Genomic DNA, 140,227 nt, shown 5'->3' with positions numbered 1-140,227 from the left:
TGTATATTCACCAGTAGGAAAAATGCAAACATTAAAAATATTACTATCATATTGTTGTAAAAATGGTCTGTTTGTAAATCAGATGGATGTCGAAACAGCCTTTTTGAATGGCTATGTAAAATCAGAAGTTTATGTAAATGAACCAAAAGGTTACGAAACAGGAGAAAACAAAGTTTATAAATTAATAAAGGCATTATATGGATTAAGAGAAAGCCCAAGAGCATGGTACGAATGTTTGCATAAATATCTCGACAAATTAAATTTTATAAGAAGCAATTACGATTATTGTTTATATGTAAAAAGAAAGGATAAAGATGAAATATATATTTTAGTATTTGTAGACGACATATTGATATGCAGTAAGAACAAAACGAAAATAACTGAAATTAAAGACTGTTTAATGAACAAATTTACAATGAAAGATTTAGGAAAAATCGGAAGTTATATTGGAATAGAAATTAATTATAGTACTGAAAGTAAGAAAATGACGTTAAATCAAAAACGATATATTGAATCACTGGCAATTAAGTATAATCTGGAAAATGCTAAGCTATACGAAACTCCAATGGAAACAAACTTAAAATTAGATCAAGCAACTGAATGTGATGAGAAAATTAAATACAGAAATTTGATAGGTGAATTATTATATATAAGCGCAGGTACAAGACCAGATATATCATATTCCGTAAATTACTTAAGCAGATATCAAAGTTGTTACAATTCAACACACTATAAATACGCGCTAAGAGTATTAAAATATTTATATAAGACAAGAGATCTGAATTTAACTTTTGAAGAGAATAAGAATAATGAATTATTAGATTGTATGGTAGACTCCGATTATGCAGGAGATAATGTTGATAGAAAATCCACGACGGGATTTATAATTAGAATGTATGGAAATATAGTATATTGGAAAACACACAAACAACACGCAGTAACAAAATGTTCAACGTTTGCAGAGTACATTGCCATGTCAGAAGCAGTCACAGAAATATTATTTGTCAAAAACATGTTATGTGAAATATTTAATATTGATAACGAAAAAGCGATAAAGATTTACGAAGATAATTCAGGCGCAGTAGCCATTGCTAAATTTGGTAACTTTACAAAAAATTCGAAGCACATTGAAGTGCAGTATCATTATGTTAACGAAAATTATGAAAAAGGTATTATAGACATTGTGAAGATAGAATCAAGACTTAATATAGCAGACATGTTAACCAAAGCGTTAGACAAACAGAAATTTATACGAAATAGAGATGCTGTAAAGTTAAAGTAATGAAAGAAAATCAAGACAACAAATTTAAGAGGCGTGTTGGAATAAATGTGTATGCCTTGATATGAAATGTTAATTAGCATAAGAATGAATCAGCTGATCGCGGATAATGTAATGAAATGTAATGTAATGTTAAATAACATAATTATGTCACTTGCTCAAAGAATGTAAAACTGAATGGAAGTGCACGAAGCACAAAACAAAAGTATTAATAAATATATTCTAACTAAAATAAAGCAATCCACTTTATTATCAACAGATATCATTCTAAAAGTGTTTTGAGTTTTTAGTTTGGGTCAATAGCTATTCAAAACAGTAAAAATTTTGGTTGTGGGACAATTATAAGGCAAGTTATGACTTGAGGTTGCGAGGAAAAAGTGGCATAAAGCCAGTCCCACGCTTTTTTCATAAAAAAGTAAATTTTTTTTGCATAAAATTCCAACAAATAATCTTAGAATGGAGTGTTATGTCTCGTTGAACTCGTAATAAAATTCCCAATCAAACTGCATTTCCACTTAAAATTTTGTAATTTTTGCAAAAAATTATGATGGTACGTACCCCTTTCCAAAAATGCAAAAATTTCGAAAAAAATTTGTTTCTTGATATCATTCAAAAAGTGTTTTGAGTTTTTAGTTTGGGTCAATAGCTATTCAAAGCAGTAAACATTTTGGTTGTGGGACAATTTTAAGCCATATTTTGGCCGAAGATCTGAAAAAACCCCTTATGATATGGAAAATCGGTGTACATTCAAATCAAAAGCATTCTATTTTTGGCCCAGCTTGGCGAGAATAGTTTCATAGGAAACACCGATTGGTTAACTACTGCTGCTGCTGACCAATGCGCCTCTGCTCCGTGATCTTGAACTGCAGCAGGACCACGAGGTAGGTGGCCATGAAGGAGATGTTCGTCGTGATCAGCTCGCGGTTGATGTTTGCATACCCGTCCAGGTTCATGATGGGCGGGTTCTTGTTGATGGCCACGAGCAGCATCTCCACTTCCTTCTGAGTGGCGGAGTCTACTGCGGTCAGGTTAATATTGAGCAGCTTCGTCTGGAAGTCCAGTCCCACCTTGCGGGAGGCGTAGTGCGCCTCGTTGCAGATGATGTATAGCAGGCCCATGCAGTAGAACACGATGACGAACAGACCCACCTGTAAATGTCCCAATTAATAAGAGTGGTTCAATGTTGAGGCTAACAAGCCCACCTCCTTGTAGGTTGCTCCGTGGTCTATGATTTCGCTGATGCTTCCGTAGGTGGCGATGATCGTTGTGAAGAAGATAACCAGGCAGTACATGCCGTACATGTTGGAGTACGCGCGTCCCAGTTGCTGCATCATGTGACTCAGGTCCACCCACAGATGGCGGTACTCGGTCAGTTTCTGGGCGGGCTTCTCGCCCCGGATGGTTGTCTGGATGTTTAGTTTTTGTAATTTTGCAATTTAGCAATGAAAATTTGTTTGTTTTACCTGCAAAGCGTCGGAAAGAGCGCGACTTGCTGTTCCGAATGCGTTGCAGTTGATGTACCTTTCGGATTTCAGAAAGGAAGTATTTATTGTCCATTGGGGGCCTCTTCACTGGGTTTTGCCATGGATCAGGTACTCACCACAAGCTGCAGAAGCAGTTAAGCATGGCGATGATGGGGTAGTAGGCGAATGTGTACCACAGCCGGAAGTCCGGCTGCAGGAAGTACTGCGACAGGTTAATGGCGATGCTCAGGAGCCAGGAGAAGACGCACAGCGACCAGGTGAGTGGGTAGAGATTGGGAAATACGATCGGCGAACCGGTGGTTTTGAAGAATTTGTACTGGTAGTTGGTCCACATGTTCTTGAAGATGGCCACCTGGGGACCGTGCCGCCAACTGGCCACCGGGAGCAGAAAGTTGGTAAAGAGCAGGCTGATGAAGATCACGTTGTAGATGGCCTCATCGAAGCGCTTGTCCGGGCTGGTGACGAATTTCTTCACCCGCTCGCGCAGCACCAAAACCACAATGGTCGTCTGGCAGCTGTAGATGAAGATGGCCCACATGACCTGCTTGGAGCCCCAGGAGTAGCCCGTCCTGGGCATATTCTTCTCGGGCGGATTGCGGTGAATGGGCATCACGCCCATTATCTGGAACAGCACCAGGAGGCTCTTGGTGGTCTGGTAGAAGGAGTCGTGCTTGTCCAGTTCCAGGGGATCGTCCACAGTTTCCGGCTTGCGTACGTACACCTCCTCCATGGCATCACCACGAGCCATCAGCTTCAGTTTCTCCCGGTAGCGCACCTCGTCCTCCAGAAACTGGCGCTGGTTGGGATTCAGCATGGGCAGCACCTTCGAAGGCGGCGTTAGGCCACGACTCACTGCCCAAAACGACATCGTGCGATCAAGGAAAGTCGTACGGGTGCCCAATGACGGACCTTTTATACTCCTCCACGCAGCCTTGCTATTGACTTTCGATTGAAAGGCAAACAATGAAAGGAACACGCCCGGGGCGGCGCCCATTTGCTTGCCCTCCATTAAATATGCTTAAGTCCGGGACATGAGCACGAGCCTAGTCGGGCAGCTTTCCTGCAGTCGGAGAAAGTGGTGCGATATCCTTATCGCATTACCAACTTAGTTTTAAAGCTTCCCTTCCTAGCAAAATGAAGGTGCCATTCAAAAGCTGTGGGCCATTTGAAATATTCTTGTAGATATACTTGATGTTATGAGCATTCACTCGGCCACAGCTTTTCTCTCAGTGTCCGCTTGTTGTGGTCATTCTGCTGACACCGACCAACGGGTGACCCCAACAGCAGGGCAGGATGTGGATGTGGATGTGGATGAGGAGGTGGAGGCGGCCAGCTGAGGGCGACCGAACGGAGAAGGTACATAAAATGCGCTTAATTTGCCGGAAATGAAAGTTTAACGATGTGTAAATGCTTACGAATGCCGATAGAGGCTCGCACTAATGACCAATAAAAATGTGCCACCAACGGGCCGGACTGCCATCTCCATCTCCAAAGCCATCGCCATCTTCTCCTTTGTCACAATCCTTGACCCCTGGCCCAGTTCATCTGGTCCGGCGTGTGTGTGGGTCTGACTTTTGATCTATTTCTGCCTCAGATACCAAAAGGCCCGGCATTAATGGCTCTTAAGGCGCTTAAAGCCCAGCGAAAGTGGAGAGAAAATCCATGGCAATGACAGCGGATTCCGGATTCCGAATCCCCTCAAGCAACTCCGCCGGGATAAGCCAAATGCGAGCTACAAATCTTCGCCGAAGAATGTTTGCAATTTGCGAGCTACATTTAAAGAGTTTCACGGCTTTGAGTTTCGGTGGACTCGTAGCCAACTGTTGCGAGTTCGACCCAGCTTTTTGGCCAGAGTTTCCCTGTTTTCCCTGTTTTGGCAGCGAAACTCACTTTCATTGCACACAGTTTGGCAAACTCAGCTCGTTTAATGCGAAAACTTTCAAGACAAACGACAGGCGGGAGTGCATAAATAAAGTGTTTAGCTGCTTTTTGTGTGCGCCGTGTCACATAATTGAACCCAACTTAAGCAAGCCACTGCAGTTGCCCATTTAAAACGCGCTGGCGTAGCTTCATCCGCCAGGATGCGGCTTAAAGAACTGGTGCAGCGCATCCCAGGATTTGTGCCCTTTCCCAGGCCTTATTCGTAGTGTCACTGCAACCCAGCGAATCTCTCATGGCCGCCGGCTGTCAGCCACCAGGCGTCCTTGGCGAACAAGTTACATTTCGATTTCCGAATCCCGTGGCTTGAGTTCCTCCCTATGCTCCTCCACCACCGCCTCAGTCTGCCATCCATCACGGGGCTGCACTGAAAGGAAATCTCACTTTATCTGAATGCTTCGTTCCTTGAGTAGAATGTTCGATTCTAGGGAGACTTGATTTAAGTGCTGCAGGTAGAGCAAAAAGGATGTACAACACAAAACACATTACAACACAATTTGATTCCACTATTAATCGAATAAAGTTTTTCCTCCTTTAAGCCAAGCATTTTCTCGCCGTAGAAGTAATGCAAGTATCTTGTGCAAAATGGTGCTGAGAAAATGTGAGAAAGATTTACTTTTTGCAGAGAAGACTTTTATTAATATCAAGGGAAGCGCGAAGGAGAACAAGCCAAAAATGGATTTTAGATTGGCTGCAGTCCTGCGTCCTAAGCAGAGGATGACTCGGTGGTGGCTTCCGTGGTTGTGGAGGTGCTGGCTTCGGTGGTCGTTGTAGTGGTGGTGCTGGTGGTGCTGTTGCTGGGAAGAGTGGCATTTGGAGGCAGTCCCCACGGTCCGCCGGGACCACCTGGTCCTCCCTGTGGACCACCTGGTCCTCCTGGTCCTCCCTGGGGACCACCTGGTCCTCCTGGTCCTCCCTGGGGACCACCTGGTCCTCCAGGTCCTCCCTGGGGACCACCCTGAGGTCCACCCTGTGGTCCACCCTGGGGTCCGCCCTGAGGGCCACCACGAGGACCTCCACGTCGGCCACCTTGAGCGGCAGCCACGGCAATCAGTGCGAAGAGGGCGACGATGATGAAGGAACGCATCTTGTTTGGTGCTTATATCTGTCAGTGGAACTGGACTGTGATAGCTAGTCGCCAGTTGCGCAAGCCTTTTATACTCTCACCTCGCCATTTCCACCGACTTGATAACCAGATGGTTTTCGGTGACGTCGTCGGCGATAAAATAACTGTCAGGTGTAACTTGGTAAAACCGGAGCCAGACAAAGAGTCTTGAGCTGAGCTGTGCCAAACGCTAGATGGATAGATGAATGAATATCTGTTTTTCCCTGCGTCACAGACCAAAGAGCAGCTGCTCTTGATTCGTTTTCGTTTCAATACTGTCGTCGTCGTTTTGGTCTGCGTTTGGGTTTTTGTTTGAGTTTGTGTTTGTGTTTGTCCAGTCGACTATTTATCACCACAAAACGTGGGTGGTGGGGGTGGTTTTTATAGCTAATGGAGTTGTCGCCTTCTGATTCGATTTCGTTGCGTTTGCGGCTAATTCATCAGTTCGACCAGCAGCGGATGCGATTTATGAGTTTGCCTGCGTTGGTCCTTCAAATGCAGGACCAATAAATAAATGTAAATTTAATTTGCTTTGGTTGGGGAAAATTGCAAGGTCTGAAAGTGCACTTGAATCAATTCGAACTGTGAAAGTGGAGTAAAAGTAGTTTATATTTTATCCAATCTACTTAAAATACCAATGGCTCACACAATAGTTTACTCCTTTGTGCAATTTATACAAAAACCAGCTCCGTTTGACGCTGCATTTAAATGAATCAAAGCAGGACAGCTTAACCACTTTCGAGTTTAATCACATTTGCGAGCTGTGTAGACGCAGGCGAGGATGGCACTCAGGCTAATGCAATTAAACATTAATCATACGCACTGTGTGGCCGGCCGGACCAGCAGGATACATATGTCGATGTCCGAGGGCCGTTGCCGGGTTACACTCACAGTTTTAGAGCGAAGCATCCACAAATTAGCAAATTGGACATAAATTGACTAATTAGTGCTAAAAGCAAGTGGCCAATGTTTGCTCCAGCCACACCGAGCTGGAGTGCACCAGGCTGCAATCCCTTCGCCCCTTTGTTAATTCCGTGATATGGAAGGGAAAGTGATAATTCAATGTGCGTAAATGGAAACTAATTTCGTTTTATTGCGGCCTCCCCTTACTTCTTACCTCCTTCCTCGATCCACTTGGCTGGGGAAATTAAAATGCAAATTTCATTTGCATTGGAAATTTATCGCTATAATGAGCGCTGCAATTGCAATTAAAAAATCTGGAAAATCTGAACAACTGTGGAATGTTTCCCATTCCCCGCCCCGATTTTTGCCCGTTTTTGGCCTCTGGCCATAATCCACGGCCCAATGCGTTCGCCTTCTATAATTTGCCGAGCTTAGTCCGACCAAGATCTTCAAATTTTAATTAAAAACGCTTTGCATATTTTTCCGCAATTGATTTTTGTTTGCAGCCCAACCAAGTGCAATTGAAAAGGGAGAAATGTGGGGAAAATGGGACGTGGGTGTTGGATCGAACAAATTGTGCCATTATTCCGGTCACGCTTTTGTTCTCGGGAATTGATGGTTTAATCAGCTGTCTATCCGATCCATGGGAAGGCATCCATCTGCTAGGATTTGCCTCGCTGCCTCGAAGGTCCTTTTTTGGTGCCTGATAATTGCAAAACACACAGGCGCCTAGTGCATCAATTAGCAAAGCAAACGCAGCCACTCAGCCGGCAAAGATAAAACGCAAACCACTCCGAAGGACCTTTCCCCGGAATCCTGAGAATACTACGAATCCTGAGACTCCCGACTACTGCACTACTGCAAATGCATTCTATTAGTTGCCCAAGCGCCAAACCGAGTTTTTATCTCTGGGCAAACAGTCGCAAGTGCCGCACAAAAGACAAAGAGACGAGCCATTGTCCTCGATGGATCACCCCTCCATTCCCAGCTCCACTGCGCTCCAAAGTCTATATTGCCATGCAAATGCTATGGCATTAAAGGATTTCCCAACTGCCGCGTTCTTGCATCCATTTGTTAGTATCGCCATCGCCATAGCCATCGCCGTCGCCATGGCCGGCTTTTATTGACTTTGCGCATTTAACTTTTAATTTTCACCATGTTAAAGAGTCGAGTTCGGTGGGCGGGTGAAAAAGTGAAAAGCGGCGGTGTTGCCAAGCTGAATGGCAAAACTTTTTCCGTTAAATGCTGAAACAACCCCGTGCGCTTTAAGCGGTTCTTCTTGTTCGGCGTTTGGGGCTTGTAACACCTTTTAGTCCACTAAATGTATTCACATACCCTGGGCTCTGCGGGGCATATTGCTGAGATGGATGTTTTGGCATTTTCGCTTTGGATATTATTGAAGTTGATGAATCACAAGTTTAGTAGGAACATAAGTCATAAGTCACAGGATCGATTAAAATCTAGAGTTGTTTACTAGCATTCTATGCTGAGGAAACCTCAGTAGTGGTGCTGGATTCAGTGGTGCTAGCCTCAGTGGTCGTGGTTGTGGTGCTGTTGGAGAGCTCAGTTCCATTCGGAGGCAGACCCCATGGACCCCATGGACCGCCAGGACCTCCTTGCTGCTGACCTCCTTGCTGCTGGCCGCCCTGTTGTCCTCCTTGCTGACCTCCCTGTGGTCCTCCTTGTTGTCCTCCCTGAGAGCCTCCCTGGGGTCCTCCTTGCTGACCACTTTGAGGTCCTCCTTGGCCACCTTGCTGTCCACCTTGTGGTCCTCCTTGAGCAGCAGCCAGGGCGATCAGGGCGAAGAGGGCAATCAAAATGAAGGAACGCATTTTCTCTTTGGTAGTTTGCTTTGCTGGGTGAAAACTCGGGCTGTAATACATCTTCCCACAGCCAAAGCCCTTTTATATGGTCGAAATTTTCCATTAGGCACAAACTTGTTTCTTCAAAAACAGCTGCGGCTGGGGCGCCGTCACAGAAATCAAACAAACGTCTGTGTTATTTTGGTAGAACCGAAAACCAGACACAAAGAGAGTTCAAAGCCTGGGGAAAATGTTTACTGTTTGCCACTGACTAATTTACCTGAAGTGCGTCATCTAGCAGGTGCTCGTTTTTTTTTTTTGCTCTCTGTTTATGAAATTTTCATTTCTTATTTTTAGTCTCAAAATGTAAAAATCAACTGCAGCTACGTAAACTAGTTAAATTGATTTTGAAATACTAAAGAATTTTTTAACATACTGCTTTCCTCCATTAAATCGAATTTAACAGATAATAGAGTTGGGCGAAAAGTGCAATAAAAAGCGTATTTTACGCTTTCAAAGTACTAGATAACCTAAAGTCGTTAGACTCGCCTTTAGCCCCGTAACCTTGTTTTCCGCCGTGAAATTATTTTCACACGGAGCGCTTTAGAATATTTCTCGCCCGCGGCGGCATCGCCATAGAAGTGAAGAGCCGTGTAAATGTGGCATCCTCACTCCCCGAGCCGAAAGCCATCGCCACGCCAAGCCGACTCATTTCCATCCGGAACTGAGCCTGGAATGACATGAAGCGGCATTTGTGCGCATTTCGGGCTCAATTTTGCGGAGCCCACGCGGCGTATACTTAACCGGGCCGCCTGCATTTTTGTACTTTACGTCGCTTAATCGGGGATGGGGAAAAAGAAGAAGAGTAAAAGCGCAGCAAAATGAAAGCGGCTAAAAAATAGATGGCGGAGAGCCCAACCAAGCTGCATGCAATATTTATGATTATTTTTTCAATTTCGCTTCGATCGCTGCGGCCTTGGGAAATTTCATTTGCTGCATTTCAGCGCCGCTGCTGCTCATCCTGATTTTTCCGCTTTTGTTGCTGCTGGTGCTGCTGCTGCTACTACTGCAGCCTTTTCAGGAAGCCAGGATGTGTTTTCCTTTCAATTTGTGCTCCTCACTCAAGTGTATGAAGGCAAGCAGGAGCTCAGTAAAGAAAGCGATGACTTGACTCAAGTTGAGTAAAGTTGGATAGAACTTCCTGCCTGCTGCGTGGCTAGTGCACACAGAAAATAATCTGGGATTTGAAGGTATCGGGATTATTTCTGAACTGCTGGAAATACTTCTTATGCTAAGACAAGCGCTTAATTTCAGGGACAAACATTTTCCTACCAATCGAAATATTAAGCTTAAGAAGGAGCTTGCATATGAATTTCTCTCTCTGTTCTGCGAAGGGGCCACTAATTCCACCTGAGGATAATATGATTTCCTTGCATCTTCCGCTCCGAATCCACGTGTTCTTTGGCCCCCCTGCAGATTACGTTTACTACTTTCGCAAATCTGCGTGTGTTCCTGTACTTTTGCAGTTGCTTTCATTTTTCAAAAGCGCGAATTTAGTCGGCAGCCAACTCATGTGCATGAATGTATGAGTGTGTGAGTGTGCGAGTCCCGCGCTTTTCCCCGCATTTTTCCTCCTGATGAATGGTTCATGTGTTTCACTAACCAATTTGCGCTCTGCGCTCGACGTGATTTACAGTTCCCCAGCGAGCTGTTTTGCCTGCTCCACTCGGTGGCCACAATGGCAGATCACTGCATCTAGAGCAAATCAAGGGTGGTCTCGTTTCTATTTGACTGGCAGTCAATTCAATTAGGCACTATTGGAAAATACCATGTTCGTCATTGATAGATTTTCTTATTTTATTGTATTGTAGTGCTTTAGAAACTGTACGGTTGTCACTCACCTCTTGCAATATTTGATATAAACCTGAATGAGTATGCTGCAACACATGTTGCTTCTATTAGGCATAAAGTACCTCAATTTGATGTTTATGCTGCCATGAAAACTTTGCGGCTCCAGTGGGTTAATCGCTTATGCATCTCAGTGGGTTTAAGCCCTGCCGCAGAGTCCAGTCAATGGCAGAGCTGGCTTAAAGCGCCTTTGCACTGCACTCTGTTGTCCGCGCTTCCCGGAGTGGGAAATGCAAATCAATTGATCACTTCGCCGGTCCACGACTGATGGCCTTCCACCCACCGACCACCAACAGTCTGTTCCTCCCCCCAAAAAGCCACCCCTCCCCCTGCGGCCAAGCACTTCAGTGCACTAAAAGTGGCCGCTTCGCTGAGCAGCGAGTGAATGAGGAAGACGACTTTGTACTGCATTTCATGAGCCACCGCATATGCGTTTGCCCCTACGCTTTTCGCACTGCTGTTTGCAACTGCTGTTTGTCGCTGATTTCGGTGCGGGGAAGTGGAAGTGGAACTCTTTTAGTGGCAATTTGCGGCATTCTCGGGGGAGGGTGGTTGCATTCCTCGGATTTGCTTTAAAGTGGTTTTCAGCAGCAGCACAAAAGTGTTGCATACTTTTTAGCGTCAATTGCTGCTTCAGAATAATACCCAGCATTTTTGTCAGATGAGCAGGGGCTTCATTAAACGATTTGCAGGCATTAGCTTTCATGTTGCCATAACGCTTCGAAGCGAATATAACCTAATTTAATCACAACACATCACATATAGGAAACTGATTTCATTTTATTGCATGAACTAGTAATAATAAGGGCAAGGATAAGGAACTGAGCAAGCCTTTTGGCTTTCATGGGAATCAATCCATAAGTTAGGCTGAAGAAACCTCAGTGGTGCTGGACTCAGTGGTGCTAGCCTCAGTGGTCGAGGTTGTGGTGCTGTTGGACAGTTCAGTTCCATTTGGAGGCAGACCCCATGGACCGCCAGGACCTCCCTGCTGCTGACCTCCTTGCTGACCTCCCTGTGGTCCTCCTTGCTGACCTCCCTGTGGTCCTCCTTGTTGTCCTCCCTGTTGTCCTCCCTGGGATCCTCCTTGCTGACCACTTTGAGGTCCTCCTCGGCCACCTTGCTGTCCTCCTTGTGGTCCGCTTTGAGCAGCGGCCAGGACAATCAGGGCGAAGAGGGCAATCAAAATGAAGGAACGCATTTTCTCTTTGGTAGCTTGGCTTTGCTTGGTGGAAATTCCGGTTGTGATGCTTTTTCCAACAGCCTAAGCTCTTTTATATTCTCTAAGACTTTCTATCTTTCCACAGAAATCCCCTCAAAAACAGCTGCTGCCCAACTACGTCACAGATATCATATCAAAGAAATGTCTGGTGTAAATGGGAATAACCAGAATACAAGTTGGTCTTGAAAAGTACAAATGTTTTGCATTGACTCATTCATTTGTCGTCGGTGCCTTAGTGGTAGCTGTTTCAGCTTCTGGGTTTTAAATTTCTGGTTCTGTTTTTGTTTTTCATTTCTGTCTGCTTAGTTTAGTTAAGTTTTCATTTATTTACTATTTGCGTTCAGCAATTGTTTTGATTTGTTTACATGACAGCTCCGTGGAATTTAAATAATTTCAAGTTTATTTTCAGTTCTAAATAAAACTTGGTAATAAAGCAAGTAAAGTAAATTTTGGCCGTGTTCGAAGACAACAGTAGCACTCAATTATATTTTAGTTACACTTTAAGAAAATATTGACTTTGGGAAGTGCGTGCGCGGTGGAGCGGAGAAGAAAACAGTTGATCCCTCACGGCGCGAATGTAATAAATTAGCCAGCAATGAACTCCAGAGGCGCTGGCATCATAAATCATCTTTGGGACTAGGATTTTGAGTCCTAATTATCGCGCTAGTCACTGGGCCAAAGCCTTTGCTTCTGCTCCATCTAGCGCCAGGATCCAGGATCCAGGATGCCCCACTTCCCTCTCCAGTAACCATGACGAGTCCATCCATGACCAAAGCTAATCACGAGCACTGGCCTGTGCGAAACTGAAGCCAAGCGCAAAAAATGTTGCCACGCATAAAAATTTTGTGGGCCGCAATGGAAACTGAGGCGATTATCCCGTGTTTTTTCCCAGAAGGGCGTGAGTGGGTGGAGCTGAGCTGGGGTTGCGATGGCTTGGGTTGGGTTGGGATGGGATGAGATGGATTGGGAAATGATGGAATGATGCCTCGATGGAACCAGCAGCCGCTCAATTATTCCTGCCTATTTATCCCGGCTTCGATTTTGTGTGTGTTTTTGCGGAGTTAAAGCGCTGAAATTGTAACTGAAAGTTCGTTTAAAGACGTCTCTGGGCGGAGGCTGTTGAAAAAATTTGATTTTAATTGAATTTCTCATTTTCGGCGTCGTCTATTCAGGGGTTTTGTTGAGGGCCGTGACGTTGGCAAATTCAATTTGCCGCTAAATGAGCTAAATGCGATTAAACTCTGGCAGACAGACTGCACATCGGCATATTAAAGACCAAGCCGAAGCCTCTTAGCCGGAGCCAAATACAATTTCCCCAGGACCAGCAAGACATGACCGCCTTTGCGGCATGTGTAACATATGTCAGCTGGCCGGACTTGGCCTAAATCAATACAATTGTTTGGGCCCAGTTACCGCAGCTCCGCACTTGGTCCCTATTGTCCTTGTCCAAGGGGCCAAGTCAACAAGCGGCGAAATGAAGAAAACAATAAGCCGAAAACTATTGTTCGCCCTCGAAGTTGCGATGCCCTGAAAATTGCGCTACTAAGGAATTGGTGTGGAAAAAATATTTGTGTGCTCTTGTATATTTTAAAGGTATTTAGTTTGTGATAAGTGCGCAAACATCCAGATTCTGAGTTTGAGAAATTTTACTAAGATCGATTACATTTTGTAACTATCGAGAGTCTTTTGTTGGCATAGGGAAAATTCTTATAAAAAAAAATTCCCTTGCAAGAAGAAGGGTTTCAATATCGTCGACATTGAATACTATTAAGACAAATAATTTTTGCAGCATGTGTTTGTGTTTCCTCTACCATTGATAGTAATACATTTATGAAAAAAAAAGTATCCATTCTTTTTATTTAATTTAAAAAAAAGGGTTCGTTGCGAGTTTTCTTAACGCTGCAACATAACAAGAGTAGCTAAATAAGAAAAGCAAAGAGATACTAATTAAAAGTCCTAGCTGACAACTGCAGAAATGGTTTATTTAGACATAAAATATTTCGCAATATTAAATGTAAATGTCTTTAATCACTTTAACCACGTTAAACATTTAGTATGCAAGAGAATACACACTGTCCGCTTGGTTGTGGGCCGCAAAGGGCTCATCATTTAGTTGGTTTACCCTTTTTTGGGAGGCGTCTCTGTGGGCCATGGATTTGCATCTGGCTCGAGAAACGAGCGACCGACAACAAGTTGTTGTCCCCGCTCCTTAAGTCCTTTTTGTGTCTGCGCCTTGGGTTTTTGCCAATTGGCGCCGCAGGACAATGGGAAGCCCAGGCGGTCAGGGAGCAGAAGAAGAATGGAGGAGCAAGGAGCAGCAAGGAGCAGCAAGGAGCAGCAAGGAGCAGCAAGGAGCCAGCAAGCCAAAGAGTTAATAAAAAGTTGTCGTCGAGCAAGTTTTGCCTTGTATTTCCTCGGTCAGATCTCCCTTCTTCCCTCTTCGAATTCATTCTTCCCTCGTTGTTTTATGAGGCTTCAGATTCTGATTCAGATTCTGATTCAGCGGCTGCAGCGTCAGCATTTCTATCGCTTCAGCTGTTTGTTGGTTTTCCACTTTCCCGTTTTCACTTCAGTGTCCTGGCCTGGGTGCTCTGGATGGGATGGGGGTGCTACTTGGCCTGTCTTGCGGCACTGCGTTTCGTTTCTGTTTTTATTTGCATACAATTTGCCAGTTTATGACCGTCAAGAGCTGGCTCTGCTTTCGTCCGCATCGGGGGTGTATATGGACACATATAGTATACATCCCCTGCTCCTGCTCCTGCGCTTGGCAAATATATGTTATTTGTATTTATTGATTTCCAAGTGAAAACATTATTGAGGTTGGCCTCGGCTCCGTCATGAAAATTGTTGCGTACCCAAAGCAAATTTGCCCTTGCTGTTGCTGTATGTAGTATGTGGCTCGCTCTCTCGTTGAAAATGTCGAACAACAAAAGGACTTCATTATTATTGGCTTCATTGTGCGGCTGTGTCTGGGTGTGTGTATGTGTGTGTGTCTGCCAGGATGCCAGGCCCATCGTGAGCTGGCAAACTGATTAAATTGAATTTCATATGCAAAAGGTGAAACTCAATCAAGAAAACATAAAGGCGCTGCACACACAAAATAAAACCTGGCCGTACGCACAATTTCAAATAGTCGAGCGTCTAAATGTACATTCGTCTAATTGTGATTTTTCAATGAAAAGCCCATTAATATATGAATAAATAATTGCAAACTATCGTCATAAGCTCGAGCTAGAAAAGGCTTAATTCAATATAAGTAACGCAATGCTTTTACCAGTTAGTAAGAATAGAACCCATCGGTGATTTTATTGGCAGACCTGATGCATGTACATTGTATACCAATGTTTATTGAATAATCTGATACGAAAAGGTGCTGCATTTTTCTCTCTCTGCAAGTATTAGTGGCCGGATCTATCTGGAAGTGTGCGTATGTGCGAGTGCTCAGATTAACCAAAGCCAAGGCAGGGCTTTGCGGCTTTGTTGTGCGGCAGTGATATACCCCACCCCTCGACCTTCCACCTCCCAGCTTCCACCTTTCACTCCCCTTCTGCCACCTCTGCAACCTTTGAGGTCGAAATTAATAGCAAAATGGAAATTAAAAGCCACTCGGCCAGAGCAAAAAGGAAAATGCTGCGCATTTCAGGGGTGAAATTGAATGACTCGCACTCGCTTGACTGAAAAGCTGCAACTTTGAGGGGCATTTAGGCTCTTTGAACAGCCATCACCACTGCCCCCCTTCCCGGCCACAAAATGCGAAATACTTAAAAGGGAAAGCCATCTTGGCAAGTCCGTTGTTGCTGGTTTTATGTTCATAGCTCGCATAGGTGATAATTTCATTTGGCCAAATCAAAACCTGAGACTCTCACACACTCGCAAACTCGCAACAGCCAACCTGAGCCTCATACATTGAGCTAATAAAATTTTAATGAAATTACGAGGGCCTTCACTTCACTTTACCCTCGACCCTTACTGTAATAATCACGGCCGAAAAATTTTATGCCGCCTACGTGGCAAAACACTGAACCGCCGAAAAGCGGAACCGCCGAAAAGGGGAATTCAAGTGGAGCATAAAAGGAGCTATTAGCTGCCATATTTCCCCCATTTCCTCACTCCAGCCCCTGCCCAGGAATCCTTTCCCCACTGCCCCACTTCCCCACTTCCCCAATTCCTCCTTCCCCCTGACCGTTCATAGCCTATTCGCGGCGTTGAGGACACGCACATTTCAACAGGCATTTTGTGAGTGCACTGCTAAAAAAGAATAACGAGAATAATAATATTCATAAACCAAGAATATTCACACTAAGGACGCATGAATAAAATTTCTTGAGATCAAACTTAAGTTTGAATTGGAAGGCGTATTTTCACTTGTCTCTTGAATATTTTACTGCCTTATCTCTTTCATATTTAAGCAATTTTTCAGAGTGTGTTTCTGTGCGAGCATGTATTTGTGCGGAGGCGGGTGGGCGTGGCACCGGGAGTGTGTGAGTGAGTCTGCATTAATGATGCATTGCATCTGCCATCCCGCGTGCCAGCTTAAAACGCTTCGCGTCGCTTAATTAGAGGTGAACTGGGGACGGGCCAAAGGGAAGTTCGGGGCACGTGCATTTTAACTGACTTCTTGCCCCGTAATTGCGAAGGAACACAAGTTTTGATTAAAGTTTGTCCCAACTACACGGGGTTTACAGCCAGCGATGAGCGGTACTTATGGCACTGCCAACGTTTACTTAGAAATGGAACTCTGTTGCAGTGGTACAAAATGTAGGCAGTCATATAGTATTTAGAAATTATAAAAATATTAAAATATGGCTTTTCATAAGCCCATTAAAGTCCTGGCATACTGGGTTTAGCTAATTCCTTTTGTCAGCCGTGCTCATCTCTGCCTGGCGCATTACGCATACGCCGCGTGAGCGCCGGAAAACTTTCCCTGCAGTGACGTCTAATTAAAACTTATTTTTGCAGTTTGCAAGACAAAGGGATGACTTCTCCCCCGCGTCTACCGTTTTATAGCCTCTTTTGTTGTTGATTATGTTGACGCCAATGGAAATATTTATCAAGTCATAGCGTTGCAGGTGCAATATATGGCGTGATGCCGCCGCGGGCAAACAATGCAGATTACGCATACGCCATGTGTTGCATGTGTGGCTGCCGCGTGTGGGAAGCGCGTGTCAAGTTGTCTTGCCGAAAAAAGTTAAATGAGGTGGAGCGCGGCGAAACTTTGACGCTGATTTGGACACGTTTGGCTTAGCTTTTCACCTGCGTTGCGGGCGTCGTCTGCTCTAATTAAAAATTCATCAGCTGCGCGAAATTAATGTGGTTGAGTTGGCTTAAACGGGCTGAATTCAGTGCTGCACTTCAGGGCTCGCTTAAATGTCCGGCTCTCTCTCCAATGGATTCTGCCATATCCTTCCGATCCAGAAGCTCCGGGGACAAACATTGCGGTGGCCAGGACTCGGACCGGGGCGACATCTAATGACCGCACGGCTCGTTTGCTTCATTTGCACTGAAATGGATGCACAACCGCAAATCAAACACAGTAAACTGGGCTGAGACCGGGTTGAATTGGCAGAGGGAGCAGCCCAGGGCCAGCAACTCAGCCACCATGAGAATTGAGAAATTTCCAGGAAACGTTTTGACAGTTGAACTCTCGGCCCGGTTATTTGATCTCCGCTTCTGGGCAACAGTAGTAGTAGTACTTGTTTTGGCCATCTCTTTTCGGAAGGCCCCGTTTCGGTTTTCAATAGAAATGCAAATTCAATTCCGTTCCACTTCGACGAGTTCTGACATTAGCAGGGTAATCCGATCATTAAGTGCGTGCGACAGATTGAAGGGGCAATATTTAAATAGTTTCTCGAATGTGCAAGGCCCGGAAAGGAGGTACGTTAATGTCTTAGAGGTGCAGAAAAGGAAATTGAATAATGCGTTCTTCACAACGTCTGCTGAAATAATTGAACTGCTGCAATGAGTGCACGAAATTTCAACATTCCGAAGCTCAAAGTAGTGGATTATCTGTTATTCAGGACCAGATCGAAAGTGAGATGTACTAAAGCAAGTTGGCTGCCACATGCGAGTAGACGTGCCATCCAATCAAAATGCGGATGAGCAGATTGGACAGCAAATATTTCCAGCTTTTCGCCAGATTTGACGGAATTGCTAATGCTTAACGGAATCCTTGAGTTTCTGTTATTTTGTGGTTCATTACGTTCTGGAGCGCAAAATCAACGCTGCCTCGCTTCTTGGCATCGTCCCCGAAGTTTGCATTTGGCTCGATAAACTCGCACATACTCACACACTCAGATACTCAGATAGTCGATAAACTCAAGCGTAGACACGTACGACAGTTGTTGTCGCGCCTTCGCGAAGGACACCCTTCCCTGAGATTTTCCGGGTGCCGTTCTGCCGGCTGCTCCATCAACAGTTTGTGGCAGCTTGTTGAAATTAGTCATTTGGTTGCCAAGACGCAGTCCTCGCCTTGCCTTTTTTTACTTTTTCGGGGGTATTTTAGTTTGGATAAGAAGCTTGCCACTTGTAAAGGTAACATAGGTCTCTCTCTTTTTTCTGCTTATTAATTTGCCGATTTCATTTGGATGAAGAACCATTTCCGGTTTGGGTTTATCGGATGAAAATAAAATGCTTCACTAGGGTATTTGCATTTTTTGCCTTCGATCATGCACCTCCATTTTCCTAACCGATTTCGACCGCTCCGTTCCGCTCCCCCCTCATCGGTGCCATCCATAGCAATCAGTTGGCAGCCTCGAGTTGCTCCTTCTCATCTGTCGCCATGTTGCTACTTCCGTTTCCGCTTCTAGTTGGCTTTACGTGTGTACGTGTGTGGGGGTGTGCCTGTGTGCAGTGTGTCAACAACATTATGTTATTTCTTCGTCAGACGTGCGCATGTGTGTGTGCTGGCGTGCCACTCGCGTAATTTCCCATGGTAACCGAACATGCGAGTGCATCCTCCTCTGCGCTCACATCCACATCCACTCCTGGTGGCAGCTGCTTCCTGTCTTTTCCAGTTGTCGCGACAATAACTGCGAAGATTTCTCCTGCATTTGTTTACAGCTCGCTTATAATAAATTGCAATCACGACTTCAATGGAAACAGCTCACCACCACTCGCCATGTCGCTGACTCTGATTGTATCTAACGGCGGCATTTGCATGGAAGCACACTTATTTTCCCTCCCCCTTCCATTCCCCTCCTCGAGAATTTTCAATCAGCAGCTCGCTGGGCCAGAAATCCGTTTTCCGCTACTCGTTTACCATTTACCATTTTCCATTTGCCATTTCCCGCTTACCCGTTGTCGCTCCAATTAGAACGCTCATGCCTGGCACCTTTTAATCCAACTTCACTGCAAATAATAGAAAATGTATCCAATGGATATTATTATTATAATTATGGTGCATGTTTCCCATCAATATGAAGTTTATTTCACTTGAAACCAAATTTTCCAGCTTGCAAATTGAATGAATAAATTCAAATGAAATTGCGATTGTGATTGATTTAAACGATTTAAGAGCATATGTTTTTTGCTCTCAGTGCTCGCATCTCAATTAAAAGTGCGAATTGTCATCAGTGCGGAAAATGTTTAACGTGGATGTTTTCATGCCTGATTAAGCAGAAGGTCCGGGGATGAGACCCATAAGATGGATCCCAACCTGTGTGCGAGCATATTTTGTCATTTCCAGCGCTGACAGCAGCCACGTACCAAAAGGAAAAGTTGAGTGAAATGCCGGGAGGAGGGGGGAAAACTTTTTGGCCAACATTTTGGCGTTGCCTGGCTTTGGCTCTGGTGCTGGCTTTCCTCATTTCGCCCCCCGGTTTTTCCATCATGCTGCTGTTGGCTTGTTATGTGTAGCTGTTTCAGTTCACTCGCTTCTTTGAATTACAGGCAGTGCATGGCAGGCAAATTTATTGGCAAATTGGGAGCACAGTGGTTTCCTTTCATTTCCCTTTTCTTTCTCTCCTCTCCTCTCCTTTCCATTCAATTCTTTTTTTCTGGCTGACTGAGGGGCACGTGTGTGGGCCGGCGCACTTGAGTGTATTTTTTACAGCTTGCTTTTTGTTTATGTTGTTTTTATTGATTGAAAATAACTTAGTGCCGTTTTATGAGCCACCTTCTGGGGGCGATAGGGGAATAAACTTGAGCGCTTTACGCCAAAGGTAAATAAAGTGCAAGAGCTTCTGCGGCACCGATGGCTCGTGGGAATCATTGCAGACCCCCGAGCATTGTTGTTAGCTATACATTCGCAGCTCGAGATGATAATCCTGAATAATTAGCGCGAATTGGCGTGTGGCTCCGCAGAGACGCCGCCATCACCGTCGCATCAGGAGAGATCTGCCCACTTAATGCATTTTGGCATATGCGTAAATTGCCTTTGGCGCGGGTGCTAATTAAGTGGGCTTTGTGCCCATGGGCTCAACTTTAATGAACCGACCGCAGTGCCGCCGAGGCGAGAGCCACCAAAGAGGTCTCCGGACAGTGTGCGCGATGCCCTTTTTTGCGCGGGGCTCAACCTGTTGACCCAGAGCCCATTTGTCAATGCGGGCGACAAGCAGGGGCAGTGGCGTAGGCAGCGATTGACTCGAGGGGTTTCATTGCGGGCTTAAACCTTTAAAAAGGTAATCTTATAAATACTTAAACAAATGGAAGTAATGTCAGAGGTTAGCTGGAAGCAGGACAGTATCTATCAGCGTGTTAAACATATACTACACATCACATAAAGCACGAAGAATAATTCGCACTCTCGAAATTCCTAAGCTTCATTGTCCAGTTTCTATTCCTAATATTTTTTGCCGTCAACATAACTGATGGAACATTTCAGTATTGACAAATTTACCGACCAATTCAACCACATATCGCCACTGCACATGTCCCCATCTTTACTCATTTACTCATTCTGGTCGCTTTGCCCTTTTTCGGAACCTGTCTCTGGGTCCGGCTTGACCATATTAATTAGCTTGATTAAAATTAATATTTGCGCAACTTTTGCGACGCCACGAAATGTCGTCGTCGGCTGAATGGACCACGAGCAAATGAGGACGTGGAGGGCAGCAGCTGTGGCAAATATGTGCAATAAATAAACATTTCGCCGCTGTGACAGCCCTTCGGGCAAAAGGTACTCCAACTGTAATAAAGCAAATACAAAGACAGCAGCTCCGTTTTATTGAGCGGAAGCGGAGCACGACCTGTGACCCCTGACCCCTGAACAACGACCACCGACCTCCGACCTCCGATCCCCGACCATCAACCACCAACAGTGAGCCAAGTGGCAACAAAGAGCGCGCGGATAAATCCTGGTGCGTCAGTTTGGGGCAATGGAAACTGGGGAGTGGAAGCCACTGAATGGAGCCATGAAAAATGTTGGCGTATTCATTCGTTTCGGCTATGAGTGTCACCATCACATCTATCCCCAGCCACTGTTTTGCACAGGGAGAAATGTTTTGTGCAGAGGAACCATTTAAACTTCCAAGTAATACTTAAATCATTTTATTAATAATTTAGAAGGTTTCATCTTTGTAATAACAAACAAGAATAGTTACAAGAGAACAATGTAAGGAACTAAATTATTTTTCAGCGTGCACGGGAAAACGTGTTGTCGTCAATGTTTATTTGGCCGATTCAGGTTCATGTGCTTTTTGTTTTACGAGCATAAAGATAAATTCACACGCCACCAAACTCGCGAGGATCTACGGATAGAAAGTGCACGGAGCAAAAGGAGCATAGGAGCTGGGCTCAGGTTAGGTCGACCGCCCGGCGATTCGGTCGTCCGATTTATTTATTTATTTATGGTAACAAATTGCAGCGTCAACTTAATCACCGAACTCTATTAGTCTCGGCGGCCATTGTGCAGGATCCAGATCCAACTCATTTCACGGCTTTGTACAAAGTCATTTCTCTTGGCCCGCCCGGCATTTGTATCTGAGTCCGAGAATCTGTGAGTCTGCCGCGGTCTCTGTTCCCCCGAGGCGGCACTCAATAAAACAAGTTTAATTAATTAATCATTATTCTGGCTTGGCATTTCTGCTTAGACTTCTCTGTTTATTCAAGTTATCCGAGTGGTGGGAAGGTAGAGTTTGGATTGCTGTAGTATGGTGTGTGGTGTATGCTGCGTGGTGTGTGGATTGAAGTCGATTGGGATTACAATGCTAAAACTTACGAGTTAGTCTTGAGCAGTTCTCAAGTGTTTTGGCTTTCGCCCTTACATCTCTGGACTCTTACATGGTTCAAGGTTAGTCCGCGATGATTAATCATACTCACTGGCTGCCAACCCCTACTCTACTCTGGTTCTGGTTCTGTTTCTGATTCTGGCTCTGGTTCTGGATCTCGGCTGATGCTAGGTTCTAATTTAAGTACGATTCTTAGTATTGCTCACTGGATACACTGTAGATACACCGCAGATACAGCCGTCCTGCGGCGGCACAACAACAAGAAAACAAACACTAATGCAGCTACTTACGACTAGGAGGATGATAAGTTGCAAGGGCTAGGGATTAGGTTAATCACAACTGGCTGGGAAACTGGAAGTGGCCGACAAGCGCATCTTCTTAACCTAGATGATGGTCCTAAGCGGCCCAGGGTCAATCACATTGCGGAGGAGATTCTACACAGAGAGATGCGATTAGGTCTAAACTAAGCTTAAACGACCTCGATGTTATCTTATCAATTCAAAGAAAAGAATGGAAATAACATTTTTTAAAGACCTAAAGTTATCTTCTTTCTTCGCCGAAATACCTAAGGAAATAATATCCATGCTTAGTAAGGGAACACTACACTAGGCCTTAGGAAATGATTATCATGAATTAGTCTAAAAAATAGCATTTTAGCATTTTGCTAAACATTTGGCACCCCGAGGCGAATACTGATGGTAGTTCTCAGAAAACTTTGCTGATATCGAAAACATAGACTCAACGTGAATATGAAGATTAACTCTGCCATTTCATAAATTTCTTAGTTTACTTTGTAAATTTTTTCTACTTCTAGACAGAGCACAATGTGCCTGCAGTTTTTTCTCTGTGTAGCTGCTTCGGCTAAGTTCTGGAAAATGACTAGCTATGAGAACTCGACGAGGAAGGGGAGGTTCCTATCGTGACTTATCTAGCGATTTACCCTAATGCGTTTGATTGCTTTAAGCTGATGATTGGTCAGTTGCACACGCGCTATTCTGGGGCAGATTTCGTGGGCGTGTGATAAAATAATTGCTTGGTGTTTCGCTTCTAATTGACGAGGACATGGATTTGGACTGTGGACAGTGGACAGTGGCCTGTGGACAGTGGACTGGACATCTTATTTACTCCATGCCATTCGCAGGCGTCTGCTGCTCCTCTTCCTGTGAATCGCCGAGGGAAAGCCTCGACTTGCCCGCTGTCTCCATGGACTTCCAGGTGCCTCCACTGGTGGCCTGCTGCAGGGAAATGCGAGGTATGGACTTGCAGCTGCCCAAGATGGAGGTGCTATCTCCGGGACGGTCCTCTGATTCGGCCAGGGCGCTGAGGCTACAAGTGGGCGGCAGGATGCGGTGTGGAAAGCGTGGCGAACCTCTTACCCGTTCCCTTAGACTGGGCGGCTGCTGCACCACCGAAGGTCTCCGGTTGCTGGGCAATTGGAAGTTCACCTTGGTCTCCAGCAGCTTCACGTACTTTCCACCCAATGTCTGGTCCCCCTGTTCACCACCCGAAATAGTGGGGATGGGCAGGAAATTCGGATCCTTGGTAAGGTGATCCAGGTGTGTACCGCTTTTGGTCAACGAGCCCCTGTGGATGGGCTTTAAGTGGTTACCATTCGGGTGGGAGGACGACTCCGAGGGAATGGAATCCTGATTGGGATTATTGTATATGGCATTGCAGGACGCCGTTTGAGAGGAGGGAATCAGGCGGGTGAACAGACCCATGTGCGACTTGAAGGCCGCCTTCAGACCCTTTTGGTCCGCCAGGCTGGCCGTGGATCCCTTGTTGCTCGAAGTTGTGCGAGAAAATATCCCTCGTAATCGGTTTATCAAGCCCGTCTTAGCCTCCGTGGCCTGCTGATGGGCTAAACGGAGGTTAATCAAGTCCTGTGCGGGCAGGCAGGCCTCTTCTAGTTGCGGCTGCGAGGCGAAGGTCACAGAGCGCCTCATCGGGATCTGCATGTACTCGGCTGAGGGCCAACTGGCCCGGGGAATCACAGGAGGCAGCACGGAGAGCAGGAGATTCGGCAGTATTCCCGAGATGCTTGGTGTTCTGTTTTTACTGGCAGCCGGAGTTTGCGAGATTCCGCTGGTTACCGTCAGTTCCGGCTTCAAGTGACCTCCACCCGTTAAGAGCGAGGTGGACGACGAGGTTGTGGTGGAGGTGGTGGTTAGACCCGACTCGAGGAGCCTCTCCAGCTTTCGAATTTCGGCGTCCAGAGCCTGGATTTCCTTTTTATAGACCCTGTTTTGCACCTCCACCCGGTACTGCAGCTCTCGGCGATCATCCACCACGAATCGGCGTGTGTTGCACTCCATTTTGAGACCCATGCTGTGGATAACTGGGTCGATAATGTCGTCTGAGGGAGAAAGGTTTTTAAAAGATTAAGGGGAAACTTTATAAAGGTCCCAGACAGAACATAGGATTAATGGAAATTAAGAACCAAACCGAATTTTGTAAATAACCATTATATCATTGGTCCTCTGAGCAATACATACTTCTTGCCCAGATGTCGTGGAGTTTTGGGATGAAGAGCAGGCAAAGAGTGGCGGTGGTGCTGGTTAAAATCAGAGCTGTGATTGTGATGAAGGCCAGGGTGACCCGCTCGGAAATCAAGTTGGCCAGAACCACGACAATGGCGCTGGTGATGACCACACTGTAGACCGACACTCCAATGTACTGTGAATCGTTGAGGGCAGGGATCTTCACGTGGCGCGTCTCCCAGGCCATATAGACACCCACCACAAGAAGTAGACCCTTGTAGGCGTACAGGACACTTAACCACGTTTGCGTGTGCTGCGAACGGCAAACCTCAACCTAAAAGAAAAGTATAGAAAAAGACATTCATAGATTGAAAGTGATTAGATTATTAATATTATTTGGATTATTATTTGTTATATATATGTTAATTTTACCTGAGGCTGGTAAACGACACTCCTGTCAGTCGCACTGATCTCGAGCGTCAGGTTGTGAAGATGCCGCTCCATGGGATCGGTGACCACCCAGAGGGTTACGAGCAGCGCGTCCACCAGAAGCAATCCGCCGACCAGCAGGATAAGCTGGATATCCTGCAGCATCTTGTCCTTGAAAACGCTGCCGGTCCGCGTGAATATCCGGTGAACTCTGTAGGTCTTGGCGAACATCGAGCCAAAGGCCAAAGAGAATCCGGCGGAGAGCAGATAGACGCGGGCCTGATGAATAACGGGGAAGTTCAGGTTAGGGAGAAAGTACTGTAGCAGCAGCAAAGTAACACACTAAGTGTCATGTCAGGCAGAGCCAAAGAAAACAAGCCGGCGGCAACAATGGGGGGAAACAAGTCATCAATGGACCACAATTCTCAGAGTGCTGGAGTCTTTGTTGTGCGTTTCAAATTTATGCAAATAAAGGAATATCACAAAAGTTGTAAATTTCCGTGTCATGTGTTTGCATTTCCCTGCCACAATCCCCAACAATAACAAAAACAAAAACAAGCAGGCAACTGGAAAAGCGGAACACCAGAAGAAGTGGTTACAGAAACAGGAACAGAAACAACAGCGGCCAGCAAATTTCCCAGGAGTGGCGTTCGAGGCAGTTGTTAAGGGGAAAAGTGGAAAAGCGGAAAAGCGGAAAAGCGAAGGGCCTGAAGATCGGGATGGAAAGCTCGTCAAACTCGACTTGGCTTCTAGCTTAAAGATGAGCAGTTTTTCAGAGAAAACCAACGGCTATTTATAGCAGGCGCAGTAGAGTGTCTTGAAAATACACACGGGACAATCGATTTTCAGCTTAGATTTATAAACACTTTTGAAATAACATTCATCTGTACTTGCATCAGTGAGTTTTATATTCCGCAGGTTGTTTTATCGCCATCTTCATGTAAATGAAAAGCAACATTTCTCTCAGTGCATAAATAAAGCAAACACATGAGCGCGACTCGAAAGTTGCCAGCCTGAAACTGAAAGTCATATTTGATGAGGACCCCACATGCCTGCTTACACACAGAAGCCCGTCAAAGTCAAACAAAGACGGCTGAGCGGAAAGGCGGAAAGGCGGATAAGGATGCGGATATGGAGAGGAATGGGGATGGGGATGTCGGAGCCGAAGGATAACAACTTACCGTGCAGACCGTAGCGAAGGAGTCCTCCGCCGAGGGCAGCGTCGAGTGGTCCAGACCCAAAAGGATGACTGTGGCGTACACAAAGATGCAGCCCACTGCGGTGATGTTGCTCAGCTTCGGGCTGGAAAGTTTAATTGCTCTGTGGAGAGAGAAGGGGAATGGTCATGGTTATACGCTGAGGCGCCTCAATCCTTTGGAGAAAAAGTGCAGAGTAACCGTGGAGTGCGAAACATATATACTAACGCAGCTAACGATGGCTCGAGAATCCAACTGAAAGGCCAACCAATTACTTCACTTCAAAACCGAAACGAGTTACGTGTATAATGGTTTTAATCGGTTGAGCACTAAAAGCAGTTAGCTCATCATGAAAAATAAAGAAAAAGTCCGCCCAAACTCTCTTTTATATAGCCACTAAATATTTTATAGGCATTTAATGAAAAATAAGAAATTCCAAAAATCAGAGGCCATAAAAAGAGTAAGCCAATGATTTATGTTCCTATCGCCTTACTTGAGCTTCCGAAAATGCAGATTGAACGCCAGGAAGGCGATGGCGAGCGCGATTCCCACGCTGGAGAGGGTGGCGATGGTGTAGAAAGCCAGTGGTGCTATGGTGGCCACCCGCAGCTTGAACACCCGCTTGGCGATGGGCACCTGCCCGCTGTGCCACTTCACCGGCCGGCAGCGGGGACACCGGAAGTCCAGGGCATCCGTGGCCGGATAGTAGAGGGCCACCGGTTCCAGCAGACCGCGCTGGATTTGGTAGAAGGCAGTGGTGCCAACGCGATCTGGGCCGCTGAAGGACACGGGGCCCTACAACAAAACAAAAGGAATACTCGTGATGAACTAGACTGAAGAACCTTAGCTCAAAGTTGAAAGGGGTTGGGATTCAGTTGAGTAGATTCCTTACCGACACTCCCAGGAAGTGGAGCTTGCCCATCTGCTGCAGGAACTCCCAGGCCATGTCGCTGCGGGTGTAATCGAATCCGTCCAGCTTCGACTGCTCCTCGTTTCGCCGCCAGTGCTCCTCGGCGGCTCTCAAGGCCAGGGCGATTGCCCACACGGCGTCGTAGGTTTGCGGCGCGTACTGCGAGATCGCCTCCGGAAAGAGGTGTCCTCCGCTCATGCCCCCCAGGCCTCTCCTCCGCCGCCGGCGGGAATCAGAATGCGGTGCAGCGATACTGATCCTGGAGCCAGAACCGGAGCCAAGTCCATCCTGGCCGTGGAACTGGGCGGATTGCTTGCGCAGCTGGGAGTTGAACATGTGATTGTTCTGCGGAGTGGAAACGCGATTAAACAAGCCTCGAATGCCGCAGGAATACCGCCAGTAATGAGATTGCCTACAGCAGCTACCACTCTTGCCCCAATTTCATGACCAGCACTAAAAGAGCCATAAAAACGCGTCTGCGATGGTGAATGCGAATGCGATGACAGGCCGGACTTATGCGGCTTCCCACTTGGCAATCACCATCGCCATCGCCATCGTTGAAACCATCGCGAAACGCAATCGCAGCCTAGGGATTGTCTAATCAAATAAATCATTTCATTTCGGTCGTCTGTGTGTACAAAAAAGATGGAATAAAAGTCTTGGCAATTCCGGAAAATGTTACTTAAAGCAGCCAAATGTACAAGTGGGTCTTTGAGAGTTGGGTTTCATCAAATTTTATGCATTTCTTCTTACAATTCATCCTAACTTTAGTTCTTACTAATTCTTCAAATTTATTTATTTTCAGTTAAGGTTTTCTTTTTTTTATAACTATGTAGTACTATTTTCTGGCAGTGCGCCTCCTAAACTTACCAGTCCACTGTAGCTCACGTTGTTTCCAACGATGCTGTTGTGCGTTGAGACCACGATGAGGTTCTCGACGGCCAGCTGCAGCTCGTGGTTAGAGCAGGCGGTGCGCTGGTCAGGCCACCATGGGGCACCCATGCTCTCGTGGAGGATCCAGGCGTAGTCCGCCCCGAACATCCGAAGCCTGTAGGCCTCGCACAGGATCTGGGGGGCCAGCTCCTGCGAGAAGCTGCCGATGATGATGCGCGTGTCCGTCTCCTGTGGCGATACGAACGAAACAGAACGGAACGGAACGGCATGTGCCCATTTGTCATTTGTCATCCTTCGATTAGCACCCACCCACACTTAAAGAAAAATGCGTAACAGTCATGCTGGAAGGGGTCTCTGGGCGATGGGGCCTGCTAATGAAAAAATTATCCATGCGGGCTGAACGAACCAAAAACTTGAAGAAACTTAGAGAAAACTTGTTTTCAAACTAAGTAAACTAGGTGCACAGGCAAATAAATTGGTCTATAAAATACGTTTCATTTTTATATTTCTTCATGCAAAAGCTTTTAAAATCAACAGAACACCGTGTTCTCACTATTTTAATTTACCCATATATGAATGTTTATATAATTTAGTTAATTTTAATGTTTGTCTTTTAAACAAATATTCAAAAATATTTACGTTCTACTTTGTCGATATAAAATACAACGAAAATGTGTGTTTAAATCAAGCAACAGTTTCCATTTATTGCTCGTAAGAGGTGCATCTTGAGCTCACCCTGAGTAGCAGCAGCTGCTCCTTGAAGTCGGTGGCCGCAAAGGTGATGGTGGCGGCACAGGATATGTTGGCCGCCTCCAGTTCGGTGACCAGATTGTTCACCGCCAGCGAGTGGACCTCCTCGTTCTGCGAGAAAGTGGTCACTGTGCCCCAGCCGAACTTCCGAATGAAGGCGATGCGCGCCGGATTGTGCGAGGAATCCGGGGCCACGGTCCTGTAGAAGTAGGGGAACTCCCGCCTGTCGCTCAGCGCCGGCGATGTGGAACCGAAGGATACCTTGCGTCGAAGGAAATCGTTAGACTATCTTTATATACTGTACACAGGGTCGCTTGTAATGCAAGACACGCTTCTAGAAATCCAGCCCCCCCCCAGGTCATGTGTCTTCCCAGTTTCCCCACTCATTTAACACACGCGCATCCGAAATGAAACTTCAAAGGCCAAATGCAAATGCTCTAAGTGAATTTGTGGACCTCATAATTTGTGGGCTGTGGAAATGTTTATGGCTCAAAGGTTTATGGGGTGCTGGAATCGGCTGGATTCCGCAGCATTTATGCTAATCGAGCTTCGCACGTGAGTTGATTAGATTTTTGAGAAATTGCCCGATTACGGGGAGTCGGTTGGTTGAACCGGGCGAGCTGGATTATTTGCATTTTAATCAGTCGCAGATGACTCACCTGCACGATGTTCCAGTACGGCACCACCTTCGCCAAACTCTCGGTAACCTCCGAGCAGGCCGATCCCAGCAGCATCACCATCCTCGTCGAGGGCTGTGTGTAGATGGCGTGGAAGAAGCGATCCACTCCCACTCCAGGATCGCACTGAAAGTCGGAGCGGGAAAGTGTGAAGAAATGGAGGAGCAAAGGACACCACATCAGAGATGAGCAATGGAGGGCAGGGCAAATATCAGGGGCAGAGGCCGTTGCTCACTGACTCGTTTCGCCGCAATAAAAAAGCAACATGATGGCGCAATAAACATTTTTAAAATGTCGACTTTGAGAGAACAGGCACAGCCAGAGATGCGGCTCCAGATAAGGTCAATGTGCATATGCATACACTTAAAAATATCTTTCAAAAACCTAGTAAATTAGGTGCTCAGATCATAGAACAGTTATTTTGTATTTGCTATGGTTTAATTTATAAAAAACTAGACGAAAATTTTGTTTCACTATTCTGCGTTTTCTGTTTTTAATATTAAAGGGCTGAGTTAATAGATTGCTGGTAAATGGTTTACATTGTTAGAAATTTTGTGAGCGACTTTGTTTTTCTTCAGTGACTGTGTTTTGTACATTTGCGTGCCCCATCAAAGCAGGCAACGACTCATCGCAATAAAAGCGCGAAAGACGGAAGGTTGATGACATATTTGCCTCTCTTTTAGGGCCGCAGCCACAGACGCAGCTGCTATCCGGTACGTTCTTTTTGTTGCAGATTTTCTTATTAAGTTTTAATGTTGCACGCGCTACTGAATGAAAATTCAATTTCGTAATGGAACAGCGACGCCTAGAAGTGGCGCCCAACGTGGGGCATACGGTTACGCCACCTAGGAATGACATTCTCACCTGAGTATCGTTGGTCACGAGCTCGAGGGTGTAGCCGGGCAGCAGGCGCTTGCGGTTGATGTGCTCCACGGCCATGGTGGCAGCTCCCAGTTCGCTCAGACCATCCGGACGTGGACCCCGCGATGTGGACAGCTCGAAGAGTCCGAGCAGCACGATTTTGCCATGATTGCGCTGCATTTCGGCCGCCGACATGCGGCGCTCGCTTTCGAACACCTGGTTGACCTTCAAGTATCGCTGCCTGGGCGGCAGATTCAGGGGGTGGTGGGCGTGGGAGGCATTGGTGCTGCCAGGCAGATTGCTGTGTGAATTGAGGCGCTGCTGCCGGCGTTTGACTTTCGTCCGTTTGTACTTCCAATCGGAGCGCGGTGGAACCGGAATCCCCCCGGCAGCCACAGTCGATGCCAATTCTCCGGGTGGCGAGCTGGACGGGCTGGATGTGCTAATTGAGGCAGCACCTGGCCTAATTGCCTCGTAGCCCAGGGCCTGCAGCTCGGCTGATGACTCCATGGCAGCCGCTGCCGACGTTGCCCAGGCAAGGGCCAGGACCAGCCTCAGTCCCACGGCCGGCCATGGTCCGTATCTGGTCCTTTGGACCGGTTGAATTATGCGCATCCCGTCGGCAATGGCCAATGGCCCATTAATCACCAAGGCATTTGAATCGTCGGCTATCAGGGGCTGCAGCAACAAACAAACACGAGCCACACAGCACACAGCACAGGACACCGGAATATATATCGCCTTTTTATGCACTCTGCCGACAGGATACGCTTATCGTGTCTCTTCCGACGAGCGGCTCTTCCTTCTGCTCCCTCTGCTCCCTCCTCCTGTATCGGCGTCAATTTTATCGCCTTTTTATTGGCTTCACTTTTGCTCGCATTTTGTATCTTTTTGCACATTCACTGCCAAGCATTCGCCCATAAAAGTATGCAATGCTAAGGAGCTTCTCGATAGGTCCGATTGACACGATTGAGTATCACGGGAAAAAACTACGCGACATTCGCTATTTGCTGTTATCACTTCTCGTAGAAAAAAGTTTATTCTAATTAAGAATTTTTTATATTCGATTAAAAAATTATTTGAATATTTTTGTTGTATTTTTTAAGTGCTGTAGTATGAAAGTAAGCTGTACAAACATTGAATTTTTTATGTGAAAATGAATGGTCATGGAAATACGAAATACCGAAACAAAAGGGCGGCCCGAAACGGCATTTCACACCAATTCGACAGCCAAAAGGATTAAGACGAAGGCTTCGATGAAATGGACACACCCCGCCGCTCTCTTCTCTGCTCATGACTTGCTGGGTGCCTGCCACTTGGCCATTATTTTTTATGCTAATGGCCAAGCATTTTGCGCTTTCATTGCGGGCTTTTGGACAACTTTTTGTCGACTCTCACGCGCCACAGATTTCTGTGGCAAACGCTCTTCTCTGTATGCGCGCGTATGCATAATTGTTTCGAGATTACCAACTTGCAGTCCCTTTGCCGCACTCCCACCCGCCTTTCCACCGCCCTCTTACCCACACCTAAGCCCACTTTATAGACGCTTTCTTTCGCGCTTTCTGCTTTCTTTCTTTTCCACATTTCATACAGCACGCTTTTCGCTGTTCGCCTAAAATAACTTTTTGGCACATTTCGCTTTGTTTTGTCCCCAGCACAGTGGCATGCCCCGAAGGGGGTTCCAAGCCCACTTAACCCCTCTCTGGCACTCCTTAACCCCTGGGTGCACCGCCTACAGTTGACATTTGGCCTCTACTAACCCGTTTGCACAGAGCTACTCGTGCCACTAACAACTCATATTCGTACGTGCACTGGCGAAAAAATGGGGAAAATTCGCAAGCTAATGTTGCCGGTCTATGAGACCTTCTTCTTTTGACACAAGTTGTCTATATAACTAGTTGTCTGGCTTATTTGAACACTTAAGCTGCAACGTATTAGAGGCAACTCAATTTAGAATTATTTTAAATTAAACAAAACACGTGAGTGGTTATTTAATTTAAGCTAGCTTATCAATATAGAAAGCTTTGTTTATAAATCAAGTTATTAAGAGAAGCGATGGCCATATTTCAAACTGAGCTCAATTCCGTGAATTGACAATGACCGAACATAACTATGGCCAACACTTGAACAATCAGAACGAATTAATATATTTCATTGAGCAATTCAAGTTTTCAAGTACAAATGTACATACTTGAGTGCCTTTTATTGTTTTTCAAAAAGTTAATCCTCCCATAAGTGTATGTAATATATAATTATGAAAGCGTACAAAATGGTGCATAGTGACCATTCCTGGCGATTTTTTGCCAGTGCAGTGCACATTTGAGTATATGAATATTTAGCTGCTGCTCTGCTCTAGTCCTTTCTATTATTCTGCCATATTTCACAATTGTTGCCGTGGTATTTAAACCTGCACTTATTTATGGCCATGTGTGTGTCGACCCCCTCAGCCATCGCCCGCTTTAGTTGTTATTTTCATGCTTGACATAAATTATGCAAAATGCTGGCTGCATTTGTAATTCAGATTCCATACTCGCTGTTCGTCGTGTGTAAACTGTAAACTGCAAGTTGCAACTACTGGCAGGCAACTACTGGTGGCAAAAAGGGGAACAAAAAAAGAAAAGCAAGAAGAGCTGATATGGAGTGTGCTGAGCACTTTGCCCATTCAGAGATCCAGAGATGCCATCCGAGATGCGATGTCAGAATGCCTGATGCGATTTGCTATGCAGCCAATACTCAGCTGCAGGCGGATGAGATGGGTGTGGGAAAAATAGCTTTGGGGATTTCCACAGGGATTACCACAGACAATGCAGATCCGCTTTTTCGGGTTCACTTAACTAAAACGAGTATTGTCTCTGCTCAGTCGTGGGAAATTACATTCATAAATATTGCGCATACGACACAGGGCACACACACTGGCACACACACTGGCACTAACACTGACACACAAATGACAATTTATTGGCATATCATACATATTCAAGCCATAATTTCATTTGTTTTATTTAATTTGCCATTTCGGCATCAAATCACGCACCACGACGATGGAGGCTTAAATCTCTCGAGGGTTTTGTATCCGGATTTTACTTCTGCGACTGCGAAGTGCAACCTACGAGCTCCAGACCGCAACTGTTGGCCGCCGTCCAAGTCGCGCTGCTTTTGTCTGCCGACTCGCAGATTGAAATGGCAGCCTCCAAGGAGGCTGGGGTTTCAACTTCCATCATCCACCTTCAACCGGCTTCTCTCTCTCTTCGGCAGCCTGAGGGCGCCTGCGCGGCAGAAAGCGCGCCAAAATTTCATTCATGAAAAAGCGAATCGGAGTTGGGGGCGCTCGGGAACAAGCAACAAGCTGTGGCAATTGAAAACTGGCTGGGAAAGCTGGGAAAGTTTATATTATGTAAATTAATGCCCAACATGAAACTAAATAATTTGCAACCGTTATAATGAAAAATTCATTTATCCCGCTGCCAGAAGATTTCGAGAAAAGAGGACAGCTGTCGATTCGCATTGCCTTCGCTGGAGGAACAAAAAGTACAGAACAACGGCGAGCTGACAGCGAGGACACTCTTAATTATGGCTGCATTGAGTCGTCAGTGAGACTGACCGACCACCGTCTGAAGCACTGAAATACTGAAATAGAAGTGTCCGCCCTGGCATTTGTTAAACATTCCATTTCCAGCTGGCAAACAGTCGATGGGAAGTTCTTTGGCTTTTCCCAGCTCGACAGGGCTTGCATAATGCGCCCGAGTTTATTTTCCCTTTCCGTTTTCCGGCTGGCCTTTTGCTTGGTTCGCTTTTGTTTTGTTTTCGTTTCCCCTATTGAGCTGCAATGAAAAATAATTTGATTTGATTGCTATTCCTCATCAATCTCTCCATCCCATCCATTTCCACATCCACATCCATCCGCTTTCAATGACCTCCATTCAAAAAATTGTAATTAATTTTCTGGCCCCCAACTACCAGCCACCGAATTCATGTGGAGAGCTAGCTGCATGCGAGTGGAATGGTAAAGTTGATTTTATGAGCTGCCAAACTGCAGTTCGCACAAACTCACGGCCCCTTCATTACACTTCTGCTGGTTCCCCGGTCGGGCAATCCATTTGCGAAAATGATTCAATTCAATTCTCTTGTACACAGCAACAGAAACTATCTATTCGGTAATAAATAAAAGGTAGATATCGAAAGAGTATAAAAGTTTATCGGAAATGTTTGAAGACCAAGCAGGGACATTGAATGAAGTTTGTAAAGAGTTGTTCAACCTCAAAAATCAAGTGTAAGCAAACTCCAGAGGATTTTTTTACTGTGCAGGGCCTTGTAAGGTAACTCGATAGATGAAATGGGGAGCGACGAAGATAACGGGCGAGCCAAAGATTGCGATTATCGCCACTTGACTTGAGTTGCAGCCTCCTCGGCGCCATCCATGCAAATTTGATGACACCTCCACCGCTGCCCCCCACCCACCTCCTTTTCCACCGCTGGTGGAGTGCCAAGTGACAGAAAGATACAGCATCCATTGGATTCCCGAGCTTTCAGCTACAATGGCAGTGCAGTGGGGATTGCGAATGGGAGCGGGATTGGATTGCGACTGTTGTTTGGTTCCCTCGGCTCAAGTTGGCAAATAAAATGCAATTACACCGCAAAACTCAATTTCAAGTGTCAAAAAGTTGCACTGCACTTAAGAAGTTAGTGATGTTGCGACTGTTCACTACACCGTACCCTTACTAACCCATGAAAACTGCGAGAGCTGAAAGGCCAAAGTTCAGCTGGGGCACAAAGCGGATTATGGGCACAACGCCTGCCGGAGGAGCAGCCCGAAATAAATCCCGAATATGACTTCCTCTCCAAGTGGGGCTCGCTGCAGGAGTGATAGCCCTGATAATTTATAGCCCAAATGGGCGATATATTGGCCGTGTTCTGTGTATGTTTCTCTTAGCTTGCAAACTAATTTGCCGCCGAGGGAAGGGGCTGAAAGGTGGACGTGGCGATTGCCTGTGTACAAGCGGCCTCCATTTGCATTTTAAATGAGCTGGCTGGCGAACTTTTTACAACGCCACTTGAAATGTCGGGAAACTTCTCTCAGGCGGGTGCTTGGAATACGGCTTGAGGACTGGACACCTGCACCGTATTATAATAACAAATATTTGCTGAGGAGAGAAGGCATATCAAATAGGAAGTAATACTTGCCTTCTTTGCAGGAATTCAAAAGTGGTTTAAGCTGACTGTTTGCTGTACAAATCGAATCAAGATTAAGTGTCGCATAAGAGCAGTCTACGTATTTAAACTGTGTGATTATGGAGGGCCGGATTAAGTGTTCGCCGAACTGGATCTGTGTATGGATAAAGGGTATTCACTGTTCACACTGACTGACCGTCGTGTTGACAACTATCTGTTGTTTGCTCGTTTGGTTCGTTCTGTTCGTTTGGTTCGTGTGTCTCGCTTTGTTTGCGGACACTTGGCAAATTGGCAGCTTCCCCAGTTTTAGGCTTCTGGAACGGAACTTTTGGGCAAGACGTGTCAAAACAGTTTACACGTTCCGGTTTCCACTGTCAGTGCCACTGCCACTGCCTCTACCACCGCTGTAGCACATGGCGTATGCGTAATTTAGTGCTGCATACTTTGCGGCGCAAATTTGCACTTTTGTGACTTGTTTAGCGACCCTCTGATGATGTGCCCGTCTCGACAGCACTTAAAATCAGAAATTCAATTATCTCCCAAGCACGCACTACCCCTCATACCAGCCCACTCTCCACTTTTTTCAACCAGGACTCCCTTTGGAGCAGGCCTGGTTCCATTTCGCACGCTCATTTCACACCTGCGCGCCTTTTCAAGGTTGACAAAGGAATTGGTAGGGAAAGGCAGTTGGCTGGGGAAGAGGCGGAAGGTAGGGCACTCTTAACTTTATTGTCCCTCGGAGTGTTTAGTCAACAGTTGAAATTGCTGGGTTCGGCAATTTGCTTCACCCGAGTCCCTTTCCACCATGGACTAGTCCTGGTTAAGACAATTTGAAGTGGTAAGTAATACAGTTGTATTTCTACAGTTGTGAGATCTGTGAGAAAAAACAATTACATTGTATACGTATTAAACAAGCATCAGCTTATGCAGTCGATACAATTACAACACCATGAACGGTAAGCGGATTTAACTTTTTTTCTGCGTGTAGCAGACTTAGCTAAAGTTCTTGAAATCCGCGTCGCTTTCAGGGCAATTTAATTATAATTTTCTTCTTTTTGGGCCTGGTCTGGCGAAAAATTCATTATCGCCGGGGCAAATTAGCTTGAAAACAATTAACACCTGTTCGCCGGCTGCTCGTGGCAGGCCACTTCAAAAACTAACACGGCCGAGCCATTTACCATCTACCATTTACCATTTACCTTTCGCAGGAGCAGGAGCAGGATGCCTCTTCCGCCTACGCCTCTCTCTTATTCTAATGAAAAAAGTTGTACAAAAACTTTTCAAATTACAACGGAAATCCGTGAAAATCCTTTTAACAAAGCACAACATGACCAGTCGGGGAGGGGGGAGGGAGTGGCAAAGGAAGAGCAGCGGGGAAGTGGGGCAGCAGGTCGGTCTCCAAGCTGCTGCTGATGCCGCTGCTGATGATGATGATGCTGCTGATTATGATGGTGCTTTAAACAGACATCGGCCCACATCTGCCGTAAGCCGGTACCCCCATCACGTGGAACCACCGCCGTCACCACGACAAACCACCGCCAGTACCACCGGCTGTCGTCCACTTTTGTGTCGCGGTTTTTCCAGCAGAGAAAAGGAAAAGCTGCGACTGTGACTGAAGCCTGCAAATTGAGTTAGTCGCCAGATGGCCAGGAGGCACACAGAAAAAAGATCAATGGTTGGGTTGTTTGATATATATGATTAACAGTGTTTACACGGAGTTGGCGGTTAGTTTCCGTTACAATTTCATTTAGTATACATCTTTTAATAGAATACCTAAATTAACTTACTATGATAGCTCACGCACTCATCACTTTTGTTCTGTTCGATTCTGAAATACATCTACACACACTTTCCCAAGTTTATTTATTGACTGCGGTTCAGACTGAACCTCTCTCACCATCCCATTCGCTGTTTTTCCTGATGTTTCCACAACAGCCGCTGCCGTCGGAAAACTTTGCACTTTTAATGAAATATATTCAATTTTTCAGGTGTTGCAAATATTTAACATTTCGCAACTTTCTGAGTATGGATCTCAGAGAGGGTGAGAAAAAACCCACACCACACCACCAAACCACCAAACCATCCAACCACCCAACGCACCACAACTGCGGTCGCTGAGTGGTTTCCGCGCAAAAAGGTTCAAGGCGAAAAAACGTGAAACATTTTAAATGTTAATTAAGAACGGAACAGAATCGGATAATTTGCATGTGCTCCGGGTTCCTGCCGCTCCATCCCGGTTAATTGGATTAGGTTCCGATTGAAAGTTAACGTTTTCGGGTTTTCGCCACAAATTGAATTAGCTGGTCCGAAATCCGAACGGAATCAGCGCAGAAATCCACACACAATATTTTCGGTTGGCTGTAAATTCAACTTCATTGGATTTATTCCGAGATCGGATTTGGCTGCTGATTGGCATACGAGATATTTCTTTTTAGTTTGAATCAGTTGTTGAATTTAGCTCGTTGATTTTTTCTTAATTTAAACACCACAAATAAGTCACTTTCAAATATTTATTGAGGTATTTGGGGAACATATATATGGCGGTTGTTCGAAATTGAGTTCTACCTTTGGAGTGGAGAAAATGCACGTATTCCCCGTACCGAGAGAGCACTGTACAAATATTTTACCCGCTGCGACCGCTTGGTCTGTGCAAAATACAGACTGTTAAGTGCTGGCGGCCAAGAGTCTTCTTTTATACCGACCAGCATCAATGTTGCGCCTTCAACTCGGTTCAACCAATGTGAGTAAGCTCGGCTCGCCGGTTGTAAACAAACGCCAGCTGTTGCATGAGGCACCCTTTACGTGGCATTCTCTCGCTTTCTCAGACAGCTTTTTCTTAGCCGAGTCGCGAACCAGTTTATGGCACTGCCATACTTTTCATTTTGCCATAAATGAGTAACAGCCAGTCCATCCCACGCAATTGTTCTCTCTGAAGAAATTGCTCCACTTTAATGCCTCAACAAAATGATTAAGGAATTCCCAGAATCATATTAGTAGAACATCATTATTGCAGCGTGTGTTCTATTTCAAATTAGTATCTGAATGTATTGTAATGAGCATTGACATTTCTTGATTTAGATATAAGCCCATCAGTAAACAAATAAATAATTATAATGCATATATATATGCAGTGCGTTTCAGCGTGGTCGGTGCTATTATCCGAACTTGCGATGACGTCTCCCGCCGGTCGGCTTTGGCTCCTTCACCTTTTGAACCCTAATTGACTTCTCGGCCTTATGTAAGGCGACCTTTGGCGGACTCCCCAACAACTATCGCTGATCCAAGGCGGCACGCAATGTCCCCATATCACTGCTATTTGCCGTTTCCATTTATCACTGCTTATGTATTATGTAAATTGGGCCTATAATGAGGCCTATCATTTGCGGAAGCCAGATTGCGGTGGCCAATTTGTTTTTGAAAGCAATTCTCTCATAGGTAGAACATTTCTATCTTCTCCGTTTCCCTTTTCCCCTAAAACAGTGCACCTGCAATACGCTCTAATTAAAATGACAAATACAAAATATACGAAAGCGTTTCATCTCGGTACCTTGGCATCTGGCAACGGGGCAACGGGGCGTATGCGTAATTTTCTCAGCTGGCTGCTTTCTCGCACCCTTCGGGCTGCAATTTTCCACTTTAGGCTGTATCTCGGATCCACGCAAGTTGAGCAATAACAGAATCGTTTACTTGATCATTTGAAATGATAACAAGAGTATTTATGGGTGTGCTGACACAACACGAAAACATATTAAACTAACAATGAAAAATAATTACAGAACGAGGTTTTAAGTTTTTCTAAATTGTGTAAAAGCTATCGGTAATCCTTTTTTGAGCTGCTTATATGTCTTAATATTTAAAAGGTATCTTTTATTCGTCCATTTGCATGTTTTGGCACTCGCGTCTGTTTAGGTAATTTTCCTAAGAATTTAAACTGTGTCAAAGTGCATTAAACAATTGTCGTTTATTTTCGGGTGTTGGAACGTTTGTTTTTGTTAAGGGGCGGAGGAGGGGCGGTGATATATAGGCATCGGCACAGACAGAACAGAGACAGATGAGGCCTCTTTGACGCGTTTTGCTGGCGTCACGAGCGGCTTTCTCGCTCTCTCGCTGTCGCATAAGGTGACCAGAGAATTAGAGAAATAACGTAGAGAACCCTTGCCGCAAAGTGAAAACGAAATGTGGCAAAAACAAAGCCAAAGAAATGTGCCTGGCGGTGGGCTCTTCTTGACTTGTCGCAACTGCTTAATTTAAATACATTGCTCACTTTCTGTTCAATTGGCGAGCCCAGCGGACATCGGAGGAGCCGCTTCAGATCGCGTTCAGTTCATAGTGGATCCCGTCCGAGATTCCGTTCTGTTACAGCGTCCGCTCAGCGTCCGTCGATCGCCAGGCAGTTAAGACCGCGACCTCGCGGCATTCCGGCTGCAGTCTCCGGTTCCGTGTCGCGTCGAGCGTTTCGTGTTGAGGTACCCAGAGCTCCATTCCGATCCCTACACGTCCGAAAACCTTTTCACTTCCGTGTGGGGTGCTAAAGAATGTCTCCAGTTAGGGAACACATTTAATTAGTCAGGTAGTTCCCTTACCAGGTCATTAGTACAGTAATGTGTTATTGATGAGTACATAATTTAATAAATTGTGTTGCTAAATAACATACAAGAAAAGCGTAATTAAAGCAACCCAATATATGTTTCCCAGTTATGAGCGGCTGATATACCCGGCGTGAGGGCCATTCAAATGTCGGTCGAAGAACAATTTAAGCCTTTCCTGCATACAACTTGCATTGTGAATCACCTAACCAGAGGCAGAGACCTGAACAAGGGGCGTAATTTAATTTTGGTGCTCTCACCACTCATTTCTCATTCTGTTTCCAATCAACACCCCCACCTTGGACTTTTCTAGTAAACAAACCTTGAAGTCAAGCCCCCATGAATGCAGACCAAAGCAGGGAAAAGCAAACATTGTCCTCTAACCCCAAAACCCCCACCCCTCTGGGGTGCCTGCCATTTTGTGGTATCCGCAGGTAGAAGACAATCCTCTACAACGGCTACAGCAGTGCAACGCATTTTGAAACTGTTGATGCAACGGCAGCAGAAACTGCTGCGGAAATTATTCCAACTGACTGCATTGGCAAAACGTTAAGTATACGCAGTGGTGTGCGGGCAAAAAAAGCTAAAAGCAAAAAGCCAACGAGTGCGTGCAAAGTGAGACATATCGCAGAACAATAATTATCGCGGGGAGTGCCATCAACCAGCTCCATCCTGGGTAATCTGTGGTTAATCGTCCGAGGTGAGCTCATCTAAAAACAGCCTGGAAAATTACAGAGCGGTGGCGACAAGTGAAACCTGAAATATAGTTATTAAGTTGCCATTAACAGTTGGCTGTTTTTGCAGCACGCCGAGAACCGATCAAGCATTTTCACTAACTATCTCCAACTATTTTTGAAGTTCAGGTTCGACCAACTAAACATATTTTTGGACATATTTATAAATCGTACAACAAGCCCAGTAAAGGGCATTTCTTATGAGGTGTATTTCTTTTGTTTCAATCTAGAAGAGAGTGAACTTTGGGGACGCAGGGTGACCTTCGATCGCTTAGCAAGTTTTTCGCTTTCGTGCCTGTCTATAATTTGCGTCAGCTAAGCGAAACCGAAATGAATGGGCCAAGTGACAGGTTGAATCGATTAGGGGCTCAAGAGCCTAACGCTAAACATTTATAATGGAAGCCAAGAAATGCTCCTTCTGTTTCTACTCATAGATATCGTTCTTTCTCCCTAGCAATCGAAGAAACCCCTGACAAATGTCAAGTTCAAGTGCGCCCATCTCGCCAATATCTGTATATCTCGGATCTGCATAAGTCAAAAGTTTTGCAAAAGGGAAGTGCCAATAAATTTTCTGTCTTGCAGCGGGCAAAAATCAAAGCGACAGGCGAAACTCGTCGCTGCAATTATCTTAATTATCTGCCAGAGATTGGGGGATATGGCGTGGATGTTTCGGCACTGGGACTTTGGGAATGCAATGCGAATAGCAATATGACAACCGAATTCAGCCGGATCCCGGCGGACGCGGAACGATTTGTTTGTTGTGGCCAGGCCAAGAAGCTAAAAATAGCGCTGCCCTATTGATTTGGCCCACTGCCCAAGAAATGGCCAATAGGTTTCGGGTCTTCGGGGGAAAAGGGCCGGGGACTCTCACATGATTTATGAATGACAGGTAACAAGGCGCACTCTCGTACAGATCGATAAAAGTGTTTAGCTTTTAGCGACGAACCCTTCCCGGTGTTCTTCCTTATCCCCAAGGACATTCGGTGGCAATTGCAAAGTCACTTAAATCGATTAGCACCGCTATTAAATCAAATTACCTGGAATGGTTTGGAAAGTGGTTTTGCACTGAGAAAGTAATAATAGTTTTTCCGTAGAAACAAAATTGTATTCTGCTTTGAACTACGTATCTGACTTATGTATTGTATCCAAGCCTTAATTAAATTATTGGCAGTACTGCAAAAAAGGATAATTTCTTGCCGTGGCTTCTAATAATTTCTGCGTGCTCGCCTAGCGGAATTTTCCGCTTTATGATAATTATGGAGCGTCAATCAGCTTTTCGACGGTGCGTGATGTCTGCACCGCGTCTCCATTTCAATTTCAATTTCAATTTCCATTTCGTTTTCATTTTCCTGCCGGCATTTGCCATAAATGCGCCGCGAGAAAGAGAGCGAGATTCGGTCGTATTTATGGCACACAGGACACTCGACTCCTGAGTGGCTTTTCTGAATAAAAAGCTGACCCAGCGAGAGAGTGGCTCATTCGCAGGAGCAAGCTTGAAGTGAACGGTTCGCATTCTGAGGAGCTGAGAGCCAGGAGCAGGAAAAGGATAATCAGACACGGCTGAAAATAGTGAAAACGAAAGCGGAAGAAGGCTGAACCTAAGGCCACGCTGTAAAGCTTTAAAAAAAGAAACCAGGAGTTTATAACCACCTCCTATTTGAACCCGAATTTAAGGTCGAGCAGGACCTGACACAGTGACAGTTGACCGCTGACCCGGACTCTGAAAAATCGATTATCCGTGTGTGTGCACAACAGCCCGAGAGTGCGAGTGCGAGTGCAGTTCAGCGTCTTAAAGAGAGCCAGCACCACCCTCCGCCCGCTTGCGAAGGTCAGCCCTTCGATTGCCTGATTGCCAGAGCGGTCAGTTGCCAAAAGCCACAACAACGGAGCCGTTAACAAACAATCGCCGCAGCAGCGAGGAAGGAACAAGGCTTAGAGGCGGCACGCAAACGCCGCCGAACAAAAGGAAGACAACGCCGCACCGGTAGAATGGCCTACCTAATCAACATCCTCAAGTTCAATGTGAAGTACTTAAAAAATCAATAACTGGACACCAGCACCGACCGACCAACCAGCCAAACACATCCATTCATTCCGAAACAGGAGCAGCTGCATTTCAACTGAAACACAGGGGAATCCCCCAATCGCTAGCTCTCTCTCTTTCTCTCGGTCGCCCTGTCTTGCTTGCTCCTCTCTTGGTTTTTGGTTCTCGGTTTTGTCGCCACCGCTCCGCTGCGCCTTAATCTGCGCCACCGGGAAGCTTGGACACTTGGACAATGGAAATGGAAAAGTCTGACAAATTTTCAGATTACCTCTTCGCCAAAATGGGTCCCCCCACCTCAACTGAGCTGCCCCCGAAGACCACGGAACGCAGCGATGCCCCCGTGGAGTTGACCGGGTACCGCAGGTGGCTCTCCGAGAACCTAATGCTGCTGGTCACCCTTTCCGGAGTTCTCCTCGGTGTAATACTGGGTAAGTCCAATTAGTAGTGTATGTACACTTCAGGTCAAATGGACGATTTCCAAACGACGACCTAATTTTAGTGAATACACCATAGATTTATTGAAATATTCCATTAATATACTACTCATCCGATAGGACTTTCGTTGCGGCCGCTAAATTTACACGGGGACTCTATCATGCTGATCTCGTATCCTGGCGAACTGTTTATGCGCGTGCTCAAGCTGATGATCTTGCCGCTGGTGATATCTAGCCTTATTGCCGGATCGGCCAGTCTGAATGCCAAGATGAACGGCAAGATAGCGCTGCGCACGTTGGTCTACTTCGCCAGCACCTCGTTCTTCAACGCTGCACTGGGAATCGCTCTTGTTATGCTTATCCATCCTGGAAATCCGGATCTGCACAATGCGGACGATCGATCGACGGATCGGCGGGCAGTGAACCTTCTGGATAGTCTTTTGGATTTGGGCAGGTGAGTTAAGCGTGCTAATTCCTTCTTAAAGCCACCCTAAAATGCTTATAGAAACGTGTAGAGCTATAAAACCTGTTAGCATCCACAGTGGCGCCCTCTACATGTCAACTTAAAGCAGCAACTAGTGTCTTACCGCGGCAAGCAGTTCAATTCGTTATTACCAATAAGTGAATATGCGAACGCAACTGCTTAGAGCAGTGCAAGCAAAATTGCTTTGCGGTTTCAAAGCGTTTTTTGATTGTTTAACTATTTCTGAATAAGATTAACCTTTTTACCATTTATCTTATATTTATTTTTATTAATCTATTATGTGTGCTTTTCTATCCCCCAGGAACGTATTCCCGGACAACCTGTTCCAGGCCTCCATTCAGCAGGCGCACACCGTCTACTTGCCCAAGCCGAGCATCCTGCACGCCTTCAACGAGACGATGAATGACACCTTGGCATCCGGATCGGAGGCCCAACGTTTGCCTGAGGATCTCGCGGAGGAGGTGGTGCTGGTGAGGGACATCCAGTACCGCAGTGGAACCAATACGCTGGGCATCGTCTTCTTCTGCCTGGTGTTTGGCACTTTTTTGGGAACCATCGGCCAGAAGGGTCAGGTCGTGGTTGACTTCTTTGCCGCCATTTTCGAGGTGATCATGAAGATGGTCACCTGCGTGATGTGGCTGACACCTGTGGGCATTAGTTCTGTGATCGCTGGGAAGATACTGAGCGTGGGCGATTTGGGCCTGGTGATGTCGCAACTCATGTGGTTCATCGTCACGGTGGCCATCGGCGTGTTCATCTACCAGTTTGTGGTGATGCAGGCCATATATTTCGTCGTCGTGCGTCGCAATCCGTTCAAGTTCTACGCCGGACTCATCCAGGCCATGCTTACCGCCTTCGCCACGGCCTCAACGTGAGTTCTGTGTTCATTCGGGGTTTATAAGTCCTTGGGTCTATAATCTGTTGAATCTGTTTGACCTTTGATGGAAGTTAAATTTGCCTTTAGCAAAGGGAAACATGTATAGACTTTATTCGGAAAATTTGTTTGACAAGATTATGTCTTAAAAATGAACTTGAAGTCCGCTCATAACATGAAGTGAAATAACCAAACGAAGTTATTGGAAAGTTTTTGAATAACCCTGATTCTGAACAACTTTTTTTTTACAAGCCACAAAATTAGACTAATAACTTTAAAGTTTAGAATCCTTTACTGCTTTCTTTAAAAGTTCACTGACTAGGAGAGTTCCTTCAGATTCCGTAGGAGTGCGTTAAATATGTGTTTTTTCTTTCTTTCGGTATTTGCCACGACCCGATGTATCCGAACTACCCACTAACACTCATTCACCACAAAAAAAATGCAACACACTCCTCGACAAAACTGCGACTGCCACGCCCCTTAGCGCCGCTGCCCTGCCCATTACATTCCGCTGCATGAACGAGAAACTCAAGGTGGATCCGCGGATCACGCGGTTTGTCCTACCGATCGGATGCAACATCAACATGGACGGAACGGCCCTTTATATCGCAGTGGCCTCGATATTTATTGCCCAGATGAGCGGCATGGTTCTGGGATTCGGCGAGCTCCTCACGGTGCTCCTGACCTCCACGGCTGCCTCCATGAGCTCGGCCAGTGTTCCGAGTGCTGCCCTGGTGCTCCTTCTCGTGGTGCTGACCGCCATTGATGCTCCTGTGCAGGATGTGACGCTCCTCTTCGCCGTGGACTGGTTTGTGTGAGTATGGATCTGATTTGGATTCCAATGTAATTCCACTGCGAAAAAGCTTCATCGAAGGTTCTTCTCTGGCAGGGATCGGATTCGCACCACCAACAATATGCTGGGTGACTGCTATACTGCAGCCGTAGTCGAGGAGTTGTCGCGAAAGGAGTTGATGGCTTTGGACGCAGCTTCCGTAAACTATCAGGTATGAAAAACTAGTAGACGACATTTTACCAATCTGATGACTATCCCTTCAGGACATGCCCGCTGGCACTCCCAACGGACATGGACACCACGATGGAGGACTTCTCGAGGGGCAGACCGAGCTGGAGACGAACAGCAAGTGCGTTATGACTATGACGGACTCGGTGGTGGTGGACATGAGTGCGGTGATGAATAACGTGAACCTCCAGCAGGAGCACTGTAACCGCAGGGTCTAGAATGTTCTGTATACTCCAGACTCGAATTTAGTTCGTCAGCATCAGCTCTATAGTCCCAGAACCGCCACCACCACCACCACCACAATTACAACACCTATGATATTCACCACCAATAGACCGCAGTGTTCCCCAACAAACAAATTTTTGATATAGGATCTTTAAACAACAAGCGATCGGATATACTCGTATATCGAGAGACTGTCTGACGAACCCACCCGCATTGAATTTACTCCTCTTTTGGACCAGTGTCGATAGCAATTAATTAGCCTGAACACTTAAAGGACTCTGCATACGTAAATATGGAAATATGGAATATTCACCTTGTAGGACTCGCATAGGAATATATATGCCACATATAAGCACACACATCTTACCTTAACCCAAAAGACGAAGAACGCAAAGCGCGCGATTTTTGTGATCTGTGCATAATCTATGGGTATTATTTTGTAAGCTCGATTGTGATGGGGGGTCACCACGCTGATTTGTTTTATAATGTTGCTAATTTATACGTTATATATGTGTTGTTTGGGTGTATTTTGAGAGATCAATGTTTAAGTTGATTGAGGGATAGAAGTAGAATCGCAGGTTGTACAAGAAGCTGGTCTAGGTTTAGTTTTAGTTGACCTCCTATTTTCCTAAAACTCACGTTTGGTTATACATATGTACGTCCCAGATGAACAGTTACCCACTAATGGATATAGAATATCACTTACCAATTACTCATTTTTAGTTACTGATACCAAATATCACACACGCATTCGTAGACTGATAGCAGACTTAGTAGCGATAACAAATATGTATCTGCATATATGCAATACTATCTAACCAATATCCGACATTCGATTGTACGCAAACGCATACGCTGAATACAATAAAGTTATTATACCACCTAATTCAAAATAATTTGTAGTTTAAGCTTTCTGAGCCGTTTCTTCAGATAACACCCAATGCAACGATGTGTCTACAACCAAATGATTATCTTTATATTTATGTAAGTTGGCATTTTCAAAAGAAGTCAATATTTTCGGCATTGCATCATAATTTATACCCATATTTTTAGCCCGAGCTTTCATGTATATGGGGATTATTTTTAGAGGTCATCTGTTTTTCCCTCTTGAATGGACTTCCACACGACCGTTTACATCAAACATTTTGGTGATGTATTATTCAGAGACTAAGTGGTCTATTTATTGTCCCGCTAATTATCTGTCACTAGATTGAGTATCTTCGTATTCACACACTTTATCTTAGTCTTAGTCTGTGCCATTTTTTACTGCGACTTTATATTTGCGTTTCGGACGCGAACGGAAATTTGCCTATCAACATGCCCATAAATCTGCCGATCGATGGGTGAGTACTAACGATCGGACGAATGAATAGAATGAATCATCACTGGGCCCAATAACTCAACGCCTGCACCACTCGGCCAGTGGTTTTGCACAAGTGAGCCAAATCGGGCTTATATAATTATATGGATACATTCAAAAGTGCATGTGCATATGAATGAGTGAATAAATTACTCTGTACTGAGGGCCCGAAGATAAGGTGCACGGTACTGAGAGCTGCGAAGGAAACTGGATTATGGATTCGGTTATTTTTCACACTTTATAGTAGTTACTAGCATGACGAAGTAAGATATATATTCAGTTTACCCATAAATATAGTACATGTACTGAAAATTGTGCACTAAACGATTTGCCAGACATGCTGCTCTATGATAAGTTTACTACTCTATATGTTTTCTATGACGCTTTCGTTATGCCGGGTGTAGGATCCGAAACCCTAAGATCCGCTTTGCTGTTCGATTCCGCCGCCATGTCAGGTGTCAATCCGCGGCGCAGACTTCTCGCAGACTCGAGAGCCCAACTGCACAGGTGAATGAAATCGGCGGCGGGCAAACAATGAGCAAATGAGCTGTGAGCAAAGGTGGCAATATTTATATTTATGGAGATGCAAGATGCAAGTTGTAAGACGCGAATAATCGACCTCCGTGTGTGGTACGGAGTGCGTGCACAGTAAGAAATACAAGGATGATTAAACTGATATAAAACTGATATCAAACGTGAAACAACAGCCAATCTCCACTCACCAGTCGCCTATGTATTTTTGTTCAGTGTGCGCCAAGCAAGCAGATCAAAATTTGCGCCACGGTTTTCAGAAGTGCGCAATTGCAAACTCGAGCTGTCGAGCGTCAAGCTCTCTTGCCAGTCCAACTGTCTGCCCCTCTGGCACCTTGACCCCTCCGCCATGCCCCTCGGGGGCTCTTGGGCCCCTTTGAACCCCCTTGCCACCTGTCCACCTGTCCGACTGTCCCACTGACTGGCTGAATAATGCTGAATGCCGAATGAATGCTCTTGTGGCTGCGTCGTTGCTCCGACTTATGCGACTGGAGCTGGCGTTGGAGTGTTTGGCGTCTGAAGGTCTACTTGGCAGCGGCTTTGGAGTGTGTTGGCGTTACGTTGTCCCACCCCTCCCCCCTCCTTCACCGTTTCCATTTTCTCTCCCTGCTGCCCGCTAAAATGAAATACGAGTGCAAACAAACCGCACAACAGCAACAAAGCACAGAGGTTAGCTGAAGGGAAAGATCGAAGCTGGTATACTCTGAAATAATGTGAAATTTGCAAGCGAATATCAGCCTATATTGTATCACTGAGTTGGGTGAAGAAACAGTTTCCATCCACGCCTCCCCAGTTGGGCCAGATGACCTTGATTCATGCAGCATCAGTGGCACCCCGTTGCTGTTAACACCAAAGAATAGAAAACAGAAAACAATGTTCATAGCTCGACCACCGGCAATAGCCATAAATGGGGTCTTTCCCCGCTTTCGTGACTCCTCCGGCAATTGAAAAGCCCCTTTGCGTGTGACAAAGTTCGTGATCGACCCATTGGACCCTATATAGGGCAAGGCATGGGTATTTCGTAGGGGGTATCGCATTGTGGAATTGTGTGAAGAAACAAACGGCGGCTGCTCGAGTCAAGTTTTGAGCTCGGCTTGCGGCGCATTTTGAAGAATAATGGCCAAGGCACATGTGTGCCAGAACACAACTTGGCTCACGATATATTGACACTTGGCACATATGGCATGCCGCATGCAGATATACCATATCTATGAAAAATGCATTATGGAGCTGTTGCTGGAACCTTAAGCGACTAAAGCGGCGCATTTGCATAAGCGCAAGCTAATTAATTCAATTAAGAGGCGAGTCAAAGCAAATCTCCGCCGGGGCGGTTTCACTTTCTTGGTTTGATTATCGATTCCCAGTGTTGCACTGCTCGATTCTACGGGCCACGGGAATGATTGAGTACTGACGGAAGTTGTTCTCGTGTTGACAACGACAGCGAGCTTATCGCCACGACGATTGACTGGATTCAGATTGACTCTGATCGATGCGATCGGCAGGTACAGCTGCAACCCCAGAACAGATGCAGATTCGGACTCCGAATCGGATTCGGATTCTGGCGGAGATCCAAGCCACCACAAGCACGACTCGCTGCCGCTGCTCGGACATGAGTTTATGGCCAATCTGCTCGTCTATAAATTTGCAATCAACTTTTATCAGCCAGCGTCCAGAACGTGCCTCCGCTAACGTTTCTATTCACACGCTGCCAGGCCGCGCGAAACGGGATTGTGCCAGTCCCAGTGCCAGTGCCAATCTATCTCAAGTTGTACTTGGACAAAAACTATTGGGAACTCAATGAGATAGAAATTCTAGCCTCAAAATATAACGAAATTCGTTCAGATTAGATAACTACAAACGTAAAACAAAGGAATTTTAAGTATCTAGTAAGAGTAAATACCTATTGCATTACTAATTACGTGCAAGAAGTATAGTTCTGCAGACAAAGAAATACGGATAAGTAAAATCCATATCATTTTAATATTAACTTATTTTTGCCAGTGTATGCCCCACTCTACTGCAGTCAATATTTTGTTGGTGTGACTTTGAGCGGTGATAGATTGGCCCACATTCGTCGCGTTGCAGTTGCTCTGGCAGATCATGCTGCTGCCCCTGTTGGTTTCCCTTGGCCAGTGGAAAATGCAGTTTCCCCGATGCAGTTGCAGTTGCATCATCCACATCATCCGCAACATTCGCATCATCATCATCGTCATCGTCGTCGTCGTCGTCGCCAGCCTGGTAATCTAACCAAATTACTGTGCTGTTCACAAACACGTTCTCTAAACGGTTTCATAATAACAACGCGCTCCTCAAAGAATTTCCAAAGCGGGCTTTCTTCTTGGCTTTCTTCCAGCTTCCTCTTCCTCTTCTCATGGATTACATATCTCGGTGTATATCTATATACGCCTAGTTTCGGTGTGTTGGTCTAATGCAAATTGCAGTAATAATTGGCCCATTATGCCACAGAACACAACAGAGCGAGACGACAACAGATTGCGAGATGGAAGGGGACGGGGAATTTGCAGTAGGTCGCCTCATCTCATCTGCCACGCCCACCCCATCCCCACTACGCCCCCTTTCACACAACAGAAGGAAGCGGCGAAAACCATTTAATGCCGTGCTTTCATACTTAAAAGTTGGCATTAGATGCGCTTACACCAAACCAAATATGGTTATGAAATGGGCAAAGCGAACGGAGAAGGGGTTAATATGCCTTAACCCCGGAGGCGGAGGAAGAAGCACGAGCAGAAGCAGGAGCAGGAGCAGGAGTAGGAGCACCAGGAGTAGATTGCATTGAATATTGCGCTCATTAATTAGCCGACATTGCAAATTAATGCCTAATCAAATTTTATTGAATTATAAACCAGTCGGTAGTCGAAATGCCAAAATGCAGAGCCCAATGCGAGGTGGGCCCAAGGGAGGGGGGGAGGTAAGCTCCTCTCTCGTTGTTGGTAATTAATGTGCAGCAAAGCGGCCAACAGGCATTAAAATTAATTTGATTTTGTCAAAGGCAACAACATGGAAAGCGCAGCTTACGAGGTCTCAGTCGAGGTCTCTGTCCCAGTCCCTCGCAGCAAGCTGACAAGTGTCCGCCGTCTAGGTAAGCTACACTGTGAGAAATTGCCCAAAACTGTGTGACTGATATTAATTTTTTCCAAACAAAACAGCCAAAACAATCTAGTTCAACCAATTCAGTGATAGTAGTTTGACCTGGGATTTGTTGGTGGGGAATTTAAATACTTCAAGCTTTACCATACCTCTTCACTTTTGGGTGCATAACCGCATTACAGGGTGCTGCCATAAATGGCAGACTTTTCGAATGCCCTACCAGTAAAGCTCTCCTAGATTGATATCACATCGTTCGATGCCATCAACTAATGATTCCAGATAAGAGCTGAGGGTGTGCAGGGTATGAGGGGACCCGTCCTTCCACCACCAAAACGATAGAGTCCATATGGGCACCCTGCAGGGTACCAAACTGAGAGCCAGCCCAACTCTACAAGCTGGCCTGCAGATCGTTGCTATTTTAATTAACTGCCCGGTCTGTGCATTAAAATTGTTTTGACTTTGTTAAATGCTTGCAAATCGCAAAGCGACATGAAAATTTACGCGCCAGGCAAAGCAGCGACTAGCAGATGAAGATGGAGATGCCTTTGCTAAAAGACGAATCGGAATCGGGCATCGGGATCCCAAGGAACGTGGAGCGGTAGCCTGAAATCGATACTGCGAACATATACTCACTTTAGTCGCAGCATTCGATGCGGACATTTGCCATTTACCATATGCCATTTGCTGGCTGCTGGCTGCTACTTTTGCCGAGATGTTCTTCCACCACCCAGCTGACCGAGGCAAAATACCGCAATCAGGCAAATGGCCAAGTGGATGATGCACTGCCTCATGACCAGTTGCAGTCCATCCCCGGTCCGTCCTCGGGCCAACCCATCCCATTCTCAACGCCATCCCCTTTCCATCCGGACACGGAGGAAAAATACGAAAGACTGCACTTCTAACACATCAACAAAATGCCTTTTAATGATATGTTGAATTAGCTAAAAAGTAGTTTGTGATACAATCAGTTATTTATGGCTTATTATTTTAGAACAGAATAAGCTAAGGTAAGCTGCTTTAAATGGCCGAATATTAAAAGTCACTTACGACCTTGAGTTAAATTCTTGCCATCATACTACATACATCACTAAACGCATAATGATATTTTCCCAGTGCAGTGCCATTGTTCTTCACCACCCAAAGAACGCGAAAATGTTTGCCAATGTAATTAAAAATACATTTGTGGTAAAGAGCAGTGAGAAGCGAGCGTAGGCCGATCGACCAGAAGGAAGTTGATGCTGCAAAACTGGGATGCTGGGATACTGAGATGCTGGGACACGGAATGCCCCATCTGTAATCGGCGATCAGTGCAAATTGTCGTGAATTAGTCGGCCACTCAAATCTATGGCATTAGGCTAGCTCCAAGTCGGTACGCGAGTCACATTAAAGAGCCGCCGCCCGTTTTTGAGGTCCCGATCGGGAAAGACCAAAACGGGAGAGAGCGAAAAGTAGTACCACATCACACATACGCCGTGTATGACGGCGAACTAACTAAAGAGCCATACGCGTGAAATGTCAAAAGCTAAAAATGCCATTTGCTGTGCTCCAATCACTCGTTGGCCTTTCGGCGTTGTACACTGGCGAAAATTTCGACAGAATGCTCCCACACTAAGTTATTTCTTATCAATGTAAGCAGCATTTAATAGCTTAATATTAACAAATATTGAATATAATGGCAACTTGAATAACTTAATTGAGTGTTCTTAACGAGGTATCGCTTATGAATGCGATGTTTAAATGTGATCATTAAGATAATCAAAGGAACGAGTTTGATTGCTTGTCAGGTCTTAACTTTGCAAGTGTAAACTAGATTGAATGGCTGATAACACTTTTTTCTGAGTACTATAGAAATATTTTTTGTTTAGTCGACGTCTAGGAGAAGTTGACGACAAGAGGGGTTCCCAGGCAACAGGCAAAGTGCCCATGATTCGCTCATTGTTGTCATTGTCCGCAGTCTCACACGCAGTCAGAAAAAAAAGAGGAAAAAAAACCAGACTTGCCTGCACATGCAGATTGGCCAAGAGCGATAGCGATAGCCTTTTTATTTGCCTTTCGTCTGTTTTTGGTACAGAGTTGGCTCAGAGTTTTCCGACTTGCCGAATGGAGTTGTTGCTGTGCCTTGGCGATGGTGCCCAATATGTTTGCCAGATGAACAATTTCCTTTTCAACGCGAAACGACCAGGCCGAGAGCCACCTGACTAGGATCGATTCGCGCGGTCCAAGAGGCTGTGGCTTTTTGCTGGCCCACGCTCGATGGGTCCACCATTTTCGGTTCGTTTGCGGGCCTCGATGAAAAATTTGCAAATTGGAATTATTTATTTATTGATGCATGTTTGATGTGACGCTTTGGTGGAGGCTCCCAGCTCCAGGCCCCCCTTCTTGCACATTCACTCTCATGTAACGAATCGTTTTTTTTAGCTGCGGGCCACAAATGAAATCTGCAAACACAACCCATGCAAAATAAGGGGGAAAAAACCCAGGGTCGGCGCACATGTGTGAGAAATTGCTGTTTGTTTTATGCAAATGATCATCGCATTGCAGCTGGATTCGCTCTGCCGGTCGCTGTTCCAAATTTTTGGCTGCAATTAAAAACCGAAAGTGTGAAGGAAGTGCAGCTCTTTGCAGACCAGCATAATGAACCGGTTGGATGCGATTTTGGCAAGAAAACTGCTGGCCTAGGGAAAGTTCCAAGATCGGCCAAAACATTCACTTTCTCATATAGTTTTGGAAAGGTTCCCAGTTTGCTTAGTCCATTTCAAATCCTTTTCGATTGCCAATTTGTATTTCAGAAACGCCAAAAGAACACATGCAATTTAGACACCCACCAAATACAAGAATTATCGAACACGATTTAAGCTGGAGCGAGTAATGTGAAGCGGGGTTCTACATCATTCCACTGTCTATGTCCCGCACCTCTACTTGCTCCATGCCGGGAATAGCCTTGACCATTTCGTTCATCTCCTCGGCAGAGGGACCATCACTGCTGGAAGAAGCGCTCATGCCACCACCACCGCCCATTCCGCCGAATCCAGCACCCATTCCTCCCATAGCTCCCATACCACCCATTCCTCCCATTCCACCCATTCCTCCCATGCCACCCAATCCACTTAGGGCTGCCAGCTCCTCCAAGCCACCCATGTTCATGTCCAGTCCATCATCCATTCCGCCGCCAGCTCCTGCCAACTTGGACAACAGATCATCGGTCCGGGAGTCGGTGATAACCACCTCGGTGGTGCTCAGAAGAGAGGCCACTCCAGCTGCATCCGTGATGGCAGTCCGCAGCACCTTTGTGGGATCAATAATACCCTTCTCGATCAGCCGACAGTACTCATCGCCCATGGCATCGTAGCCGAAGTCACCCGAGCCAGTCAACACCTTGGCCACCACCATTGGGCCATCCACTCCGGCGTTTTGGGCAATGGTTTGGCAAGGCATCCGCAGGGCATTGCAGATGATATCGACTCCCTTTCGGAGATCTGTGCTTTCCATTTGGAGTTCCTGGAGGTGGGGAATGCAGCGCAAGAAGGCAGTACCGCCACCCGGGACAATTCCCTCTTCGATGGCCGCTCGAGTGGCATTTAAGGCGTCCACCACACGGTCCTTTTTCTCATTCACCTCCACTTCGCTGCCTCCGCCAATGTGAAGCACTGCCACGCCCTTCGTGAGGGCGGAGAGGCGTTTACGCAGGCGATCCCGCTGCTCCGGCTTGGTCTGCTTGTCAGCCAGCTCATCTTGAATCTGCTGGATGCGCATTTCCAAAAGTCCTGCCTTAGGCTTGCCCTGCAGCAGCATGGTGCTGTCCTTGCTGATCACAGCCTCGCCCACCTGACCCAGATCCTCCAGCTTAGCCTCCTCCATTTTGGAGTAGTTGACGTCATCGCCGAAAATAGTTGCTCCCGTGGCAGCGGATATATCGCCTATAAGCTCCTTCCGATGGTGTCCATAACTGGGCGACTTGACGGCGCACACCTGGAGACCCAACCTTAGCTTGTTCAGAACCAAAGCATTAAGGGCTTCACCGCTGATGTCCTCGGCTATGATGATTAGGGGACGACGCTCCCGCAGGGACTGCTCCAGACCTTTGACAATCTGTGAGAGTCCCGTGATCTTCTTCAGGGATATCATTACAAAGGCGTTGGCAAACTCCACCTTGTTACCCTTGGCGCTGTTTACAAAAAAGGGCGACACATAGCCGTTGTCGAAGCGCAGGCCCTGGATAATACTTAGCTCATCCTTCAGACGCTTGCCCTCCTTTACAGTAATAGTTCCTTTTGGACCCACTTTGTCGGTGGCCTCACCAATGAGACGCCCTATTTCAGTATCCCCATTCGCGGAGAGGGTGGCTACTTGTTGGATCTCCTCTCTAGTTTCCACGGCCTTGGACATTTCCTTCAGCTTCTCCTTCACGACATCCACAGCCAACATTACACCCCGGCGAATCTCCACGGGATTAGCCCCCATTGTGATCTGGTTGAATCCTTCCTTGGCAATCGCTCGAGCCAAAACAGTTGCTGTAGTGGTGCCGTCACCCGCCGACTCATTTGTATTATCGGCCACATCCTGGACCAACTTGGCGCCCAGATTCATGTGCTGGTCCTTCAGGGCAATCGAGCGCGCCACCGTGAAGCCGTCCTTGGTGATCTTCGGCGAGGTCCAGGGACGCTCCACGATCACACTGCGACCCTTGGGCCCCATGGTCACAGCGACGGCATCGGCCAGAACATCAACGCCCCGGATCATCAGTGCCCGGACTCCGGATCCAAAGCGCACGTCCTTCGAGTACATTCGCGCAAAACAGCGACTTGAGCTAATCGCCTTGGGCACACACGACCGGAACATTTTGCAATTAATGGGAAAACTATAATAAAATAAACTTCCAAAACTTTTTGGCTTTAATACGTTTTCGTTCGATTTCAGACACGAAGTGAGTGCAAATAATATCTATGGATGTTGTTGAAACAGTTTTGACGGGCTGAAAGTCTTTGGATCAAGGCCTACTCCTAGATTTAAGATCAAAGTTTGTTTCGTGTTATTTAACGAAGTTCCTTTTTGCCAAGAAAAGCCTCTCGTTTTATGTGACATGTGCAATCTATTCTTCTCTGTTCATATTGGTTCTCCTTGAGCACCCATCAGGCTGCTCATTTTTCTAGCTGCGGAAAAGTTTCCAGGCAATCGCCAGATTTCACATTTATTTGTCTGGCGCCTGCCCGTCTGCGATTTGCGGCTCTGAAATCTTCGACAACAGAAGCCGTGCCTTCTGTTTGCCGGAATAAATTAGCGTGCAGCTAATAAACCCCGACGTTCTGGGTGGAGTCTCTGCCCATTTGCAGTTCTATTCGGTTCCATGGGCTGAGGCTGAAACTGAGGCTGACCCACAAACAAGACCGGCGTGTGCAGATTTCCCAGAACTGCGGTGGAACTGCTCTGCACCGGAGGATGGATGCATTTTCCTTGGCTGACCGTTCCCATTTCGAAGGCTGCTGTCAAAAATTGTTTGCTTCCTACTGGTAACCAAAGAAATTCACACATTTTGCTGCAAGCCAAATGGCAAATGGAAATGGAAATGGGGAGTTTGAGACGGAGATGGAAATGGAGATGGGTTGAAAATGCTGGGTGCACAGTGCGCAAGAAGGCGTTACTTTCGCACGATGAATTACACATAAATTACAAGGCTTCGAAATTGCTTTTCATCTAAATTCAAAACGATTTATATGACCCAATAACCAATCGTTTGCATTGCATAGGTAGTAAATGATGTCGCATTCAATTCAGTAGGTGTACGTATTTTTTTTCTCTGTGTCGCAGACGGGGATCTCTTTCTATTGCAGTTGGAGTCGGAATCGGGATCCGTTTCCTGGCCGCTTGACGCGTTGATTGCCATGTGCAAGCGGTAGCACAGTAGCCGGGTTTTGTGTCAAAAGCACGTCACCGATTCGAAAGGGGAAGGGCGGAGGAGCTGATTGATGAGGCATTTGCATGTTCGACGATTCTCCTTCCTCTCGCAACCTTTTCCTCCATCTGCGCAAGACTCTGCGACATGTGAAAGTGTCCATGGTTGGAAGACCACCTGGTGGGCTGTGCGATAATCCGAACTACAACCCATCTGCAGGGCCTCTTGTCTGCTACAAGTTACTTTCGCTGAAGAGCGAAGAGCCTCGATCTATGATTAATTGCAGGCCATCTCGGGGATTCTCCAATTGATTTCAGTATTTTTTGGTGGGCTGAAATTAACCCACTGACCGATGGCCGATGATTTCCTATTTGGTTTTGCCAGATTTTTGCCGGGTCTGTCATTACCCGCGGATGAATCCGCGGCTCGAGCAGATGAAGTCGTTCGGGTAATTGTGGAGCAGACAGCGAAGAAAGTTTTAATGAGAAATGGGTAGACTGCAGACGCTAGACCGCCAGTTCAATTTGACCATTTGCGTAAGCACCAGGCAGACGAAATTCCTGGATCTGGGATCTGGGGCAGCCAAGTGCAGATTGGGCTGATGGGAGCGATCTATCGATGAACTGCACTAAAATAAATAAGTTCGTGGTCCTCAGAGCAAATTATAATGTTAAATAACTTTAAATGCTGCATAATGTTGATCTTGAATTATGATAATTAACCAGGACATGAAATGTGTTCATGTTTCAATCGTGGCCATACACTACTTGTTAGGGCATATTTCTGAGTGTAACGAGGCAGCTACAACTTAGTCTCAATTTAGCCTTTGCCCCCAGCTCTTTCGACCCAACTGTGGCAAACACTGCGTCTGCGAAAGGCTGCCTCTCATATTGTCACGTACCGGGCGGTGTCAAGAGTGCATGAAAATCGTTTGCCGCATTGACTGTAATTAACTTTTTGACTCGATTTGACTGAGGCTGGGAGCTGGAGCTGGAGCTGAAGCTGAAGCTGAAGCTGGAGCCCACCAGTTCGACCGGCCACCGTGGCGTATGAGCAACTGGCACCGATTCCAGCCCCTCGAAAATCGCAGAGCAGGTGCTACGTAGCTCGGTTTCGGTGGCGGTGCAATTTAAATTCCTATACGGTCCAATGGAGCGGCCGAGGAATGCGTGCAGCGTCCATTTCGATTTCGATTTCGTTACATTTTGTGTTTGTTTATCAGTCCCCCCGAACAATGCACAAACATTGGCTGGCTAATAATTAAAACCATTTTAACACGCCGCTTAAATGGCATCGCTCATACGCCGCGTTAGCCGCGCTGTCCCCCGCAGCGGACTTGCCAAATTGGCTGTCAGTGGGCTCGAAACAACTAAAGCCACACAACGACTTCAACTTGGGCTTAGACAACTGCAGCAAGCCAAGCAAACCAAACGGCAGCCTTTGTGGCAGCAACGGTGGCAAAATAATTTGCATAACCCGCAATCTGTGTAATCTCCATGGTTGGTGGCATAAATTAAAAAGGAAAATGTCAGACTAAGCCAATAGAAAAAGGCAAGAGGAAGGGTGGGCGGCATTTGACCCAGCTCTCACGGCAAAGGTTGATCTAATTAATTATACCCACTATTGAACTTTAAACTACTTATTTGAGTTAATCAATTCAGGCTGTTCTTAATTCATCATTAGGTAGGTATACGAGAAAAATTAAGCAAAACTATCTTTCTGCACTCGGAAAACTTTACAACCACCCACTCGACCAGCGATTTGTAGTGCCACATCGCTACGAGAGTCGTACGAGTGTGGACAAAACAGTTGACCCGGAGAGCCAGAGTCGTCGGAATGGAGACGGCACTTCACACGGCGCCGTGGCAAAGACAACTTAATGCTTAATACTTATTGTCGCGCCTTAATCTAGATACACTCGGCACTAACAACCAGCAACCTGGAGGTTGGTGGGTTAGTGGGTGGGGGAGCAGTCCAATCCCAGCCAAGCTGCAGCTCGTGCTCGTCCGGCAAACACAAAATTGAGTGGCAAATGTTTTTCTGTACTTATTTGTTTTGCCTTTGAACATTTGAACATTGTTGTCACGGCTGTCGCCCCTGCTCCGCCAACCACACATGCCAAAAGCCGCTGGCCGGTCTGTCAGTCTTCCTATGACTTCCACTCCCGCTTCCAAAAACCAGAAAAACTAAAAATACACCGCAGAAATCCCAATCGCAGTCGGACTGTAAATCTGCATGCGCGTCGCGGTGTCAAAACTTTTTTAAACAAAATAATTAAATGTAGAGAAGAGGGAAGCCTCAGCTTCAGCCTCGGCCTCAGCAACAGCGCATAAATAGTTGCTTGGTTGGCACGACCCCCCTCGAAAAACTCGTCTCAGGAAACCCCCTCGATTTGCCACAAAAGCTCATGCAAAGAAATCCGCTAGAAAGTCATGTTCGTGTGCTGCAACTTCGAATTGAAGCTGCAGAATCAGCCGAAAAATGCGCCTGCTCCTCATCCCCAATCTGTTCCCCTTATCGGAGCTGAATGCGTGCTCATTCCACTCACGAGGTATTTAAAAGGGGAATTCTGAAACAAATAAAATATTTAGAAACTCGATGTCTGACTACAACAAGTTGGGAGCCTTTTGTCTAAATGATTTTGTATTATTTGGAATACTTTTAGTTTTATTTCGGAATACTATTAGCGATCAACCCCCTCTTCGAGAGTCACGCGAGCATCTCCTGCGGAGACTTCTGCCTGCTGCTTTTTGCCTGCTCCCAGCTGCATAATAATTTATGATCGCGTCCAAGATGTGGGTTAATCGTGTTTTGGGCTAGTTTCTTGCCCCAGCTTGTCTCTGCGCGGAGACTGCATCCCCGGCAGACTCCAGCATCTGAATACAATCCCGAGATTGCTGCTGGTTGGCTTTCTGCGCTTTGGCATGTTCTTCACATCCAATTACTGGGTCAGGGACCTGCAAGTCCTGATCTGCGCTCGGCAATTTCCACAACGAGATACTCCCACTTCAGTCCGCCCACCCGCCTTCCACTTCCACCCCTTCCTCCTGTCGCCCCTTTTCCCGCTCTCTTGTCAGTCAGTCAATTGCAAATGGGGCATTTAATCTCGGGTAATGCGTAGCAGGCGTCTGCAGACTTCGCACGATTCCCAAGGCAATTAGCCATGCAAGTTGCCTTGTATCTTGCATCCATTGCCAATAACCCTCCACTATTCAGTGCCATTGCCTTTTTAGAGTTTCATTCTGGCTGTGATGAGCCGCCAAAAAGCAATAAAATATCATTTTATTAGCATGCGGACTCGACCCAACTGCCAAGGTGGAGGCGTTCTCCACTTCCACAGCCCCTCGTTCGGTAAATAGCTTCCATTGTGAACAGCCACAAAGGCAAGACACGTGCACTTGCAACCAAACGAGGTGGGCTTAATTCTCAGGACAACTCACGAGTCTCTAAAGCGAACAACGAATACCCTGATGAGCTGCATCTTCACTCAAGTAAAGAACTAGAGGCTTGTACGAATAGTTTTACGTTAGCTGAATTGTGACTTTAAATGAATGATACTTATTATGTTTTATGTCTATTGGTGATTTTACAACCCCCGTCAATAAGGCGGAGAACCATCAAAAATCCAGGGCAAACTGCCTTCAGTATTTAGTATGCAGTTACAGATTTCGTGCTCGTTTGGGCCTCTCTATGGGTCTCTGGGTCCCCGGAGCTTGTTGACCAATGTCCAATGTCCAGCGTCCATCGTCCGGTGTCCCTGGCTGCTGGTTCAGAATTTATGCATATGACCTTAGTTATTGACATAATTTCGTGGCTGGCGGATTGGGCACGAAACGAAAACGAAATGCGCATTAAATGCTGGTTGGAGCCCGAAAGGGAAACAGAGATTCCGATTCCCCGACTCACCGATTCCCCAATACGCCGATTCGCCGGTTTCTCGATTGTGCGAAATGTTCACGCTGCTTTGGACAAATGCGCAAATTTGTACGGAGGGAAGGGGCTGCCGAGGCAGAGGATCCAGAGGATCCGCGGATCGGATCAGGTGATTATCACGGCCTCCTCCTCGCCGGTGCATTTGTCAAATTTTCCACTTAATCCGACGTCAGCCGTGCTCACATGGAAAATTGTCACAGGCTCGCGTAAAGTTAAGGCTGGTAAAAGGCGCCCCACGGCGACTCAGCTCCATTGAGCTTCTCTGGACTGCGGCGCTTTAATTGGTCTTATGAAACGGACAAAGTGCGAAATGAGTTATGCGCACGCGCGCACCCGCAGTTGAGTTCCATCCTCCCAGTCCCCCAGTGCCCAGTGCCCATCTCCCAATCCCCCAATCCGGTCTCCACCTCGATGTCCAGGTCCAGAGCCGATCTCTGAATACGAATACGAATCCGAATCCGTGGCCGATAATGAACGCATGTGGGAATTCGAAAATTGGATTTGGGTATTGTGCAACCAGCTTGAAGCCAGTGACACAGGAAGAAAAAAACTGAGATGTTTGGCACACAAAAGCTTTAGGCTTCGGAATCTGGGAACAAAATAAGTTCATAAAACCCGGCTTGAAGGACCATATATTGAGTTAATTTTAAAATCAATAGCTGAATAATAAGAAAACGCAACAAATTTCTCCGACTGCACCGACTTTGCTTAAGCCTTAGTTTCAGCTTCCCCACTGCATTAGGATTTTCGCTGCTGCCGTTGGAGTTTCACAGATACAAAAGTGCAAATACGAATGCGAATGCGAGTGTAAGTGTAAGTGTGAGCACGCAAAGTATCTATTAGCGTCGCCTTTGCGCGCTGAAGTCAAACGGAATCTGTTTAGCAGTCGCTGTCTTCTGGCGTTTCTGTTTCTGTTTTCCCCGTTCGGGTTTCGGCCATCGCGAATTATCTGTTAATTTGTGGCAATTTAGAGATTTGCAGATACGAAGCTCACTCTGTGCATTCAACGGCAGCTGCTGATACGAGAAGTCATTCGACAGAAGTCGGCAAGTGGCTAACCGATATGGATAGTGGCTGATCATCATTTGCTGATCAAACAGGAAGCTTTCCCAGTCAACGAAAGCCGAGTTGCTGTCAATGGAACTTATAAAATCATGTTGTTTAGGGGTTGGTTTCTATCCTAGTATATAGCGAATTAATGAGCTTCATTGTGTGGGTTTCCACTGACATACTTTCCGTGATTTCTAATCCCCCAGAAATCTATCGACCGAACGCGACAGACTGCACAGCCATGTCCACAGGGCATCCATTTCAGCACAGACTGTCCCAGCTTTAAACTCGGCGAAGACTAAGCCACGATAAATTCCTGACCAGCAGCCACTGGGCGCAAGCAGCAAACCACAAACAAGCTCCGAATGAAGGGGAGGAATCGGATCGTAGAGGGGCTTACTCGCTCCCAATACGCATGCGCAATTTTTCAAAAGCTTTTAACGTGAAGAGCCCAGAAAATTACGATGTAATTTTTGTAATTTCTGTAATTGCCTAATTCTGATTAATTTGAATTGACGAACGGAGGAGCGGCGCAATTGGGCTTCGAGGAGGGAAGATCTCCAATTGGAGTCCGAGGCCCAACACGACTATTTTTGCCAGTGCACTGGCATGTAGCTCCAATAAGCATTCCCTGGTTACCTTCGGTGATCTTTTCACATCCAATTCTAGGTGCAGATAAAAAAAATTAGGAAACATGCTGAATCAGTAAATAAAATGATACAAACTTAATTATTTATTTGATTTTGATGGTGGCACAGAAGTCACTTCTCTACACGCTAAATGAGGGATCTTAAAATCCAGCTTGGAAAATCGAATGGGAAATGGAGCAGTGGTATAAAGTATTTCAGCATTGACATTTTCGAATGTGAAAAAGTGTAGTGTTCGTTAATAGGTTCTGGAATGCTCATGGTGATTTTTAGCGGTGCATTCCTTTCGCACACTCACATCTCGTGGCCAGTGGCCCGCTTTAGTTTGCTGGTTAACTTCCTCCAACTTCTCCCTCGCCGGCGGATTGAGAGGTCAAAACTGAGAAGCTGAAAATTATGCGCCATTGTTGGCTTGTTGCCTCCATATGCTCGAAAACAGCCACAGAAGCAGCCGCAGAACAGCAGTTGCGAATTTATCCCCCAGTCGGAACCCGAGATTTTCAAACTTGGCCTACGCGTAATCCTTACTTATGCGTACTTCTGCATTGAGCTTGAGTCTCGACGATCTTCAATTTATTTGAGGGCTGCCCGACTCAATGTGGCTCTCTTTAATTTGATTAAATTTATGAAGGACCAAGCAACTGATGTTTATTCTCGGGGTAGTCGGAAGGACTTTAACCGATTAACGAATTTTGTATAGGTCGAAGTTGAGCTTATCGAATGTACGTTAGATGATTGGAAGGGAATGGTGTTTATTTGGTGACAACTTCACTCACTTGGTCTACTTAGTTAAGTGGGCTATATTATCTGATCACATCTGGCGACAAGGTCGGTGGGTTAATCCGCAACCAGGGACCAATACAGGGCAACAATAACTCAATTAAATGCTGGACCATAAATCATACGCCAAGTGGAAGCAAAGCAGTTGCTGCGGAGATGCTCCGGCGATTGGGGATTGCAGACGATGTGTGAAAATCTCCCGTTGCGATGAAAAATTAAATGCAACTCTACGGATCCGTAGATCATCAATGAAATTTAATATGCAAAAGCAGCAAACGACCATCGGGAGCAGAGTTGGGAAGTTGCTTAGTTGGTAAGACAGAGAGGCGATGTCATTGTGTAGCTTAATTAGCCAAAGTTGTTGGCGACCCGCTGATTAGAATGCCATCACAGAATCGGGCAGACGTAGGATCTGCGTTCTATGATCTCCGGTCTGCGATACACTTTCCATCGTCTGCAGGCAATGGCTAATGAAGTCGTTGCTGGGGCTGTTGATGTTTGGGCAATTAATCAAAACTCGAATCAAAATGGAAATTTAATGGAAGACAAAACGATTCATCTAAACGGTGGGAAATTGTGGAAATCAGATGGAATCTTTTGAGTGGTACACAGAACGAAAATGTGTGAACGCTACAATGATTATTGTTATAACGGCATAAACAAAGTGTTAAACAAATAAGACTATGAATACGGGAATAAGCCTCTGAGACATAAATATAATTTTCTATTTTTGATTTTCCATCCAAGGAGAGGTATAACACTTTTTCTCTGCAAGAGAGAGTCATAGTCATAATCTTAACCATAATCATGGACATGATCATGGCCAATCAAGACGCACTCTCTCTTTCTATCTGCTAACTGCAACCGCAATTTCGCGGAATGCTCAATAGACTTTTGCTTAATGCTCGACGATAATTTATGCGACGACCACGAGATGCGGCAGAAAAAGTCGAGGGGAGCAGAGCAGAGCAAGGCTAGTACCAAGAACAAATGCGAGTTTTGGACATAATGCGCGAACTTATGCAAATGCAGGGATTGGCAATGGAGCTAGGGCCTTGTCTTTGCTGGCCTGACTTATGCCTGAAATTTGTCTAGTTGTCAGTAAATATGGGAAATCAGTTTGCAACATGCGTGCCACAGTGGGAAGAGGCTGCCCGGAGGAGGCGACATTGAGACTTAAGCGGAAGGCACAGCAGGAGCGTAGATATCCAGCATCAGATACAGATACAGGCGACTAGTAAATGGCGACAACATATAGTCGCAGAGAAATCCACAAATCCCACAAAGACCGGGCAAAGACTCCAAAAGGCAGGAGGCAGGCGAGTCGGAGGGGAGAACATGCAACATCGTTTTTCCTGCCAGAGATTGATGCCTATTGACTATTGATGCGGTGGGGTCAGCTCCTCCGAATTCAGCTGCAGTTGTTGCCTCAGTGAGTGGCATATGCATATGAGCAGCCACCGATATCCGCGGCTCCATAAGGATAATGCTCACAGAACGCAGCAGCTCGCAGGTTGCATCCAGACAGCGGGCAAATTTGCAATGCAAAGTGAGGAAAGATGTGGAAAGGAACTTGGGGCAAAGTGTCTGAAAATTCTTCGGTCAACGCTTGAGACGGAAAGATATTTCTGCGAAGGATTAAAAAAAATTACATCTAACCATTACTAAAAGAAACTATTAAATTAAATATGCTAAGCATTTCTTGTACCCTTATGGTATTTAATATATTCCAAAAATACCTGTAAGTACGAGGTATAAATATGGGTAATTTTTTGAGGTTCGATGAACTGCTAGAACGCCTCTTTACAGCACCTCGAACCTAAGCTGCCGTTTGTCTCAGGTTTCCCGAGAGCTTAGTCTGAATGGCGTGTGTTTATATTTATGCATAATTTAGGTTTATGGGAAGCGTTTCCACATTTCGGCGACAATAATCGATCAGGGCAAGGTTTAAATCAGATATCCCCGCGTTCGCTCGCTTGTTTCCCTCATAAGTCATTTGACAAATCGATGCGATTTCAATAAATTTCGCATAAAACCGGCAAGTATTCAATTCGCTTGTTGTGTAACATAAATTCACCGCTAGAATTAATCCCCAGTTCAAGTCAATTAGTATTTTATGGCGCTTTTATAGACTCTTTCTACTGTTTTGGGGGGAACTCACAGAAAATGAGCGAGATCAAAGGCCTAGCGCCACAGCCAAAGGTTAGCCAAATTTAGGAATTCATTTTCCCGTGCTATTATTTATACCAGATGGGCGCAGCAGTCCGACTTCATTAGCACTGCCGGAGAACCCACCCAAGTTGTCCGCTTGCCGCTTGGAGCCTCATGGCTCATGTAAGTGGAACGCCGCCTTATCAGCCGACCGGCTTGGACTTCTCCAGTCAAGCTGGCCATTCTAAACCTGGCTTTATATCGAAAGCGTATTTCAATTAAAACTAAAACAGAAGGCGAAACAAGTTGCGGAACTCCCGAGATCCGAGAGAGATCTTTCTCACCCGCGGCCTTTACACCGCGAACTTTTTTGCACTTTAGGGATATGTGCCTACGATTTCATCCGTAAGGTAAAAATTATAAAATTTAACTAGCATTGGTGGATGGTGTGAATCATTCTTAACTGTTTAGAGTACAAGAAAATCTTTAAAATGGAAATGTGTATACCAAAGGACTCATGTTGCTCCCTCGACTTCGAGCTCAGATAGCTTAGAACTCGAAATAAATTCTTTGAGTGCACGGAATCTTCAGAGCAGGAGGCGTACGAACGCATGAAAAATCGAACAAAATGCGCGTCTCATTAAAAATTCGCATAATTTAGAGATTAATGAACGACGCCGGGGTCGACAGCGACAACGACAACAACGATGACGGCGTCGGCTACCGAAATAAAATAGCGAAATTTATTGACATTTCCCCCTTAGCCCTCCTGTCCCACGAAAACTCGGGCCGGGGGCGGAATCTGGGGTATTGAAAGGTATTCTGCATTCAAATTATGATTTGATGATGAGCCCGTCGACAGCTCGAGATCAGAGTAGGAATTCCACCAGTTCCATCGACCACATTTGCATGGCCAGCGCAAAGGATTATACCGGGAGTTTAGAGCCGGACAGGAGCAGAATCGCAAGCAAATGCTCAAATAAATAAAACTTACTATCGGACGCAGGAAATCAACAAACAGCGAAGCCAACAGCCAGGGGAAAAGAAAATCTTCTTGAATTGCTACGTGAAAATGGCATACTCTACGAAGAGATTTCAGAGATGTGGTTTACAAAGTTCGTTTGGTAATTTGATTCATTGAAATGGTTAGCCTACATTTATTGTATTTAGAAAACTGTTTTTAAATAATTATAATTTCAAAGGTTGGAGGCATTTAAGAAACATCTATTGACACATTAACTTCAGATAAACCAGTAAGGCGGGGACATTTTGAAAGCACTCCCATTTTTTTAGAGTTCCAGTTTGAAATTAATTTTAATGGGCTTACAGTTCAACTCAACTAAGTCATCAAAAGCGCCAAATTCATTTTAAGGCTTTGTGTTTCTAAAAATACTTTTAGTTGAGAATATATATGATTATATTATGGAAATTACAGATTAAGAACAGAACTGCTTCTTTTACGAGTCTCACATCAAAAATAACAAAACCAAAAGTATTCCAAGGAGTAGCAAGTCTATAGGATCTACTTAGGAAGTGTGCAAAACAAGACCCGCGCCTGCAAAACAGCAACTCGGAACGGAAAAGAGAGCCTCGCAGGAGGGAGAGCATTCGAGGAGCCTGAAAAAACCGAAATGCCGGAGATGAAGTAGGAGACGGAGTCCAAGTCCGAGTCGCAGTCTGATTCTCAGTCGGAATCGCAGTCGCAGCCAGCAACATGTGGCTAAACAACAATTTATGATGTTGCCGCTGACAGGCGAATGTTGTTTGCAGTTGTTGATGATGACGATTCCAAGGATGACGACGACAACAACAGCAGAAACGCGGCTACAACAACGACAATGTTGCTATTGATTTTAAGGCGAATGAATGGCCCAGCCCAGCCCAGTCCAGCGCAGCTCAGCTCAGCCCAGACCCCATCCGCATCCTCATCCTCAGCCTCATCCTCATCCTCCATATTTTTGCCGGCTAGGATGTTGCAGCTATGTAACTTTGCATATTACTCGCATGATGGATTCCGATTCGCTTCGTTTTGTCGTTTTGTGTGTGGGCTTTTAGCAACAAGCTGGATGTCGAACGTCGATCGTTGAAGTCTGAATGTTGAAATCTAAAAAGCTGCATTGTCGAACGTTGTTCTGGGCCCAGAAATGTTGACAAAGCAGGAAGCAGCTGGATATGCCCGCTGATCGATCGATTGATCTGATCTGCTAGTCCCATCCCTCTTTCTCTGTCTGCCGCGGAGTGCCAAATTTCAATGGCTGCTGCAAATTATCCAGCATGTCCATCCATCGGATTCCATCCATAAATCCATCAACTCTACTCCGAATGAGGGTTAATACTGTCCGTGGCCATTAACCGATTTGCAAGCAGCGGGCGGGCAAAGTACCCCCTTTTCAAGACCCCTATATATCTATCTAAACAAATCCACAAATCCACGTACGCCTCTGATCTAGGTCTGCGTGTGGGTGGCGGCAGTGACCAGCTTTATCCGCTCTAGCCCAGATCTCTAATCACTTTGTAAACACACAACACAAAATTGTTTGATTGCAAACAAAATGTTTGAAAAAGGGATATAAGTTTACGAACAGAAAACAGCATGTTAAAAAGAGTTAATCAAGTCGAGTACAAATATTTTTGATAAACACAATTTTATTTGCATTTCTTTTGTGTTCATTATGTTTTCTTCCGGTGCAGCCAGACATTACTCTCTTTGCTTTTCAAGTGCCTGTCAAGATTGTTGTTGCTCTTGCTGTTAACTCATTTCATTTGAAAAGTGGCAAATGCAAGCCGACAGCTAAGCGACGTCATTTACGGTTTTGACAAGCGGCGAATGACCAAATGGTTAACCATTGTCCATTGTCGGTAAAAGAGCAAACCTCCCGCAACAGGCGACGTGGTGATCCACCACGGCGATTCCATGCCCATTCCCACTTGCTCATTGAGCCACCAACGTACCGCATTCCCAATAAACGAGCATCAAACAGCGACTTCTGCTGCACCGTTGCTCCTTGGGATGTGGCACGCACTTTTCGTGTACGTTTCCCAGACAAATTGCTGAATTTGCGAACGCTTGAGAGTTCTGCGGAATTGGGAACGGAATCGGAATCTGCTCTATGGCATCTCCACGAGGGTCCCGCCCCAAAAAGCGAGTCGCATTTTCGTTAATGTTGCTGTAGCAACTTTTACTTAAGGCGCCGAATTTTCCAACAGTTCGTGGAGAAAACGAACAGTAAAAGAATTTAGTTCTTCAGATCTAGCTATTGCACGGGTTGATTGGCAGCCGCGATTACAACGGCCAGAGTCAAAAGTTGAAGAACGAGAAAGCGCACTTCAAATGCCATTTCAATGGCGTCAAATTGTTACATTTACTGATCGTAATCCCAAAATAAGGCCATATATTCATTGGTTTGTTGCTAACTTCATTGATAGTTAGTGTACATCTTGTTGTATGAAGAAATATTGGGCTCAAAACTTTTTCATACTACTGATCGTAACTAGATCTTGGCTTGGGTTTCCATTATTCACATACTTATCTCCATAACTCAGTTTTAACTCCTTTCCATTAATACTTTTTTACTTTGCTATAACTTACGCAACATTTGCATTGTTCGGTTGTTGACGCAACATTGTTGCTCCTGCCTAATTTTGAGGTTCCGAAAAACGCAAAACAATGGGAAGAACCAGGAGCAGGAGGAGGAGGATGGTGCGATGGCAGCAAAAGGGGCCGGGAGAGGGGGGCCGCATACCAAACACTCCAGCCCGCACTTCGCCCCTGTGCTCCCCTCGACCTCTTTTCCACACTTCACTGTCCACAAAGCAAATCTGGCCTTATATTCGATTTACTTTCGAGGATGCCACAGAAGAAACTAGTGTTTCAAATCATCTTTAGTGGTATTTCACAATGCGCGTATAACGCTTTTAGTATTATTGTATGCAATTATTTTTGATCATAAATACCCCTGACTAATTGGGAAAATAAAATTAGATTTATGTTGCAGTCGTATCCAAACGATGATCAGCCAACTGTTTTTTTCCTGTGTAGAGCCACCACTTCCACTGCACTCGGCAACAACAACTTGGCACACAGGTGAGCATGACTGCCAACCGGTTTATGCTTCTCAGGTGAGCTCTCTCTCGTGGAGAGCAGCTAATTTACATGCCAGAAGAGCCTGGAATCGCCACAAAAACAATGGGCAGTTATAGTAGTTATAGCGGTTCGCTCTCGGACCGAGAGAGCGAGAGAGCTATAGACAGATAGCTCTCTTCGCTGGCTAATTGTGGACCTGTCGTCGATTTTATTTTGTGTATTGTGTGTGCACCTTTTGAAATTCTTCTCCGATTCTCTGGGAGAAACCGACCAAACCACTCTGGGGAGAAACTATTCACCTCTGAGCGATTCTTCGGGGCTCGCCATCTTCATTACAGCAATCTCTTGACCACAGGTGGGGGTTGCTTTCGAGGTGGGTTTCTGCACTCGGGCATCCTGAAGCAAGAGAGAGCCCGGCTCCAGTCTCCGGTCTTGAGGCTTCGTCAGTCTGTCGTGTGTTTTCGTCGCAGCCGCTTTGGAGAATCGCAGCGAGCGGAGAGAATTCGATTCTCAGTCGCCTTCTCCTCGTGTCGCCGTCGGAATTTGGATTTCAGTTCGCAACAATCTGGCTATATTAATAATAAATATATTCAAGAATATACGAAACGAAGTGCAAGAAAATTCCCAGTGCAGTGCAGACAAATTGAAGTTAACCATCAAATAATCAATAATCAGATCACTTCACATAGCCCCTGAAAACCACCGTCAAAAGCCAAATTCTTCGCCGCGTTTTATTTTGTTTTCGTCACCGATTTTTGTCGCCGTTGCCGTTGCTTTTCGCCGCGTGTGAGAAAAGTTTGGTGGAAAATATTTTTACAAATATATTCAAATCGCGCAGAATTTCCACTGGAGCAACAAGAGTGATTTTTAATTATTATTCAGCCGAGAAAACCCAACAGCGAATACATAAGCAAAACACAGCAGTAGCACAACAAATACACAGAGTAAAAGGCGAAAAGAAATATTGTTCAACAAGTCAAACGAGTTCTTTTTGGCTCGCTTCGGCCGTGTGGCTAAAGATACAACAACATTGTGTTTGTGGCAGCGGGTTTTCGCCGTGTTGTTTTTGTTGCGCCTTTGGTGAAAAATATTGGCAACCGCCGCAGCATTTCAGCGGCTCAAGCCCAAAAGGAGCACCACAGAAAAGAAGAGGCCACGAAGTGTAAGCGAAAGATGAAAAGTCCACCCCAAAATCCAACCAACACTTTAGGGAAACAAATTCAGGAAAGACAGCTCTAATTTGAAGGGAAAAATCAATGCAAAAAGAGGAATAAACAAGCTTAGAAAAAAACCATGAGTTGCTAACGAATTTAGAGATATATATTTACAAAATAATACCTTAGCTTAGATTTTAGAACTGATTTTGCAAGCTTCAGTGATTTGCTTAGACACAAAGCTAGCTCTAAATGTATACTATTTTTGCACTAATAAAACCCGAAAAGTTAGTGCTGTCACCCCAATAAACCAATGAAATTTTAGGCATAAAAGAGGTGAAGCTTTTCGAAAACTAAAAGACGAAGGAGTTATAGAAGAAAAGTAAACAGTTTGAATTTGGGAACGCTAAGCTTGGGCCGAGCCTAATTAGAGGTTTTCTTTCATTTTCTTTTTTTTGTGCTGGGAAACAGGAGCGAAAACAACTTGAAATAGTCAAATTGGTAATCGAAAGCGATGTTCTCGGGAAAGAAAGAAAGAGGCATACGGCTGCCGAAGAGGAAAACACACACTCTGTGTGAATGTGACCGCCTCCTCTTGGGTGCTTCTATTTCTATCTACTTCTACCTCGCCTTCCACTTTGTATTCCATTTCTTCAAGTGCTGTTCGAGTTTTCCTCTTTTCCATCTTCGCCTCGTTTTTTTTTGGTCCGCTCCCTAGGAAAATGTGAAAAAACAAATAGAGTCGGTGTTCTTGGCGTTGGTGTGGTATTGTATGGTGTTTTGTGGCTGGTGAATCGGGAACGGCATGGGGAATTTTATTCTACCTGTTTTACACGTTGCCGAGCGACGACGATTGAGGCGATCGATCTCTAATCTCTGTCGATACGGGGCGACACGTGAAGGGAATGGAAATGTGCACAAAGTGTCGCCCAACTGTGATTCCTGGAAAACTTCACACAAAATGCATTCAGCTGTGACACTTCCAAAAACTACACCGAAATAACCAAATTGGAGTTCAATCGGAGAAATAAAATTATCAGTTAAATATTCAGTTCTTTTGTCTTATGATTTTAAATTTCTAACGCAAAAAGAAGCTAATGCTCGGCTTCTTGAATGCCATTCCAATTAAATTTCTGTGCGTTCTTTAATTATTAAGGAACTCTCGACCGGGGGGCCCTTTTCAATTTTCATGCTGCTAAAAGCCAGAGCAGTCGGACATTAGAGTCTAGTTTTTATGGCCCTTAATTTACACTTCCCCTTATGTTTGCTTGAAACACCGAACGGACACACAAAGGCTGCCGAGTTCAAAGTTGAGTAGAGTTGTGTGAAGAGAGAACAGAATAAAATATAATTTTCATTTCCCATTTTGTGTATGTATGAGTGTGTGTATGAGGCCCTAACCGTTATAGACGCTAGTTTAATCTTTGCTTTATCTCTGGGCGGCAGGTGTTCGTCTGAAGGTGCGGGCGCTCAAACGAAAGACTGAGGACACGAACTTGCAAAACGCAGTTTAATGCGCTTTAAATTGCTCCAGTGTCCGCCGGCTTTCCCCCTTTTCCCCACTAATTGCCGCAATGCTTAGCGCTGTACAAACAAAGATTACGCTTTAATCTATTTTCGCGTGTGTGCGGAGGAAAAGCCATCAGAGCGGACCACACACATTCAGCCCGATGAGCCGGAAAATTACATTAGACGTGGACGAGGCATACACGCTAAAAAATTAGTTTGATGTACGCAACCCATTATAGTATAATGCAATAGTACAGCTGAGTCCTCAATATATCTTTCCTACCAAATTATAACAATATGTCACGTAAAAACCTTCAAATGTATTGTTGTAACGTCAGTGGTCAAGATCAAATCGTAAAAATGTATTTCTCTGTGTGGCAAGACACGCACCTGCCGCAAACACCCGCTCTTCGAGGAGGGAAAAGAGGGATAGCTTCGCGCTAATTTCTTTGTTGAGCCTCATGCGAGTTGGCATCGTGGACATTCGAATGTGACTTGGCCTGTGATTAGTCGGCGAATATGTTCATCGTCCGCCGCTGGATGAAGACACTTCTCTAGCTGGGAAAATAATGGAACAGGTTGTAGTTTCGCCTCGCGTCCCCATCTCGTGTCAGGTGGGCATAAATATTTGCTAACCAATAACTATCTTAATTCGAGCATGTCGCATTGACCAATCTCAGATTCGTGCCTGTTTTATGGCCTAAGCATGCTGGCCCTGGTATCTTGCGGATAAACATCATTAAAATTAAATAATATTAAAAAAAAAAAACAGATAATATTGAATTTGAATATAAGATTTACAAAAAATTAAAATGCATACTACGCACGACCTATTACTTTCAATGTTGGATCAAGCTCAATTAAAACACTGTTATAAAGTTTTTATATAAAGACATTTTATTGAAATGTTATACTATTTTACCCATCAGAGAGAGTTGAGCATTTGTTTTATATATTTCACACTTGTTTTTTCAGACTCATAAACATGTTGGCTACATAATTTAGTTTTTTTTATTGATCAAGCTTCGTTATAGAACCAGAATAAATCTCTGGAGATAAGCGGCAACGGAACGTTATATATTTGATGCCATCGAAGTCGGATGCTGATTGAGAAATATTTGGTGTTTACGACAAGGGACGGGTCCAGACGTGGGTTGATGAACCGCTCTCTCGAACGCGGGATCGGGGATTAGCATTATGTGTTGTGGTCTTGGCTTTATGCCTTAATGGCTGCCATAAAACGCGCCAAACAATGGCTAAAACACTCTTGGCCATGACAATCATTGCTAAATGCTTTCGGCTACCCAAACAGAACCTGGAAGCTGAGTCAGCGAGAAGACGATCCTCTGGACACGCTTCCGGTTCCATAGTAAATCTATTAATACCCTACCTAATCCTACCCTAAAAATTTGTATTTTTTTTGCTAATTGCTGTTTTACATTTTCCACCTTGCAATCGTTGTACATTTAAAGAAGGCAACTCCCATGCAGCCGCTGTCATCGCAGCGATAAGATATAAACCAGAACATCTCATCGGCGTCCTTGTTTTTCCGCTGACACTTGCCACTAATTAACGCTTATTATGCGTTCCTCGCCAGACTCTGATAGCCATTCAATTGGCAATTAAAGGGTGCCAAACTTTCCACCGGTTGGGACCCTTAAGAAAGTGAAGTGCAGTAAATTGAAACACAAGACAAAATCGAAATGGAAACCGACATCGTATTAAAAACGAAATTACCAAGGTTTCACTTGCATTTTCGCACTTTTCCTAGCAGAAAAACACTCGTGTTTTCTTCACGCTTTCGCAGCTCTGAATATCTGACGTGAACCACGCTTGGTTGGATTCGAATCTCTCGGAGATCTCGGATCTGACCAGTCGGACTTTTCGGATTTGCATCTAAATGAGTTCGATTAATATGCGGACAATTATAGTTTCGTTGTTTATAGCCAGCCGTCTCGTGTGTGTCGGACAATTAGAAAGTCATTAAAAGAAACTTATTAGCTGACAGACTGGTCGTATAAGCTCGGACTAGCTGACTCTTCGCCCGCTCCGCCAGTTTTCATAAATTACTCAACATTTAATTAAACACGCTCTAAAGCGTCTACTTACCACCTACTTAGCCTCTGGTTTTAGACAACAATTTTGCATAATTTGCAGTTAAATCACGAGCGGAACCGCAGCAACAACAACATCCCTGCCCAAACAAGTTGATTTTCTTCTTTGACTCTTTTAATTGTTCGAGTAGAAAATCTCTGCTACATGTGTAATGTGCATGTAAATGAAGTCTCTAAAGAGCTTTTACTTTAGTATTCGGTCAGACACTAAGTGTTGGCAAAACTGTTCTTCCGGTCACTGAATTTTTTTTGACCTGCTAAACTCTAACTTCACCTTGGTTTTAAGAAGCAGTATAATAGATAGCTAATTATACTTGCTTATACTTGCCATACATTCATTTTGGGTTTGACGGAAACTTTAAAATACTGTTGCAAAATGTAGTAGGTAGACGTTTCAAGATCAGAAGTCCTCTTCGTTGCTTGGCATACAGAAGCTTTTGGGTAAAATTGGATTGGGACTGAGCCTTTGCGCCTCTCCTTTTGTAAATCGCTTACTTTTCTTTCCCATTCGCCAGCCTAATTAGTTGGACCGTAAAGTTTACGCTGTTATTATTATGATTGTGAACGTTTTATACCGCTCTGCGGGGTTATGGGATCTTGTTGTTGCTTTTATTTGCTATTAACTAGATTTTATTGATGCCGCTCTGTTTTTGTTTCTGATTTTTCAGTTTTCCTTTATTTTTGTTTGTACGGTTTTACGAGCTTTTGTGCGCTCGTAAAAAAAATGAAAGAGAAACAAAAAATTCTCTTGGAAAAAACATATTTTTTTATGGTTTACCCTGGGATGGCATCGTGAATTTGTTCAGAACTCCCTGCAACGCCACCTAAGAACTGGAACCACAAATATAATTACAACTTTGTCATTCGATATTAGATGCCGCCAGAGTGCACAGAACCCCAAGATACCCAGTCACCTTCAAACCCTCTTTCATAAGCGCACGGAAAGAAATATTGCATATAAAACTTTAATGTCAAATTTTACCCAGGTAACTTATTTTATAGAGAAAGTAGTGTTATGTTCAAGAAAGTAAAATATAACAAGAATTTCCCATATCTAAGAAGCATATACTAACTTTACTAGGATTCTTTGGCAGTAACTTTTTTTCGCTGTGCAAGCTTCCATTTTGTTTCATCCACTGATCATTCCCACAGCCCTCATGCTCCGTCCACTCCGTCATTTCGAACGGATCTCAGATCTCAGGTGCAACCACACGCAAGGCAACCGACCGCCAGCTGGCACTCAAATCGGACTGCTCTGCGATCCCAGGATCTGGGAATCTGGACGGGAGCTGTCCAACTTGGGCGCCGGCAATCGGGATCGGGAACCCCTCCACGGGCTTTCTAATGTGTTCGGGTATTAGCAGTTCATCTAAACTTATGACAAGTGCAAATCAAACTGACGTTTCCGCAACGGCAGCTAACTCTTTTCCTGGGGTAATTTGCGTATCACAGAGTTCAGGCCTAACGTACTCCTCGACTTTTTGATGGAGGCACCGTTGCAGTTTATTAAATTACGCCTCATGTCATGGAAGGAAGGGACATGATCATTATAAAGTTATTAGAGGCCTAATGGTAGCGGAATCTCTCGATGGACATGAAAGATAGGCACCGGCTGGCTAATTTCTCCGCAGAAATCTCAGTTTTCTTCAGAGGATTATGTTGTTTTCTATGTCAATCTTTTGAGGGGAAGAATCCGTCAGACTTCTAACGCCAAGTTTGATCTCTTCGTTTCCCAAGACCCATTAATTCGGTTTTAATTGCTGGCCACGATCAAACAGGATCATCTGGACAGAGCTCTTGAAGTTGGGAGTTGGAAGATCTCTATCTGATCACGAAATGAAATTTCTAAGGCATTCCCAAAATAATAATCATAATTTTATATATTATTCGTCTGTGTGCCCTCCCTTTACCTTTTTTATTTTCGCTTATCGCGCGAGAAAAATCTTTTCAAATTGCAGTGGAAACAAATGTTGTTTTGGCCACTCAAAAAAAGTGTTAGTCATGGTCTTGTTAACTAAATTGTTTGCCACGAATTGCTCGGACCTCAAAGCATTTCGATTCCTATTCCAGCCACATGGCATTAGTTCTGAGTCCGGAGTTGGCCATCCAACAATGGCAACTTGGCCGCGGAACTGTATTCTTTGATTTCTCTTGGAATGTGTGAGTGTGCGTTTGTGTGTGCCAGCCATATTTCATCGAGATCCCAAGCCCAAACTCAATCCCAAAATCAGAACCAGTATGGCAGAGGAGGCCCGAAAAGCAAACCGAGACCCTTTTAGCCTTTGAACCTTTCGCACGCAGGTAGAATCGACATCGTCCGCTTCTCTGTCTTTTGTCTTCATTCCTGATCTCTCTTGGTCGTCTATTAGCATTTCAAATTCCCCCAAATGGCCAAATGGAAATGCCTCCACCATGCGTAAGCCTCCATTTCCACCTCCATCCTCACCATCATAGCGGTCATCAGGCGGAGCTAAGCGCATTGGGGCAGTTATCAGTCTATTAGCTGCAACTATAGGTTCTTCTCTTGGGGGTTCTCTAAGTTGGCTTTTTGTTTAGGCCTAAAGCTTGAAGTGTGGGCAGTGATTATGGTCAGTTCATTTGTCACTATTACACTGCTAAAAGCATTTGTATAATTTAGACTGCGGTTAGAACATAGAAATCAATATAACCAGAACAGATGAAGTCGTAATACCATTGAAATTGGTATTAGGGAAACAAGTATATCATAGACCCTTGTAATTCTTTAGTAAAATATTTGATTTTTACAATAAAAATATTTTAAAATATTTTCAAAGTTAACACTAAAATTTTTCTTATCATTTCCCTTTAGAATTGCCATGGCCATGCTGGAAGGAGGCAACCTCAGTGAAGGACGCTCGTAGCTCCTTATAGTATTCTTTTCAGCATCCACCCAGAGTGGATCCATTAACCATGAAAGCCACATTGGATTCGGTAGCCGCCAGCGAAACGATGACGAGGGCAACATTCACTGGGAACCACGAGTCGAAGGACTTTGCAATATTCCATCGATGCCGGAGACGATCCAACATCAAATCGCTATACTCGCCACCTGCCCTGCATCCCTCGCACATGCTGCGGAGTAGCCTACTAATTCTACTGGCGATCGTTCTCCTGGGATCTTCGCAGGCTGCCTCTCACGATCAGGAGAGGGAGCGAAAGCTGGAAGTCTTCGAAGGCGTTGCAGTGGACTATCAAATCGGTTATATAGGAGACTTCGGCGGAATCGATAGTGGTCCGCCGTACATTATTGTGGCGGAGGCAGGAGTAGAAACAGATCTCGCTATAGATCGGGCCACGGGAGAAATCCGCACAAAGGTTAAACTGGACAGGGAAACTCGAGCTTCTTATAGTCTAGTGGCTATTCCCCTGAGTGGTCGTAATATTCGAGTGCTGGTCACAGTGAAAGATGAGAACGACAATGCCCCCACGTTTCCACAAGCCTCGATGCACATAGAGTTTCCAGAAAATACCCCAAGGGAGGTGAAAAGAACTCTTCTTCCGGCTAGGGATCTGGATCTGGAACCCTACAACACGCAGAGATATAATATCGTGTCGGGAAATGTAAATGACGCCTTCAGGTTGTCATCCCACAGGGAAAGGGACGGTGTCCTGTACTTGGACCTGCAGATCAGTGGTTTTTTAGATAGAGAAACCACTCCGGGCTATAGCCTTCTAATTGAAGCTTTAGATGGAGGAACTCCGCCGTTGCGGGGATTTATGACTGTTAATATCACCATCCAGGATGTTAATGACAATCAACCGATCTTCAATCAGAGCAGGTACTTTGCAACGGTGCCAGAGAATGCCACTGTAGGTACGAGTGTCCTGCAGGTGTATGCATCAGACACGGATGCGGATGAGAATGGTTTGGTGGAATATGCCATCAACAGAAGACAGAGCGACAAGGAGCAGATGTTTCGCATAGATCCCAGAACAGGAGCGATTTACATCAATAAAGCATTGGATTTCGAAACTAAAGAGTTGCATGAACTAGTGGTGGTGGCCAAGGATCATGGTGAACAGCCGCTGGAGACAACCGCCTTTGTTTCCATTAGAGTCACTGATGTAAATGACAACCAACCGACCATAAATGTGATCTTCCTTAGTGATGATGCCTCCCCAAAAATATCGGAGTCCGCCCAACCGGGCGAATTTGTGGCTAGAATATCGGTGCATGACCCCGATTCGAAAACGGAGTATGCCAATGTGAATGTGACGCTCAATGGAGGCGATGGTCACTTCGCGTTGACCACCAGGGATAACAGTATTTATTTGGTAATAGTTCACCTGCCACTGGACAGGGAGATAGTTTCTAACTATACCCTGAGCGTTGTTGCTACCGACAAGGGAACACCGCCGCTGCACGCCTCCAAATCGATCTTTCTGAGGATTATTGATGTCAATGACAATCCACCGGAGTTCGAGCAGGATCTCTACCACGCCAACGTGATGGAGGTGGCCGATCCGGGTACTTCGGTTCTGCAAGTTCTAGCCCACGATCGCGATGAGGGCCTAAACTCGGCTTTGACTTACTCGCTGGCCGAAACCCCCGAGACCCATGCCCAGTGGTTTCAGATTGACCCACAAACGGGCCTGATCACCACCCGATCGCATATCGATTGCGAAACGGAACCGGTGCCGCAGCTAACGGTCATCGCCCGGGACGGAGGAGTTCCGCCCCTTTCCTCCACAGCCACGGTCCTAGTGACCATTCACGACGTAAATGACAACGAACCGATTTTCGACCAGAGCTTCTACAATGTATCCGTCGCGGAAAACGAACCCGTGGGCAGGTGCATACTCAAGGTGAGTCATTAGCTCAGTACTTTTTCACTTCCAACTCCCGTTTTTCCGTTTTTCCTATGGTGACCCACTTTCCGGTGGGTCATTAAAACGTTTGTCTCGCCAACTGCCTCGAATCCACACAGCGAGCGTCGCTTATGGATTTTCCACGTACTTGGGCCCCAAAACTAATCTTATGCATCAATTACCCGCTCCCAGTCAGATCAGTCAGTCGGACATCAGACATCACATTGGACATAAGAAATCAGACATCAGGCCTCAAACATCGACTTCGACGTCCGTAGGGAATCGTGAGGGGGAGGGGAGTTGGATAAAAGCGGTGCATGACACGAGATGCAGTTAGGTTAGAAAGGCATTTTGAAATAATGACGTGGTTGGTAACGTTCGAAAAAAGTAAGGGACTTAAATTAAAGAAGCATAAGCCCTGAAATAACTCAATATAATAATTTCGTAAACTCAAAATCCTAAAAAAATTTTTATAAAAAAGGGTATACAAAACATCGATGTTTAACCTGGAAGTACTGCTAGCTTCTTGTTAACATCTTTGAGCTCAAATTCCATGCAGTTCCCGTTCGTAAACCCCTCCAGAAAAACACCACCCAACAAATCCCCTCCAACTATTGCTCCCCATCTGCACCCAGGGCAATGCGGGATCCTCACTCTTTTGTAGTTAATCCATTCATCATCGGGTAATTACATTTTTATAACATTTATCTCCGCTCAAAAACAAAATGGGCAGCCCAAAAAGTGGGGAAAAAAGTTTGAAAAAAGCATCAACAACAGAGAGACAAGGCCTAAAACCGTTTTCCAGTGTCTAACGAAGGCATTTTGTTCGGTCTTTCCTCTTCGGCGGCGATCACCCATTCTTCTCTGAACACATAGGTAAACGTATATGCACAAGAGCGTCTCGAGACGTCGACAAGATTTTTGTTCAGACTATCAAATGTGACCTCTCTTGTCTCGCAGAAAACAACGAAAAAACAAAACGACAACGAGGTAGAGGAAAAAAACACAGGACCGACTGACTGAAAATGTAGCCGCGATTCCAAACTTCTCAGCAATTTAACAACAACACGAATTTCAAATCAGCGCAGGGTTTACAAAAAAAAATGTTAAGTGAAGAATGCCATAGTCTTGTCTAGGAATTTAATAAACAACAAGCCCATCCTATATTAATTATAGGTTAGACTTTTTGTGAGAACTATAGAAGTAAATAATACTCGTATTTCACGATAGGTAAAGTAACTGTTCACTTTCTTATTTATGGTTAAATTGCAAACTTATTGGCAGATCCTGAGGACCCTCGAGTTAATGGGTAATATTATTTTAACTACTATGATCCCTTTTCGCCTTCGTTGGCTTAGATGATTTCCGCAAATCAAATGGAATCAAATCTCATCAAAACTACAACAACGTGAGAGAGACCAAATTAACGGCCACCGAGACGAAGAAACGAAACAACAATAAGTTGAAATAACAACGCCAATTCTCGACAACGAAGAGATTTGATGAAATCTGACAAAAAGTCACGTTTCCTTAATTACAATGAAGGAAAAGTAGATTTAATGCTGGTGATACCCTCCTCCCCGAAAATTAACCACAAACGAACAAAACACAAAACGCATAATTGGCTCACGCAAAAATAAAATAACAGAAACCGAAACTGAAATGATGAGGTCCGAACTCGCCAATCTAAAGAATTGAGAAAGAGATGGATAACCATCCATACTAAGGGATCTTTCAGTATCTGGTGCGATTTGGGAGCTCAATAATCATAAAATGAGTCTGAAGTCTGAAGTCAAGGCCCTAAAAACTAAGTTCGAGCCCTCAATCCTCCTCTGTTTTGGGTTTTCTTGTTATTCGGGCACATATTAAAGCCAATATGTGGTCGTGAAGACAATAAAAGACCCAAAGACCCAACCCAAATTAAAAAAAAAAGCGAAATCGACATTTCTTATATGAAAAAACAAAATGAAACAAGAAGCTCTGGCCAAAGGACCAGCCAACAAGCTAACTTTTTTTATGGCTCGCAACTATGGCAAATTTAAATCTACCCACGAAAAAGTCGTTGAAGGAATAAGATTTAAGGCAGGGGAGTTACTTTTGGAATAAAAAAAACATAAATTTTAAAAGCAAAAGCCAAAAATAGTTGCACAGAGTCCCCGAATCTCCAAAGATAAAAGCTCTGTCTGGCATAACTGCCACTCGCTTTTAGTGAGATGCCGAAATACTTGGCCAGCTGCTCATCATTGTTTTGGCCGAAAAGATTGCATCGGATTCGAAGATAATTGCGGGAGAACCTGTTGGAAACCGAGCGAAGAAATGGTAGTAAATCTAATTTGGGAAACTGTGTGTGTTAACTTAAAACTATTCTGGCCATTACCTGAAAAATTCCTTACAATATTTGGCCACCTTTCCGTCTTTCCTTTTCTTCACCCCTTACCAGGCTGCACCTATTGCTTCTTGGCCATTCCAAGCAACTGTTGTGCCTTTACTGCCGCCGTATCATTTTCTAGCCGAAGAAGCGGAAATGCTATTTAATTAGAGGCGATCAAATGCCGCCATTCCGGCTCCGACTCCGTCTCTAGCGCGTCCGACCAACTAATGGCTAACCAAATTACACTTTAATTTGGGCCACGAAACAAAAGACTTAGGCAACGAACTTGCGTTCAAGTGGGAGTGGCAATAGGGGATTACTCATCAGCCCATCCTGCTCGCTCCATCGCGCTATTTAAGATTATTATGCGAGCGTAAAAATTAAAATCTCATTATGCAAATTACAACAAAAAAAAAACTAAATAATACAAACCGTCCGCATGCCCCTCTATCTACACTCAACTCCTCCGCCCAATTTGGAGTTTCCTTTCGGCAGTGAAAAAAGTGGAAAAAGACAGCATAATTTGCTCGTCGTGTGGTTGTTGTCATTTTAGATTTGTTGTTGCCGTTGCAGTTACACACTAAATTACAGTCAATTACATTGGGGAGAAAGAGAGAAAAGGGAGAGTGAGGGAATGTGGGAACTGCACTCGCAGATTCCTAAGCCATTCTGCCAGCCCCAGCCACATTTCCCGATCCGCATTTCTCCACCCGCCAACGGTTTGGCAGTTGCAGCCTGGACCTGTCAAGAGGTTCGGAATAAGTTCGGAGTACAAGTTGCTCGAACATCGAAATTAGATGTTATTGCTGCGGCAGAGAGAGAAATATCTGCAAGCACTTTTTGGATTAGATGCGGTATTTTACTGAAAGGATGTGTAAGTATTCTTTCACAGATTTTAGACAAAAATCCGTTAATATTTTGAGTGTGTAAATAAATTTCACAATTTTTTTGCGTGTGATTGGATGTTGTAATTTCGCATTGTTTGGCTAATCTACGTAAATCTCATTTTCGGGTGGCTCCCACAATTACAACGCAGGGCTGGCCGTGTTGGTGCAGGGGCGTCGTTTGAAAAAGAAAAAAGGAGGGTCGGGAAGCTAAAGGGAACACGATCTGCCCATTTGGCCAAGTTATGTGGTCGCTCCTCTAATGCACAACCACTCGCACAATCGCACACACACTGAACTGGTTTTTAGTTGGCGGAGGGTGCAAGTGGCATGTTCCCCCTGTGCGTCTCTGCCCCGTCGCTTTGGGAGCCCACCGCCCCCCTTTTTCCACCTATCTTTGATTGCGTATGCGGCGCTCAATGTGCACCAATTTTCTTTGTCTCCTGGCTCAATTCACTTTTTTCTAAGCAACGTTGTGATGCCCTTTTATGTGCCTATACTTCTGCGCCTATCTCAGAGAAAAAGAGAGGGTTTCTTTCTTTCTCCCTGAGAGCATTTCTTCTCTCTCTCTCTCTCTCTCACTCTCTGCGTTTACGCGACTTGTTTTGCACAATTTTAATTTTATAAACACCTTTAACGCATTTTTGAGCGCTCACATTCCATAAATGCCAGGCCAGAGAGACCGAGAGAGAAAACCGGTGAGAATTGGAGAAACTCACCACGACTTCGCCGCACGGCGAATGTATCTGAAGTCGCTGCCATTCAGAAATTCAGCGGATTGAAGCGAAATACATAGTTTTGTCCAAGATCTCTCTTTCTCTCTCTGCCTCTTTATCTCTGGGCCAAGACAAAATGGTTGGAAAATCATGGCGTAGCCGGTTTTTTTTATAAAATACGATTTCAGTTTTTTTACCTCGGTTTGTCTCCATAGTATACTTGAACCACATGGCCAAGAACCCATTCTCCGTCTCCTCCTTGCATTGACTTAATATTTTAATTAAGTTGCGAGGGGAGACCGAGATAAGAGCCTTGAATGGCCGTTTGCCGCCACACGACAACATAATTTTTGACACAATTTCGCGGGCCAAGTTAAGCATCGGGAGATAATCGCTTCTCCTGGCCCATAACAAACACCATAAGGAAGCCACCAAGCAACCGATGAGCCATTGAGCCGAACCAAGAACACGGCGAAAATGGCCCAGAGCTCTGATCACTATCAAAACATCAATAAACCTTAACTGATAGTCCCAAATGAAGGAGAAAAGGGGTTTGGGAGGGGTGAAGAAATGGGGTAAAAAGGCGTTCCGCAGAGAAAGAGCTTTCATTTTGCATATTTGAAGCAAGGGGAGAAGGACTACGAGATTTCACATCGACGCATCAAATGTGCATCAATTTGCGGGCCAAACGCGACAACAGGCAGCCAGACACGCGTGCAATACTGTGGATGCCACTCAGCACTGAAACAAGTATATAATATGGTTTGGCAGGGCAAGGTTCAAGTTTCAAACACCATAATAATACAAATTATTATTATGTTATTATATTATTCCTTGGAAAACGTTGTTAGCTCTTTATTGTATTACCAAGAATATCCTCGTTTGGACCCCTGATTTCTGACAGTGAGTCGTTGCTCCTGTGGCTGACTTTGTGGCCATATTTAGTAAATACCGCTTCTGTGGCTGCTTTTAAACGTGCAATTAAAGCGCGCACACACACAGCCGCGCGAAAGAGAAAGACAGAGAGAGAGAGAGAGAGAGAGTGATAGAGATGCGGAGCGAAAGGGGGCGTGTGGGGCCTGAGATGGAGATGCTGGGATCTGAAATGCTCAACGCGCGCGCACACATCACAACAACCCGAGGGCATTGGCTACTGCATTTGCATAGCCGCCAAGAACTCAAAGCTTTGAGCCGAGTCTTCCGCGGGAGGAGCTGCGGGAAGGAGTGTGGAACGGGGACTGGAGATGTGGAGGAACGACTGCTCCTCCAAGTCACGGAGACAGCCGGGAAAAAGGAGATGCGCGATTTGCGGGGCCTGTGCCAAAGTGAAAGATTCCCAGCAGCCAGAGAGGTTACACTTATTTTAGTAAATACATAGGTATTACAGGGCATAAGAAAATAGGTTCGAAACAAATAATAGTTTTTCTCTAGGTGCATTGTTAAAATAAATAGCCAAGGACGGTCCGACTTAAATTGTACTAGTCAGGGTGACTACTACTACTAACTTTACGAGCCAAGGTTTATAATATAGTGCGTAATATAATAATTGGCAAAGTGTATTTAAAGTATATTATATTATAGAAATATCCCCAGTCATCAAAACAAGCAAAAATACTTAAGGGGATTACAGGCTGTGTTAGTCTTGAAGGACATCGCATAGTCGAAGCTCTAATGCTTTCTTTTTCTTGTCACTAATTTCATCCTTGGTCCTTTCGTCAGAAGCAGCTGCTTTAATTTTGTCGAAATGTAAGTGCTACTCTTTAAAAATTAACTCGTCTCGCAGTCCATTAAGCCAGACTTGACCAAAATCAATACGCCGCCAGATGGGGTTCACTAGCACTTTATGGCGTTTGGCGAACAGTCTAAGGACAGAAGAAAACTGAAAGTGTGTTGATTGATGGCCCAAAGTGGAAGTCAAAGTCTAAGCGGCTTAGATGAGCTGCCAAACTCTGAGGTCAGACTTTGTGAAGGTCTTCGGTCTCTGGTTCTTCTGCTTTGCTCATCTGCATGCGAATGGCAATCAATGCAATCGCTCCGCCCCCTCCAAAAGACGCCTCCAAGACTCTTAACAACTTCTGGGGAAAAAACGTGCGACTCTAAATGAGCATATCAACAGCTTACAAGGCCCAAGAGCCCAAACCCAAACACAAACCCAAACCCAAGCCCAGCCAAACCGAAAGACAGCTCTGCAGAGCTGGAAAGTCCCGGCCAGAGATGCTCTGTTGATAGCTCTTGCATATCGTCGTTGCCTGTAAAAGTATTTACCAGAGCCACACAAAAAGACAAACAAAAAATCAGTAAAGAAAAATCTACAGCCAAAGGCTGGCAGCTTATTTGGCCCTAATGTATCCAAGTCCTGCGACGAGAGCCGCAACAAGCGGGTTCACAATTTTAATTAGTTAATTATTTTTACTTTTAAGCAAACAAGATTTCAGAGACAAATAAAAAAAGGGGAGCTCAGTGCGAGCCGGAGACACAGAGCGAAGCTTTTTCCAATCCCAATCCCAATCCCAAATCCCGACCCAGCTTGAACCCAAATACCCAGCTGGGGATTTGCTTTTTCCTCCCGTTTCTCCTTTTTCACCTTTTTTCGCCGAGGTTTGGAATGGCCGGCAATCTGCATACGTGCATCTCGACCAGTCTTCGGGCTCCCTTCTGTCATTCTCCGTAGCCAGGAGGTTGTAGCCTGCAGCCAGCAGCCTGCATTCTCCTATCTGCTGTCTACTGTCTTCTGTCTTCCGTCTTTTGTCTTCCGTCTCATTTGTCGTCACCGGCGGAGAGCTGTGCTTCCAACTTTACAGATTTCCGAATCTGTTTTTTATTCTTTCCTTTATACTAGAATAAGAATTCATTAAAAAGTGGTCAAGAAATTTTAGCAGGAACTTCGAATCAATTTTGTGTCTATACAAAATGTAACAATATTTTGAGTGCAATTTAAGTGTATTTTCCATACATGTGTTCTATACATTCTATTTGTAACAGTTCTGCCTATAACTATTTTGTCAAGTGCACACTTCCACAAATCCAAGAAGACTTGACCAGCTTTCGGACGAAAAAGAATTCCTCGTGTGGGTTGTCTAACATTCATAACATCGAATCTGGCCCATTGTTACTGAATGCTGGCGATGATGATTATTATGGCCAAACGGATTTGCATATTTTTGTGTGTAGAACACGGCCCATACAAAGCCAAGTATTTTATAAATCCCCACAAGAGTTTTTGGCTTGCAAATTAAATTGTCAATCATTTTTATAACTTGGCCCAATCGAAGTGTGTGTAAAGGGAAGTTAATGCCAACATGATATGAGAAAAGCGAACTGTGAGCAACAACAAGTGCCCAGCCAAAGACGAAATATAAACGATAATTTTTCGTTGAATTTTTAAACAGTCATTGGCTTGTCTGTCTTTTGTCTCTGGCCGATGTTGTTGGCACTTTGTCGGTGGTGGCCAAAGATCTAAAGATCTATCAAGATATCTATGTTTGGGCCAGAGCCACTCATAAATAATGAATTATGCCCGATTATTAGGCGACTTATGCAAAGACCAAAAACGACAACACAAAACGCAGCGACTGCTAAAAAATTACGGCGATTAGGTGATTTAAGCGCTCAGGGGAAGTGTTTATCTCGACTGGCTACTGGAGGTATAGTATGTGCGCTGGCCGAACATAAATCAAATCCATCCTCAGGTATTGTCAACCTTTTTTAAAAGTAGTTTTTTAAATCCGACTTGAATGTGTAACATCAACGAAGACGCAGAAATCACAATCAGCAAGGTATATCAACGCATGAGCTCATATCTCAGGGTGCCGCCGCCTCAATAAAACCTGCAACATTGTAGCATGTTGATGGGCTGCCACGACAACCCGAGGGTCGGTCAATAAAAAAAAAGGGGAGGGCAGCGGGAATATCCGCACAGTTATTGATTAAGGGCCATAACAAAGGCAGCGGGGTCAGAAATTACTGATTGAAAGCGGACAGAACGTGTTGAAAGCAAAAGACCGAAAAACCGAGCCAGGAATATCTGTGGAGCCTCGAAAATTCGTGTAATTGCAGTTGCAATTTGGAAGGGAACAAAAGGGAAATTGATGAAAAAATGGGCACAGGACTCGGGCCAAAACTCCACCCAGCCCCACCCTTTTCTCTGCTGCAAATGTAAATGCCCTTGAGGAAAGTCAGAGTCCAACGGAACTTCCCCTACGGGCAGTGAGCTAAATAACGTTCCTACACTGTGGAAAAAGGAATACATTTAATCAAAAATGCACACACGTCATGAACTCAATTACTCATATCTTTGTTTGAATTTTGTCTCTCTGCAATATCAGTACCAGACCCGTTTAGAACCCACTGGGAAAATGCGGAGGGCTCAGACTTCGCAACACATGGCTTCTCCAACTTTGACCCACTTCGTTTCTGGGTCCTTTGGCTTGCCCTGAAGTTCCATAAATTACCACATCGACTTCCTGCCACTGGCGGGCAATTCATAAATTAAAGCAAGTTAATATTTCAGTGTCCGGAGTGCAACACCTCCGTAGCCTCGGATATTAAAATGCCTAATTGAATTTGTTAAGGCCAGCGAATGGCCCGCGATAAGGATAACTCTGGGCTGAGGAATCGGACGCCTCCTCATCTGGATTTTGGAGTCCATCCCCCTGCCTTTTCGGGCTCACCATAAACAAACGCACAACTTTTATTGCTGCTGATTGTTAATTTGTGAAGCGATAACGCTTCAACGTCCGTGGATAGCGACCCCAATTCCTCAGTTTCCCTCCGTCCCGATACTCTGCCCCATGCACTTTTCTCCCAGTGCGAATTTGTGACACCCTTGAAGGTAACTCCTCTAGATATTCCCTCTTTGCGGTACTGCGCGTCGCATCGATAAACTCATCCTTTTCTGGCACGGATCCTCCTCCTCTCAGGTTCTCTTCCATATGTCGTTTCCTGCCCCGCCAGAAATGACATGACAAATGTCTTTGACCAGGGCCCAGAGAACTGGAGAACCGGAGAATCGGAGAACCGCATCGAACTCTCGGATCCCCGCGGGCATGAGCCCCCTCACGCCCAGCCCTCGCCTTTTGTTGTTCAATTCAATTTATTGTCGAAAGTTCGTAGTTGAAAGAACATTTTAATTTGGCCAGCCGAGGCATAAGAGAGAATTCCCCAGAGTCGAAGAAAAGGTTGCAGCCTGGGATCTCTGAGCCTGTTTTTCTTATAGTTTATGTGGCATGAAGTTGCAAAAGTCTCGTGTCGAGCGTTAAATTCTTTTCGACTTGGCAAATTGAACGCGCAGTCGTACACCAGGAGAAATTTACATAAAGTCTTTACTAAGAACCGCATCGAACTGTTCCATAAACAATCCTTTTTTTGCATTCCAATGATCTGGGTTTATGTTTCCGCAGTTGTTTTTGCCTCTTAAATTTGATATTCCACTTTTTTCTCAGATACTCACGGCTTTTTCTCTCTCTGCATCTCTGTTTTGATCCACGCTGTGGATGAATTCGAAAAGTAACTGTTGTGCTCAGTGTCAGGCTGCAAAGTTCGGGGTGTCGAAGCGTCCGGAGTTCTCTTATTTAAACTCTTATTTATGCACATTTGCTGGAGCTTTCGTCTCCGCATTTCGCATTTCATTCTCCTTTACGGCTGCAATTCCTTTTTTGTGGCTTCATTTCAGCAGACAAATTTATTTGCTGTGGCCATACTGGCCGCGCTGTGGTTACTGTTTATTAGTGGATTTATGACGTTTGCCCCCAGTGGGGCTCTCGTTAGTCGAATTGTGATCACTCTGCGCTGGACAGCGCCGTCAATTGCCATCAATCAATCAAGTAGGCCGCTCTAACTGTATCTGTTTGGGCGTCTTGGGCGAGCAGGAGCAGGGGTACACTCGCAAAGGGGCAAGGGGGGGCAGTGCGGATGCCCAGATTTGAATGCTGAACAAAACTGCGCCTGCTTACCGGATCATAAATTTCTGTGCATTCGTCTCATTAACCAGCAAAAAGGGAACGAAAATATCAAATTACCTCTGGCGGGTTGTTCGCTTTTCCCTTGGCTGCTCTTTCTGATTCTTTCTTCAGGAGAGCAGAAGAAAGCCAGGGCGGCAGAAGAGAGGCACGGCGGTTGATGGACAGGAAAGTGTATCGTTGTTGGCATGTTTGAAATTTTATACACTTGGGATTGGCGGATTAAGAGATTTTCCTCCTTTAAAGAGCTGCCAACAAAAGTCCCCACTTTTATTCCACTTCCATACAACAAATACAAAATAATACAAAAAACTAAAAACAAGAGAGGAGGAGGTGGTGTGGCATGGGATCCCAAATTAAACTTAACAAGAAAGAGTGTTAATGAATTATTTGGAGGACACGCTGCAATGTCACAGAACCAAGCCGCAGACATAAAAAACCACCAGCAACCGAGCAAACGAATTTCATTAAAAACTTGCCACAAACATTGTCGACAATTAAAAAGCTTCGAGCTGAAAGCCGCTGCGCACAATACTCGTTCAAAATAACGAAAAAAAAAAACTCAATACAATCGATGTCGCTGGGGATGCGCTCTGGTTGGGGAATCGCAATCAGAGGAGTCAAGGTGGTGCTCCTGATGATACAACCGCAGAACCACCGATCTTAAGTGGCTCGCCCGGCTTTCCGGCTATTTTTAGGACATTGCAACGAGGCCTGAAACCGAAAGTGGAAACTCTCTGGAGCATTCGGATACAAGTATTGTTGGATTTCGATTTTTCCTTACTGTTTGAACTTTTTTGTGGACTGTTCCCTTTGCGGCTTACCTCAAAAACTCAAGCTGCTGAAGGTTAAACAGCACCTCGGATAGAGAGAACAATGATATCGCAATTCGTAAAAAACGTACTTTAATTAAGTAGAGTTCATACTTAAGATTACGAAAACATCATTAAGACCATTCCTATTATTCATACACTGTATTTTTTCCCAGTGCGTTCCCGCAAATCAAGCGAATTAGCAAACATTTAGTTCTAAAATGCATTTCGAGTTCGTTGCCCAGGCAAGTCCTTCGTTTTGCTTTGAGTAACGAGTTGCCTGACATGCCGTTTTATTTGCGGAGCTCTCGTCTAGCCAAAGAGCTTGAAATTGAGCTCCCTAAAGAGCACAAATATTGAATCAGCTTCAGCCTCTAGCGGGTGGCCATTCTAGGCACTGAAATCTTGGCTAATTTATTTACCCTAAAGTCGCCATTCCGCAGGCGATTAAAGGCACCTCAAGAGTTTAACCAATATGGAAAACGGAAATATAATTTCCAAGTCACAGCTGTTTTTGGCTGCTTTTGGCTGACACAGACGCAGAAATAAAGCAAATTAAATATGTAAATTAAGACCTGAGACTAATCCCCACTGGAGGGGATTGCAAATCAGGCACCGAAGAACAGCAAATCATAGTTGTTGACATTTGTTAAAGTTCATTAAACGCGACTCGCGAAAGGAATACCAAATAGATGGGTCTTAGTGTGAAAGAGCGAAAGAGAAACTGCCGAAGAATGGGTGGAGTAATCACAAGCGGGGCCCACCAGCGGCGCTTCATTGCGAATCGGACTTTAACTTCTTTCTCTAAAAAGCAGCGGACAAGCAGAAATTGCCAACATTTTTGCCAGTTGACAACTTAATAAATTTTGAACAGAGAGAGGCGATGCGGAGACAGAAAAGCAGAGCAGGAGAGATCGCTCGAGTTGGTTATTAAACTCGCATATTTCTAATAATTTGCTCTGTCCGTTGGTCCGAGCTTTTTATGCTGCTGCGAGTGCTGCTGCTGCCGCGCTGCTGCTGCCTCTTGCTGCCATCGTTTTCTTGCAGACATTTCCTCTATTTATCAGAAACGCATAAATTTCTAAAATATTTCTTCTTCCTCGGCGGCAACCACGACAACGAACAAGCGCGAGCAACAACACGATGCAGCCGAAGATGGCCAAGAAAAAGCATAAGATGGCCAAGAAAACTCCGCAGCACACGTGCACAGTGGGCAGGATCTAGAGTGAGAGGGCAGACAGTGGGACACGGTACAGAGCAGACCAGAGCAGCAAGTTGTGTATGGGGATCGAGGCGAGAATGCAGTGAGAAAAGTTAAGGACACAAAAAGGTTTAGATTTGTCGATCTGCTGGAGCTCTATCTAGTCCGCAGATGTTAATATCTTTACTCATTATTAATATTAAGATCATATTAATATGACTATAAAACCAGCAGTTCTATGATCAAACTTTAAGATGTAAGGAACAGCCTTTACATTTCTCTCAGTGTGGTGTAAGAATGTGTCCATAATTTCTTTATTCCTAAATATAGTAATAGAACATTGCAAATTATCTTCTCGCGTCGCTTTATTTTAATGAATATTGCAAGTTATTATAGCACTGATTTGAAGAAAAGCGACTTCCTGTCAGTAGCTTGTTTGGCTATTTGTTTATTTTTCGCTCAGTGCCCTTGCAGTTCTTGGATCTAGCATTTCATTTCAACACCAAACGTAAATTTGTACTTCCTCTAAGGAGTCAGCATGATGTTACTGTTACCCTCCCCGGAGTTCCCACCTTTCTGCTCACCACGCTGAAAGGAGATTTATGTTCATTATAGATTATTTCTGTCTGATGATGTTAATTTTGTTGCATTTCTCGCATTTGCTTGCAGCTCTGCTGCGCCCCCCTTCTCTCCACCACTTGCCCCTCCTTCAGCTGTTCTTTGGTGCGGTTCGCATGTGCTGCTTACCGTTGCCTACCAGTCAAAGGAAATACCTGCCCAGGTGGGGCCGAAAAAGAGAAAGGGGGGCTGCGCTGGGAAGAGGTGAGTTCAGCTGGCGCTGCTCATAAATGTTGTACATTGTGGAGCCTGGTGTTGGTGTTGTGTTGATGGCGTTGCATGGTCAACGTTTGATTTGTTGCGCGCACGCCTTGGCAACATTGTTGCCACAGAAAGAGCAAGAGCAACAGCATCAGAACCCAGCCGAACAAATGTCGAGTGTTGCCCGAGATCAAACGCAGGGTATTGGGGCATAGGTATTTCCGTGATTGCGGTGCACACTCTGATCGGAATCAAACGGGTTGTAAGTGTCGCCATAAAGTCACCTCGATCTCGGGATACGCAAGAGTTCGGTAATCCACATTTGGGATGTTACTCTATTTGGAGAATCGGGGGTCAAAGTTACATTTGAACATTCAAAGATTTGGTAGGTACACTACCTAATCCTATACCAAAATACAGCAGATATACACAATTTGAATATTACTTAGTCAAACGCAGTTAATCTCATTTTTTGCTATCTTTTATTTCAGGTAAGTCCACGCTGTGCGATGAATCCATACGAATTGCTTAACTAGGCGTAAGTATTGGGTGACTGTAATTCTCTTTATTCATCCTCCCCTTTGTTTCGGATTCAGCTTGTTGGCTTTGTTGGTTGTTTTGTTGCTTGCTTGTTGTTCTGTGGCTGCCTGTCGCCTGTCAAGACGTTTGTCAACACACAAAGCAACATGTCAAACAAATGATGTGAGCTAACGATGCCGACACGAAACACAAGAACATCAGAGCTTCAATAAGAAGCAACAGCCGCCACAGAAACAAAATCAGATCGAACCACGCCCCTTGGCAACGAACTCCCTCGGAGATGCAGCCATATTAGTGCCATGTTCACTCGCTGTTGCACGTCACTCAAAAGTGGTTCGGCTAGGGTCACCTCACCACCTTACCTTTACGCCCGTTTAGGATGCGTCCATAAGCTAATCCGTTTTCAGTACTTATCTGTGCTTTTACGAGGTGGAATCAAGTCGGGGATTAAAATATTTTCGGACTCTATCGAGAGCAGCAACAGGCAGGGGAACTTTGGGATAGAGCAGGAACCTTATAAGTTACTCCACCGAGAAAAAAGTAGAGAACTAATGCCTAAAATAGACATGACCTCGAAAAAAACATGATTTAGTGTAAGGTAAAACTCGAGCTCTTCAGATTTACTACTTTCGCAGATGCATAATTTACTCAATCTGAAATTTCCACAACAATTTTTTTTGGTGCATCATATCTAGTCCCAGGCTCATGCACAGCTGGTTGCACAGCTCACTTCGCGACCAACCAGCCAACCTCTCGGAATGCATCTGTGCGTGAGCTTTTATGTGCATCTTAAATTCTACTAATGAAAACGATCGAGGAGCGGGTGAAACGGGTGCTTCAGGAGATTCACCCGATACAGGAAGGTGGAATTTGAGCCAAAGAGAGGAAAATAGAGGTGCCCTAATGGCCAGTTCCCGCTTTATGGCCGCGTTGACATTTTTATTAATGCTGGCCTTAATAACAGCAACCAGAAACCCATCCCCCTTTAAACCCACGCCCCTCTGTTGTAGATTTATGATGGCCATAACAATGAATTAAATGTGACATCGATTGCTATCGATAGAGTTGTGGCCAGCGTTCTTTATCGCCCGCCTCAATCGCTGCATATGAAAATTGAACTGGACAGCATATTCACATTCGTATCTGTGTGATCAGGATGGCGATACCGTTGTCCCGCTGCGAGGTTATGCAATCGTCTGCCTCGTATTTCAAATCGCCTGACAACCACATTTCATCTCCACTGGGGGGAGCTCCTTCCTCACTGTTGCGTCTTCTCTTTGCACTATATAATTAGCTTCATCAACGCAATAATCATGCTGTAAACAAATGCAGGGGATCGCAGGGCATTAAAACTGAAATTACCCCCAGAATGGGGAGCCAAAAAGAAAAGGGTCTTGAAGAATGAACCAAGTGAAGACTTCGATATAATTATTATTTTATCCCCACAATGTGGAGAAATTCTACGTCTTATAATGAGGGGTTATTGTGCTGGCCATCCGATTCCGATTGTGTGGGTACAAATGTCTGGCCAAAAATTACAATCAAATTATGATGCGAAATAAGACAATTTCAGGTCGTAATTAGAGCCAGGGGAATTTCAGTCGCCGTCTGCTATTGTGTCCATCAATTGGAACTTTTGTCCGACTCGGAGAATCTCTGTTTCACTTGCCTGGCCCCAGACAGCATCGGGTTTCTCGATTCGGAAATAACGCCAGACGGCTGCGGATAAATTAAATATAACCTAGAGCTACGAAACCAAAAGTGCTCGGATCGCAGAGCTAACCGCGAAACTCACAATGCGAGCTTGCATGTAAAGCAAAACGAGACAAGTGGCTGCAAAGAAACCCCCCGCCCACATCTCTTTATCTGGGTCTCCATTCGTTTGTTCCCTTAGAAGGGTATAGACGAATTGATTTTGCGCTCGGCTGCAGAAGATCAAAGCGGCCTTTAAGCATTCTCTACTTCGGATTGGGTGTCGCCAGATTCAGACTCAGATAGAAGACATTCTGCGGTTTGCTCAACACGCGTAGATTAATCGAGGGAGAGCTTTAGATATTTTATTTTAACAAGACTCTCTTTGTTCATTATTATTTCGTTTTATTATATAGACAGGTTAATCCCAAGACAATAAAATAGAAAACCCCTCTCTGATACTTCTCTTCTACTAGAATACATCCGGATTTTACATTAACCCTTTAACGAGTACTTAAAGAGTGAAAAAGAATACTGTTTAAGGTTCCATCAAGAAGGAATAACATAACTGATTTATTTTTCGGCTGTCCATTGTGGGTCTCAAAGGCAGCCGAACGAACACCGCTTTTGAAATTAAGGTTATGTCCAGTTCAAGGCGAGTTAACTACTTTGTAGCATCTGCATCTTCAGGATCTGACCACCTGGCAAACTGACAATGTTTTCCCGCTCACAGCATGCCACTTGGTCCTTTGCTTTTTGCTGCCGAAGTTTACGACTTACGAGTCGGCGGTAGCGCATACAATTAGAGTTTTAATTATCGTCTTTGGATCTTTATTTCTTTTGTTGGCTGCTACGGCGGTCCCGATTCCCCCGCCTCTTCATCTTCTTTGCGGCCGCTGTCCATTTTTTGTCGTCAGCGGTAAAAAACTAATAATTTGCAGTAAAAAGATAACAACATTGCCGATGGAAATGCATTTCCCCCAGCCCCTGCTTTTTTCCCCAGGAGCCACACAAGTTGCTCAAAGCGTCCCATAACTTTCGGGGCGGTGTCCCCCAGTCCCCCATTCACCCAGTGGATTCGCCGATTGCTACGAACAGAACAAAAAGTCGGCAAATAATATGCAAAATTTTATGAGCCCGTCGAAAAAGGGGGAGGGGTTTGGGGGAAATGGATAGGAAGCTGTTTAGTTAAACAGTTGCACAGCACAGGCTGTTTGGTAATATGCCGGCAAATGAGGACCCCAACATTGGGCGGGTTCAACAATCCATTCGATTTCAGCTAAAAGATTTGATACATGGAGATGTGAATGCTTCTCAAGTTTTTAGCATTTTTACCTTTTAAAAGGATGACACGTAGAGATCATTTATTTATTTGGGTACTGCATATGTTTTTTTCTTATTTGGGTTCTTGTAACTCGTCGAATGAAAGATTTGATATAACTTAAAATAAAAATGCTGTTTCTTATCTGGTTGCTTATTATTTTTAATGATTTCTTCTGGGAGTTGATGGATTTTAAGATGCCCCGGTCACAATTACAAGCTAGTTACTTCTCTCTCGTTCCTATCTGATCGAAGGCAAACGAGGCATGAATTAATCGCCTGTGCCTAATCAATTATCTTTACCATCTTTAATTAATTCTATATTATTCGCCCTGCCTCAGTTTTCGACAGCAGCTGCTTCTACTGCACTTGTCCAACCAAGGTGCACTTCCACTTCCAGCTCGACGACGCTGATCATCTCCTGCACCTCGAGTCTTGCAAATTGCACTCCACCCCCCGCCATTCATAAATCGTGTGGCACATAACTCAGTCCAATCGGAAATTGCTTTTCGCTTATCGATTTACGCGCCTAATCTACAAATACGGCCCAAGACAATTTTCAATTTCGCACTACATTCAGTCGGCCGGCCAATCCACCCATTCCTCAAAGAACGCGATAATGATGGTTATAGTTAGATTTTGGGTCAACTTCCTCCAAAATACCTTTCGATGATAAAACACCAAGCTAAAACAAACGGCAAGTCGTACGCAGCTAACGTATTATCATCTATCTCCACCTGATTTGCATAATCTGCTATTAATTGCGCCGATATAAAGCTCTGTGAGGCAAACAGAGAGGGCCAGAGACGAAAACAGGAGGGAAAATTTATTGGGCCGAAATGCCAACAAAAACATTTGGACAGACAGACTCGAGGGCAATGGATTCCCCGAGTCTTCTCCACTTTTGTCCCCTTTTGGGTTCGCCATCTATTGATTAAAAAAACAAAATCGAAATCTAAATTACGACTCGGAGAAGTGCCCCAATCGAGAAGCGCTATGCAAATGAGCAAATGAGTGTTCCCAGTTCCATTCCACAATTTATTCATATCCGAAGAAAGTGAGTAAGTGAGTGCCTTTGGGCTAAATCTCTTTGACTGGTAGATAATTAGAGAAATTTATATTCGAACGAGTAGAAACTCCAGAATAAAACTCCAGTCTTTGAGCCTTTACATTGGGTTGAATGCAAGGCCTATTATTCAGATAAGCTTTATGCTACTTGTCCTTTGTTTATATTCGTTTCGATTGTGATCTGTACAAGAAAAAGCATTGGAGGACAACCCCCATCATAAATTGCGGCCAGTCTTCCACAATCGGAACACCCACTAAATACTTAGAATGGGGGGCCTAACAGGATCGAGTGGAAAACAGCAGGTTGTCCCGCCGAATCGAGCAAATGCTTTAATTAAAAATGTGTTCGCCTATTTCGTTGTTCAATCCACAAAATCCGTTAGCCACGATCCACTCATATGGGGAAAAAAGGGGGTACGGACAAGCGCCAGTCGAAAATCTGTCATAAATTTATTATTTTCAATTAATTATTAAAAGTGGCCGGGGCTCTGGCGGTTGCTGTCGATCGGCAGAATTTTTTTCTGCCATTTTTTGGGACGCCCCAAAAACTGCTAAATAAATTCTCCCCAATGGGAGGAGGGACGTAGGCCAAGTCAAATGCTTATTAAAGACCCCGATAGGCCAGGCCAAATGCCAAAGTGCTCATTAGTTTGTGTTAGCATGGAAGAAATAAAACCAATCCGAACCATAGCGAACTGTGCGTAATTTATTGCTCGCCTCGAACTCAAATTTGGAAATTAGCCAAGAGGCAAGTTCCACTTTTTAAGCGGACCAAAGTGTCGTTGGAAATTTGAGCTATCGGCATTTCAATTTTCGGACGGAAAAATGGCATGGCAATTTAGCAACGCATCGGTATTTCTGCTATTGATTGAGTTTTTCACAGTTTTTCCAATGAATGAGTGGCTCTTGGCCTGAGAGCCTGAATGAAATCGGAAAAGGCAAAGACAAGAGTTGGGCTACCTGGACAGGGTTACGCAATCGTGGAGCCATTTTGGGTGACACGATCGAAGCAATTTCGCGATTTCGGTGAATTGAAATGCAACGAGGCGAGCGCACAAAAATGTCATTCAGTGAAGTCCGAACCGCCACAAAGAAGAGAATTTCCTAATTAAAATCTAACAAAAGGGAGATCATTCATGAAAATGGAGCTACAAATGATAGTGACATTCTGTCACATAGCCAAAGTTGATACCAAAACGATATTTCTAGCTCTGATGACCATTTTTCCCACTGAACCATTTTTTTTGGTAAACGAGAGAAGAGAAACTTGTAAAACTAACTGAAAAGCAAAATTATTTGCAGTCTTCTTTTTTTTTTTTATGACCCAAGTGCAAAGTTAATTTTTATGACTGAGAAGTGAATAGATATTATGATGTCAATATAAAACATATATACAAAACTGGTTGAAATCAATTGGCAATTTGACATGGAAGTTAACTATAACTAAACTACGCATTAAGCTATGCATTCAGCATGAAAATCAATTGAATTTCCACATGAAAAGTTCAACCATAATTCCCTGATAAAAGCCAAACCCGAACAACCTGGTCCCCTTAGCTGCAACATTTTCTCACAGCAAGTGCTGCTGGCTCTTTGCATTTTATGGTCCAGTCCAGTGGCCAGTTAAAGAGCCCAGGTTCAGTTCCCGAGTCTCCATCTCCATCTCCGTCGCCGTCTCCGGGCAACTCCTTGAAAACTCACCTGGCAACCACCAACCAAAGGAGTGCGTTCATGGCCATGGCGAACTAATCAGAAAATTGAATCGCTTTAATTACTGCACAAGCAATGGGCAGTGGAAAAATGCTGGAGGATCTGATCGCAGGACAGGTAAGGAGGGTGCTCCTTCCCATCAGCAGATGGTACGCTGTTGCAGCTCCTACTGCTCGAACGGCGGCTACTCGTCTTCTATGAGAAATGACTATAGAAATTTTGCAATAAATTTTAATATGCGTGTAATGAGTGAATGCAGAATGCACCCGAACTAAGAGTGAATAATTAGAAAAGGAATTTCGTTGGGCTCTTCAAGCGCGGTAAATTCGCTTCAAAGTTAGAGGCTTAGGCTTTAATTGCCCGAAAAACCATAATTGTGCCCCAGGGAGGTCTCTCTGTGGAAGGTCCCTGGGGGACTCCAAAGATCGTAACTAACCCAGTGACACATAAAAGTGTCGCCTGTCATGCTGAAAAGGCGGAGAATAGCAACCACAAGCACCGTTAGACAACGGAAGTCTTTTGGTGCTGTTCTGGTGAAGCTCCAGTGTTTCAGAGCAGAGAAACAAACGAAGCCAGCGGTCAGAAGTTTAAAAGGGGATAAGGGGTACTCCAAGACCTTCCCGTCTAAGAGGCAGTTAGCACTGGAAATAAAAAATAGGGGAACCAGGAACCACTTATGTATCCTTAGTTGAATGGAAGTCAAAGCACCTCTACAGGCAACATATAGCTAGTAAGTGTTTGCATGTAGACGAATGTAAGATATTTCTACTCGATATTCGTCAAATAACAAATTGTATTATTTTAATATTTTGTACCTAATAACCCGTTTTTGCCCTGTTATTTTGCTGAGTGCCAACTGCAATTGGTGGCCCAGGCTGATCTGCCACTTCCTCGCAGTATCCCAGTCACAGTGACTTCTTTGCCTGGGGGTGTGCAAACTGTAATTTGAGCTGCCGAAGCTGTAACATCGTAGAGCTAGGATGGGGCATCTCCTGCTTCTGCTCCTGCTCCTCCAGCGAGAAAAACATACATGATCCTCATACAACGGCTTTATTTCATAGTCCCCCAACTTGAAATGCCAAATATTTACAGGCGAGGGAGCCAAAGTTCCCAGCAGTTACTACTCAGAGGTGCCTGGTAACTGCTTACTGCTACCATTTACCACTGGGAATTGGGGAATGGGGAATGGGCTGCAGCCATTGTAACTGACACTTTAACAGCAACAAGTGGGTGGACGTTTATGTCTCTTTGTCTTGGCTCGTTGTTTTCCCGGGGCTTTTATTTCATTCTCTTTTTTTCGGTTAACTAAATCACAGAAATCTAGCTTCAATACCCAGGCCAGGCTTATCGGCTGCAAAGAGGGGCTTGGAGAAATGCTTTCTGGCAAACTTCTGCTGTCAGCGATTTTGACAGCACTTCTCTTCCTCCGCGTGGTGGGTGAACCATTTGTCGTTTAGTGAAATGAGTAGTCGGTAATTGCTCACTTCAGAAGTTCTGCTAGCCCCGGCAAATACCGAAAAACGTAGGCAAACTGCTTGTGTGGGCGTGTCGTTTGACGAAGTGCTGTCGCACGCAATGGTGCCGCTTTCTAAGGCTTCACCCATCCAATATCGAAAATCCATCACAGGAAATGGGGGAGGAGCTGGATAGATTTATGACAACATAACATTTCGGTAATTTCAGCCACCATTAAGGCGCATGCATTTGGAATGGAAGAATAAATATACACGATATAATGTGAAATAAGTATTAGTATGAAAGTCCAATATTCTGCGTAGTTGTTTCTTTTGTACTTCCATGATAAGTTTCATGATAAGTTTTTAGTACACCTCTAGGCCTTGCTTCCTGATGAGTAGGGAACTCTGAGACCTGGTTAAACATTCATCAGTCCCAGCATAACCAACTCACGACTCATTTTAATAACTCTTTCACGCTTCCAACTCGAATCGAAGCCATAAAATCGAAAAGCTTACTGGTAGCATTGAACACCCTGCCAAATCTATGGGCATTTAATTTCAGGGCCTAATTAATTTCGGATTTTATACGCTTAATCAGCATACGGCATTTGTCATACCACGTTGTCTTTAAGTATTTTCCACTTTCACAAAACTTGGATCTGGAAGGCAGAGAGCAAAATGGGTTTCACCAAATGGTCAGAGAAAAAGTGTAATGATGAATGGCGAATTAAGTTGCTGGCCAAGTCACTTTCGATTCGTTTGGTAATTCGTAGCCGAGAATGGTTCTTCCCTTATTTATTTTTGGAGCAATTCTCTCTTTCTTGAATACAAGACCACGCCCTCTTCGCCAGAGTCGTCCCAATTCCGTGTTTATGAGGTGAGAGCTGAGGTCCAATGATGATGATCTTAGGAGCCGACCCAAAAACAAAGTCCAGTCCAAGTCTTGTGAAATTGGAAGCCATTTTCTGGAGCTCCCTCTTCCTGTCTTCGTCTGCCTCGCTCGTCATTTTTTGCTGCTATATGGCAGCTCTTTTTGCGCTGCTGTTTTACATTCTCGTGCAGGAAAGACAATACCGAATACCGAGTTACTTTCCTTGGTGGTGCCGGTGGGCTGCTGTATGAACCGCCCGTGGTGGTTCAGTTGGCTCACTTGGGACGGGGACGCCATCATCGTGGCTTCTTGCACCGCCCCTCGTCCACAGAGTCCATTGGCTGTTGGTTGGTCACTGCCACGGATGCCATGCCATGGCCATCATGATGATGACGTGACTGAGTGCTCTTCTCCGAGGTCCGAAATGCTGTCAGTCAGTCAATCGGTCATTCATTCAACACTGCAACACTGCAAAAATACCGTGGCACCTTAAAAAGGCCATGTGTTTATTGGGAAGCTACGACGATCGTTAGATTTCATTGTTGACGTATTATAATATCAAGAAAATCCGATTCCGATAATACGTTATTTATACCGATTTATAATTAATGTGTCACAAGGTAATAATATTTTTCTTTGTGTGTGATTCCCAAGACACCGACTTCTTAGGATACAATAGCTTGTGGGTGAGTTCTTATTATTATAAGAAGTAGCCAAGAGAAACAGAAAAACAAAACCGACCCCAATAAGTCATTTAGTCTCGAATTCATCCAGCAATTTTAGAGCATTGTTCACGTCTCATTCTTTATTTTTGCAGTGCCTCTGCATTGGGTATTTTCGTTTTGGATTCGGCCATGTTTGTAATTACCAACACGAGGTTGGTATATCCATGGTGATATTTTGCATTGTGGACAAAGTACAAGACAAAGAAACCAAATGGCTAAATGTTTAACCCAAGACCAAAAATGGCAAATTCTAGCAGATTTTTCGTACTCTGGCATTTTACCCATTTTGGGTTGTCGAACTTTTGGACAGGGAGGGTGGCTCCAAAGGAGATCTTCTGCTAGCTATTTTACACGCCTTACCAAGTTCGGAATTCCTCTCAGCTGCCACTGTCAACCTGCATTTGCATTTCGCGTGACTGGCGGCGTGGCTATAGCTCCGTCTTCCTGTGTCTGAGATCTGTGGGCAGCAGAATCAGAATCAAAGCTTCCCACCGGAGAGTTCTTCAGGGAGAGTGACTCAAAATTAGCCGCCGCCTCATTAGGCAGGCGAACCTTATCTGGCCACGGGGAAAACTGTTATTCCATAACCGACGTTCTTGTTCTCAGTTCTAGGTGTTCGTTCGGGTTCTACGGGCGAGAAGATATGATTTGCCTATGACAAGAGACCAGTTTCCCGTCCCAGAGGTGTCGCCTCATTCAAATTGCCAATGCTCCTCCCGCTCGAGCCGGTCCACCACCATCCGCTCCTTACGTCAGCGGTTGATATGCCGCATGATTGATGCCTGTTTTGCGTGTCTTGGCCCCACGACCGCAGTCCCCCCGCTTTTCCTTTTGGCCAGCGGCCTTGCGAGTTGGACTTGAAGTACAGTTAGAAGTTATTCCGTTCGTTCGCATTCGATCCAATCTGAACCGATCCGCCAGCGCCTGACAGTATCTACAGTCAAAGCGGTCGCTGCTCCCTACTATTCTCCTCTGTAATCGCGACATCTGTCTGCAGTACACTTCCAGAATTGGAGGAAAAATTATTAATGTGGTCTTAGGATCTTAGATTGAAATATTCGTATATCTTTTGGAATAATCACGGATAAATTAGTGACGAGATTTTAAATCAAATAATTACATCAATATGAAAATATACGAACTAATAAAATGCTCAATATATATCTTACATTTACATAAATATTTAGGAAAACTGCGATTTTGTTATTGATCGTGGTCTTTTTTAATCCGTGTGGTATTTCCAATTCAACTTTGGTCACTGTATCTCTCCTTCAAAGTAAAACCTCGTTACGCGCGATAGTTTTATATACGACCGACCCTGGCAAGTATTTTTTCTCATTTTCCGCTGAAAAACGCACTTGACTAACATAAATTTTCTCATTGTTTACTTTTGGCTGTGGCTAGCTGAAAGCTCTGGCGATGCAGTTGCAACTGCAACTGCGAAATGCAACTCCAACTGCCGCATCTGCCTCTTTGCCCCAAGGTGAAACTAGTCTTCCAATTCCGTGCTCTTTGATAGCCCCTTTGGTAAGCCCCTTTTTGCTCATCCTGCGCCATTGTCAGTTTTGCGCGTTGTTTGTTGTTGCATTTACATTTTTGGTGTCGATTCAATTAGTAAATATAACCAAAAGCAAACAGACAAACAAACCCGATAGTCGGGGACTTTTGAAGGGGTTTGCAGATGGAAGAGGGACTATAAGGCAGGAAACCTGAACAATTGTTGACCATGCTCATGCCTAAATAGCCGCAGCCAAAGAAGAAGACAACTCCAGCTGTGGCATCCTCGCTGATAAATCTTGCAGATACCAGCCAAGGGGGCCCGCAAAAGGGGGTGTGCAAATAAGGGGGAGTACAAGTACTAGGCAACCACTTCCTGCATCCAAGTTGTATTCAAAGTTGGCGGTTAAGTGTGTGTGCAAATTAAATTGCTCGCTAATGAAGTGCGGGGAAAGGGGTAACAAAAAGTATACGTATATCGACTACCAGGGCTCGGATGTGTTCAGGGTATGTTGGCATTACCCCCCTTCGGTAATGTCTTCATCATGCAGCACAATATGACATAGATTGCCAAACACAATTGAGCAGTTCGCGCTTTAGGTCAGCCAGTTTTTTCCCCAAAAATTCAGTCACTGCCCCCCTAAACCCTATTAAATCGCAGTAAACAGCACGAGGTGATCACAGCTTATCACCCAGAGCCAAGAAGCGTGAGAGGCCCAACGATTTCTGACATTTAACGAGCAAAGGCGCCGCCGTTTGCCCAAAAAAAGAAATAACTCTGAGCAAAACCCGCCCAACAAGACTCTCTTTACCTTCATAAGTTTTTGTGCACTGAACTACAGCCAAAGTGAGAAAAAAATCTATAAAATTGGTAACGTCATTAAAGATTTCGGTTAACGACTACCACTTTGAAAAACAGAACGTATAAAAAGGATATGCCGCCAATTGAACATATCATCGACTTACAGCTATGGAAGAAAATGGTCTATGAAAGTTTGCATATATTTGAAATATATTTCAGGAAAGTATACACAGTTGTGCTCTCTCTCATCTATTTTTCGTGCAGTGCACAGATTTTCCCGAATGCACACTGCAACAATGTTGCAGATTTTGATTAGAAGGTGAAATAATGATGTTAACCCCGTAGCCAGCTTTTGCATTGGACGCGCTGTTTCGCAAGCTGCTCCTTTCGAACATGTGTCTCGAAAATCGAAAATCGGGGCCGGGTTAAAGAGTTTATCCGGGAGCGAAGGGGGATGGGACTCCTAGAAAAATAACCAGGTATCCGGGGACAATCAGCGAAGCAGCGACAGGAGCAAGGCGAGATTCGCGATCCGTGAGTCCACGGCCGATGATTTAGTGTCCAGCTGGGTATGGGCACATAAATTCACCTGCGCTGACAGTTCTCTGCCGCGTTTTTAGCTCCCAAGAAGCCGAGAATCCGTGAAAAGCGAAAGGCCGGCCGCGAAGGGAATCTGAATGCGAATGCTGAGTCGCGAAACTGTTAAATTGAATTGGAAATAAAATATACATTTTTGGTAGGAAGATGCAACTGCAGCCACACAGCGGTTGCCTCTTCTCGGAAACTCTTTGGGGGTATGCAAAGAAGCGAAAAATCGAAGAAGCGAAAAAGTCACCAGAGGAGCAAGAACAGGGCCAAGTGATTGACTCATGAAAAGGCGTACAAACAGTTGAGGCTAAGTTCGCATCTAATTCAAAAGAAATGTGATTAAAATCGTGGAAGCCCCTTCACCCTTGGCCGATTCCTGGGGCTTTTGTGATGTCATTATATTGAAGAATGGCAGCAAAACCCATGGCAGACATTGACATTGAAAGGACCAGAAGCAGCAAGAGCAACCTCAAAAGCAACAGCAACAGCATCAGCAAAACAGAATAGGGATCCGTAATACCTGGGCTACCTGTAGTATGTAGTACCTGTACCTGTAGCTGTAGCATCCCTGACTGACTGAATGTCCATGTGGGTCTAAGCTCAATGCGAATGCCAAAAAGCGAAGCTAATCGCTGCCCATGGAACGCTGAATAAAATGCAAAGCGAAGGACAAACGAAGACAAAGGCTGCACGAAGAGGGGCGGCGGGGTCGCTCAAGAATGGCGGCATTTGCGCTTAAGCCATGGCAATGAATTCATCGTTGACATATCTCGTTAATTTAATTTCTTATCGTAGGGATAGCATCGTCTTCGACTGCCTCTTGGACTTTTCGCTCGGAAGCCGCATGGCTGACTGATTCCAGGGCATGGGGATTGGCAGGGGCAGCAGTCTGGTATGCAAAATAGCTGCAAGGATGCGCCGCGTTCTTGACTCGCGGGCCCTGCAAACAAAGACAGACACCAGAACAAGACCTGGATCTGTATGTAGACCTGAAGGCTTGGGCTATGGGACAGAAACAGAAAACTGGCAAATGCTGCGATTGGGATGGAGGCAGGGACCCGGACCAAAAGACGCCGAAGGCTACACACAACCAAAAGCCAATGAAACGGAAATTAAACAAATTCAACTTCTCCTAACTGCGATAGCGGTCACTATTAGGCAAGATCATCGCTTAACATTTATAAAGCATTTGAATAAAAGTTTAATTAATAAGGCGGATCTCTGGCTCGACATATAGAAAAACACATAAATGCAACCGCATTTTTGACCGTGTATAGAATGGCGTCCTCACCTTTCTTCCGCTCCTTTTATACCCTTCTTTGCTGATCTGTTCTCTTATATATGCTTTTATTTTTGTTGCCTTTTGCTACTATACGTTTTTGTCAACGATTTGTACGCATTGTCTTGGGCCCACTGCTTTCCCCCATGTTGCCGAAACCCCTTTTTATAGGTTCCTACTTGCAGCTGAATGAGCATCCGAAAGATTTTTAGCATAACACTTGATTATCATTGTCAGTTGTGTGTGTGTATATGTTCATGCTCAAGGCGGGTTCTTTTGTATTTACCCTTGCGAGGACCCACAAACCCGCCCAGATTGACAGCACAAATGATTTACCTTAACTGTCAATCAATTTACGGCTGAGCTGATCTTCGACAGATAAAAATATCCGAACTGCCTTGGTCAAGTTCGTCGCCTGAGTCTTTTGTTCTGGTTAATTATTATTTGCTTAAAATACGAAATAAGACCGAAACGCTTTCCCCAATTAACGATAAGGCATCTGGAAGGGGTGGATCGTACACCCCCCTTTTTTTTTAGGAGGTAGCTCACATTAGGCCACATTCGCGCAAATTAACGCAAAATGCTTATCACAGAAGTCGCGTCTCGAACTTGGAAGAACACCCTCTTCCCCGGGCATCACCCACTTACTTACCGCCTAACGAACCTCGCGTACTTTTCGAGAGGGCAACACCCAACATAAAAAATCCTGCTCACCCTCAGAAAAGCGTCTCTGCTGATGATTTTACGCACCAACTTTAAAGAAAAGGAACGGAACGGATGGAAAGGGAAGGGAAGGGAGGGGAGCCCTCTGTGTACCACACCTTGCCAACTGGTGTTGAAAGCAATTTCAAAAATGATGAGTATGATCGAACGAAAAATTCCCTTGGCAGCAGCCGCTGTTGGCTTTTCGATTTGCTTTCAATATAATTTGGAGCCCCTTCAAGGGGTAACCTCTCGCATCTTCCGCCTCCGAGATCTTCGATCCCCATAAATATATGCTGCTCAGACCTTCCTGCCCTTGTCTTTGGGCTTCGCGGCCTCAGCCTCAGCATCAGCCTCAACCTGGAGAAGGAGCCAATAAGCAGTTTTGCTTTATCGCTTATTAAAAATCATTTCGCTCTTCGTATTTTCAGTTTCCAGACTGGCTCCAGTCCCCTTTTCCGCAGACCATCCTTCCTTCCTTTTCCGCATTTCCCTCCCTTTTGGCTGCCTTTGTTATTAACTTTGACTCACATGTCGATCACTGTTGATGATTTTGTTCAATTTTAGCGCACATGAGAGCGCCGTCTACGTCTCCATCATCCCTCATCAGCGTCTTCAGCCTCTCAGCTTCCTACATTCCAAAATGTGTGTATATCCAAACTGTGATTGCTATCTGACGGAGCAAAAATATTTATTCAGCCCCCAAAAATGTAATGTTACTAATGCACAGAGAAAAAGTGGTATTTCATTCATAACTCGTCCCGTTTTTTTGTCAGTTTAGTGTCCACATCTTACCAAATTATTTTCTGGTATAGCGTTGCTTTGAATTGGTGCTCAACTTTTACAACTTTCGAAATTTTGAACTTCTTCCTCTGCATTTTTTGTGGTGTAACTTTTCCAGTGAGTGCCCATCAAGCTTGACGATGCTGCTGATGATGACGTGCCGTTGTCAGAGACTGAAGTTTAAGTCGGACTCTGATGGCGGAGTTTGAATTGTTCGATCCTGCTGGCCCAAATCGACTTCGCTTTCATTTATGCCCCTCCCGCTTTATCGCATGTGTCCGCTATGGCAAATTATGGCAAATACACACCTTATGCCTTGTACCTGATACCCGTTGCCCAGGAACTCACCTTCGCATCTGCTACAGTCAGCCCTCGGTGCACACGCACTCCACACACAACACACAAACGTGTGGATGCGGTGAATATGTAGGTCTCAAGATGGAGACACTCCATGGAGTGGAGATCTGACCACTTTTAAACTTTTCGTTTCTTCGTCTTCCTCATCGACCTGGCTTTATTTCTTATTGTTTTCTTGGGCCTGCTCTCTGGCCGGCCGATGATTACAAGATCACTTATCTGGCTTCAATAAACTTCGGCATCGGTTGCTGTTATTATTTTTTAATGTAGTTTTTTAAGTACCATCAAACACTTGAGACTATGAAGCGAGAACTACTACTCTCCCTTTGCCTGCCTGGCCTCGAAAAATCATCTAGAAAAGTTGTTTAGCCATCGATCGATAGCAAGAGGTAATTACCAGCGATCGATTGCTTCTATCCCTTCTTCTTCTCAGGTTCTTAAGCTTCTTCCATATAGGTTTTTATGCTTCTAGGGGGCGGCAAGAGTCCGAGATTATCGTAGATCTTGTCGAACTCAGGCGAGGAATTTCAATTTCGGAATGAATTTTTGTTCGAGTACACCTCCGTTTTGGTGCACCTGCCCTGCAACACTTTCTTTCCGTTTATTGATATCTTTATGGTATCAATCCCTCTGCCTCCCCATATACCCCATTTATGTTCGCTGTACTTCCAATCTGCCATTCCATCTGCCGTTGCCCATCAATCGCAAGTACAGTAATTTGGCTCGAGTGCTGCCCCAATGGATTCCCCATTACCACGTAACTCGGGTTTATGGCCACGCATGGCTTTAAGACACTGAGAAAGGAATCGTACACTTGCGGAAAATGCCCTCAATGGGCTGAGAAAGTGTTATATCTTCATAAATTGATCTCTGATCACCGATGATGGGAAATTAACAATTTGTAAACACTCTGAGGCATTTGATTTATGAAAAGGAGATAATAATCACCATCCTTCCGTTTATAATAGGTTGACATCACTTCAAGTTTGTACAATTTGTAGAAATATCTGTTTGATTGTTTTTTTTTTTCCAGTGTGTCATCTCTTCAGACGCACATTGGCTCTATAAATATTCATGGTCATAATCCTGGGCTTCTGCTAATTTTCGTGGCACTTACTTCACCACTTCTCCCTGATCTTTGCAATTTCGTGGCTACAACTTATTGGCTTAATGCCAGGCACTGGGATTTCCAAGATTCTTCCCCGCTAATAACTGGCAATCTGCGCCCTTGGTTTTCTTTGTTTTCTCTCTAAGAATAAACCGTCTTCGAGGTTCTATCGATCTTTCTGAGTCGCTGATCTACCCGGCATTCCTTTCGCTCTCTGTGCTGGAACATCTGGCCTTTTGATTTTAATTATATATTGTGACCAGTCGGAGTATGAGTTTCGGTCTCGGGCCAAGGAAAACCTTCATATCGGAATGGGCGTGTCACTAAATAAATTACTTTTCTATACTTGGAGTCGACGCTGTCGAGTTTCCCACATGTGGCACAATCTGTTTTTGTTTCAGGCTTTGGTTTTTGTCTGCACTTTGTAGCTTGGCTTCCATGCAGTTGGAAGCTCGGAAAATTGTTTGCTAAACGCCCTTTCCTGTGCTGCTGCTGTCGCTTTTGGGCTGAAGCTGCTCGTAATTAGCATAAATCACTTCGAAAAAGGCTTCCATTTTGGCTTGACCAAATTTGTTTATAGACTCTGTGGCTCTTTTGGCATTTTGGCATCTCCTGACAGGGGGTGCTGCCCATGGAATCCCCTTCCTCCCCCAAGAAAAACAACAGCAAAAACAACACGACATGGTCCAAGTCACGCATCGCTGACCAAAATTGGCCTCCAACTCGAACCCGAAGGCAACTTTTGGGATGGCGAAGGCGATTGGACTGCAGTTTGCAGTTTGGATTCGCTTTGTTTGCTCTTTTCTTTTTGGCCGGAAAGTTGAGCAATAAAGGCCATTTGCATTGCACTCCGAAACTAGCAAATAGAAAGTACAATTCGTTAATTGAAAGTTTGCCGAAAAAACAGACAAATGGCGAAATAAACGCAGTGTCCACAAATGAATTGAAGCGCCAAGTTGTTTCTTCGACTTCCCGCTTAAATCAACTTTCCCATATTTGTCGGTCGGCGTTTGAGGAGTCCTGATTAATTACTCAATGCAATACTGACCTCTTCACAGAGAGTTTCCTGAAACCGCGATATTCCCACACGCTAATCAGCTTGATGCCATTTGGTATCCAACTGTCAAAATCTATTTAAAAGCATCTTCATAACTACTGCGACTAAATACTGGTTTAGATTTCCACTCTGATCGCTTTTTTATTGATCACTCCGGTTAGTTCCCCTTTTCCGTAATCGCAATTACTGTCAATCAGCAATTTAATTTCAATTTTTGATTTATTATCGTAGCGGAACTTTGGCTCACTTAGTCGGTTTCATCCCGGGAGTGGTGACTCAAAATTACTTATTTAATTCCTTTTTTATTGACTCTTATGCAATAGCAATTATATGCTTAAGATAGCATTTCGTGATCTCAAACGGATTTAAACATTTTTATCGTATTTTAAAGTTTACAATTTTGTAAGTAACATATACAGAATACTTTTTTACTGCAAATTAAGCTCTGGATATATAGACTAGTTTTGTGTATCCACTCAGCCAGGTTTTCCACTTAATCTGAGCTCGCCTTTTACCAATGCGTCGTCTTTGTCCACCACTTTGCTATTTTTTAGTGCTCTCCAGCGGCCTAATTGAAAAAATGGTTTATTAAAATGGGGAGAGGGGACGATGATCTTAACGCACATTATATTTCCGTCATTAGGCACAGCAACGAGTTTTGAGTTTTTCGGCGCATTGCATAACCAGCAAAACGCTCCACTGGGAGCAGTCCACCGTCCCTTGTTCCCTGTAATTTGTGGGACGCGATGATGAGGAGCCTGAGACTGTGGGACTGGGTTCACTGGAGATTCTGTCTCACCTCCCACTCACAATACTCACAATAAAAAGAAACGCTGGCCGAGACAATTACGATGGGAGAACGGCGTGTACCAATTATGAGGCTGCGCTTGTTGGCCATAAATTCGGGTCCGCTTATCATTTTCATAAACAAGTCGCGGCCAAATGGGAGCCGCACTAGAGCCTCGGCCTTATGCAATTCTTACTCAAACTCTGCCCGACTGCCCCGGCATTTTCCCGGGGTAATGACAGGTGTTTGTAACTCGTTTGTAGCTAACGGAGCCCCAAAAATGAGCAAGAAAAAATATGGCTGGCACCAGAAACAGAAACCCAGACAGCTAGAGCCACAGACAATCGGCATGGGCATCGCCTGCACAGAAGAGTGGGTCTCGCCAAGCAAAACTTCGACTGGCAGGGGGTCGCCAACGCAGGCAACAAAGAGATATTTGCATTACTACAAAGCGCTAGCCAATTTATGCCCGCCAGCAGCCTAAGCATCAGAATCACAAAACAGCAGCTGCACTTGGCTATTCCAAGCCCAGTGAAAGTGATCTTCGAGAGATGGCTGGAACGGCTGGAGACCTGCGTCTGCGGTTGCTAGGCAAATATTCTAGGATTACACAGCTCAAACGAAGGAATACTTATAATCTTGATTGAATGATTTTTAAGAAATTCTAGTCGAATAGCACTTTTTCTCTGTGTAGTCATCCATTTTTATTACGATAGCAGTTTCCATGTGCTTCTTGCGGTCAAAGCACACAGTGGACCCGAGCATGATGATGATTTCGATTTTGATTGTGTTTCCGCGTGTTTTTGCGGTTGGATCCAGAAGATTGTCAGCACACACAACATCATCACTTGATGGCGGGAATAAAATTGATATTTGCGGTGGTCTTGTGGTTTGTCTGCCCGATGGAATGTCCGCCGTGGGTCTCAGATCCCTGGAAACGGATCATAGGCAGTGTCCAGTCTGGGTTATTGAACCCATCGGACAGTTCGAAGTCTGCGGCAGATTAGCGAGACAACATTTGTCATTGTTAGCGCGTAATTAACTCACGCCCCGAGACCAAATCCTCCCCCCTGCGATCACCCATTCCGCCCACCGCCCCCAGTACCATTAACATAAATCAGACTGGAAAACCACCAACGGGAGGAAAACGGCACCATTCGGGATGTGGTGTTTGGAGCCTGGAGACTGGCAACTTAATTGCAGAGTTTGCATAATGCATTTAAGTGAAAAAAAGAGGAAAACCAACCTGGCGGTTGCCTAATGGAGCAAAATATTTCAAATAAACATTGAAAAACACTTCGAGGCGACGGGCCATGAAGTGAAATTCAATTTGCCCAGACGCCGCGCACCACCCCGCACCACCCTGCACCACCGCACCACAATCATAATTAATTTCGGCGGTTATCGCTTGGCCTGCTTCCGAGTAATCCACTTCGCAGCCTGACTTCGCGAGTCCCACCTGCTGCCAGGTTACCAAAATCAACAAAATAGATATTTAAAATCGCATAAATCGCCGGGCGAGCCCACACACTGAGAAAAAATGGGTTACATGGGAGCGGTCCCATGAAAACAGACTACTTCAGAACTGTAATATACAATTCAGATGTCTAAAAGTATGCAATATATAACCAATAGCAATAACTGCCAAGGCTAGAAATAAAACAAATGTATTTATATGTACCCTCATTTCAAATTATCCACTGCCTACGAAATTTCTTCCTGTGCACCGCATGCGTTCCACATTCCTGCAAATACACATATGTTCCACACAGTTTACCACCGCCTCGACTTTGGCTGTGACCACTTTGCGATTTGATTTATGCGGCTCTTGGCCCCGCTGGGAAGCGGAGGATCGGCCAGACTTATAGTGGAACGGCTCAGTGGATCGGTGGTTAGGTGGATAGGTTGCTCTGTGGTGCTCGGTGGGGTGTGTGGGTGCGTTTCGCCTCTAACTGGAATTGCTTTAAATTACGCAAATTCAAATTGCACGGGCGAGCGGACGAAACAAAGCCAGCAGACAAAAACAAAAAGCAAATCGAATCCAATCGAATGCAGTTGGAGTTGAACTTTTGATTAACTTATTGGACACACGGACCACAACAAGTATGCCCGGTACCGTTAACCGCTCCAAGATCCAAGATCCGAAATCCGCGATCCAGGCACTTGCCATGTACAGAGAGTTGTCCACTTTACGTGCTTGCCGTTCGCATTTATCAAACCGAACTAAGAGTGAAACCGAAACCCAAGTCCGAGCCCAAACTGGAAGGCAAACCGAAAAAGCCAGAGTTGCAGACAAAAAGCCAAGATCGAAAGTGACCAAAGTCGGCGACAATAAAATCAAACCGAATTGCGGTGAGTGCAGCTAAGTGCATAAGTGCTAGCTGTGAATAAAATAAACAAAATACTGCCTAATTAATTGGTCTGTCATTTTTAGAGCAGTGAGAGCCCGCACTGGTCCTCCATTCAGTTCAAGATCACCTTTATAAACACATTTTGAATATACAGAATTTCCAAACATGCCATATGTTACCGAATAATATGCGTTTCTGAAATCAGCGGCATTCAAATAAGTTATAAACAGTCCAAGAAACATAAACAATAGAGGGCTTTTATTTATTGGTCCACCTCTACAGCAGTTCTAGGTGAATTTCCATGCCTGCCCATTTCCACATTTCAATTCCGGGCAAATATTTACACAATCTCAATAAATTTATGCGCTCTTCTTCACATTTTCAATTTGGCGAGGAGTCCTCCTCCGGCTGTGCGCCGCAGAATTTATGCAGAGTCACAGGGAGAAGCGTGGCCCAGAAGACTGTGATTGTTATTGGCCTAGAGAACGAACGATCAGCGATCGAGAATCGCGGATTGAGAGTCGAGAATCGCGAATTGAGAATCGGGAATCGACGATCCATGTGTGGGCGGACGAAATCGAGTCCAAATTCAAATTCAGCGATCGTGGTGGGAGTTTGCAGAACACGGAACACCGGGTAATGGAGTTAAGTCGCTGGAGTCTAGGGCTGGATCATGATTCTTATCGCCTGGCTTTTAGCTAAAGGCCCGATCCGATCAGCAAACTGAGCTTATGGTCGTTCCTCGTCTGTGTGCACCACTTTGTGTGTGGCCCAGTTGTGGTGCTGCGCTTTATGGCCATCGACAACTCATTGACAATTTCCTACTTTGGGTGCCACTTTGGGGAAAGTCGCGCAGTCGCGAGCGTTGGCCATTAGGCTTGGCAACTTACACAAAGAAAAAAAATAGCTGTTTATCAGCCGAAGATCTGTCAATATAATATGCACATCATCATAACTTTTTTCCCACAATTATTTTTTAAAATTATATAAAAATCATAGTATTGTACAATTGTTATGCCTAACAACGCAAATGGCTACTCTTTCCGGAAGTTTTTGCAACAAAGCTATCAGCCCAAGAGTAACCTTCTTTGCCTCCTTTCCAGCGGCGCCAATTAGAATGCTTTATTGCCCGGACTGGACCACATGTCTTGGGCTCCTCCTTTAGAGTGGCAGAAGTTGCCTGTTGTCATGGGCATGACTTCCTGTCGCTCTTGATTTCATTCCATGTGTGGGTGCAATCGCCTCTGAGTAGTAGGTGGTGACAGGCACAGGGGCGTGGAGAAAGGGCAACTCGTTAACGTTGCGAGGCCAGAATCTTTGGAGCGTGCATCCAACTTAATTAGCTGCAACTGCATCTATCTGCCACCGAAGGAACTGCAGTTTAATGAGGAAGGCATTGATTAGCGCCTCCGATTACTAGGGGAATAAAAAAAGGGACGTGAACAGAGAGTAATGGCCCTAAGGCTATAAGAAGAATGGGAGTAAAATTCAATCAGACTGCAATGTTTGATTAACTTCAAGGGTTAATAAAATAATCGCAAGAAAATGCAATTTTAAATACAATTTATGTCCAAAAAGAAAGAACACTTTACTCACCTGGTAGGGCTAGTAATCCATATATAAAAAATATACGTACTTTAAAGAGTAGGAAACGTTTCCATCTTCCTGTTTACGATGCAATCAAACTTGACATTCACATAACATTTAATATGGCACTGTTCCTATTTTTCCCTTTGATATGGACACACTTTTTAACGCCAAAACTAAAGATTCTTTGGCTGCTTTTGGCCACCAAACAGAAACAGACTATTCAAGTTCACGAACTTTGTCTCTAGCAGATACCCGAACTCATGCCAGGTAATCGACGCGCATTCCAGCGGGAAACGTTCATGGACTTGTACAACGATCGATCATCGCAGTCATAGTTGGATTCAGAGTTTGGAATCGGAGGATGGGATTGGGGCAGGGATAGCGGCAACGTCAGGGGCAGAGGAGGAGATCCAGGCGGGTGGTGCGGCCAGTTTGTTGCAGCTGCAGTGGAAATATCGGAGAGGCATTTAAAACACAAGAAACGCATTCATTCCCCCACTCGCGATTTTTTTCAAAAACATTTTTCTCCTTTTCCCTGGCCAGTTGTGCTGTGTTGTTCGCATGTTTTTGGCCATTTGCAGACACATCCTCGCAGCTTTGCAGTCAAGTCCATGGCCAGCGGGTAAATTTGAATCTCCCCCACTCATGCGCCTCTCCGCACCACCCTGCTCACGCATCTATTGGTATTTTGATTTATCAATAGACGCTGTTTTTCTCGGAGCGGCGAAAGCAAAAGTTGAGGCTTAGTCCGCCTCAAAAGTTGAACTGTAAACGTAACCGTAAGGGGGGCGTGGCATCGGGGTAATGGGCATTGGCTAAGAAGACAGCTGCAGCCAAGTGCCAGCAAACATAAATCAAATGAAGGAAGAAATGTACAAGATAAATTTTTAAGCAGACTTATTTAACACCTAACAACCTTGTTAGATGCATTTTGATGATGCCCCAGCACCACTGCAGCTCTGCACCACTCAGAGACAAGGTGGAGCAGAGTTCTGGCAGAACACAAGGAGAAAAGCGTGACACTGGGAGAAATGAATTATTACTAATTAACTAATTAGTAATATTTTGATCCTTAGCTTATAGGAATAGGATAAAAGAAATTTAAATAGACTGCGCAATTATATGACCGGCGGCTTACTATAATTATGCAGAACACATTTTGTACATTTGCCTTTTAATCATTTTTCTCCGTGTTCAAAAACATTGCAGCGTAGAGAACGCAACCGAGTACAAGTCAGAAATCTATACCGGAAAATTAAAAATTCCTAATAACACGACAAGCGGCACAGCGGTGGTGCATTGGTGGTACACTGGTGGAGCAGCGGTGCAACAACTGTTAGAATTGCCTTTTGGTGTTTGACGATGCACAGCGACAACAGAGAGAGCAACAAAAACAGGGGAAAGGCCAGACCGAGCCGCAGAAAGTAAACAGAAATAGATCGTTCCCACCTCTCGCAGCACCACACCACCACAGCACCACCACGCCCTCCGCCCCTTCGCTGCACCACTTTCCCGGTGGTGCGGCCCCATCACATCTGCTCACATATAAATCTTCAGTTCTTTGCGCGCATCTTTTGAGAGAGTGTAAAAATAATTTATAAAAATTGCAATAAATATTGAGGGGTCCTGATAAGGCGTCAACATAAATCAGCTGCCATGTGGAGGCCCCGCAAAAAGTTCGGGAAGTTCGGGGAGGTGCGAAGGCCGTGACTAATCAAGGCAAAGGTGTGAAATCTTCACACGCCGCAGAGGATCCAGGTGCGCAGAAGAGACTTCATTGCCGAGCCCTCAGCAGTCTCAGCGGTCTGAATGTCTTTATAACTAAATCGATTGCTGGTCACTTACCTGTTAGATAAAACCGCAGAGGCGCAGAAGAGTCGCACTGAAAAAAAAGATAATTAATATAGTGGGATTAATTAATAATGTCAAATAGCATACACGTAAAATAACTTAAATCCTAATAATGTCGGAGGTTTTCTTTCCCGTGTGGGGACTGTGATCTGTTCAAAAACCGCAGACATTTTACGCTTTCTGCTCTAGCCAAACATGGAATGGAACAGTGAAACCTCAGCGACGACGCCCACCACATGGCAAACACTTTCTTCGCGACAATTGGGTTGTGGACTCGTATTGATTTCACATCGAATTTGCATTGGAATTGGCAGAGGATTGATGACGATTGGGTCCAGCTCATGTGTTAAGTGAGGTGCTCAAACTAAATCGCTGAGTAAAATAAAGTCGGTCGCGGCACTTGTGAGCACGTAGCCATTTCTCATCAGCCACCTTTCGTATTGGTCGTTGCGGCGGGGCCAGCTAAATCATCCACATCTGCCGGAAATTGCATAAGAAGTATGCAAGCCGCCGCACGCTGCGATTCGCGAAGTGAGTTTAAGTCTCAGAGAGCCAGAGTTTCAGAGTCTCAAAGTTCACTGCACCGGGGATGTCTTATCAAAACTGTTCGCTGCCCTCGGATTCAGACACTCCAAGCTTCAGTTTGTGCCACTCACTCCACTCGGCTCGGCGATAATCCGCACCAAAGACACGACCGACATTTGGCCAACTTCTATTAGCCAGAACTGTAGTGTGACTTTACTCTGTTGCTAACGTCGTGTCATTATCACTGCGAGAAAAAATGCACGCAGGATTGTTGGTGCTTGTTATTCTCCCTTTACATTTACATGCATTACATTTCTTTTGCATTTCAAATTGTTGTTCAAACTTTAAATCAATTATTGGCAGTGTTAAATGGATTGGTTTCTCAGTGTACTAGTGTTAATCAAAATGCAACCACGAACATCCGCATGGCTGCTGAAGATCGTTCTGGTCCAGCAATCATCTTCATCCTTTTGTTGTTAACTGCTTTGGTTTGAGCCAACTCCCCGTCACCCGCTCCCTCTCACTTTATCACCATCTCTTATTCTGTCTTAGCTCGTTTTGGCTTTTTTACGTTAAATAAGGTAATTGAATGAAATTACTTTTGACAGCTTATTTGCATACATCAACAGCAGCCGAAAGCAGAAGCTGGGACTTTTGAAGTTGGAGCTGCAGTCGCTGTTGGAGTTGGAGGCCTTGTTAGTCCATAATTGGTCATTGAATGCCCCGCCTGCTCCCCTGACCCCCTTTTAAGCATCCCCACCTGCAGGAGAGTGTGAGAAATGCGTGCTGACAAAGATGAATAACTCTTGACTGCTTCAAACCACACATATGTGTTGGGCAAACGAACTTCAATTGTTCGCATTCGGATTTTTATTTTTCTTGTTGGCTGCCTGGAAGATGTCACTTGGCTTTGACTTTGGGATTCACTGCCTTCCATTCGATTTGCCTTTCACTCCTGCCTGTTTATGCAGCTGGCATAACCGCAGGCGGGGTAGGAAATATTTTATAAAAAGGGAAAGGGTTACCTCATTTTCAAATTAATTCAAAATTTCAAAGAGTTTTGTATCGCACTAAAAAAAATTAAAGGTGCGATAGTAATAAAACTTATTAAATACTCTTCTCTAAGTGCAGATGGCCTGCCTCTTTTCTTCCAAGCCCACGACCCCTGATTCCTCTTCATTTCGTGTGGGCGTACGTTTATTTAGCACCATACCCTTGCCGCCTCCTCCTTCAGATTGTCGCATCCCGCGTTCCGAAAACAGTTGCACACAGAACTTTCAAGTTGTTGACAGATAAAATTGCCAATCTCTGGACTGACGACGGCCCAGTTCGCGCCCATATCCCACCGCAGGACTGGAACTGCCCCCGGCCATTTCATTGGTGACAATTTCACCGACCGGGTTAAACGAGTTTAAACTGCTGCCCAACTCAGCTCATTGAAAGTCTTTAGTCGCAGCCACAATCTAAGCTGATCTCCGCCAAGTTTCTGTCCGAGTCCCTGCAGCCAGTACCCAGAATTACAAAAAGTGTAATTAGCGCTGAAATTCAACGAGAGCAGCCCAACAACTGGGTGCTGGGATCCCGGACACGTTTAGCTTTAAATGCATATCAACATGGACTCTAAGTTACGCCTGGGGAAGGGCTTGAAATACACAGAGAAAAAAATAGGTATAGAGTGCTCATGCTTCGTTAATTAACATAATAAAAATTGTTATAGGGCTTAACAAACTTTTTAATTTTGGTCGTTAAACGTTATTCACATAATTTTAGCTAATTCAAATTATTTGCTTTCGCTTGTTTACTATGTAATTCGTGACGCTCTATGCCCTGCCTTTACTCGTTTGGTTTTTCAATGGAGGGAAGCGAAACGCTTTCCCTGCCTCCCATTTAAGTTGAAATAATGACAGTTTTAATTGCCGGTTTCTTGGCTTGTTCGTTGGCGTCAAAATCCGATCGATGTCTGCCCCCGCACTCCCAGTTCCTTTTCTTTCCTTCGCAGACAGCCATCAGAATGCAAATGTCGATTACGCAAAATGCCAACTAATTGGCTACCATTAAGTGGAGGCATTGCTCCCATTTCCCAGCAATCTTCAACCTTTCTGCCAGTGATTCACCCCGGTTTTTCGGCTCAAACTTAAGTTGACACTCGCCTGATACGAAGGCTCGGGGGCGGAAGGCCTCCACTCGGGATCGAGCATAACAAATTGCCAAATTAAGCCCTGAACAGGGTCCGGAGATAAGCTCCGGAACGGGAGCCCCGAAGGCCCACGGCAGCCAGTGCCTGTAAATCAAATTAAAATTTTGACAACTTCATTTGTAGCTGTACGTATATGCAAAATACAACCAAGAGCCGAACCATGCACATAATATTCATGGGCATTACAAATTTATTTAAAATTTTTATTTTTTTGGGAGCTACACATATTAATCACAAACAATCAAGATACGCAAAGCTTTTATAACGAATACCTCTTTATATTAATTGGTTTTATTTTCCTTGTTTTTTAGGTTTCTGCAAGTGATCCAGATTGTGGAGTAAATGCCATGGTCAACTACACCATCGGCGAGGGCTTCAAGCACCTAACCGAGTTCGAGGTGCGCTCCGCTTCCGGAGAGATTTGCATAGCCGGCGAACTTGACTTCGAGCGGAGGAGTAGCTATGAATTCCCCGTATTGGCCACCGATCGTGGGGGTCTGAGCACCACTGCCATGATTAAAATGCAACTGACGGACGTGAACGACAACCGTCCCGTTTTCTATCCCAGGGAATACAAAGTATCGCTCAGAGAATCCCCGAAAGCCCCCACTCAAGCTTCGAGTACTCCGATTGTCGCTGTGGTGGCCACGGATCCGGATTCCGGAAACTTCGGCCAGGTCTCGTATAGGATTGTAGCTGGCAACGAGGCGGGAATCTTCCGGATTGATCGATCCACTGGTGAGATTTTCGTGGTCCGTCCGGATATGCTATCCGTTCGAACACAGCCCATGCACATGCTGAATATATCGGCGACCGATGGCGGTAATCTAAGGAGCAATGCCGACGCCGTGGTCTTTCTAAGCATCATCGACGCCATGCAGCGACCCCCGATCTTCGAAAAGGCCAGATACAATTACTACGTGAAGGAGGACATTCCGAGGGGCACGGTAGTGGGTTCTGTGATAGCTGCGAGTGGAGATATCGGTAAGTAATATGTGTACAATCTATCCTTAAGATTCGATTAATATTGGGTAGCGCATTAATTAGTTCATTGATCTGGAAACCGAAATATGCATTCATGATGCATAAAGGAATTTAGGACAAAGCAGGACAATTTAATGAAAATATAAATATTTTAATGCCCTAAACATTTATTTGCAAATTGTGCAGATAAAATACGTTTCCGAATTAATGTTTCAAATGATGGTTGCTGTGGTCTCAGCTGACCGATTATTAAATGAACATATTCTGATATTTTTTATGCGAAAACGAATATAAGAGCACCATGAGCAAACTCACACACGCACAGATGCATTCCAAACTTCGTGTTTTTTGAGCAAAACAATAAAGCCAAAGCAAAGCACTCCAAACGCAAATTTCGGCAGAAATCTGCACCCATCAACAACGTCCTCGTCATCAAGTTGAACTGAACTCAGAGAAGAACGCTACAAGGGCCTGTTTTCAGTTCCAGTTCCAGACTGCAGACTCCAGAACCCAGTCGTAAAATCCAATCCAAGTCGGCATGAATCCCAGACGATCCACGATCGTCGCTGGCTATGCAAAATGATTTTGCGGTTTAATTTGCTGCTTTCGCTGTGCACTTCCTTTCATGCCTCATGCTTTATATGTGGTGCCCCATCCCCATCCTCATCCCCATCCACTTCTACCTGCCTCATGTGTCAATCGGTGACGAGAGCTCATTCTCCTGCTCGATTCTATTGTTCCTGAAACTCATTGTCGAAGCCTTTGAATGGCTTTTAATGAGCAGCGGCTCCTAATTTCGTATTTCCGAGTTCCTTCAAGTCAACTTGCCGAAGGAGAAAAGTGAGGTAGAAATAATTGCTCTTCTCGTTCTTCATTCGCGAATTAAGAACATTAACCTTACCTTCCTCCGTTGAGAATCGATAAGACATAAAAAGTGTACCGCCTAATTTTACAGTATTTGTATACTTTAATTTTTATTAAGAATAACTTTACTTTATTTATTATTTTACAGCTCATCGAAGTCCGGTTAGGTACTCCATATACTCAGGCGATCCCGATGGCTACTTCAGCATAGAAACCAACTCTGGAAACATACGCATAGCCAAGCCCCTAGATCATGAGGCAAAGTCCCAGGTTCTACTCAACATCCAAGCCACCTTAGGTGAACCTCCGGTTTATGGACATACCCAGGTCAATATTGAAGTGGAAGATGTCAATGATAATGCACCTGAGTTCGAGGCCAGTATGGTTAGGATTTCCGTACCGGAAAGTGCAGAGCTCGGAGCTCCACTTTATGCGGCACATGCCCACGATAAAGATTCGGGAAGCAGTGGTCAAGTTTCTTATAGCCTGGTCGGAGATTCGGGAAAAAAACTCTTTGCCATCGACGCGAGATCTGGCCACTTAATTTTGTCTCAACATTTAGATTACGAAAGCTCCCAACGACACTCCCTCATTGTTACCGCCACTGATGGTGGAGTTCCGAGCCTTTCTACGAACTTAACCATCCTGGTGGATGTACAGGATGTCAACGATAACCCTCCAGTTTTTGAAAAAGAGGAGTATTCGGTGAATGTATCCGAATCGCGATCGATCAATGCTCAGGTAATTTAAATTTTCCTTTAATAACATCCCGTTCTATATTTATAGTTAAATGTCGTTATTTTCTATTCACTTTCGAATATCCCACTAAGCTTAAATATTGCTTACATACTAGTTATCTTGCCAAAGACTCCTTTCCATTACATCAGCTTCTGCTGAAGGTATTTTATTGAAAAATAAATCTGTGTAATGCAAACTAAATGGGCCACATAAATTTGATTAACAGCCACTAAAAGTCACGCTTTTGTCAGGCGGACGTCATTTCGCGCTGAAAATATCTCAACACCCAGGAGGAGTTCCTACCGACTGAAGCGTTTGAGCCAAGACGTTGAGACTTTAGCTCCCAAGTGCCAGTCCCTCCACTGATTCTACTCTTTGGCTCTTTCTTTTCGGTTCTCTGGCCTGAACTAGTTTTGATCATAAAATCACTTCATATCTTTGGCATCGGAAACGAGTTCTCCAGAGGTTTGCCAGATACACAGACACACCGCCTGGTCCTCTGGCTGCTCTCGGTCCCAAGTGATTGATGCATTCCTTTTTGGTATTCCATGCTCTAACTTTTGGTTTTCCGCTCCTCAATTGCAGATTATTCAAGTTAATGCCAGCGATCTGGACACGGGCAACAATGCCAGGATCACTTATAGGATTGTGGATGCCGGAGTGGACAATGTCACGAACTCTATTAGTAGCTCGGACGTTTCGCAACATTTTGGCATATTCCCCAACTCCGGTTGGATATACTTGCGTGCTCCTCTGGATCGAGAGACCAGGGATCGTTATCAACTGACGGTCTTGGCCACGGACAATGGAACTCCCGCTGCCCACGCAAAAACACGTGTCATAGTTCGCGTTCTCGATGCCAACGATAATGATCCCAAGTTCCAGAAATCAAGATACGAATTTAGGATAGAGGAAAACCTCAGGAGAGGCTCCGTTGTGGGAGTGGTGACCGCCAGTGATCTGGATCTGGGTGAGAATGCCGCCATAAGATACAGCCTGCTGCCGATCAACTCCAGCTTCCAGGTGCATCCCGTCACAGGTGAGTCGGGCTTCCTTTTGGCCATAAATTAAGCCTGCTCTAACAGGGAACAACTCACTCAACGCCGCTCCGGTGGCGGTGGCAACTGTCAAGCCACCAGCCATGACCCACGGTCATTCATTACTGCTCCTCAAACCTCTAAAGGCTGGGGATCCAGCTCACATTGCTTACACACAAAGAAATGTGTTCAGACTCTGGTTGGTTGCATAAGAAGATATTATTTTACCAAACAATTAAGGTTCGTTTTCATACGATACCTTTCAAATTCTTCTGAATAACATTAAAATTAAAATTAATTAAACGTTTAAATAACTTTTAATGGTATTTCTTGCTGTGCACATATGTTCCACTGGCCCATAGATCAAGCGCATGGCAAACCTGCTCCTGCCAAGCGATAAAATGCGATCGCCGAGATATCCGAGATCTCGTCTGGGTCTCAAACGTGGTTCCCGATGCCGATGCCTGACCATTAGTGTTCGGGCAACAACAGTTTTAACGCTGTCAGCTCATCCGTCAATGGAATATCATTGGCCTGACATCCAGCCACTGTCCGTCGCATCCATGTGCGTGTCCGCTGTAGGCGAGCGGTACTCGTATGCTTTTGTATGGGACACTTCTCCGTCTCGTCTCATTTAAATTAAATATGGAAATCTCGTGCAGCTAATCCTGGCAAACAGGTTCCGCTCCGCTTGCACTCACATGACATGAATTTCTTTCGGAGGCAGTAATCATATGCGACCCAGTTAGGCGGCAACAATGCTCGCATGCCACAAAATAAGTCCTCGCTACAAAATTATTTAAGACGATTATAGTTGTGCCAAAACCAAATTCTAAAACCAGTTTTTACTATTTTAAAGCGTATGTTCCGAGATAGAAACCTTTTATACATTTATCAGTTAATTCTGCAAGCAATAAAAGCTTACATAAAGACTTAAAAAATATTCCATAGAGAATATTTACAAAACTAAACTGAATATCGAATTAACAATTATTGCATTTACATTTTTAGGAGAAATTTCGACTCGAGAACCTCTGGATCGAGAGCTCCGGGAGCTGTACGACCTTGTAGTGGAGGCTCGTGATCAGGGAACTCCAGTGAGAAGTGCTCGCGTTCCCGTACGGATCCACGTAAGCGATGTCAACGATAACGCTCCCGAGATCGCAGATCCGCAGGAGGATGTGGTCAGTGTAAGAGAGGAGCAACCACCTGGAACGGAAGTGGTCCGAGTTCGAGCTGTCGATCGGGATCACGGGCAGAATGCCTCCATTACCTATTCGATTGTCAAGGGACGGGACTCTGATGGACACGGACTGTTCAGCATCGATCCCAGTAGCGGAGTTATCCGAACTCGAGTGGTTTTGGATCACGAGGAAAGGAGCATCTACCGACTGGGAGTGGCCGCCTCCGACGGCGGCAGTCCGCCCAGGGAAACGGTACGGATGTTGCGGGTTGAAGTCTTGGATCTAAACGACAACCGCCCAACATTCACCAGTTCCAGCTTGGTTTTCAGGGTGAGTGCGAGATTTATGCGAGGGTCATTTCTGTTTGGGATTGGATGGGATGGGTTGGAATGGTATACAGAAGGGGCAGCAATGTTGGAGGAGCAGTAAGCAGCAGCGGTGTATTTCCTGGAAAACTTTTGTCTATTTGACGCTTCCAGTTTTACACGACCATTTTCCCTACAATCGTGAGCAGCGCGTTTGTCGCCTTTTCCAGTTTTCTTGCTTTTAGCCATGTGCCTTCGCTTTGCCGCCTTTGTTGCAGCGGATGATTTGTAACCGCAGCTATGGCCTCACGTGACAATAGCCGAGAACACGACTCTGCCCGACCGAATCCCTTCCTGGTCACCTCTACCTCCTGGTGCATTCTCCACTCCCACAGCCGCCCCTTCAAAGTGCTCGGAAGCAGATGTCACCGAGAGCCACAGACGTGGGAAGTGTCGCGATTTGCATTTAAAGCCCTGAGAGCCAAAATTGCACTATGCAAAAAGGACCAATTGCATTAATACGTTGTCTTTTACTTAAGCCATTTTCCAGTGCTTAAAGTGTATAGCTCAAAACCATTATAAATTACCTTCAATTACCTTCAAAATACCAATAAGACCTGACACAAAAAGTTAATGTTTTAAAGCAAGAACGGCCATATATAGAACCTGGCTGGTTGGATTGACATTTTTTATGAAAACAATTCATCATTATACCCCCTATTTTTCACAGTGCCCGTCTTCATAGTCTTCCATTGTCGGCGTTTTCATTGCGCACGCGTAATTGTCACTATGCTCTGTGACAAGTCGCCTCCTCCTCCTCCAAAAGGGGGAGATCTTAGCTAGGCCTATTAAGTGCGATTCGAGACGTCAGTTGAGAGATCAGAGACCGACGAACGGAGGAGGTGGAAGGAGGAGTCGCCTCGTGCCTTAAGGAACTTGCCTGCAAAGATTTTGGCATGCTGCTCCGCTTCTTGGCCTCTCCTTTCGCTTGGGAACCCTTTAACATTTTTATCACGTTCGATTCGCACATGTTTTGCATACTCTCCACTCCCAAGTACCCGGTTCTCCGGGTTCCCCGGCTTCCCCGAATCCCAGGCTTTCCTCAGATCTGTAAATTCGGACTGAGACGCGGCCTCAACCGCTGATGGCTGCGACGCTTTGACATGCATTTAATTGCCTCTCGCAGGGCAAACTCAGTCTGTTAAGGAGCAGGGGAAGAGCTTGCCCACAACAAAACCCGAGGATCCCAGGTCGAGACCTTGCGCGTCCCTTAAATCCGCTTCGGCCACAATTAAAATTGACACATTTCGTTGCATTTCGGTCGGCCTTTTGAATTCGCTTTGATACCGTGCCGCATTCTCGTTTCGGCTTTTGTTCTTTTGCGTTGGCGTTAAACTAACAAAGATGCACTCTGCCGTAAAGTCGCAGTCGGCGTTTTCCGCTGATGCCAATTACTCAGCCACGGATTGCCACAATAAATCCGATGTAATTAAGCAATTCCCCCCCCAGCACATCCCACTCTCTTTCATCAACCGCGGTTTTTATTTTCCTTTTCCCCTTTATTTAGGATCCTGCCATAAAAGTGCAGTACAAATCATCCTCCATTTTGTGACTTGGCTCTGTGAATAATTTGGCCAAATTCGAAATAAAACAAGAGAGAACGCTATAGTCGAGTTCCCCGACTATCTGATACCCGTTACTCAGCTAGTGTAAGTGCGAAGAACAGTTTTTGGCGGTTTGTGGGCGTTAGAGTGGGCGTGGCCAAAAGTTTTTTGGCGAATAGATAGAAATTTACAAGACTAATACAAAAATGAAAAAATATCAAAACATTTTTCTAAAGTGTGGGCGTAGCAGCTTTGGGCGGTTTGTGGGCGTTAGAGTGGGCGTGGCAAAAAGTTTTTTTGCAAATCGATAGAAATTTACAAGACCAATACAAAAATGAAAAAATATCAAAACATTTTTCAAAAATGTGGGCGTGGCAGTTTTGGGCGGTTTGTGGGCGTTAGAGTGGGCGTGGCAACATGAATCGACAAACTTGCGCTGCGTCTATGTCCCTGGAGTCTGTATACTTAATCTCAACTTTCTAGCTTTTGTAGTTCCTGAGATCTCGACGTTCATACGGACAGACGGACAGACGGACAGACGGACAGACAGACGGACGGACAGACGGACATGGCCAGATCGATTCGGCTACTGATCCTGATCAAGAATATATATACTTTATATGGTCGGAAACGCTTCCTTCTGCCTGTTACATACTTTTCAACGAATCTAGTATACCCTTTTACTCTACGAGTAACGGGTATAAAAATCGCTGCCTTTGGTCAGTAGTTAGCTTTGAACACATGAAAAAACGGGATTCTCTTCAAAAAATGTCTTTTTGGGTTTTTCATTTTGTTAGCCTTCCTGAATAAAAATATCTATTTGTTGATAAAGTCTAATGTTGAAAAACCATTATGCAATCATGCAAACGAAAGCCCTCGAGTTTTTTGCAGTGCACTCTTCCTTTGCCCCTCTTCACCGCCGCCCATTTGGGCAGCCAACTGCGTAATCTTGGCGGGGCATAAATCTCGTGACTGTCATTTTTGTGTCTCCATTTTGGCGACCCAAACAATATTTGCAATGTTTTTTTTTATGAAAAAAGATACCCACTGCAAGAAAGAACCTTTCTTGTTTCGTTCCATTTTTTCGTTGAAAGGACCTTCTGGAACGGTTTTTGCGGTTTTGCATATTAAATTCTTGCGAGGAGTCTCTTGTGTCTTCGAAGATTCTTACCCCCCTCGCAACGCCCAAATCCCGCTGCTCATATGGTTCACAACATTTTTCTGCAGTGATTTTCGGGGCCGCCAACTTGGTCGGAATGCATAATTTCTTTTTAATGCCATTGGTCGGCGACTTGGGACTTGAGACCTGAGTCTGGACAGGCTTCCTTTCAAGATTCAGGTTCCTCTGTTCTGTGCCTCTCTTCTTTTGGATGGGGGAATGAAATTTTTAAATGTTTGCTGCCTTCGTAATCTTGAAGTATGAATTATTGCTTTAAGATTGGATTTTCAACACTGTTGTTGAGATTAAGATACGCGCCGAGGAACAACCAGGTCCAAGTAGAGCGGACCAAGAAGTTATCATCCTCCGCTTTTCGACCGACCGCACCTCCCATATTCCTCTTAATAAGCCACGAAAATAATCTATAATTGGTATTTGTGCAGGTACGCGAGGATGCCGCCCTTGGCCATGTGGTCGGTTCCATCAGTCCCATCGAACGTCCGGCGGATGTCGTCCGAAATAGCGTGGAGGAGTCCTTCGAAGATCTGCGCGTCACCTACACTCTAAATCCTCTGACCAAGGACCTGATCGAGGCTGCCTTCGACATCGATCGTCATTCGGGCAACCTGGTCGTGGCCCGTCTCTTGGACAGAGAGGTTCAATCCGAATTTAGGTTGGAAATTAGGGCTTTAGACACCACTGCTACCAATAATCCGCAGAGCAGCGCTATCACGGTTAAGATTGAGGTGGCCGATGTCAATGATAATGCCCCTGAATGGCCACAGGATCCTATCGACCTTCAGGTAACTTTTTTGTAGAATTCTTGTATACTAATTAATCCCATTTAAATTCAACAAAAATGTACAAAACATGAGGAAATATTTATTTATATATTATATATATAAATTATATTTCTCAGGTGAGCGAAGCCACTCCCGTTGGTACAGTAATACACAACTTCACGGCCACGGATGCGGACACAGGAACAAATGGAGACCTACAGTATCGACTGATCCGATACTTCCCCCAACTCAATGAAAGCCAAGAGCAGGCAATGACTCTTTTTAGCATGGATTCCTTGACGGGATCACTTAGTCTGCAAGCTCCTTTGGATTTCGAGACTGTGCAGGAGTATCTTCTTATTGTACAGGCATTGGATCAATCCTCAAATGTAACAGAAAGACTGCAGACTTCGGTGACCGTGAGACTACGAGTTCTAGATGCCAACGACAATGCTCCGCAGTTTGTTTCACCCAATTCAAGTGGTGGCAAAACGGCCTCTCTTTCCATCAGTGACGCAACTAGAATTGGAGAGGTTGTGGCGCATATTGTAGCCGTGGATGGAGATTCCGGCGATAATGGACGACTTACCTACGAAATCACGGGGGGCAATGGCGAAGGTCGCTTTAGAATAAATTCCCAAACAGGAATAATTGAGCTGGTTAAGTCCCTTCCACCGGCCACCGAGGATGTGGAAAAGGGTGGACGGTTTAATCTAATCATCAATGCGAAAGATCATGGTCTACCGGAGCCGAAGCAAAGCTCTCTAAATCTGCACCTTATCGTCCAAGGCAGCCACAATAATCCACCCCGATTTCTTCAGGCTGTTTATAGAGCCACAATTTTGGAGAACGTTCCTAGCGGAAGTTTTGTCCTGCAGGTTACTGCCAAGTCACTGCACGGTGCAGAAAATGGTAAGTACTTTAACGCACCCATTTTTAAAATTTATAGTGAAGAAGAATTTTAAAAAACGCACGTTCTTATAATTTCTTACTATTCCTACACATATTTTCGCAGCCAATTTAAGCTATGAAATTCCCGCGGGCGTGGCAAATGATCTTTTCCACGTGGACTGGCAGAGGGGCATCATAACCACCCGGGGTCCGTTTGACCGGGAGGCCCAGGCAAGTTACGTCCTGCCCGTCTACGTACGGGATGCCAACCGCCTGTCGACGTTGTCCTCTTCAGTGGTGAGAAAGCAACGATCATCGGACAGCATCGGAGATGCATCGAATGGCCAGCACTTCGATGTGGCCACAATTTACATAACGGTAGGAGATGTCAACGACAACTCCCCGGAATTCCGACCAGGGTCATGTTATGGTCTATCTGTCCCAGAAAACAGTGAACCCGGTGTAATACACACTGTGGTGGCCAGCGATTTGGACGAAGGTCCGAATGCGGATCTTATTTACAGTATTACGGGTAAGACAAAAGAAAAACATAAACTTAATTATATTTTTGAAATTAGTTAGGTTTTTTATATTTATTGTAACATTGTGTTATTATATCCCCTCCATTATAGGCGGCAATCTGGGCAACAAGTTCAGCATTGATTCTAGTTCAGGAGAACTAAGTGCCCGACCTTTGGATAGAGAACAGCACTCTCGGTACACCCTGCAGATCCAGGCCTCTGATCGGGGGCAACCGAAGAGCCGGCAAGGACACTGCAACATCACCATATTCGTCGAGGATCAGAACGACAATGCCCCAAGGTTCAAGTTGAGCAAATATACGGGCAGTGTGCAGGAGGACGCACCACTGGGCACCAGTGTGCTGCAGATTAATGCGGTGGATGCGGATTTGGGCGTCAACGCCAGACTCGTTTACTCCCTGGCAAATGAAACGCAATGGCAGTTTGCCATCGACAGCCAGAGCGGATTAATCACCACCGTGGGGTAAGCTTCAGATTGTACTTAGGTGATCTCTTCGGTATCTGTGTATCTGTGGGTCATTGCTTGGCTTGATCTTATCTCAAAAACCGATCTTAAGCAAGGACGCGCGACAAAAACCCATTGCCATAATTTCCTCAGCTAATGCGGCATGGAAATCGATGTATCCGAGGTATCCGAGGTGTATCAGCAACCTACGCAACCATCGACAATGTTGCGAATCCGTCTCCTGTCATCACTGCCCTTCTCTCCTCCTGCTTTTGGGCACTTTTGCGCCATCTCCTCCCACAGACAATCCTATAAATAGCTTAGGGTGGGGCTACAACTCGATTCGGAGTCCAACGTGAATCCTCAATGTTTCTTGCTTATTGCCCGTGCACAAGGAAAAAAATCTGGTCTATCATGAAAAGGCAATATTTCTTATTCCTTCAGATATTTCATTAGGAATTTCATCTTGAGAGTTTTTCTCTCTGCATTTCTTTGTGGCCTTCCTGCAAAATTTATGCTTATTGACAATCAATGATGACAACAATTGCTTGTTCCGTCTGACATAGCTCTTGCTCAGTTCCGGCCGAGAAAGATCGGAGATCGGATGATGTAGAACCGGGTGGTATATAAATGGGAAGGGGAGTTTCCGAGCAGGGGGCACTTGAAATGACAGTAGCGTCAGTGTTGCCGTTTATACAAACGCGATCCGCTGTCATGTACCAATTTTTATCTTTCACTGATTGTCGGCAAACAATAAAAACGAAATACCCGCCACCGCCGAAAAGCACAGAAAAAAACACAAGAAGACCAGAGTCAAGAATAAAGACCAAGAAGCTCCACATGGCAAGGCAATAGCGCACAGACCAGAATTGTAGAGCAGACAATCAGACTGACGGAGAGACAATTCGTGACGTTGTTGTTAGTCTTGGACTTGCAGTTGGACTTGCAATCGGTATTGGAGCTCGGAACTTGGTACCTGGATTGAAACTCGGATCTGGACTTAAACTCGCCCTGGCAGTCTACATGGAAACGGGGAAACAAAACAGGGGGAAAGACAAAAATGCGCCTGCCGCTTGTTTAGTCCGATGTTGCTAGGTTTAATTTTATTTTTTCTGGCTGTAGCTGACTGACTGGCGATGGACAAGCCAAGCATAGTCAAGAGCTTAGGGCTAACCGCTGCACTGAAGAAAATTATGAAGAACAACTACGATTCGTACCTTTTAGTTTCAAGTAATTAAAAACTATATTTACAAATGCCTACAGTACATGCAAACTTTTGCTGCAAGGGATTCATTTAGAGTTAGTTCCAAAATCAGCATACAAAGTCCCATGCAACAAAACTTCCCTCAGTGAAGGACATATCTTAGCACAATCCCTCAGTTCCAAACCGAACACCGACCCCTTCATTCGCAACCACAAGCCCCAAGTCCACGCCCGTTGATCAAGAACAGTAACAAAAACAACCTCGACTGATGACTGACCCTTGAAAGCATTTCTGCTGTTGTTTCACATTCATCCTAAAAAACAAGGGGGGTGGACGATAGAACCGAGGAGATCTGAGATCAGAGCTCTGAGCTCTGAACAAGCCAACTCGCTGTTTCTTCACTTCAGTTTGACTGATTCAATTCATAAAATGGCCCTCTGCCCGGGATGAGCTTGTAATTCACTAAATTCGTTTTATTGGCCAACATGCAAGCGCGGAATGGCATGGAACGGCGGCGACTGCCTTCCGACTGGAGCGACTTTAATTCAACTGCGAAGGATTGCAATCATTTAGGTTTATTATTTGTGGCAGCAAACATGTTCCAGGGGAGACGAGCACGAGAGCCGCGTGATAGCGATAGGCAGGGCGTCCCGACTGCCGGGATTAGTTTTCTGGCCAAGAAGACGAGTCAACTGAGGCCGCAGATCAAGTAAACTCAAGCCGAGCGAATGCTAATGCGAGTGTACATCCCCAGTGGGAAGACCACAAACAAATGACTTAATTACCACACAGCCCCACAACTATATGCACTAGGGGAAAATAGGATTTGTATTGTATTATAGCTTTATAGTAATCATATTATCATAATATTAAACAGTACAAAACTTAAAGTGAACGACATGTTCAGCATAAGACCTCTTTAGTAATGATTCGTCCAACATATATATTTTCATATCAAATAAAAACACATTTCTCTCAGTGTCTCCAACTCGTCAGATCTTTCTTTCTGACTGGATCCATTGCGAATCATTTCGTGTGGCTAATTGTCGGTGGGATTTCGATTATATATTGTAGTAAGACAGCAGGGGGTCCCACAGATACCTAATTAGTGTCGCAAGCGGCGCCCATCGCCGAGTGATCGTGTTTGGGCCATTAATTGAATCGTTTCCCTCTTGCCTATCTCTGTTTTTCTTGCAGAAAACTGGATCGCGAGCTGCAGGCGAGCTACAACTTCATGGTATTGGCCATGGACGGAGGACGTTATGAAGTGAGATCAGCTACGGTTCCGGTGCAGATCAACGTGCTGGATATTAATGACAACAGACCCGTATTCGAACGATATCCCTATATAGGGCAGGTTCCAGCTCTCATCCAACCGGGTCAGACTTTGCTGAAGGTTCAAGCCCTAGATGCTGATTTGGGTGCGAATGCCGAGATTGTGTATTCCCTCAATGCTGAAAATTCAGCAGTAAGTGCCAAGTTCAGAATAAATCCGAGCACGGGTGCCTTGAGTGCCTCCCAGAGTTTGGCCAGTGAATCTGGAAAGCTGTTACACCTGGAGGTCATTGCCAGGGATAAGGGAACTCCGCCTCAATCCAGCCTGGGCCTCATTGAATTTCTAATAGGAGAAGCACCACAAGGAACTCCAGTTCTTAGGTTCCAAAACGAAACCTATCGTGTAATGCTTAAGGAGAATTCTCCATCAGGTACAAGACTTCTTCAAGTAGTTGCACTGCGCAGTGATGGCCGGCGGCAAAAGGTGCAATTCTCTTTTGGCGCAGGAAATGAAGATGGAATTTTGTCCTTAGACTCACTCTCAGGTGAAATAAGGGTGAATAAGCCCCATTTACTTGATTACGATCGGTTCTCCACACCCTCAATGTCAGCCTTAAACCGTGGCAGAGCTTTGCATTATGAGGAGGAAATAAACGAATCATCGGAGGAGGATACGAATAATAGCACCCGATCGCAAAGAGCTTTGACGTCCTCATCTTTCGCTCTGACCAACAGCCAACCCAATGAAATACATGTGGTCTTAGTTGCTCGCACCGCAGATGCTCCATTCCTGGCCACCTATGCGGAACTAGTGATTGAGCTCGAAGACGAGAACGACAATAGCCCAAAGTTTTCGCAGAAGCAATTTGCGGCTACAGTTTCAGAGGGAAATAACAAGGGAACCTTTGTGGCACAAGTTCATGCATTCGATTCGGATGCGGGCTCTAACGCTCGCCTGCGATATCATATCGTTGATGGCAACCACGACAATGCATTCGTCATTGAACCCGCCTTCAGTGGCATAGTGAGGACAAACATAGTGCTGGATCGGGAGATTCGCGATATATATAAGCTCAAGATAATTGCAACCGATGAGGGAGTGCCCCAAATGACTGGCACGGCCACTATCAGGGTGCAGATCGTCGATGTGAATGACAACCAGCCCACTTTTCCGCCCAACAATCTCGTCACTGTCAGTGAAGGTAGGTGTTGCTTATACAATACATAATATATAAAAATTGTCCAGAGATTAATATTTGACAGATATACCTTTACAATGTAATACATTTCCTTTTCCATTATTCCATTTCCTTTCTTCTTCAGCTACGGAACTCGGAGCCGTAATAACCTCTATTTCAGCCAACGATGTCGACACTTACCCCGCCCTGACCTACCGCCTTGGCGCAGATTCCACTGTGGATATAGAAAACATGTACATCTTTGCCTTGGATCGATACAGCGGGAAGCTCGTTCTAAAACGTCGGCTGGACTATGAGCTCCAGCAGGAGTATGAACTCGACGTGATAGCTTCGGATGCAGCCCATGAAGCCCGTACTGTTCTCACTGTGCGAGTGAACGATGAAAACGACAATGCACCAGTATTCCTGGCACAACAGCCTCCGGCTTACTTTGCCGTTCTACCAGCCATATCCGAGATCAGTGAGAGTCTTTCCGTGGACTTTGAACTTCTAACAGTCAACGCCACTGACGCAGACTCGGAGGGCAACAACTCAAAGGTTATGTATATCATTGAACCTCCCCAGGAGGGTTTCACAGTGCACCCATCAAACGGTGTTGTGTCTGTTAATATGACCAGATTACAGCCGGCTGTATCCCCTAGCGGAGATTATTTTGTAAGAATTATAGCCAAGGACGCAGGAAAACCAGTTTTGAAAAGCTCAACACTTTTGAGAGTACAGGCAAGTGACAACGGTTCCGGACGATCGCAATTCCTACAGAACCAATATAGGGCTCAGATAAGCGAGTCGGCTCCTTTGGGATCGGTTGTTCTCCAGCTGGGACAGGATGCTTTAGATCAGTCCTTAGCGATTATTGCTGGAAACGAAGAATCTACTTTTGAGTTGCTCCAATCCAAAGCAATTGTTTTGGTTAAGCCCTTGGACAGAGAACGCAATGATCTCTACAAACTGCGATTGGTTCTAAGCCATCCCCATGGGCCTCCACTCACTTCAAGCTTAAATTCTTCGTCTGGTATCTCAGTAATCATAACAATCCTGGATGCCAACGATAACTTCCCAATTTTCGATCGCAGCGCTAAATACGAGGCTGAGATCAGCGAACTTGCTCCTCTGAGATACTCAATAGCGCAGTTGCAGGCCATTGATGCCGATCAGGAGAACACCCCAAACTCGGAAGTGGTATACGACATAACCTCTGGCAATGATGAGCACATGTTTACGATAGATCTGGTCACCGGCGTACTCTTTGTGAACAATCGATTGGATTACGATTCGGGAGCCAAGAGTTACGAGCTTATTATCAGAGCCTGCGATAGTCATCATCAAAGACCACTTTGCAGTTTGCAACCCTTTCGATTGGAACTCCACGACGAGAACGACAACGACCCCAAGTTCCCGCTATCTGAATATGTTCATTTCCTGGCTGAAAACGAGCCCGTTGGCAGCTCCGTATTCCGTGCTCATGCCAGTGATCTGGATAAGGGACCCTTCGGGCAACTAAACTACAGCATAGGTCCTGCTCCCAGCGACGAGAGCTCTTGGAAAATGTTCAGAGTGGATTCAGAAACTGGTCTGGTGACATCCGCTTTCGTATTCGACTATGAGCAAAGACAGCGCTATGACATGGAGCTGCTAGCATCCGATATGGGCGGTAAGAAGGCCGGTGTGGCTGTGCGGGTAGAGATTGAGTCCAGGGATGAGTTCACCCCGCAGTTCACAGAGCGCACCTACAGATTTGTCCTGCCAGCCGCCGTGGCCCTGCCCCAAGGCTACGTCGTGGGTCAAGTGACTGCCACTGATAGTGACAGTGGCCCAGACGGACGAGTGGTCTATCAACTAAGTGCTCCACACTCGCATTTCAAGGTAAACCGTAGCAGTGGAGCTGTTCTAATCAAGAGAAAACTCAAACTGGATGGCGACGGAGACGTTAATCTGTATATGGATGGTCGAGATATCAGTCTAGTTATCTCAGCTTCCTCGGGGCGCCATAACTCCTTATCCAGCATGGCTGTTGTCGAGATAGCCTTAGATCCTTTGGCACATCCAGGTACAAACCTCGCCAGTGCAGGTGGTTCGTCAGGTGGTTCCATTGGCGATTGGGCTATTGGTCTACTGGTAGCTTTTCTTCTAGTCCTCTGCGCTGCCGCCGGAATCTTTCTATTCATCCATATGAGAAGCCGGAAACCGAGGAATGCGGTCAAGCCTCATCTTGCCACGGACACAGCGGGTGTGGGAAATACCAACAGCTATGTTGACCCCAGTGCTTTCGACACGATTCCTATAAGAGGTAGCATATCGGGCGGTGCTGCAGGAGCGGCATCTGGTCAGTTCGCCCCTCCGAAGTACGACGAAATTCCTCCGTTTGGAGCTCATGCTGGCAGCTCCGGAGCAGCCACAACCTCCGAGTTGTCCGGTTCCGAACAGTCCGGTTCCAGTGGCCGAGGCTCTGCGGAGGATGATGGGGAGGATGAGGAGATTCGTATGATCAACGAGGGACCACTGCATCACCGCAATGGTGGTGCTGGGGCAGGCAGCGATGATGGCCGAATATCGGATATATCTGTGCAAAATACCCAGGAGTACTTGGCTCGTTTGGGCATCGTAGATCACGATCCTAGTGGCGCAGGAGGAGGAGCTTCCAGTATGGCCGGTTCAAGTCACCCAATGCACTTGTATCACGATGATGATGCCACAGCACGATCGGATATAACGAACCTCATCTATGCCAAGCTTAATGATGTGACAGGTGCTGGCTCAGAAATAGGAAGCAGTGCAGATGACGCGGGAACCACTGCGGGCTCTATCGGAACCATCGGAACGGCTATCACCCATGGCCATGGGGTGATGAGCAGTTATGGAGAAGTTCCTGTTCCAGTGCCGGTTGTGGTGGGTGGCAGTAATGTGGGTGGTTCCCTGAGCTCCATAGTTCACAGTGAGGAGGAATTGACTGGCAGCTACAACTGGGACTACCTGTTGGATTGGGGACCGCAATATCAGCCACTTGCGCATGTGTTTTCCGAAATAGCGAGACTGAAAGATGACACCTTGTCGGAGCACAGTGGCAGTGGGGCTTCCTCGTCCGCCAAGAGCAAGCACTCTTCCTCACATTCCTCTGCAGGAGCAGGAAGTGTGGTGCTCAAACCACCACCCTCAGCACCACCCACTCACATACCACCCCCCCTGCTAACCAATGTGGCACCAAGGGCCATTAACCTGCCAATGCGCTTGCCACCCCATTTGAGCCTGGCCCCAGCCCATTTGCCCAGATCGCCCATTGGACATGAGGCGAGTGGCAGCTTCAGCACCTCATCAGCAATGTCACCTTCATTCTCACCCTCTCTATCGCCATTGGCAACCAGATCACCATCCATTTCGCCACTGGGGGCGGGACCACCCACGCACCTGCCTCATGTCTCGTTGCCACGCCACGGTCATGCCCCTCAGCCCAGTCAGCGGGGGAATGTGGGAACACGGATGTAATAGGGCACTGGAGCTGTATATCCATATAGTATTAATTGAACCACCCCACTCACCCATATAGAAACACAGAAGCACACATCGAAACACCCACACTTATTTAAATTGCTGTATATATAACATACATTACCCATTAAGTAACGATTGCAAAGCCTATGTGCCCCACTGGAAAGCCTATTATTGTATTGGAAACCCCATTGTCCTTCATGGCGCAAATTTTATAACTAATCACTTTAAATTCGTCTTAAAATTCAAACTAACCACCCTAAGTCCGGTTCCTGTGGGGCAACGATGCAATGCAATCGCAGTAACGACAACAAAGCCAACAAAGACTCTCTGAAACTCACTTGCGTGCACACAAAGCCAAAAAGCGAGGAGCAGCAGGAGCCGGAACAGCCATACGTTGTAAGCATTTAGAGCCTAGAATAACAACCGAACTCGAACCGAATACACTCGAATCTGTATCCGTAGCTTATAAGAATCAATAACTGTAGTAGTAGCGTAGGACTAAACTAGTTTTATCAGAGCCAACTAAGTGCACTTAGTCCCTGTTTAAAGGGGATCAGATCAGGCTGCATCTCACATTTCCATTCCATTCTATATGACTGTGAGATGGGAAAAATTGTAAAAAGTTATTTTTAGTAATCAATGGGGGAAAAGAAAAGACACCCTTGTATAAAACTGAAATGAAATAACGAAGCAAAGAGTAAAAACGAAGAATGTATCTAAGTATTCTTTTAAGTAAAGCCTAGTTACTAGTTATTATATATATGTACATGTATAGCTATGGATCATAGTGTATGTTCACTTGTGTGTGATGCTACTTGTGTAATTCTTTACGTTCTAGCAAAAAACTGTAAAAATGTTAAGCAGTCTAAGGATCCACTATCTGCTAAGCCCATAGTTTTTAATAGCTAAACGAAAGCAAGAGAATAAATATTTAAAAACTAAAATAAATCGAAATGAAATAATCAAAAATACCTTGGATTTTCTGAATAATTTGCTCTTGTAAGCAAGGGACGGGGGACCTCACTTGTATAGATGGGAGTTTTGGGTACTGGTCGACGTTTCTCACTTTGGCAGTTAAAGAAGCGAGGAGAGGTGGTCGACCCGCCCATTCATAAAGGATTAAAGGAGAAGTGTTTACACAGAGTACTTTAAAATACTTTAAAATCTTGTCAGCAGCAGCTGCACATTTATTTTCTGTTTAAATGAATTTTTGGTGCACACTAATCCTTAGAAGTTCTGTGTAATTGTTGGCAAAATGTGTAAACTATTGACCAGTACTCTCACACACGAAGTGGAGATCTGGACTTCTGGTTTCGACGGGATGCTGCCTCTTTGTTCATCCAGACACCCCACAGACATCCCCCAACTTCGTCTGAGAAATCTGCGTCCGTAAGCCACAACAACCGAGAACCGACATCCACTTTGTCTTCATTTCAAAGACGTTGCATGAACTCATTTATTTGTGGCTGATTTCTGGCCTGCACCACACCTCCACCTTGGATCTTCACTCCACCTACCCCTGCGATTGCCCTTGCCTGTCCTGTCGTCATTATCATTATTTGCCCCAGTCCCAAGTACCAGCCCAAGATGCAGCTTCACTCCGAATCTTAGTCCCTGTGCCGTGCTTGATTCTGGGGTCCAGTTGAGTTATTTCCATTTGCCAGTCTTCGACTCGCGGTCGTATCAATTGCAGCAGATCAACAATATTATGCTGGAACTGCTGAAATTTGTTTTTCTCTCTGCTTATACCTTTTTTTAAGTTGGGTGTATTAGTTGTTGAGAAATTTGTATGTTTAGTCTTTTAAATAAATAAATAAATTGACTTGACGAAAGGTATATAGTTAACTAAGACACTTTCTTACTTTTGTAAAAAAGTCAAAACAAATGTACTTTTGTATATATTGGGTATTTTCAACTTCGATCCACGAATAGCTTACCCTCCTTATTTTGGACTCATTTGGCAGGAGCGCAAGTTCTGCACTATCCTTAGTAGGAAGGAGGGCATCTAAATGCTCGTGGTTATTATTAGTAGCAGTCAATTCACAGTGCAGCGAATACAAATAACGACGAAGCCACCTGGATATGGATATACCAAGAATCGAGGCTAAGGAACAACCAGCAATACGACGACGACGATGATGATGATGATTATGATTATGGGTTGTTGAAGCTGCCTAGGTATTCATTTAGGATACGCATTTTTGGGGTGTGTACACACCAGACAACAACAAGGATGGAAAGTGAAAAGCCTTAATTTGTTACGGGCTCTATCCGGAAAAGGCAAAAAGCTCAGGCTTAGCCCATGTCTTAAATACACTGTACAAAAATGTGCAAAGCCAAATCCAATTTACTAATCGTAAAACAAAAGGCACCATACACACTTCCTACTGAGCACAGAATGTCTGTCTTATTTTAGTGTAAATTATTGTCGAATTATTTTTTCCCATGTGCACTGACCTGAGCTGTGGCTCTGACTTGGTTTATTTTTAAAGCCTTTTAAGTGGCTCGCCAAGTATGTGCACGTAGATCGTACCTTGGCATTGTTCTAGGGCTGGGCATTTTTCACTTGGCCTGTCAAATCGAAAACTTCGACAGCTACGCCACCAACGGCCCCGGCTCTGCCCAATTCAGAGACCATCACCGGGTGGTGATGCAAGTGGTGCTTGCTGTGCGAGTACGAGTACTGCTGGATTCTCTTCTGATTGCAAAATAAGTGATTTGCGGAATGCGTGTTAAGGCTCAATTCAGCTGTAGATTTTCCCAGTTCCAGTTCTCGCTTCCTCCGGCCGGTCTTATGTTTTTATAATTTGTCTATACATCAAGCTCACAATAAAGTGATTACTGTATGGTGAAGCGAAGAGGAAGATCTAATCCCTCATATGAAATTCAAAATGAAATAAAATAATTTTATTTCAACTCGAATGGTCGCACTGATGAGCATATTAAAGCTGCAGCAGCAACGTATGAATCGCATCCGCGCCGAACATCAATTTGGGCCTTTCTTCAGATCCGCAGAGTCTCTTGATGCCGCTTGCAGATTTACAGATTTCTTCCAGAGGCGCGCTTCTGCGGCTTAATAACAATTCCATTAGCGGCTAATGTCTTCATTGCAAGTGTCAGTTATGGCAGCGCAGGGGCGTCGAGCGAAGGGGGTGACGCTAAACTGACTGGCCGGGCACTGCCCAAGCCGCCATTCCCAATCCAATCCGCTGGACTTAAGGTCCGTCATCGGTGCTTAACTCAGCGGCTGGCCAAAAGCACACTTTGGAAAACCGAACGGTGAGCTTAAAACATCATTTATCTTTAAAATGTATCTGCCTAACAGAAATAATGCTGGAAGCTTATGCTCTGTTAAATATTTTTATATCAGATCTTCCAAAGTTTTTCATACTTTTCTGGGTAATTTTTCCCAGTGCACAGTTATAGCCAAAGCCTTTAACCGCCCCATCGCATCCTCGTCGTCCAACACCACCGCGACCCCATGCGTGGCATCTTGCCCAACTGCTTTTGCCTCTCATCTCGCATGTCAGTTTAACACTTTTGAATCCTTTGAAGTCCCTGCTCGACTGCGTGTTATTGTCCAAAGTTATGGCAACGGCAATGGCTGCACTAATAAGCTCGTTTCCAGCTATGTTCCCTCTCCCTTTTCATTCCGAAAACCCATTCTCGATCCCTTTGCCATTCCGATTCCGATTGCAGTCCCAGTTCATTGTCATTAGCATTCGCAAGTGGCCAGCAAATGCGAAAATAATTGCTGCCACGATATAAATGCGAGAATGGTGGGAGAGGATTGGAAGCCAATTGCTGCCCATCGCTAATTGCCGGCTTGATTGGATATGATCGAGGGTCAAGAAGAGGGATTCCAACCAAGAGAACAATCAAAATATTATATACAAATTTTTACCGACCCAAGAAAGGCTCCTGCGGTCGTTTCGCCTCTCGGGTTCTCAGCTGGCAATTTCCGTTTCCGCTTGATGTGGGAGGAACTGCTGGAGACTAACCGATCCTGAATAAGAGATCACAGAGATCGCAGATGAACTGCATCAAAGAATAGAGTACCGACGGCTCAAAAAAAAAAAGAAAAAAGAGCAGACGCCAAATGTAATTCGATACGTTTGGAGACTGCACTGGCGCCGACATAAGACCCCAAAAAAACTATACATGAACCCACCAAAGAGGGGCCACTGTCCGTTGAAAT

At 45.1% G+C, this 140,227-nt stretch overlaps 8 protein-coding genes across 13 annotated transcripts; 2 read left to right on the top strand and 6 right to left on the bottom strand.

The window, feature by feature from the left end:
* Positions 1–2,194: 2,194 nt before the first annotated feature.
* LOC120450791 (gustatory and odorant receptor 21a) lies at positions 2,195–3,646 on the bottom strand. The gene is given in 5 exon segments (XM_039633956.1): positions 2,195–2,288; positions 2,290–2,427; positions 2,482–2,685; positions 2,743–2,800; positions 2,880–3,646. Coding segments are annotated over 5 exon segments (1,212 nt in total). The 5' UTR covers positions 3,632–3,646; the 3' UTR covers positions 2,195–2,228.
* Positions 3,647–5,312: 1,666 nt separating this feature from the next.
* Positions 5,313–5,817, bottom strand: LOC120451332 (proline-rich protein HaeIII subfamily 1). The gene has a single exon (XM_039634913.1). It carries the CDS (start codon positions 5,786–5,788, stop codon positions 5,408–5,410), a length of 381 nt encoding a protein of 126 aa, XP_039490847.1. The 5' UTR covers positions 5,789–5,817; the 3' UTR covers positions 5,313–5,407.
* A 2,262-nt stretch (positions 5,818–8,079) lies between these two features.
* Positions 8,080–8,574, bottom strand: LOC120451341 (heterogeneous nuclear ribonucleoprotein A1-like). The gene has a single exon (XM_039634924.1). The coding sequence runs from the start codon at positions 8,539–8,541 to the stop codon at positions 8,191–8,193; it is 351 nt and encodes a 116-aa protein (XP_039490858.1). The 5' UTR covers positions 8,542–8,574; the 3' UTR covers positions 8,080–8,190.
* A 2,605-nt stretch (positions 8,575–11,179) lies between these two features.
* Positions 11,180–11,660, bottom strand: LOC120455343 (tenecin-3-like). Its single transcript, XM_039641436.1, has one exon. It carries the CDS (start codon positions 11,615–11,617, stop codon positions 11,282–11,284), a length of 336 nt encoding a protein of 111 aa, XP_039497370.1. The 5' UTR covers positions 11,618–11,660; the 3' UTR covers positions 11,180–11,281.
* Positions 11,661–21,220: 9,560 nt separating this feature from the next.
* On the bottom strand, positions 21,221–33,221 carry LOC120458152 (gamma-aminobutyric acid type B receptor subunit 2). Of its 4 annotated transcripts, none has more exons than XM_039645699.2 (11): positions 32,798–33,221; positions 30,005–31,043; positions 29,123–29,266; positions 28,449–28,724; positions 27,690–27,941; positions 26,802–27,164; positions 26,403–26,704; positions 25,895–26,033; positions 24,717–24,992; positions 24,300–24,618; positions 21,221–24,160 (listed from the first exon to the last, which is right to left on the bottom strand). In XM_039645699.2, the coding sequence occupies exons 2-11, from the start codon at positions 30,614–30,616 to the stop codon at positions 22,926–22,928; spliced, it is 3,918 nt and encodes a 1,305-aa protein (XP_039501633.1). In that variant the 5' UTR covers positions 30,617–31,043; positions 32,798–33,221; the 3' UTR covers positions 21,221–22,925. The 4 variants fall into 4 exon arrangements, with proteins under 4 accessions (XP_039501633.1, XP_039501635.1, XP_039501634.1 ...); XM_039645701.2 differs by having other exon boundaries at positions 30,005–31,020; XM_039645700.2 differs by having other exon boundaries at positions 33,036–33,221.
* A 6,217-nt stretch (positions 33,222–39,438) lies between these two features.
* LOC120455138 (excitatory amino acid transporter) lies at positions 39,439–46,465 on the top strand. 3 transcript variants are annotated; one of them, XM_039641052.1, is made up of 8 exons: positions 39,439–39,636; positions 40,191–40,456; positions 42,798–42,962; positions 43,089–43,422; positions 43,754–44,323; positions 44,811–45,140; positions 45,216–45,330; positions 45,383–46,465. In XM_039641052.1, the coding sequence occupies exons 3-8, from the start codon at positions 42,815–42,817 to the stop codon at positions 45,563–45,565; spliced, it is 1,680 nt and encodes a 559-aa protein (XP_039496986.1). In that variant the 5' UTR covers positions 39,439–39,636; positions 40,191–40,456; positions 42,798–42,814; the 3' UTR covers positions 45,566–46,465. The 3 variants fall into 3 exon arrangements, with proteins under 3 accessions (XP_039496986.1, XP_039496993.1, XP_039496978.1); XM_039641059.1 differs by having other exon boundaries at positions 39,439–39,740; XM_039641044.1 differs by lacking the exons at positions 39,439–39,636; positions 40,191–40,456 and having other exon boundaries at positions 41,967–42,962.
* Positions 46,466–53,331: 6,866 nt separating this feature from the next.
* LOC120458228 (60 kDa heat shock protein homolog 1, mitochondrial) lies at positions 53,332–55,524 on the bottom strand. Its single transcript, XM_039645811.2, has one exon. The coding sequence runs from the start codon at positions 55,408–55,410 to the stop codon at positions 53,455–53,457; it is 1,956 nt and encodes a 651-aa protein (XP_039501745.1). The 5' UTR covers positions 55,411–55,524; the 3' UTR covers positions 53,332–53,454.
* A 14,051-nt stretch (positions 55,525–69,575) lies between these two features.
* LOC120448506 (protein dachsous) lies at positions 69,576–136,998 on the top strand. The gene is made up of 12 exons (XM_039630543.1): positions 69,576–70,268; positions 76,714–78,710; positions 118,642–119,314; positions 120,327–120,919; positions 121,502–121,955; positions 122,965–123,467; positions 126,649–127,008; positions 127,125–127,899; positions 128,003–128,410; positions 128,511–128,883; positions 131,267–132,546; positions 132,668–136,998. The coding sequence occupies exons 2-12, from the start codon at positions 76,815–76,817 to the stop codon at positions 136,021–136,023; spliced, it is 10,671 nt and encodes a 3,556-aa protein (XP_039486477.1). The 5' UTR covers positions 69,576–70,268; positions 76,714–76,814; the 3' UTR covers positions 136,024–136,998.
* Positions 136,999–140,227: the final 3,229 nt, after the last annotated feature.

This window comes from Drosophila santomea, chromosome 2L (assembly GCF_016746245.2).
Source record: "Drosophila santomea strain STO CAGO 1482 chromosome 2L, Prin_Dsan_1.1, whole genome shotgun sequence".
NCBI lineage: Eukaryota > Metazoa > Arthropoda > Insecta > Diptera > Drosophilidae > Drosophila > Drosophila santomea.
Note: the sequence above shows the minus strand (reverse complement) of the source record. Positions and strands in the feature narration are given on the sequence as shown.

Excerpts from the sequence above, each read along its gene's own strand:
- LOC120451332 (XM_039634913.1), bottom strand. The coding sequence starts at position 5,788 with ATGCGTTCCTTCATCATCGTCGCCCTCTTCGCACTGATTGCCGTGGCT.
- LOC120451341 (XM_039634924.1), bottom strand. The coding sequence starts at position 8,541 with ATGCGTTCCTTCATTTTGATTGCCCTCTTCGCCCTGATCGCCCTGGCT.
- LOC120455343 (XM_039641436.1), bottom strand. The coding sequence starts at position 11,617 with ATGCGTTCCTTCATTTTGATTGCCCTCTTCGCCCTGATTGTCCTGGCC.
- LOC120458152 (XM_039645699.2), bottom strand. The coding sequence starts at position 30,616 with ATGCGCATAATTCAACCGGTCCAAAGGACCAGATACGGACCATGGCCG. Across the intron at positions 27,942-28,448 it reads AGCAGCTGCTGCTACTCAGG|GAGACGGACACGCGCATCAT; the intron begins GTGAGCTCAAGA and ends GTATCGCCACAG. Across the intron at positions 24,619-24,716 it reads GTGTCGTTTACCAGCCTCAG|GTTGAGGTTTGCCGTTCGCA; the intron begins GTAAAATTAACA and ends CTTTTCTTTTAG.
- LOC120455138 (XM_039641044.1), top strand. The coding sequence starts at position 42,767 with ATGGAAATGGAAAAGTCTGACAAATTTTCAGATTACCTCTTCGCCAAA. Across the intron at positions 45,141-45,215 it reads TTCGCCGTGGACTGGTTTGT|GGATCGGATTCGCACCACCA; the intron begins GTGAGTATGGAT and ends CTTCTCTGGCAG. Across the intron at positions 45,331-45,382 it reads CAGCTTCCGTAAACTATCAG|GACATGCCCGCTGGCACTCC; the intron begins GTATGAAAAACT and ends CTATCCCTTCAG.
- LOC120458228 (XM_039645811.2), bottom strand. The coding sequence starts at position 55,410 with ATGTTCCGGTCGTGTGTGCCCAAGGCGATTAGCTCAAGTCGCTGTTTT.
- LOC120448506 (XM_039630543.1), top strand. The coding sequence starts at position 76,815 with ATGAAAGCCACATTGGATTCGGTAGCCGCCAGCGAAACGATGACGAGG. Across the intron at positions 123,468-126,648 it reads GTTCCAGCTTGGTTTTCAGG|GTACGCGAGGATGCCGCCCT; the intron begins GTGAGTGCGAGA and ends GTATTTGTGCAG. Across the intron at positions 128,884-131,266 it reads GGATTAATCACCACCGTGGG|AAAACTGGATCGCGAGCTGC; the intron begins GTAAGCTTCAGA and ends TTTTTCTTGCAG.